The sequence below is a fragment of the Coenobita brevimanus genome, chromosome 65 (genome assembly GCF_032717465.1).
Source record: "Coenobita brevimanus isolate Jiangsu-jjx chromosome 65, ASM3271746v2, whole genome shotgun sequence".
In the NCBI taxonomy this organism is placed as follows: Eukaryota; Metazoa; Arthropoda; class Malacostraca; order Decapoda; family Coenobitidae; genus Coenobita; species Coenobita brevimanus.
The window spans coordinates 37898194-38042372 of record NC_137018.1 but is presented as its reverse complement, the minus strand read 5'-3'; the positions used below and the strand labels follow the sequence as shown (position 1 = coordinate 38042372).

Below are 144179 nucleotides of genomic sequence, written 5' to 3'. Positions count from 1 at the left end.
AGGTTGAAAGGAGTCAGTAAGAGGAGGAGTTAATGAGACGAAAAGCCTTTGACTCCACCCTATTGAGAAGAGCTGTATGTGGGGAGCCTCCCCACACATGAGTTGTACTCCACACAGGGACGGATAAAACCTCTGTATAGAGTCAACAATTGTGCAGGGGTAAAGAAAGAGCGGAGTCGGCTTAGCACACCCAATCTCTTGGAAGCAGATTTTACAAGAGATGTAATATGATCTTTCCAAGATAAGTCCTGAGTAAATGAAACCCCAAGCATGTTCAAGGATGATGCAGGATTCAGCTGAATATTATTAAACATTAATGGGTATACCTGTGGAAGATTTTGTCGGGTTGATAGGTGTAAGAACTGAGTCTTAGATGCATTAAAGACAACCATATTATTTTTACCCCAGTCAGCGATACGAGCCAAGTCAGACATTAGGTGTGCCATAGCCTCATCCCTTGTTTCTTGAAGTAACTGTTGAGATGGGCGTTGCTATGAAACCGAATGGAAAGGTGAAGGGTGGAGTCATCAGCGTATGAGTGGATAGGGTTAGATGTACAGCTTAGAAGATCATTGATGAATAAAAGGAAGAGAGTTGGTGATAGGACAGAGCCCTGAGGAACACCACTGTTGATAGATCTAGGAGAAGAACGATGGCCGTCTACAACAGCGGCTATAGAACGACCAGAAAGGAAGCTAGCGATGAAGGCACAGATAGAAGGATAGAAACCGTAGGAGGGCAGTTTGGAAATTAAAGATTTATGCCAGACTCGATTGAAAGCCTTTGAGATGTCAAGTGCAATGGCAAAGCTTTCGCCAAAGTCCCGAAAGGAGGATGACCAGGAGTCTGAAAGGTAGGTGAGAAGATCGCCAGTGGAGCGTCCCTGACGGAACCCATACTGACGATCGGAAAGAAGGTTGTGATAGGAAAGATGCCTTAAAATTTTCTATTAAGAATTGACTCGAAAACTTTTGAAATACAGGACGTTAAAGCAATTGGACGATAGTTGGAGGGTTGGGAGTGGTCACCCTTCTTTGGGACTGGCTGAATGAGAGCAAACTTCCAGCAAGAAGGAAAGGTACAAGTTGACAGACAAAGGCGAAAGAGTTTGCCTAGGCAGGGTGTAAGCACAGAAGCACAGTTCTTGAGAACAACAGGAGGGACCCCATCAGGCCCATATGCCTTGTTAGTACTGAGGCCAGTGATGGCAGAAAATACATCAACTGAAGAAATTTTAATGTCAGCCATGAGGAAGTCAGAGGGGAGAAGTGATGGAGGAACAGCACCGGAATCGTCTAAGGTGGAATTGGAGGAGAAAGTCTGTGCGAAGAGATCTGCTTTATCAGTAGAAGAAATAGCTACAGAACCATCAGAGTAGAAAAGAGGAGGGAAGGATGATGAGGTAAAGTTGTTAGAAAGATTTTTGGCAAGGTGCCAGAAGGAGCAGGAAGAATTCGAGTTGGAGAGTTGAGAGCATTTAGTATGGATGAAATTATTTTTAGTAGAGCGAAGAACAGACTTAGCACGATTCCGGGCAGAAACGTAAAGATGATGTGATTCAGGGGTGGGTTGGCTCCGGTACCTTTTGTAGGCCCTCTCCTTGTTGCGGACAGCATTAGAACAAGCGTGATTAAACCAAGGCTTTCTTGCGTTAGTCAAAGGATATGAGAAAGGAATGTATGCTTCCATGCCCGAGAGAATAACCTCCGTAATGCGCGAGGCACACTCAGATGGCTCCCGGCCATGGAAGCAATAATCATTCCAGGGAAAATCAAAGAAGTACTGCCTGAGGGCCTCCCAGTTCGCGGCTCCAAAATGCCACAGACGACGTTTCCCTGGAGGGTCCACAGGCCGTACTGGAGTGATAGGACAGGTTAAGGTAATAAGATTGTGATCGGAGGAGCCCAACGGAGAGAAAAGATTAACAGAGTAAGCAGAAGGATTAGTTGTGAGGAAGAGGTCAAGTATGTTGGAGCTCTCTCCAAGGCGGTCAGGGATTCGGGTAGGGCGCTGTACAAGCTGCTCTAGGTCATTAAGGATAGAAAAGATGTAGGCTTGTTCACCAGGTGGATCCGTGAAAGGAGAGGAGGGCCAAAGGTGGTGGTGAACATTGAAATCTCCAAGAATGGAGATTTCAGAGAAAGGAGAAATGGACAGAATGTGTTCCATCGTAGAAGTAAGATAGTCGAAGAATTTTTGATAGTCAGTAGAATTAGGGGATAAGTAAACAGCACAGATATATTTAGTCAGAGAATGACAGGAAAGCCGAAGCCAGAGTGTGGAGAATTCAGAAGAATCAAGTTCAGGAACACGAGAGCAAGATAAGTCGTTGCGTATGTATACACAACAGCCACCTTTGGCTTTGAAATGAGTATAGAGAAAGTAGGAGGATACAGAAAAGGGTTTGCTGTCGGTTTCCCTCAGACAGCTGAGTCTCCGTCAGAAAAAGAAGGTGAGGTTTAGAGGAGGAGAGGTGGTGCTCAACAGAGCGAAAGTTAGATGAAAGGCCGCGAATGTTGCAGAAATGAAGAAGAAGAGAGTCAGACAGTGGTTCCAGGCACCTTGAGTCGTCACTGGGAGAGGGGCAGATGGCGGGGGCATTTATGGTCCCCCCCCCCTGGGGACTCCGAGGCTTGATTGATAGACGCCATTTTTGTTGATTTTTGAAAAGGAAGTGTAGTGTGTACTTTGCATGTAGTTTGGTGAAGATAGTTAGAGAAATTTGTACTGGAGAGCATGCTGGCCTACTCTCTGTGTAACTGAGACACTGAAAAAGTTCAGCAAAGGGGGATGGTCAGGAACTAGTCCTGAGGGCTGATGAAACGGGAGCTCCAGCACTCCCTGTCATCAGCTTTCCATCCACCTCGGGAGTACTGCCCTTCTCGACTGGTGCTACAGTCTACTCCTCTGAGTAGATAGACAGACCTTTATATTATCATTGGTGTTTTTCTCACTGACTTTCTTTATATGGTTAATTCACTGCTGTGTGTTCACGTCACTGAATCACGGACACTGTACTTTCACTGTCGCTCCTTTTGGGTCTGGGCACCATGGCGGTCAGGTACAAGGGTGGCGGAGGTGACCCAGCCTCACTACTGATGGCGCTGGGTTCCGCGGGGGGCCTCTGTGTTCAGGGGCCAGAGGATCACGCATTGGGGCGGGAGTATGGCTCTCAGGGCTGGGGCCGAATAACTGCCTGAATTTCTTGCTCAGGCGCCTGACGGAAGACAAAAATCTCCGGCGCCTGGGTGTAGGGAGGTCCCGTCCGGGGGTCCTGGCGACAGTCTGAGGGTCCCAAGGGCTGTTGTCCCCGGTGCTCAGTGGCGCCGTCAGGAAGGGGCTGCGGCACCGTCCTAGATCGGGGTCCATCAGGTGAGTCCTCTCCAGATCCAGCCGCAGGGAGAAGATGCCAGGGGAAGTCACGGGACCTCTCCAGTACTCCTCCAGGCTGGGGACTCCCTCTGAGTCGTAGGTTGGTGAACAGGAGTCAGCACCTGACAGAGGAGCGGCTACAGGCTGTCTCCTGCCGTGGGGCACGGCCACTAGCCGTGGCCTTCTAGGGGCACGGCTACAGGCCGTCGCTAAGGCCCAGCTACTGGCCATTGCCTGGGGAAGGGAGCACGTACAAGCCGACTCAGGGGCACCTTTAGAGCGGCTACAGGACATCTCCTGACGAAGATGGGAGTGGCTACAGGCCGTCTCCTGATTTCCCTCAGAGCAGCTACAGGCCGTCTAGGGAAGGGCACCTTCAGAGCGGCTACAGGCTATCTCCTGTTTTCCCTCAGAGAGACTACAGGCAGTCTCCTTCAGGAGGGTTGAGCGGCTACAGGCTGTCTCAGAAAGGACACCTTCAGAGTGGCTACAGGTAGTCTGCTGACTAAGGTGGGAGTGGCTGCAGGCCGACTCCTGTTTTCCCTCAGAGTGGCTACAGGGTGTCTCCTTCAGGAGGGTTGAGCGGCTACCAGCCATCTCAGGGGTGTTGACTGGAGCTGGAGTAACAGCTCCACCCCGATGTTGGTTAGGGAAGGCTCACCAGGGAGGTAGTCTTGTATTCCTGCTATGGTGGTGGCAGGTGAGCTCCGGGTCATAGGGCCATGTGGTCCGGGCGGACTTATGTCATTGTCGCCCTGAGTCCTGGCGCATTGTCGTTGCTCCTCTGTGGGCTCCTTCTGGGGGTTATAGGTCGCCCCTGTGGCACTATACTGCATTTTAAAAACATTAAAAATGCAGCACAAATGAGACTGAGATGTTCTGAACATGTTGAGAGAATGAATTAGGGAAGTTACCAGAGAAGGTGCAGAATTATTGATGTATCAGCACATCGCTGGATGAGAGAAATAGTGTGATGACCTCACAGGTATTATAGACAACTGGCGCAGAACAGAGCAAGGTCAACCCGTTGGACTGAGGCTACACGTTACATGAGAAACAGACGTAAAACCTACATAAAATATAGTCACCGAGGGCACCACAACACGCACAGGAGGAGCTTAGGGAGGGGCAGACAGAAAGTGGCCCGACTCCGGGCGACAGGGATGTAAGTCCGCCTGGGCCGCGCGCCCCTATGACCCAGAACTCGCCTGCCACCACCATAGCAGGAAACGGAGACTACCTTGCGGGTGAGCTGACCTTCGACAGGATTGGGGTGGAGCTACTTCCTTAGCTCCAAGCAGCACCCCAGCGACGGCCAGTAGCCGCACCCTTTGTAGGATGGCCTGTAGCCGCTCGGAAGGCTTCCCAGAGATGGCCTGTAGCCGCTCCCCCTTAAGAGCTATGGCCTATAGCTGGGTTCAGGCAATGGCTGGTAGCCGTGCCCTTAAAAGGCCACAGCCTGTAGCTGGGCCCCATGGCAGGAGATAGCTGGTAGTCACCCCTCTGTCAGGTGCTGCTATATCCCCCTACAGGAACCAGTAATGGCCAGTAGCCGTGCTGGGGAGAGAAGGGTACGTCCCCTCTCCTCCTGTAGTTGCCTCAGAGGACAAGACCCAGGCGACGGCCAGTAGCGACGCCTGTCGGCAGGAGACGGGCTGTAGCCGCTCCTCGTCTGCACATCATCCTCCATATGGGGCTCAGGCGACGGCCAGTAGCCATGCCGACAGGCAAGTGATGGCCGGTAGCCGCACTTCAACTGTATCCCCGTCAGGGAGTCGGACCCAGGCGATGGCCGGTAGCCATGCCTACGACGAAGAGACGGCCTGCAGTCATCCTCATTTCGTTGTCCACAAGAACCCAGCAATGGCTGGTAGCCACGCCGGGGAGATGCACCAAAGCCACTTGCCCCCTGTGACTCCACTACAAGAGGGCATTCTGCCATCAGACCTGCCGACCGGCGAGGGCGCAGACGACCCTACTGTCCACCACCAGCAAGGCAACCTTCAGGAGGAAGGCCTCAGCCTCGAGGATCTGGGGAGAGGCCCTGTACTATCTCCAGGGCTATTCTTTGAGCAGCTGGCCCCAGAAGGACCCTACCTGATGGACTTCGATGGAGGCCGATGCCGGACCCCATTCCTGATGGTGTCCCAGACAGCAGGAGACCACAGCCAACGGGCCCCCAAGGCCTCCTCCAGGACCCCCGGGCAAGACCTCTCCCCACCCCAATGCAGATGACACTTGTCCTCTGTCAGGTGCCTGAGTGAGCGCCTCAGGAAACTCTTCGGCGCCAGTCCCAAGGGGCGGACCCCAGTTCCCAACCCCAACGATATGGGGCCCTTCGCCGCACGCAGCCCCAGACGAGAAAGGACGCCCCTACGAGTGATCCCGTGGCAGCAGGATATGGAGGCCCCTAGTGGAACTCAGCCCCCTTCAGGAGCCAGGCTGTGAGCTCTTCCGCTGCCCTCCGCCAATGCTGCCACCCTACCCAGCCCCGACAGTGAGTGACAGAGGAAGTGCAGTCACAATGCAACAGTGACATAGACATCGGGAAGTGTGTTAGAATACCAGAGGGAACCTAGGCCCAAAATTTATCAGTGTTACAATACCGGAAATATAGACAAACAGTGAAACAGTGACCTAAAACATCGGGCCTTGTGTTAGAATACCAGAGGGAAACTAAGCCCAAATTCTATTTTCTATTAAGTGTCACAGGACCGGGAGTGTAAACCAACAGTGAAACGGTGACAGGGCAAGAGAAGCCGAACAGTGATTACAGTGACTACAGCGAGTATGTAACTCGGCTCTAGTAATATAATACTTCCGCGACATAAGACCTATAGCCACACTACCTATTCCAACCACAGTGTAAATTTCCCTCAAAGCTACAGTGACTGATTCCCCTGTCCAACATCTTAAGTGCTGTTCATTGTACTATACACTTTTATCCTAAACTATTGGCTCAACAGTATCCTGGGAGATACTGCTACTCCCGATTTCAGTACATGTTATATGATTGTCTAAATTCCTGTGTGTGACATCTACCTGTTCCACATTAGAATTTACCAGTATACGTGTAAGGTTGTTGCCCTGAGTTTTTGTGCCCTGTGTCTCTCTTAGTTTACTAAGCTCCGGTCTAGAAAGGGAACCCAGCTGCAGAATAGGCGTTCAAAGGATGGGAAGTCGACCCTTAAACACCTAGCATAACATATATATATATATATATATATATATATATATATATGTATGTATACACACACACATATATACATGTATATACTTTTTCCAGATGATTTTATTTTCAAGAAAATCCTCTCGTTCTGGGGGGGTAAATGAAAGCTATATTCAGTTCAAAGTCTCCCCTAAGCTGAAGAAAAATGCATGAAAATAACCAAAATTATACAAGAAAATACGTCATCGTTCGTAATTACAATGCAGCAGGACATCAAAATAGACCGTAACGAGCAACCAGAAGGAGACCACGGAGTGTACATGGAGCGAATGAGCTCCTGGCAGAAATGGCTTAAGTCCACCTGGACTGTGCACCCCTATGACACAGAACTCGCCCGCCACCACCATAGCAGGAATACAAGATGACTTGCTGGGCGAGCTGCCCACAGATCAGACCGGAGTGGAACTGTTTCTCCAGTTCCTAGCACCCGTGAGACAGCCAACAGCCGCTCACCTTCCTACAGGAAACAGCCGGAAGCCGCTTTGGGGGAAACTAGGAGACGGCCTGAAGCTGCTCCTGCCTTCGTCAGTAGAAGGCCTGAAGCCGCTCGGAAGGTGCCCCTCGGAGAGATGGCCCACAGCCGCTTGCCCTCCTACAGGAGACAGCCTGAAGCCACTCTAGAGGAATAGAGGAGATGGCCTGAAGCCGCTCGGAAGGTGCCCCTCAGAGAGACGGCCTGAAGCCGCTCCAGGGGTCAATCAGGAGACGGCCGTTAGCCACTCCTGCCGTTGCCAGGAGACGGCCGGAAGTGCTCCTGGAGAAACGGCTGGTAGTCGCTCACTCTCCTACAGGAGATGGCCTGAAGCCGTTATGAAGGTCAATAAGGAGACGGCCGGAAGCCGCTCCTGCCTTCATCAGGAGATGGCTGGAAGCCGCTTCCACCTTCGTCAAGAGACGGCCGGAAGCCGCTCCTGCCTTAGTCAGGAGACCGCTGGAAGCTGCTCTGACAGTGCCCCCAGAGAGTCGGCCTGTAGCCGCTCTACCCTCCTGCAGGAGACGACCGGTAGCCACTCCGAAGGCATTCCGAGACAGCCACGGCCAGTAGCCGGGCCCTACCGCCTGAGACGGCCTGAAGCTGATCCTTCATCAGGTGCTGAGCCCGGTCCACCTACCCACAACTTGGAGGGAACCTCCAGCCTGGAGGAGTATTGGAGAGGCCCTGTGACCACCACCAGGCTCTTCTCCCCACAGCCAGTGTAGATGCCCCTGATGGACCCCAATGCCGGCCGACGCCACAGCTCACTCCTGACAGCGTCCCCGACCTGCAGGGACTGCAGCTTCCCGACTGCCCCTCAGACTCTTGGGCAGGACCTCCCTGCACCCAGACACCGGAGATCCTCATCCTCCGTCAGATGCCCGACTCAGAAGTTCAGGAGACTGTTCGGCCCCAGCCCAGAGGGCCAGACTCCCATACCAGGCCCAGAAGCCTTGGGCCCCTACACCCCCAGCAGTCCCGGACGAGAGAGGACGCCCCTACCCGCTGTCCCCTGCCCCAGGGACCTAGCTGCCCCTGGCGGATCCCAGCCCCGTCAGTAGGGAGGCTGAGACTCCGCCGCCACCCCTGCACCTGACTGTGACATGTCCGACCCGACAGTGAGTGAAAGTGAACACACGCAGCATACAGACAGTGTAGGAGTGACAGGACATAGTGAGCCGGTGGTTAAAGCATAAAAGAAAGTGGTGGAAAAGATAGTGCAATAGTAAGACAGTGAAGGACGGGCCTACCATAGTGTACAGTGCCGCCGTAAGACAGTGAAGATCATACATAGGCCCCTGAGTTAGTTCCAGTACCGTTAACTCCACCCAGGTACATAGTAAAGTAATGTAAAAGTGATCTATGGGCCAAGGTACAGTGAACACTCTATGCAACAGTGACAGCACACCTCGATAAGGTCATGCTTTAGGCCTGGTGTAAAATATTAACGCTACCTTAGGAAATCGGGACACCCACCACCATCGCCCTAAGAAATCTAAACTCCCCCACCAGCATAAGTGTCTAGCTCAAGTGTTGTTTCCCCTAACCAATCTGGTCCTATGTAGTAACCTGCATGATACTATTATTCCATATCTGCAGACCAAGGATTATAATTGTCCCGCTCATTTGTATTTGTGACATCTGCTCATTCCTGTGTAAGATTTAGTAACACACATGTAAGGTGTTGCCTTGAGTTTTTGTGTCCTGCCTCTCTCTTATTTGTCTAAGCTCCGGTCTAGAAAGAGAACCCAGCTACTCACTAGGTGCTCCAGGGACGGGAGGCCGACCCTAAAACACCTAGCATTACACTGGTGGACAGCGGTGGTTCTTGACTCGGGCATACGAGAGGTGATCAGGAAATACTATCAAAATGGCAACTAAACTGCATGTGCAAATACCAAAATTCGACCCCGAACAGTATGATGTTCACACATACCTGGCAATTATTAAACCTTTGCTGGATATCGGATTCGAGGACGATAAGCAAAAAATCGCAGTCACGCTCCCATTACTAGGCCAAGTGGCAGCTAATATAGCACCAAAAATAATTCCGGGGCTCACTTGGCAAAATTTCACGAAACTCGTGATTCAAACTATCGCTCCCTCACTAGGGAAAGTAGTAGCGCTGTCCCAACTGGATAGCCTAACCTTCGATGGAAATCTGGATGATACCCTAATCCAGGCTAGATGCCTGGTCACTGCTGCCGACTTGGAGGCAGATGATGACATCCGGGAACAACACACCTTCAATACTCTCCTGAGAGTGCTCCCTAGTATGGTGAAGGAGCATTTCACAATCCATGACCCTACAGGAGACATGGATAAGGGTATCCAACTGATACGTCGCCTCCTGACCTCCCGCCCTGCATCCCAGCAAATAAACGTGGTGAAGAAGTTTCCCACAAATGCTCCGGCTCCCCCAATCAAGCCACGCCCACCCATGCTCCACACCAGCCCCACCCCGGCATCCAGCCTACTTATAGCACACCCCATCCACTGACGCCCCAGTCACAAGGAGAACCCCAACCTTATCCTAGTCAACCCCTGGGAGTTCTCCTCCTGCAGCTCACGGTGCCCCCTGCACGATATCAGGGACCAGCTAAAGGCTGCCAGATGAAAAACCACCACCCCGGGCAGGAGTAAAGTCTCCTCCATAGATAATGAGGAGCTGGATGACGAACCTGGCCCCGTAGAGGAAACCGAACCCAGGGGGCAGGAGCCAGAGGAAGAAGGAGGCCCCCGACAGTTGGATTTTTAGGACCACCCCTGCACCTTCCCACGGTGGCGGGGGCCACTTCCCCCAAATACCGCCCCCCAGTTTACCACAAGATGAAGCTGAACAGGGTAAAAGCCAGACTGCTGGTCAACACAGGAGCAGCCAGATCATGCCTATATAGCCACTACTTCTCCCGTCACAAGTCAACCTTTGGCCCGCTACTCCCAACAGCTACTCACCTGGTGGACGTGGGGGATGGCCCCCTGCTGATCCGTGGACAAACACGGGCCCTGTGCGTTGACACCCATCAGCCGGCATCAGCGATGCATGAATTTATTGTATTTGACTCTTCCTGCCGAGACTACGAAGGCTATCTGGGACTGGACCTGCTGCAGAAGCCGGCGGACTGGACCTGCTGCAGAAGCCGGGCGCCACCATCGACTGCCAGAATAGACAGCTCCAGTTCCGGAAACCCTCAGGCCCCCCCACTCCCACGAGGGCCGTCTGCACTTGCACGCCATGGCCCCAACAGGAAGACTCCCTGCCCCCCCTCCCCCCTTTCTTGCCCCCCTTCCCCCCTTCTCTCTATCCCCCTCCCCACCTCCTTGGCTGTCACTATCCCTCCGCATCACAAGGCTTGGGTGCCCCTTAACTGGACCTCAGGTACCTCCGATCTATTCTCCCCCCTCCTTCCACCTGCAACCCTCTCAGCCTGCCTCCTGCCCCCAACCTTCCTTCCCCCTCATCACTCAGCAGTCTGGATGGCAAATAATGCTCCCTTGCCCCTCACCCTCCCGAAAGGGCTCGTAATTGGAGAGATGGAAGAAGCCAAGCCCTGTGCCCCTTCCCCATCCTGCTCCCCCACCCCTCTGCCCCCTATCCCCAACCATCTCTCTGCCCACCAATCCGACACCCTCCGCCGCCTTCTCCTGGACTTCCAGGACCTATTTGCAACACGACCCGCCGACATTGGACATACCACCTACCTAGCTCACGAGATCCATATGACGGGCCCACCAATCCGACAGCCATCCTGGCAGAAAACCCCCAAGCAACGGGAAGAGGAAGACCGCCAGGTGCAGGAGATGATTGAAGCCGGAGTCATCTCCCCCTCTACCAGCCCTTGGTCCCCCCCTGTCGTCCTCATGAAGAAAAAGGATGGCACGATGTGGTTCTGCGTCGATTACCGCTGGCTCAACGACGTCACTACTAAGGATGCCACTCTGCTCCCGCGAATAGACGATTCCCTAGACTCCCTAGGTGGCGCATCCTGGATTTTTACCCTCGATCTCCAGTCGGGGTACTGGCAGGTTCCTGTGCAGCCAGAGGACAGATGCAAAACTGCATTTTCCACCAGCAATGGAAAACATTATGAATTTAAAGTTTTACCCCTCAGCCTCTGTAATGCCCCTGCCACCTTTTCACGACTCATGGAATCTGTCCTCAGCAGCCTTACGTGGGAGATCTGTCTGGTGTACTTGGACGACGCCATCGTGTTCAGCAAGACCTGGGCCAACCACCTGCACCTCCGCTGGGTTTTTTCCAGAATCCGACAGGCAGGCCTCAAACTCTGGCCCTCCAAGTGCGTCCTGGCCGCCAGAACCGTCTCATTCCTGGGGCACGTCATCTCCCAGGCTGGCATATCTCCTGACCCCGACAAACTCCGTGCCATCACAGACACTCCTCCACCCAGCGATGTCCAAGGAATCCGAGCATTCCTCGGCCTGACTTCCTACTACTGCCGTTTCGCGAAGGGATTCATGCACGTCGCCAAGCCTCTCCACAACCTGATTCGAAAGGAAGAGCCTTTCATCTGAACAGACGAGAGACGAGCCGCCTTCCAACAACTTAAGGATGAGCTAGTATCCGCCCCTGTCATCGTTTTCCCTGACTACATCCTTCCATTTCAGCTCTACACAGACATCTCCCTGATTGCAATCGGGGCTGTGCTGGTGCAAGTCCAAGAGGGCCACGAACACATCATCGCCTGTGCCAGTCATACCTTAAGTCCGGTGGAGAAGAATTACGCCACCACCAAGAGGGAGTGCCTGGGTATTGTCTGGGCACTCAAACACTTCTGGGCATACCTATCAGGGACCCAGGTTACCATCATCACTGATCACCAGTCCCTCCAGTGGTTGCAACAGTCCGACACCGACAATGCACAGCTCATCAGGTGGTTCGAAATTCTGGAGGAGTTTAACTATTAAATCTCGTACCACCCCGGCAAACTCCATACCAACGCAGACACCCTTTCCCGACTCCCTATCAACTCCGCCCAGCTGGGGGCTGACCACCTCCAACAATGGCATCGGAAGGAAAGGCCACCCTGGATCCCTCAGCCCCTCTTCAAAAAATTGTACTGCCAAGACGACTATCTGCTAACTCCATCTGGGCATATCATTCTGGCCCCCGATGCCGCCCTAGATGCCCTGTCACCTGCACGCCCACAATGGCATTCATCTGGGCACGAAGAAGCTCCTACAGGTTTTCAATGATGCCTATTGAATGCCAAATCCCTCCACCCTCGCCAAGGAGATTATCCAATCCTGCTGAGCATGCGCCCATGGTAAGGACATCACCCGTACCGCTAGCCCAACTGGGTGTATTATCGCCCACAAACCTTGGCAACTCTTGGCACTCGACATAGTGGGACCTTTGCCCCCCAAATCGGGTTATAGGTACGTGATTACGTTCATCGACACATACTCTAAGTTCGTCATAGCCTGCCCAGCGAAAGAACCCCATGCTGTCACAGTGGCTGACGCCCTGGTCTGACTATGTTTTTCCTTACTTTGGTATCCCGCAGGCCATCCATTCAGAGAACACGCCAGAATTCACCAGCAAAATCTGGGAGGAACTCTCCCATCTTTTCGGCTATAGCATCTCCCAGTTGTCCCCCTACTGGCCCCAAGGAAATGCCGTGTGCGAATGCAGTCATCGTACCCTAATGAATCAACTCTGCACCCGGATAGATGCCACCAAAAATGATGACTGGCCCGCCCATGCAAAAATTGTGCAATGGAGCATTAATTCCTGTCCCCAAGAGGACGGCATTTCGCCCTACAAGTGAGTATTCAGAGAAACACCCCTCCTCCTACCCCTTTGGCAGCACTTGCAACCCCCCGCTTCCACCCCCACCTCCGACCCCTTACACCACCTCAAACGACGGCTGACACCCCCCCCAATACAACCTGGACCTCTGCTCCGCCACCATCTCCAACCCCTACAAGCTAGGCAATGATCGCGCAGCTCCCCACCCCTCACAAGCTTACCCCGCACTTTACAGGGCAACACACCATCACTCACATCCCTAACCCCTACCAGGTGACTGTAGAATACCACAGCACGTCCCACACCCTCAGAAACCGGCATGTCTGCCCCTTCCACCCCCCCACCTCCCCGGCTCCAGCCCCGTGCCTCATCCCACCCCCCACCCCCGTGCCACCTTCCTCTACCTCTTACGACTGCTATATCTCCCCCTCCCCCTTCCCTCTCTCCCTCTTCCTCCCCCGCCACCCCCACTTCACCCCTCATCACATCCAGCACCTCACCTGACACCTCACCAACACCACCGAGCCCCCACACCTCCCCCACCCCATCACCACCTAGTACCCGGGCCACCACGCTCGACACCAAGTGTCCCACCCATGCCTCTGCACCCTCGCTGCCCACCCCTCCCCTGCCTCAACCTTTACCCCCCTCCAACAATCAAACCCACCAACAGCTGCCCGCCCACACCTCTTCAGTCTCACCCACCCCAGCTCCCATCCCTGCTTCCACCAGAGCTCCCCAGGCACCCGCCCCACGAAGAAAATCCTGCTACCACAGCCTGGCATGCCCTCCTCCAATACCTCCAGCCAGTGTACACCACCTACGATACAAGAATTTATCACCTCCAGCCATGAGGCCATGACTTTTTCCCAGCCGATGGTGGTAAAATGCAGCAGGACATCAAACCAGACCGCAACGAGCCACCAGAAGGGATGTACATGGTGCGAATAAGCTTCGGGTGGAAACGGCTTAAGTCCACCCGGGCTGCGTTCCCCTATGACACGGAACTCGCCTGCTGCCACCATAGCAGTAATACAAGGTGACCTGCCGGGCAAGCTGCCCACAGATCAAACCGGGGTGGAAATGTTTCTCCAGTTCCTAACAGCACCCCTGAGACGGCCGATAGCCACTCACCCTCCTGCAGGAGATGGCTGGAAGCAGCTCTGGAGGAAGCTAGGAGACGGCCTGAAGCTGCTCCCACCTTTGTCAGTAGACAGCCTGAAGTCGCTTGGAAGGTGCCCCTGAGAGACGGCCTGCAGCTGCTCACCCTCCTACAGGAGACGGCCTGCAGCTGCTCACCCTCCTACAGGAGACAGCCTGAAGCTGCTCAGAAGGTGCCCCTTGGAGAGATGGCCTGAAGCTGCTCAGGAGGCCAATCAGGAGATGGCCGGTAGCTGCTCCCGCCTTCGCAAGGAGATGGTCGGAAGCCACTCTGAAGGTGCCTCTGGAGAGACGGCCGGTAGCCACTAACCCTCCTACAGGAGACGGCCTGAAACCGCTCCGGAGGTCAATCAGGAGACAGGCAGAAGCTGCTCCCGCCTTCTTCAGGAGACAACCGGAAGCCGCGCTGAAGGTGCCCCAGGAGCGACCTGTAGCCACTCTACCCTCCTGCAGGAGGCGACCGGTAGCCGCTCCAAAGGTATCCCGAGACAGCCACGGCCAGTAGCCGGGCCCTACCATAAGAGACTGCCTGAAGCCGCTCCTTCATCAGGTGCTGAGCCCTGTCCACCTGCTCACTACTTGGAGGGAGCCCCCAGCCTGGAGGAGTATTGGAGAGGCCCTGTGACCACCACTGAGCTCTTCTCCCTACAGCCAGTGGAGACGCCCCTGATGGACCCCGATGTTGGCTGATGCCGCAGCTCACTCCTGACAGCGTCTCCAACCTGCGGGGACCGCAGCCTCCCGACCATCCCTCAGACTCCCGGGCGGGACCTCCCTGCACCCAGACGCCGGAGATCCTCATCCTCCATCAGATGCCTGAATAAGAAGTTCAGGAGACTGTTCGGCCCCAGCCCAGACGGCCAGACTCCCACCCCGAGCCCAGAAGCCTTAGGCCCCTACGCCTCCAGACGAGAGAGGACACCCCTACTCGCTGTCCCCTGCCCCAGGGACCTAGCCATCTCTGGTGGACCCTAGCCTCTTCAGTAGGGAGGCTGAGACTGCCGCCGCCCCTATGCCTGACTGTGATACGTCCGACCTGACAGTGAGTGAAAGTGAACACACGCAGCATACAGACAATGTAGGAGTGACAGGATAAAGTTGGCCGGTAGTTAGAGCATAAAAGAAAGTGGTGGAAAAGATAGTGCAATAATAAGACAGTGAAGGACGGGCCTACCATAGTGTATAGTGCCGCCGTAAAACAGTGAAGATCATACGTAGGCCCCCGAGTTAAAGTTACAGTACCGCCAGCTCCACCCGGGTACATAGTAATGTAAACGTGATCTACGGGCCAAGGTACAGTGAACACTCTATGCAACAGTGACGGCACATCTCAATAAGGTCACGCTTTAGACCTGGTGTAAAATATTAACGCTACCCTGGGAAATCGGGACAAACAACACCACCTGCCTTGGAAATCTAAACTCCTCCACCAACAAAAGTGTCTAGCTCAAGTGTTGTTCCCCCTAACCAATCTGGTCCTGTACAGTATCCTGCGTGATACTATTATTCCATATCTGCAGCTCAGGGATTATAACTGTCCAGCTCGTTTGTATTTGTGACATCTGCTCGTTCCTGTGTAAGATTTAGTAATACACATGTAAGGTGTTGCCTTGAGTTTTTGTGTCCAGCCTCTCTCTTATTTGTCTAAGCTCCGGTCTAGAAAGAGAACCCAGCTACTCATTAGGTGCTCTAGGGACGGGAGGCCGACCCTAAAACACCTAGCATTACAGTAATGATGGAGTTAAATGTCTTCTCGACCCCCTGAAGGTTGTCAAAATCTTGTATAGTGAGTGGTGGGGCTTGGTTGGCAACTGTACAACCTCGCCTCCCCCCCCCCACCCCTGAGCCACCCATCTACCCACCCAACTACATCCTCAGCCTCACCTGCTGCCTACGCTTTCCCAGCTTCACCCTCATTTACCTCACTTCACCTTCTCAGCTAGAATTCACATTTATTCAGTTATCTTAAGTGTCAAGACGAAGTTCTCAGAAATATTGGGATTCATATTAACTGAAATTTATACAGTAATTATTGTTATTAAGTAGTGATATGAGTAACAGTTATTTCTTGGAAAGCATACCTGCAAGAATTAAAATCAGCAAATGAATAATTTTTCGCATTATAATAAAAACCTTTGCCATACCGATAATTTCGAAATAATAAAAGCATCACAAGTTGATTTCTCTGGCAGCCTCTACTGTAGTTTCTGGCTTGACGTGCTAGAAAGGCAGGACCTGTAGGACTGTACAAGGAAACCCCACAGTTGTTGGTTTGGCTGTGAGGGAGTGAGGAAGCGGTCTTGAGGAGCGACGCGTGTTATTGTACCTTCTGTGTTATTCACCGCACTGGCAACTGGTGTCCGCTGGCGTGGCGTCATTGGAAAGCAGGGCACCAGTAGTCTGGTGTGTTTACGAGTGTGCGTTCAGTCTGCTTGTGTGTGCGTTCGTGCTTCCACCTCCTGTCACCAGCTGGGAATAAGGTGAATACTTTTATGCTAGTCTTATCTTTCTTCGATCATCCCGATGGTTTTTATAATGCTATATTCGGTGATATATAATATACTGTAAAACCAATACAGTTACATTGTTATTTTCATCTTGCCCTATGAATAATTAACATTTTAAAAGGAAGGGATTTCCTTGAGCTGATTATGTGAATTCCTCGACCGCATACTCTCCGCCGTGCCATGAAGCCGTGAAGGGAGGGGGGGAGGTGAGTAAAGTAAGGGCGTGATAAGCAAAAGCGAAATACTAGGCGTTTTAGGTTCGGCTTCCCGTTCCGTAAACGCATAGCGTATAGCTTGGCTCTCTTTCGAGACCGGAGCTTAGACAAATAAGACAGGGGCAGGACAAAAACTCCAGGCAACAACCTTACACGTGTATTGCTTAGTTGGACAGGGGAATAAGTAGATGTTACAGACACAAGTATATTGGGCGATTATAAACTCTTACATCTAGATATGGCTAGTAGTATCTCGTAGGATACTGTTTTGAGTCACAGTGAATAGCAGATCGTTCTCAATTAGGGAAGTCCAGGGTTTCTATACGTGTGGAGTTGTTAAGGTTATTTCACACTGGGGAGGCTGTGTAAGGTACTGAGGTCTGATTATGATTATTAAAATGCGTGGCTTACAACGTAGTGCCCCCGAGATGGAAGCAGAGGAGGAATACCATAGTGCCCCCGACAACAAGGCGAGTGGTATACAGCCCAGTGTGCCCGGGACCGTATCGACACCCCCACCCGGACCCCACGGAGTAGTCGCCACCAGTCGAAGGGATACACAGCAACAACGACATATGTCAGCCCGGGCCGTGCGCCCCTATGTCACCCAGCCGTCGCGCCGTCACCATCGTAGGAGAAAGACACTACCTTCAGGGAGTGGGATTGCTGAATCAGCTAGGGGTGGAGTTGTTCTCATAACTCCAGACAGCGCCCCTCAGGAGACGGCCTACTGCCACTCAGAAGGTGCTGCCCTGGAGATGGCCTACTGCCACTCCTGCCTTCGTTAGATGGCCAGTTGCCGCTCTGAAGGTGGTGCCCTCGAGACGGCCTACTGCTGCTCCTCCCTCCGGCAGAAGGAGATGGCCTACTGCCGCTCCCCCCTTCGTCAGACGGCCAATTGCCGCTCCAAAGACGTTGCCCCTGAGACGGCCTACTGCCGCCCCTCCCTCCTGCAGAAGGAGACGGCCTACTGCCGCTCCCGCCTTCAGCAGATGGCCCACTGCTGCTCTGAAGGTGCTGCCCCTGAGACGGCCAATTGCCGCTCCTCCCTCCGAAGCAGGAGACGGCCTACTGCCGCTCCAAAGGTGTACAGAGGTACGTTGACTCCCCCACTCAGGCCACGGCCAATTGCCAGGCCCTGGCACCTGATAGTCGTGCCCCTGGGCATCCACAGCCAATTGCCAGGCCCCACAGACAAAAGGAGGTATTGAGTGAGTCATCACCCCGGCAGGAGACAAGAGCCCGGACCTCCCGTACCAGAGCATCCCAGCCAGGCCTTACAGCCTCTCCTGGCCTCCGCTCCCTACGCCTGGCTCTGGAGCAGACTCACCTGACGGACCCCAGTGTAAGCCAGTGCCGCAGTCCTTCCCTGTCGGCGCCCATAGACTCTGGGGACTGCAGTCACCCTCTCCAGACCCTCCCCAGGATGCCCGGGCGTGATCTCCCTACGCCCCCAAGACGGCGTAAGACTCCCACCTCCGGCCGAGACTTACATCAGAGGTTTCTGGAGCTGTTTGGCCCCAGTCCTGAGGGCCACACCCCTGAGCCCAGCCCGGAGACTGCGGGCCCCTTCGCCACCTGTAGCCCCTGGCGCAAGAGGACGCCCCTACGAGTTGTCCTGTGCCCTCTTGGCACGCCTCCACTTGGCGGTGCCCCTACCCCGGCAGAATTAACGCCGGCGTGTTTCTCCCCCGCCCCCCACGATGAGTGACTCATGATAAGTGTGGTGATGCCCCAATAATAAGTGAAAGTCATTTAGGTTAAGTGTGATGTTACCCTAGAAAACAGGTTACAGTGATATAGTGACTAAATGTATGTTCAGTAGCAGGGTGAGTGAAATCACGGGCGAATGAGTAAGGATGAGAACAGTGAGTGAATCCCAAGAACTCTGACTCATAAGTGACGCCCTCATAAGAAACCTGTAAGAACTCTTCCCCTGAATAAGTCCCTGTAGTGAAAGTATACATATGTCCCTTGCTGTCAGAAAACCATAGAAAGTGAGAATAATATCCGTCCCTTTGTATTACCATAAATACAGTGAATATCCAGTGTCCCGCTATTCCCAATCTCCCTACAACATCTCCCCATAACTAACATAATATAATCGAGTGATAGATCAAATGTCAAAACCCTTTTTCTATCAAGTGATACTAAGAGTAAATTAGAAAGACTTATCCTTTCCCAATATTACTATAACTCTGTTCCGGCTCGTCACGAGTCCCCCCCCCCCCCGTGTGAACTCCCCCTCCCGCGCTCTCACGCACGCCCGTGTTCCCTGTACACCTGTTCACTAGACTTTCTGTATTGGCAACCATAGTGGTTAAGTCAGTATCCTGCGAGATACTAATATCCTAAGGAAGGTTTTATTTCTGTGTCACTATTCGTGTTGTAATATCTGTATTTTGTCCTGTGTCTGGCTGTGGGAATATATGTGTAAAAGGTTATTGCCTAGAGTTATTGTGTCCTGCCTCTCTTTCATTGCACTAAGCTCCGGTCACGAAAGAGGACCCCCCTACACGTTAGGTGTTTTAGGACTGAGGAGTCGGGCCTTTTCACCTAGCATTACACTGGTGGCCAGCAGTGGTTCTTGACCCGGGTGTAGAAGAGAGGTAGTGAGAAATATTTGGCAACATGGCAACTAAACTGCACGTACAATTACCCAGGTTTGACCCTGACCAGTACGATATACACACATATCTGATGATAATTAAACCCTTACTGGATATTGGCTTTGAGAATGACCAGCAGAAAATTGCAGTCACACTCCCACTATTGGGTAAAGCGGCGGAGAACATAGCACCGAAAATCGTCCCGGAGCTCACCTGGCAGAACTTTACAGAGTTCGTTGTTCAGGCCATCACCCCATCATTAGAGAAAGTGGTGGCACTATCCCAACTGGATAGTCTAAAATTTGACGGGAATCTAAATGATACCCTAACTCTAGCAAGACGCCGAGTCACCACTGCCTACCCAGAGGCAGATGAAACCCGGGAACAACTCACGTTTCATACACTCCTCAGGATTCGCTCCGGTTTTATCAAAGAACATTTCATAATACACGAACCGACGGGAGACCTGGATAAAGATATCAGTTTAATGAGGCGCCTTCTGGCCGTCCATGCCACCCCTCAACGCACTGGCAAAATAAATCAATTCCCCTTTGACCTCATCACCGTCAACCCGTGGGAATTTTCTCCGTGCTGCCACGGATGCCCGATCCACGACATCTGTGAGCAGCTAGAAGCTGCCCAGCGCAGCCTAATGACACGAGGGCGCTTACAAACCTCCTCACCATACGCAAATTCCCCTAAGCCTCAGGGGAAGAAAATACAAAAAAGGAAACACAAAAAGTGCCCCCCCCACTGCCCCCGCATCCCACCGTAATGGCGGGGGCCACCTCACATCTCCCCCAGTCTATGACAGGGGGGAACGTTATCTTTCCTTTTCCTCCCCTCTCACTATCTCTTCTATTCTACCTTCCCCTATTCCTGCCCCTATTTCTAACCTTCCCACCCCACACACCACTATACCCCCTCAACACAAAACCTGCCTCCCTCTTCACAGGCCTCCTAGGACCCTCCCTCATCTTCCCCTAACCTACTTCCTAAAACCACCTTCCCCTGTCTACTGCCTTCCACCTACCACCCCGCACCACCAACCACCATCACTTCGCCACCGCTCGCTTTCCCCACCCACATGGTCAACTCATTCACCTTCCCTATCACACCCTCCTCCTCATCCTCACTCACCTTTTTTTCCTCGCTCACCTCCCCTACCCCACCTTCAATCTCACCATCCCCACGGACCACCACCTCGTCCCCAATAACCTCACCAGATGCCTCGCCGCCCACCACACCCCACCACCCATCACTCTCTCATGAGCTCAGCCCCCTGCTACCACCTGCACCGCCCCATCCCTGAACATTCAGACAACCCCACGAGGCCACATCTCCCCACCACCACCGGCTCCCTCTCCCCCTACACCTCACCCCACCTTTCCTCGCCTCCGACGACACACACCACCTGCCACATCCCACTCCACAGCCCCTGCCAAGCCACCACGGTTCCAGCACCGCACACCGTCCGCCATCACCCCCACACCCGCACCATCCCCTAGCTTCGCATGCACCACCCACCCTACACCACTAGCACAGGACCCTGCTACTGCCCAAACCACCCCACCACCAAACACTGGGATGGCACCACAAGATCGCACTCCCTCCTCGCCACCTACACTCCAAGCCACCTCACCACCGCTACCGACCCCACACCCCCAACCTCCCCCTGCTCCCACACCGCCTGTCACTTCCACATATGAGTGCTATGTTTCCTCCTCACCATCCCCCTCCACCCTCCCTACCACCTCAGCCTTCCCCGCCGCCACCACCCCCCGCACCTCACCTGACATCTCACCCACCACACCAACCTCCCCTCGCTCACCCTCACCCCTTCCCTCCACAGCCTCACCCTTTCCACCCGAGCCCACGTGCCCCGCCCACCCCCACAGGACAACCCACTACCACCGCCCTCTCCCCTCCACATGTATGCACGCCCACTCCGTCGATCTCACCCTCCACCTTGTCCCCAACATGCGCAACAGCCCGTGCTAACCAACCCCACCCACCCACTTCCCCACCCACACCCACCCTCAGAACCACCACCACCCCCTCCGGCCAACTCTCACACCCACCCATCCGATACACCCATACCCCTACACATCCTGCTTCCCCCCAACTTCACACCATTATGATACATCAGGCCCAAATCCCCTCCACTTGTACTCCCCAGGGACTCAACGCCACATTACCACGGCACAAAACCCGGCCCCTACCCTCGGTGTCCAGCATTCAGCTTCCGACCAGACCGACAGCCACACCAAACAAGATGAGAGTAAGATGGGCCATATGGGCACCTACTCTTGGCAGGAACCAAAGACTCTGCGGACCACACCACCTGCTAACCCTCCTCCGATCCACCACCGCCACCACCACACTCTTCCTCACCTGCGACGCGGAGCAGGAGGAAAACCCCTACACCACCGCCTGGCAAGCCATGTTGCAACACCTCCAGCCTGCGTACGCCACCCATGACATGCAAGCATACCACCTCCAGCCACGGGGACGTGACTTTTCACAAGGGGAGAGTGGTAAAATGCATGGCTTACAATGTACTGCCCCCGAGATGGAAGCAGGGGAGGAATACCATAGTGCCCCCAACAACGAGGCGAGTGGTATACAGCCAAGAGTGCCCGGGAACATACCGACACCCCCACCCGGACCCCGTGGAGTAGCCGCCATCAGTCAAAGGGATACACAGCGACAACGACATATGTCAGCCCGGGCCGAGCGCCCCTATGTCACCCAGCCTTCGCGCCGTCACCATCGTAGGAGAAAGACACTACCTTCAGGGAGTGGGATTGCTGAATCAGCTAGGGGTGGAGTTGCTTTCATAACTCCAGACAGCGCCCCTCAGGAGACGGCCTACTGCCGCTCCCACCTTCGTCAGATGGCCTACTGCCGCTCCGAAGGTGCTGCCCTGGAGACAGCCTACTGCCGCTCGTCCCTCTGGCAGAAGGAGATGGCCTACTGCCGCTCCCCCCTTCGTCAGATGGCAAATTGCCGCTCCGAAGACGTTGCCCCTGAGACGGCCTACTGCTGCTCCTCCCTCCTGCAGAAGGAGACGGCCTACTGCCGCTCCGAAGGTGCTGCCCCTGAGACGGTCAATTGCCACTCCTCCCTCCTGAAGCAGGAGACAGCCTACTGCCGCTCCCGCCTTCGTCAGACGGCCTACTGCCACTCCGAAGGTGTACAGAGGTGCGCTGACTCCCCCAATCAGGCCACGGCCAATTGCCAGGCCCCACAGACAAAAGGAGGTATTGAGTGAGTCATCGCCCCAGCAGGAGACAAGAGCCCGGACCTCCCGTACCAGAGCATCCCAGCCAGGCCTCACATCCTCTCCTGGCCTCCGCTCCCTACGCCTGGCTCTGGAGCAGACTTACCTGATGGACCCCAGTGTAAGCAAGTGCCACAGTCCTTCCCTGTCGGCACCCCTAGACTCTGGGGACCGCAGTCCTCAGCCTCTCCAGACCCTCCCCAGGACGCCCGGGCATGATCTCCCTACGCCCCCAAGACGGTGTAAGACTCCCACCTCTGGCCGAGACTTACACCAGAGGTTTCTGGAGCTGTTCGGCCCCAGTTCTGAGGGCCACACCCCTGAACCCAGCCCGGAGACTGCGGGCCCCTTCGCCACCTGTAGCCCCGGACGCGAGAGGACGGCCCTACGAATTGTCCCGTGCCCTCTTGGCACACCTCCCCTTGGCGGTGCCCCTACCCCGGCAGAATTAACGCCGGCGTGTTTCTCCCCCGCCCCCCACGATGAGTGACTCATGATAAGTGTGGTGATGCCCCAATAATAAGTGAAAGTCATTTAGGTTAAGTGTGATGTTGCCCTAGAAAACAGGTTACAGTGATATAGTGACTAAATATAAGTTCAGTAGCAGGGCGAGTGAAATCACGGGCGAGTAAGGATGAGAACAGTGAGTGAATCCCAAGAACTCTGACTCATAAGTGATGCCCTCATAAGAAACCTGTAAGAACTCTTCCCCTGAAGAAGTCCCTGTAGTGAAAGTATACATATGTCCCTTGCTGTCAGAAAACCATAGAAAGTGAGAATAATATCCGTCCCTTTGTATTACCATAAATACAGTGAATATCCAGTGTCCCGCTATTTCCTCTCTTCCTACAACATCTCCTCCCCATAACTAACGTAATATAAACGAGTGATAGATCAAATGTCAAAACCCTTTTTCTATCAAGTGATACTAAGAGTAAATTAGAAAGACTTATCCTTTCCCAATATTACTATAACTCTGTTCCGGCTCATCACGAGTCCTTCCCCTCCCCCCCCCGTGTGAAATCCCCCTCCCGCGCTCTCACGCGCGCCCGTGTTCCCTGTACACCTGTTCACTAGACTTTCTGTATTGGCAACCGTAGTGGTTAAGTCAGTATCCTGCGAGATACTAATATCCTAAGGAAGGTTTTATTTCTGTGTCACTATTCGTGTTGTAATATCTGTATTTTGTCCTGTGTCTGACTGTGGGAATATATGTATAAAAGGTTATTGCCTAGTGTTTTTGTGTCCTGCCTCTCTTTCATTGCACTAAGCTCCGGTCACGAAAGAGAACCCCGCTACACGTTAGGTGTTTTAGGACCGAGAAGTCGGGCCTTTTTCATCTAGCATTTCAATTATAGTAGTATGAGATAATTTCTGATGGCAGCGTATTTACTTTGTTACCCTCCATTCGTATTTTGCTTTTGACCAATTATTATCACTTTCTCTACCACTTTGATATTATTACTGTATTGTTCTGTACACTGTTCACTGTATCTGTTACTCTCTCCAACATTGACTTCTGCAACAGGGTCAATTCACTGTTCTGCCTAGGCACTGTTTGATCACCGACATTGCACAGTTAGGATCACTCCGGGCGTATCGGACGCCAGGGGCGCGGGCGGAGGGGTGGCACAGCTCCGCTACTGACGGAGCTGGGCACCACCAGGGGCCTCCGTACTCAGAGGGCACGGGATCACACGTAAGGACGTCCGTTCTCATCCAGGGCTGTGCATGGCGAAGGGTCCAGCGCTCTCAGGGCTGGGGACAGTAGTGTGGCCCTCACGACTGGGGCCGAACAATTGCCTGAACCAGTCGTTCAGGCTCCTGATGGAGGAGGAGGACCTCCGCCATTGAGATGTGGAGAGTTCCTGCCCGGGAGTTCTGGAGGCTGTCTGGGGTTCCCGAGGGCTGCGGTCCCCGGGGCTTGGCGGCGCCAACAGGAAGGGGCTGCGGCACCGGTCTGCGTCAGGGTCCATCAGGTGGGTCTCCTTCAGGGCCAGTTGTAGGGAGCAGAGGCCAGGTGAGACTACAGGGCCTCTCCAATACTCCTCTACGTGCGAGACTCCCTCTGTGTCAGGGGTCGAGGAACAGGCATCAGTTACAGGCGGCGGAGCGGCTACAGGCCGTCTCCTGCCGTAGGGCCTGGCTACTGGCCGTGGCTTCCTAGGGGCATGGCTACAGGCTGTTGCCAAGGCCCGGCCACTGGCTGTGGCTTCCTAGGGGCACGGCTACAGGCTGTTGCCAAGGCCCAGCTACTGGCCGTGGCCCGAGAGAGTGGGTGGCTGCCAGCAAACCCAGGGGCACCTTTGGAGCAGCTACAGGCTGTCTGACGAAGGCAGGAGCAGCTACATGCCGTCTCCTGCAGGAGGGGTGTTGAGCGGCTACAGGCCATCTCAGGGGGAACACTTTCAGAGAGGCTACAGGCCGCCTGACGAAGGCAGGAGCGGCTACAGACCGTCTCCTTCAGGAGGGGTCCTGAGCGGCTACAGGCCGTCTCAGGGGGACCACCTTCGGAGCGGCTACAGGCCGTCTGACGAAGGTGGGAGCGGCTACAGGCCGTCTCCTTCAGGAGGGGTCTTGAGCGGCTACAGGCTGTCTCCTTCAGGAGGGGTCTTGAGCGGCTACAGGGGGTCTGATGAAGGCAGGAGCGGCTACAGGCTGTCTCCTGCAGGAGGGGGTTTGAGCGGCTACAGGCTGTCTCAGGGGGACCACCTTCGGAGCGGCTACAGGCCGTCTGACGAAGGTGGGAGCGGCTACAGGCCGTCTCCTTCAGGAGGGGTCTTGAGCGGCTACAGGCTGTCTCCTTCAGGAGGGGTCTTGAGCGGCTACAGGGGGTCTGATGAAGGCAGGAGCGGCTACAGGCTGTCTCCTGCAGGAGGGGGTTTGAGCAGCTACAGGCCGTCACAGGAAGAACACCTTTGGAGCAGCTACAGACCGTCTCCTGATGAAGGCGGGAGCAGCTACAGGCCATCTCCTGGTTACCCTCAGAGTGGCTACAGGCCATCTCCTTAGCAAGGGGCGAGTGGCTACAGGCCGTCTCAAGGAAGACACCTTCAGAGCAGCTATAGGCCGTCTCCTGACGAAGGCGAGAGCGGCTACAAGCCGTCTCCTTAGAACCCTCAGAGCGGCTACAGGCCGTCTCCTTAGAACCCTCAGAGCTGCTACAGGCTGTCTCCTTAAAGAGGGGTGAGCGGCTACAGGCTGTCACTGGGGTGCTGGCAGGAGCTGGATAGGCAGCTCCACCCCTTAGCTGGTTGGTGAAGGCTTGCCCGGAAGGTAGGTGTGGTATTCCTGCTATGGTGACGGCGGGCAGGCTCCGGGTCATAGGGGTACGCAGCCCAGGCTGACTTAGGCCATTGTCACACCAAGTCACGGTGGACTGCTGCTGCTCCTCTGTGGGCTCCTTGTGGGGGTGTCCGAATGTTCACGGGGGCACTATGCTGCATTTTATAAAGAAATGGCGGGATGGGATGTAGTGTTAGTGGGCGGTGGGATGAGGCAGAAAAGTACACCCAGTGAAAATGGGTATTGTTGGATCGAGTTTGAGTGATGTACCGGCTTGTTTCATAATATCCTCTAGGAGTGAAATTGTGTTTGTGTGCACGGGAGGGAAATAGGAGTGGGGTACAAAGAGGGTGGGTTGATAATGGGTGCTGTTGGTTGACATACTGGATCGAGTGTTGTTTCAAAGTTGTTATGTTGGATGTTTTTGGACCGACTTCTCGTTCTAAAGACACCAGTGACTAAGCGGGGTCCTCTTTCTAGATCGGAAATAGAACACTTACAAAGGAATGGGGCATAAAAACTCAGCAAGACACCTTAACACATATATTGCCTGAGTCCAACTTCCTTACAAGTCTCCCAGCCTGACGAGAAAACTCCGCGAGAATATCTCAGTTATACATAATAGGAAGTAAACCCTTGCCCATCAAGCGTAGCCAGAGAGTCAGCTATCCTCCTTTTATTTATTTATTTTTTTTTTCTGACGGTGTGGTGAGGTTGACCAAGGTGTAGTGAGGGTGATGCAGGTGTGATATGGTTGACGCTAGTGTGGTGGGATTGACGCAGATGTGGTGAGGTTGACGAAGAGGAGAGTAAGTGTAAAGAAGGCGATACCTACAATAACACGAAATTTCTCATTTGCATATCAACTTGTGTTGCAGAGTGTGAGGAGAGCGGCAACAAGGATATATATAGTTTTCTTTCACACAGGTTGAGTTTTGGAGATGTGCGATGCCGGAGAGGGTGATGGTGAGTGTGATGATGGTGGTGTTATGGACCTGGACATCATCATCAACGGCATGACACCAGCCCAGGACGGACAACTCATGCTGGCACCCTACCTTCACGCCTATATCCAGATGAACAAGTACGATTCACCCTACTAACGTATTCTAAGGGGTTTGGGGGACTGCGTGACACCTCTTCTCTAGCGATTTATTCCGCACACTACAGCCTCATACTTGCACCATATCTCCACGCCTACACCCACATGAACAGGTAATATCGATGGCATAGGTGACATCATAGCATTTTTTTTTTTCCCTCAGCAACGCACACTCTTGCATATTACACCTTCATAAGCACTGTCTTCTGGATGGCACACACTTCAGAGTGCCCTTTCCTCAGCGATTTGTTATGCAAGATAACATCTTCCACTTCTCTGTAGTATCGACATTGCATGCTTCAGTATATATTGTACAGGGCGATTAAAAAAATTGTAAAATAAAATCACCAAGGAGGAGGTGCTATGAAGTCTCCTATACCACCCAGAATACTGCCCTACCTTTGGAATGGACTTTTGAGAACTGCAGGGGGCTACGGTATATAAATACTTTCATTTACCCCTTCACTACTGAACTCTGACACTTAAGGTGAATAAAATCGTCTGTAGTTCATTCACCTAAACTTGGCCCATGCTTTTGTCTTTTTCGGCTTATTTCACGTATTCAGCGCCTCATTGTGACAAGAATCATGGTGCTATCTGTTGCTGCAACTCAGCACACAAGATGGACAGGTGGCAGTTTTTGGCCAGGTCAAAAGAAATGGGTATAACGGTGGCATGAATTTAAAAAAAATACAGATTATGAAAAAAAAAAAAAAAAAAAAAAAAACATTGGCAGTTAAGCTTTCCACACTACAGTTAAAACTGACCCACCAATTTACAGTAATTGTTGTGTGAAAAACGTAATATATTGGGCCACATCCTTTACCTGTAAGCCTAACTATGTTTTCGCGTAACCAACTTCTGCGGGCCATATTGTAGGGCAAGATTTGAACTTAGCAAAAACTAATTGTGTGCCTTAATAACCTCAAAATCGGTAGGCCTTAACCTAACTACTACTACTCCCTTTCCCCCTTACCTTCTTCCTCCCCCAGTTGACCTCTGACCTTCGTACAGTACAGTACTACTCTCCGCAAACATTGCACAGCCTACCATACCCAGGTGTGGCCGATGAGCTTTGTGCTCTTTGCACCACTCTATTCATCACTACTCTGCAATGGCTAATGCAGTTGCCAAGATGGACACGAGTGAAATGAACGATAAGATGTCCTTGGACGTCGAGCAAGAAGCAGTCATGGAGGCGGAATTTATGGAAGTGATCAACAAGAAGAGAATAAAGAGGAATACTGAGATGGTGCCAGTGATGATGAGGAGAACAAAGGCAGTAAGGAGGTGAGAAACAAGTGTAACCTTGAAGGGAGCAGTGAAATAGACTCCTTTGTGGTGGGGACAGCAAGTGTAGCGTCATCTTTACCACGTGGGTCAGCAGAGGAGGGCAGGCAGGTTAGGACAGAGGCATCCCCTCGGAACAGAGTGAGACTCCACTTCCCGAACAACACAGGCTCTCATACCATAAAAAAATGCTACGGACAGTCAAATTCGCCAGAGCACATAGAAAATTTGAGGCAATGTTCAGAGAAGGCAAGCATAGGCCATACGTCACAGTAGGCAGCCAGGAGGCTGTTTATATGCTCACCATAGTTGGGTACGAGGGTATAGTCCTGCAGGTGCCAGAGGAGAGAAAAACATATCAAAGTGTTTTCAGCTATCCCTTGAAGCTAACAACCCAGAATTCCTCCTAGATGACACGATAGTTGTTTGGGCAAAGAGGCACATGGTCAGGGGAAAAGAGAAAAACCAAGTCATTGCCCAAATTAATGGAGACGTCCCAAGTAAACTGTACATGATGGATGCGGGCAAGAGGAGACTACAGCCCTATACTGAAGAGCCTTCTTCTACTTTCGCTGCAGCAGGTGGTGACACAGAGCCTGGCGATGTCAGGAGGACCCAAGATGCAAATTCTGTGCCAGGAAACATGAATCAAAGGTATATGACGAAAAGATCAGGTATGGAACTAAGGTGGAGCCTCGATGCTGCAATTGTGGTGGTAAACACAATGCAAGATCTACTCAGTGTCTGATGAGATCATATATCTTCCAAGGAGCAGGACAGGAGAACAAGGCGATGGCCTGAATAGAGAAATATGAAGCAAGATGGCGGCGTGGGTGACGATGGGCAGGCCTGGACAGCACTAAGGAAACAGCTGTGGGCAGCAGGAAGGTAGATGTGTAGGTCAGGTGATGAAGCAACGTGGCAGGCCCTGGGGAATGCCTCAAGGCGTCCCAGGGGTGAGGCAAGTGGTGGGTACTCAGCCACACCTGCCACCTGTGCAGATCACACCACACCCTCACAACCCAACCGCACAAATGAGGAAGTCCCCAGAAATTACTCATCTTGCCACTACAACAATGGCTGGGTCTGAATATGGTGATATTTTTAGGTTTATGAAAAATATAGAAATGAAAACCGATGCCACAGACAAGAGAGTAAGTGCAATATCAGAAACAAACTTAGAAAAGAAAGTAGATGAAATAGAAAGGAAAGTAAGTTTACTATCAGAAAAACACTTCCGTCAGGCACAAAATCAAGGAGACGAAAAAAGAAAACGAGATGATGACTTGCTCTGAACTAAGGCCTCAAACAAAACCCTCTGTGATATCTATTGGTGTTGATCTAGAGAGCCTTCTTGCTAGATGTAATAATGATAGGAAAAAGAAAATGTTAACTGACGGTTGGAGGGACTTACAAGCTGGCCTTGATACAGCCGCTACAATTCCAGAGTCAATCACAAAACTAGATGAGGCTGAGGGTATGTTGACTGACAATGGGCAACAAAAAACTTAATGTAGTTATATGGAATGTAAATGGAATAAGAAGCAGAGCAGTACATATCCATTATTATGTTACCAGGAATTGCATCGATGTTGTTTTGCTGCAGGAAACAGGAGATAAAGGTGAGTGCACTCTGCTCAAATTAAACAGATGTCAAGGTTGTACTGGCCACCATAACGTACTGATGGAAAACTAGCCATCAAAAAGCACTTATGAATAAAAATGAGTGACCAGTACATTTAAATTAAAGAGAAGTTTATAAATTATATGAAATATTTGAGGAACTGTTATTAGTAACACATTTTACAACAGAATAATAAAAAGACTTAACTTGAAGTGGTGTCCGTACTATGACTTAAGGAAAGGTATAACATATACTTGGTAGCGCTGACCCTTCAAGTTTTCTGGGAAGGAGAATAGGGCAATGCAGGAGGTTTACAAAATGCCCTGACAGTAGAAATTGGTCTTTTATTTACATGCTGCTTCTCCATTACATGCTAGATGACAAGGGGCAGATTGGATTTGTTCCAGGTCTGGGCAAGGCTTGAAAACTGCATGCAAACCAGGCAATGGCCATGCTGGACCCGGTGTCAGAAATAAAATACTCTGCCAGGACTTGGTTAAGTCCACTCCCAGACTTATATCCAGGACTTGCTCCAAGACTGGTTCAAGGCTTGTTCCCCTGAAAGTGTCAGAACTTCCAGGTAGTTTCAAGCAAAGTAATAAGATAAAAGTATTATACTTCTGTGAAAAAATAAAACTTTTCAATGGAAATGTTCAAGGAATTAGACAATGCAGCTGCATTGTCTAATCACATTCTCCATATCCTCACCATCCAACCTCACTGTACACTCTGTGACTTCATTCCTCTCAAACACCATAACTTTACTTTTGTTTATATTAACTTTCAGATTCCTCCTCCTACACACTGTCCCAAATTCATTCACCAAACCTTGCAACTCCCATTCATCTTCACTCAACAGTACTGTATCATCAGCAAACAGCAACACCGGAAGCTTCTAAATCTCACCCTCATTCATTAGAGCCACTCCCACATCCACTGCCCTACCCTGCACCTCCTTTACAACCCCATCCATGTATATATTAAACAGCCATGGAGACATCACACAACCCTGTTTCAGTCCCACATTGAGATCAAAGAACTCACTCAGCTCACCATCCACTCGCACCGTAGCCCTAGCTCCCTCGTACATACTCTTCACAGCACTCAACAATTTCCCCTCCACTCCATATATTCTTAATACCTTCCACATACCTTGCCTATCTATTCTGTCATAAGCTTTCTCCAAGTCCATGAAGGCAGCATACACTTTCCTTCCCTTCTCTAGATACTTCTCCACTAAACATCTTAGAACAAATATCTGATCTACACACCCTTTTCCCTTCCGAAATCCCCCTTGTTCTTCTCCAACTATAGTAGGACTCGCGCACGTTTGCGGCTGTGGTGTGGCCCGCACCTGTGTACAGTGTTGCCACGTTTTCTATACCGTTATCTCTCTCTCTCTCTCTCTCTCTCTCTCTCTCTCTCTCTCTCCTGGCGGGAAATGAGCCACCCTGAGTACTTTTGATTCTTTTATAAGTTATTTATAATTGTGCTTTCATTTGTTAATTTGGTTTTGTTATATTTAGTAGCAGATGGAGTGTCAAAGTTACTGTCTGCTGAGAGGTTTGTTACGTTACTGATTCATACACCCCGACGTAGTGGGGTGTGGGTGTAGGTGTGGGTGGGAGTGTGGATGTGGGTTTGTTGGGGTGGTGGTCCAGGGGGGAGGGGAAGTGTGAAGGGGGATTTGACCTGAGACACCCAGGAGGGATTAAGAAGGGAGGGAAGGGGAAGGGGGGGCTGGATTCACCTACCACGTGGTCAGTATTAGAAGAGAGAGAGAGAGAGAGAGAGAGAGAAATTACGTGTATAGATATATGTGCATCAATAGGAACAATGTATATCAGTGTGTGCAGTATGTACAAAGGAACAAATGAATACAAAGAAGGCAGTGACAGACCTCTCTCTCTCTCTCTCTCTCCTGGGTGTGTTAAGTATTGCCACTCATAAGAATTACATGAATTATTTCTTTTACTTTGGATATTGGCATATTTCTTCTTTTTTCAGGCTCATTATCTTATATCCATAACTGTGATATTATTACCCACCCTAAAACTACGCTAAAAACCATTAAAAGTGACTACAATATCTTTTAGCAACACTGTACAATATGTATGCCATGTTTCTGTGTTACTGTATAAATATTTTATGCATAATAAGATTACTGTTGATTCATCCATCAAAATACACAAGTGTAAGTTATATTCATCTGAATTTATCGAATTTGTGATGCCTTGTACATAAATAGCTTCCGTTTCACATCGCAAGTTGGGGAAACGTGGCACCATTGTACACAGGTGCGGGCCACACCTCACCCGCAAACGGGCGGGATTCCGACTATAGCTCCTCTGTCATATGCCTAACCCTATCAATGAGTATTCTACCATACATTTTACCAGTCACACTAAGAAGGCAAATACCCCTATGGTTACCACATACTTCTCTCTCCCCTTTTCCTTTGTATAAAGGAACAATTATACCTGATTTCCAATCCTCTGGAACCCTTCCCTCTTCCCAAGCCAATCTACACAACTTCCATATCCACTCCACAACAATCTCACCCCCATACCTAAGCATTTCACCACACACTCCATCAATTCCTGGGGCCTTTCCCAACTTAATCTTCTTCATCGCTTCCACTACTTCCGCCCTACTGATCTCTTCCTCACTCCTCTCATCTCTTCTTCTCCCAGCCATTCCCCAACCACTTATACTCGCACTGCTCTCACTCTGCATTCAACAGACAGACTACGGCGTTTTTGTTTACATTTTTGCCGACCGTCGGCGGCGTTCGAGGAACGTGTGTGACAGGATTTGTGCCTGGTTCCAGCAACCCAGGAATACGTTCCGTCGGCAAACCATGATTTCCGGTACCGTGTGATAGGCCCTTACTTTACTACCCTTAACCTTCGGCATGTAGAATCAGATCGTGAAGTTATAGTCTACTCTAACAAGCAGCCTCGAAAGTTGCGGTTTGTTCTCCTTTGTATTCCTCCTCCTCCTGATCATCATCATCATCATCAGTAGCAATGGCAGCAGTTTATTATTACTAATCCTTCTTCCTCACCATTTTAAATTCTTTATTCTCGCAACCACCAAAAGACTTTACTCAGCTCGGAGGGGGCTTTTTCAAATGTGCAGCTTCAGTCACGAATATCGCTTCATTTTTCTGACGAACATTTATGACACTCTTACACAATATTCCGAAAAGCTTGTTGGGTTTCGATGATCGCATCACTGGGTGTCGAAAGTCATCGTTCACTCGAAATTTATCGTCATGACGTGGATCGATAATAGTGTCCACACAACAGAACCCTGCCGAGTAATGTCCCTTTGTAGTAGCTCTTTAAAAAAGAAAAAAAAAAATGTTATGAGGGAGTTAATTCTGCATATAGTTGTTGAGGAGATTTCTATAACGTAAGAGTTTACTGATGTGTAATATTCAGAGTAAATCGCTAAGAAGTTGCCAGCAAGCCATCTACGCTGACGAGAATACGATCCTTAGCTATTCGCACCTGTTTCATAGGTCAACATTGAGAAATTTGTTTACGTTAGGGTTCGTAATCTACAGTAAGTAGCGTTGGAGATATCGTAATACCTCCCCCGAAGCGATTTATTCTGTACATTACGCATCATTATCTTCTTTTATGCTACTAATAGACAGTATGCATAGTTAAGCATGGTTAAGACTTATCAAGTATAAAACGCAAAATAAAAGGCCACAAAGCCTCCTGTGTCATTTGAAATACGGCTCTAAAATTAACCCTTTGGCTTCGATGCATGTTACCCCAGCTAACGTCAAACGCCTCTGTTCAGTTCATAAAACACACCACTTTCTCAGCTAAAAAAAAACAGACAGAAAACGCCAGTCCATTTTATCCAGCATGAAGAAACACACGGTAGACAGAGAGTTAACCCCTTCAGTACGATTTTTTTTTTTTTTTTTTTAAATACCAGACGATTCCCCTCGCTTTAGGAGAGACTATTAGAGATGGAGGGGTTACTTATTGCCTTCATTAACCCATTCTGTTTTACCGAACTTTTCTAAGTTGATCAAATCGCCAGAAGATAGTGAAAAATATACGGTACTATCGCAAAAGATTAGTTCAGGCATTTACCATGGTTTTGTGTATTTGTGCAGATGTTATGATAACGTTTGATGTCTGGTGAACTTATGGAAAGATATTCCTCTAAATATTCAGGTTTTTATGGTGAACAGGGACAAAAGACATACTGACATATATCATCCTCATAATCATGATAACGATGATGATGATGATCCCATCCAAAGATGGGATGAGGACAACGTATCAGGAATTATAGATATGCTTAGGCATTTGGTCAAGGTAATAAATGACAGAACATGGAAGAAATTCTTGAGAGAACTGTTAGTAGTGGGTCGGGTCGGGTGCAGTAACCTTGACCGTGTGAGATGGGATGTGTGAATAGGTGGCAGGTTCTGTAGGGATAATGGGGGTGGGAGGGGAAAGGCCGCACTGCTGGATAATCAAATAACCTAACCAAAACCATACATTTGCTTACTACCACCGTCTGTGCCTTGTGTCTGTCCTGCCGTCTAACCCTATTATGATTTTATGCAAAGCTACACCATATCACTGTCTTCTTTTTCACCGTCTGTGTCTTTGTCTGGCCTACCTTGCTCCCAATCCCCCAGTGACTACCCAACCCAGCACCGTGCCACTCTCTACTACCACTATCTTCTGTTTCACCGCCTGTGCTTTGTATCTGTCCCACCCTTCTAAACCCACACACCAAGCGACATTGTTTCCTGTTCTAACATCATAAATAGTCTTGGTAACGAGACGAAAATTACTGCAGGTTAAAAATGTTCAGCAGTAAGATGAGGAAAAGGAGTGAAAAATCTTCCATTGTCTAGGTCCTCCTGTAAACACATATCTAAGTTACGACGGGGAAGCGATCGTAAAATACTCGAGAATCCCTGGTCGTAATGGGGAGTATATTAAGTGTACAGTATTTGGAGATTTCATACACCTCTTCCTTAACGATTTATTCTGCATATTGCACCTCAGTATTCACCCCTCTTCTGTGTTATCAGTGCAAACTATGTTGATATTAGAAAGAAATAAGAACTGAGTATATTGAGAGCAAGAAACACGTAAAGAAACTAGTGAAGAAGAAGGAGGTAAATGATGATCTAGGAAGAAAAATGAATGCGAACTACTCTGAAAATAAGAAGTTATTCTGGAATGGGGTGCGGAAATGTAGAAGTGAACGCAGAAAGAAATGTGATGGTGTGAAGGATCCAGGTGGTAGATTATTAACCCATGGAGATTAACTAAGGACCAGAAGGAAAGGATATTTTGAAAGCCTGATGAATAGGAATAGAGAGAGCAGAGCAGCTGTAAACATGATTGGTTTTGGGGGTGTGCAGAGAAGGAATGTAGTGCCAGGAGACGTGACACTCGCGCAGGTGAAGAGTGCTGTGAAGCGGCTGAAAAATGAGGAAACAGCTGGGGTTGATGAGGTGTATGCAGAAATGCTTAAGTAGTAAGTAGTACAACAGAGTGGAATGAAGTGTATGTTGGAGATATGTAAGAAGGCATGAATGAATGAAACTGTGCCTGCAGAGTGAAAAAAGGTTGTGATTGTACCCCTGTACAAAAATAAAGGTGAGCGAAGTGAGTGCAAAAATTATCGTGCAGGCATAAGTTTACTGAGTGTGGTAGGGAAGGTAGATGGAAGAATTATTAAAGAGAAAGTAAGCGAGATCTCGGAAGTCCTAGTGAGTGATGAACAGGGTGGCTTTAAGAGTGACAGAGGATGTGTGGATTAAATATTTTCAGTGAGACAGATAGCAGAGAAGGCTTGTGAGAAGGACCATAAAGTATTTATGGCATTCATGGATCTGGAAAAAGCATACGACAAAGTAGACAGAGAGGGATTGTGGAAAGTTTTGCGCATGTACGGTGTAGGTGCTAAGCTACTACGTGCTGTCAAGAGTTTTTATGATGGTAACGAAGCATGTGTAAGGGTTAATGAATGGGCATCTAAGTGAATGGTTCACGATCGGTGTGGGCATGCGACAAGGTTGTGTGATGTCCCTATGGTTGTTCAATATATGGATGGGGTGATGAGAGAAGTAAAAACACGTGTAATGGAGAGGGGGATGGCGTTGGTAATGAATGGTAATGGATGGAATATCTCAAAATTGTTGTATGCTGATGATGCAATACTGCTTGCAAGTACCGGACAAGAACTTGGTAGGCTAGTGCAGAGTTTTGATGATGTCTGTGAGCATCGTACCTTGGGGATAAATGTAGAAAAGTGTAAAGTGATGGTTACTGAGAGAGAAGGTGACTCCCGGTGTGATGTTACAGTGCATAGAGAGAGACTGGAATTGGTGAGAGAGTTCAAATACCTGGGTATGGTGATAGAAATGAGAGGAAAATGTGCAAAAGAAGGTGAAAGTAGAGTGACACAAGGAAGAAAAGTAGCTGGTGCATTGAAGGCCTTGATAAGAAACAGAGGCTTGAGTGTTGCAGCTGCACCAGGCATACATGAGGGAGTGTTAGTGCCAACTTTAACATTTGGATGTGAGACTATGGTGTGGCATGAAAATGAAAAGTCAAGAGTGAGGGCAGTGGAGATGGGACTGCTGAGGAATGTATGTGGAGTACAGAGAGTGGATAGGATACGAAATAATGTGATTCGTGAAAGGTGTGGAGTGAGGAAGTCGGTGGATACCAGTATCAAAGAAAGTGTACCGAGATGGTATGGTCATTTGGAGAGAATGGATAACAATTGAGTGGTGAAAAAGGTATATCTGTGCGAATTTGAAGGAGGAGGCGAGGTAGGCCAAGGAGAAGGTGGAAAGATATGGTGGATGAGTGTGTGGGGAAGAGAAGTTTGGAAGTCGGTAAGGCTAGGGAACTGAGAAGAGATCGAGCTGGCTGGACGAATGTTGTGAGGAGAAGTGCCTGATCAGGGATTTTGGCACCCCTTTTTAACTTAGGAGCATCCAGATTGACTCTATCAGATACGTTTAACCCGCCCCATCCCGACCACTTTTCCACCACTGACTCCCCCCAATCCCGACCATTTTAGGAAAATTTTTTTTTTGGCTCAAACCTTCGCTTCTGGTGAAACATTGAAAATTCATAGAGAAATCGCTCACCTGAGGTTTAAAATACTCATTACAGGTAGGAGTACCTCCTTACCTTACTGGGTTTTCTATCAGGCTGGCACCAAAGAAAACGAGTTCTATGGGAGGATAGCTATTTCACACCACTCATAAACGGTATTTATTTATTTACTTGGTACGAATTTATATGTAGTACAAGAGTATATTGGTTTTCAAGCAGTAATATAGGCATTATAAGCATTGTTTCACTCACTAATACCTGACGTTTTTTGCCACATTACCTGATCATCATTTCTAACTGTTTCTTCCTCTAATGCTATGTAAAGTTTGTCCTCCACATTGTCATTGATTGGGGAATCACTCTGGCCCTGAATTTCGTACCGTGGCATGACATGGCTATACTGGCCAGGTCACTGATAACAGGTGAATTGCTGAGACAATGGCATGTAGGGGGGGAGAGGAGGTCATGCTGGGTAAGGCATTGTCCCTGCCTGGCATCTTGTTGAGGAAGGTGTCACGTGTATACGTACCAAAAATGACTCGCGAAAATTGAAAATCGTGCAAATTAGGGACCTTGCAATTTTTTCGCGTTTATGTACGTCAACGGGATTGGCAGTGACAAAACGTGTGGACGTTAAAGAACGTCGACGGGACGCCGCGGGTTAAGTGAAGCTACAGAACGTGGTGAATGTTTTTTTTGCGTATCCGATAGAGTCAGGATTCCAGGCCTTAAATGATGAGTGAATGGAAGCATGGCCCATTGGGCTGGGCAAATTTGGGCTGTCTGGACATGGCTACTCCTCACCCTGCCCTTGAGTGGGAAAGGAGGTCCAGATGATGATGATGATGATATAAATAACATGCAAGATAAAGTATACCAAACAATTCGTAAGGGGAAACGTTGCACGAAGCCTCTTATCCCAGTCAGAATACGGCCTTAAATCAACACACTCAACTCAGAGCAGTGATATGTTAAACCCTGCCACTACGATGGTGGACTGCTGGAGAAGGGGAACACTAACATCCAGTTCACGTCCAGATGAGCCTGGTCAACAACACAAACTGCAGCAACAACAGTAACAATGACAATAGCAACAGCAACAACTAGAACAACAGCAAACAGCAATAAACAACAAACTAAAACAACTCAACTACGGAGAGATTTTTCGTACTTAAGATATTTTTAATAAATACATTAACTTATCCAGATCGAAAGAGCTCCCGTAAGTTATAAAAAAACACCTGAAGACACCCAGAATACAATACAAAAAAATTCACCGTACTTCAGAGGTTAAGAAACAATGATAAACTGAAAGACTTTAGAATTGCCATATAAGTGTTTGTAACTACTTGTAAAAATATGGAGTGTGTAAATATAGTACCGGTATGTAAGTAGTTGTAAGTAGGATCCAAGTAGGGCCTGTGTCTGTGAGCGCTTGCTATGTCTGGCTTGAATTCAAACTTTGCCGAACCATGATTTTTGTGGCCGCACACCGCCCTAGCCGGTGACAGCCGAGCAGTAGCAGTTAGCGACGGGCTGGGTTGGACATGGGTGGTGTCAACGGCTGCTGTGTGAAGATATAAGACAGTGTTTAATATATTATCAGAAAACTCGTCCGAGACTTTGACTTCACCTACGACTGGCGTCAAGGGGCATTAACAAACATTAACATTTGGTGGAAAGTGAGTGGGATAAGAGTGATTTCACGTCTTCTGTGGGCAATCTTGGCTGCGTCTGTTTTCCCACGCTGCTGTTCTTCTCACGACGACACGTCACAGTCTATCTCTGCCCCAGCCTCCAGCCCTTTTGCAGTCTTGGTGTGGAATCGTCCTAGCAGCTTTGATGTGGTTTTGGGATTTTCCTCCATGCCAACACTCCACTTACCACCACACCACTACAGCCACGTAAGCCTCCCGCTCCTATCAACCTACAACCTGCCTTCGCCTGCCAGTCCTGTGTGACCTGTTGTACAGGTTAGTTTCAGCCCCACAAACCCCAACCCAGACCCCACTCCAGGAAGTAACCCACAACCGCCGCCCAACGCCGTTACGTCATCGTTTCCCCACCCACCACACAGACCAACGTCACCCAGGGAGCGTGGCCACTCACACCGAGCTACGTCACAGTCTTTTACTCCTATCAGCTTATCGTTCCGACCACTACTTAGCCGCCGCCCAGTGACGTCACGAACACTTCCGCCCAATCATCGCTGGCGAGGGGAGGAGACACTACAACACTACGATACCAAAGTTTCACTCAACATACAGTTTTTGCACGGAACACATCTTACTACAAGTATTTTCTATCTGCATTTTCATGCAATTTCTCATTCCATCACATTAATCGATTCCTTTCTACAGAGAAGCAAAGCTGTCTCTGTAGATTGTGATATTTTCACCATTTACTCTTATCCATACACTGCATTTTTGTCCCTCATTTTTCATTCACTCAGAATTTTTCGTTCACTCACTCCTGCTTAATCCCATTTTCTCCCAATTATACTCATGCTCAGTTGTAAATAACGCATTCATTTTCCACTCATATTCATTGTATATAAATCACTTCTTCACATATTATATATATATTCTTTCATTCATTCATCCATTTGTTCATTTATTTTCGTTCACTTCCTATTCTATTAATGTCCTTTTTTTTAAAAGGGTAGGTCTCTCCCCTATTGAATCTGATAGTGACACAGATGACCCTGTATGTGGTGATAATGTAACTCTTCGTAGTGGCAGATCTTATAGTAAACCAACCGTAAGTTCCCTACCTGTTTCTACTGTAATGCTGAGTAGAATTTGGCTCGACTTCTCATCCCAAATCAACTCAACACTGAGCGGGGTCCTCTTTCGAGACCGGAGCTAGTGCAATGAAGAGAGGCAGGACATAAAAACTTTCGGCAACACCATACACGTGTATTATTTCAGTTAGACACAAGACATTTCAGTAGACATTACATCACAATATAGAGGAATACAAAACCTTATCTAAAATATTGTGTATCTCGCAGGATACTAGCTTCCTAGATATTAATGACAATACAACAAATCTTAGTACTAAGAGTACAGTAAAAACCCGTGCGCGCGGAGCGCGTGAGGGGAGAGGGGGGGTGGGGTTTGTGATCTACCAGGAAGGGGGGAGAGGTAGCGAGACACGGAGAGTGACTTAGAACGGCGAGGGGGAAGTTATGGTAATATTTAATGAGGCCCGATATTAACATGGGAGTTTAGGTGTTTTCTGTTGGCAAGAATTCTTTGACAATTAACTCTGGTTCTTATTTGGACTTTACGAGCGGGGGTGAGGAGTGGAGACAGTTTTTAGGGATAGCGTACGGAACAGGGGAATATAGTTATTACTCGCTGTCCTCGTTGTTTTGGTGACACTAGATTTCTGTCGGCACAACTTATATATTACACATCTCCCCGGTAGGTTATATAGACTTGCACTTCCCAACGCGCACCAAAGTCGGAACCCTCGTAAATTCTATTCCACTATATTACTCAGAGCTTAGCCAATAGCACTCCAATAATGTGTTATTCTTTCTTTGGGCTCTAGAGAGAAGTCCTTAGTAAACTCGAGATGGCACTCGCACGTATCTTCACTTGAGGTCTCTACCCATATTCTCGCCCGTTAATGTAGCATTATGTCCTGGGTTACCCCAATGGAAATTACATGAAATCACTGCACTAGTCTTATTCTAAGAGAAAAGGAGTCACACTTAACCTACTTCACAATTACAGGATCACTCGTATCTCTCGTGGAGAGAAAAACGGTTACCTCAGTGATGATCCGGTCGGACTGAGGGCGTCGTCATGGTAGGGCGAGCCGGGAGGGCACGGGGCGACTCACTAGGGCGTCCTCTCACGTCCGGGGGTTTCCGGACTGGGCTCCGGACTGGGGCCGAAGAGGGCTAGGAACCTCTGGGTCAGGTCCCGGCGTCGCGGGGGCGTGGTGAGGTCTCGCCCGGGTGTCCTGGGGCGGGCCGGAAGAGGCGACGGACTGCGGTCTCCTATGGGCAGGGGCGCCGGCAGGGAAGGACTGTGGCAGCGGCTGTCACGGGGGCCCGACAGGTGGGTCTTCTCAAGGGCCTCGCGCAGGGAACAGAGGCCGGGGGAGACAGGGAGGTCTTTCCTCCTCACTATACCCTGGGAGCGACCATCGATCGTCTCCACCGGGGTGCTGAGGGAGCGACCGTTGATCGTCTCTACCGGAGCTTTCAGGGAGCGACCATTGATCGTCTCTTCCTGATTTTTATGTGAGCGACCATAGATCGTCTCTATCTTTTTTTTATGGGAGCGACCATTGATCGTCTCTACCTGGTTTTTGAAGGGAGCGACCGTTGATCGTCTCTACCTTGTCACTATTAGAGCGACCATAGATCGTCTCTACCTTAGGGGCGCTGCCTGGAGTACAGTTTCTGACTCCACCCCTAGCTAACTTGGTGATTCCGCCACGCGAAGGTAGTGTCTTTCGCCTACGGTGGCGGCGGCGTGGTGGTTGAATGTCACAGGGGCGCACAGCCCGGGCTGACATACGTCGTTGTTCCCCGGAATGGTGGTGGCTGGTGGCGGCTACCCTGTGGGGTCCGAGTGGGGGCATCGGCATTCTCGTGGGCGAACTCCGTTGTTTCTGGTTCGCCTCGTTGTCGGGGATACTATGGTATTCTCCGGAATATTCCGGAGTACCGTATGTGTGTCCGTTAAAGCCACGCATTTCACCACCGTGTTCTTGAAAAAAGTCACGTCCCTGTGGCTGGAGGTGGAACGCTAGAGTGTTGGAGGTGGTGTAAACGGGCTGGAGGTGTCGGAGTGCGTTCTGCCAGGCAACAGTGTAAGAATTTTCTTCCTGTGCTTGGTCATAGGTGAGGAAGAGGGTGGAGGGGGCGGTGGTGGACTGGAGGATATTTAACAGGTGGTGTGGCCCGCGGAGTCGGTGGTTCTTGATAAGGGTAGGGGCCCATACGGCCCGCTTAATTCTCATGTTGCTTGGTGTGGCTGTCGGTGTGGTTGGAGGTTGAATGCTGGATAGAGTGGGTGAAGGCTGGGTTTTGTGTCGCGGTAATGCGGCGCTGAGTCTCTGGGGAGTACAGGTAGGAGGGATTTGGGCCTGATGTAGCTTGACGGTGTGTGTGTGTATCGGGTGGGTGGGCATAAGAGTCGGCCGGAGGGGGTGGTGGTGGTGGTGGTTCTGAGGGTGGGTGTGGGTGGGGAAGCAGGCGTGCGGGGTGGGCGGGGTCGGTTAGCGCGGGCCGTCGCGCGTTGGGGACGCGCGGAAGAAGGTGAGAGCGTCGGAGTGGGCGTGCGTGGGTGTGGAGGGGAGAGGGCGGTGGTAGTGGGTTGTCCTGCGGGGGTGGCGGGGTGGGGCGGGGCCACGTGGGCTTGGGTGGAAAGGGTGAGGCGGCGGAGGGAAGGGGTGAGGGTGAGTGAGGCGTGGCGGGTGAGATGTCAGGTGTGGTGCAGGGGGTGGTGGAGGCGGTGGAGGCTGAGGTGGTAGGGGAGGTGGAGGGGGATGACGAGGAGGAACCATCGCACTCGTATGTGGAAGTGACAGGCGGTGTGGGAGCAGGGGGGGGTTGGGGTTGTGAGGTCGGTAGTGGTGGTGAGGTGATGGCGGTGGGTGGCACGGGGTGGGAGGTGGAAGGCAGTAGACGGGGGAAGGTGGTTTTAGGAAGTAGGTTAGGGGAAGATGTGGAGAGGGTCCTAGAAGGCCTGTAAAGAGGGAGGCCGGTTTTGTGTTGCGGGAGTATAGTGGTGTGTGGGGTGGGAAGGTTAGAACTAGGGGCAGGAATAGGGGAAGGTAGAACAGAAGAGATAGTGAGAGGGGGGGAAAAGGAAAGATAACGTTCTCCCCTGTCGTAGACTGGGGGAGAGGTGAGGTGGCCCCCGCCATTACGGTGGGATGCGGGGGCAGGGGGGCGCTTTTTGTTTTTCCCTTTTTGTTTTTTCTTCCCCTGGGGCTTAGGGGAATTTGCTTAAGGTGGGGAGGTTTGTAAGCGCCCTCGTTTCATTTGGCTGCACTGGGCAGCTTCTAGCTGCTCACGGATGTCGTGGATCGGACATCCGTGGTAGCACGGAGAAAATTCCCACGGGTTGATGGTGATGAGGTCAACGGGGAATTGATTTATTTCGCCAATGCGTTGAGGGGTGGCATGGACGGCTAAAAGGCGCCTCATTAAACTGATATCTTTATCCATGTCTCCTGTTGGATCATGGATAGCGAAGTGTTGCCTTACAACACTTGGGAGTACTCTGAGCAGAGTATTAAATGTGTGTTGATCCCGGGTTTCTTCATCTGCCTCCGGGTAGGCAGCAGTAACCAGGCGTCTTGCCTGTAACAGGGTATTATCTAAATCCCCGTTATAAGTAAAGCTATCCAACTTGGATAGAGCCACCACTTTCCCTAATGATGGGGTGATGGCTTGGACTGCGAACTTGGTGAAGTTCTGCCAGGTGAGTTGTGGGACAATTTTTGGCGCAATGTTAGCTGCGGCTTTACCCAGTAGTGGAAGTGTGACTGCAATTTTTTGTTGGTCATTATCAAAGCCAATATCCAATAAGGGTTTAACTATTGCAAGATATGTTTGTATGTCATACTGGTCAGGGTCAAACTTGGATAACTGGACGTGCGGTTTAGTTGCCATTTTTCCAAATATTTCCTATTTACCTCTCTTCTACGCTCGGATCTAGAACCACCGCTGGCCACCAGTGTAATGCTGAGTAGAATTTGGCTCGACTTCTCGTCCCAAATCAACTCAACACTGAGCGGGGTCCTCTTTCGAGACCGGAGCTAGTGCAATGAAGAGAGGCAGGACAAAAAACTTTCGGCAACACCATACACGTGTATTATTTCAGTTAGACACAAGACATTTCAGTAGACATTACATCACAATATAGAGCAATACAAAACCTTATCTAAAATATTGTGTATCTCTTGGGATACTAGCTTCCTAGATATTAATGACAATACAACAAATCTTAGTACTAAGAGTACAGTAAAAACCCGTCGGAGCGGTGAGGGGAAGAGGGGTGGGGTTTGTGATCTACCAGGAAGGGGGGAGAGGTAGCGAGACACGGAGAGTGACTTAGAACGGCGAGGGGGAAGTTATGGTAATATTTAATGAGGCCCGATATTAACATGGGAGTTTAGGTGTTTTCTGTTGGCAAGAATTCTTTGACAATTAACTCTGGTTCTTATTTGGACTTTACGAGCGGGGGTGAGGAGTGGAGACAGTTTTTAGGGATAGCGTACGGAACAGGGGAATATAGTTATTACTCGCTGTCCTCGTTGTTTTGGTGACACTAGATTTCTGTCGGCACAACTTATATATTACACATCTCCCCGGTAGGTTATATAGACTTGCACTTCCCAACGTACCAAAGTCGGAACCCTCGTAAATTCTATTCCACTATATTACTCAGAGCTTAGCCAATAGCACTCCAATAATGTGTTATTCTTTCTTTGGGCTCTAGAGAGAAGTCCTTAGTAAACTCGAGATGGCACTCGCACGTATCTTCACTTGAGGTCTCTACCCATATTCTCGCCCGTTAATGTAGCATTATGTCCTGGGTTACCCCAATGGAAATTACATGAAATCACTGCACTAGTCTTATTCTAAGAGAAAAGGAGTCACACTTAACCTACTTCACAATTACAGGATCACTCGTATCTCTCGTGGAGAGAAACACGGTTACCTCAGTGATGATCCGGTCGGACTGAGGGTGTCGTCAGGGTAGGGCGAGCCGGGAGGGCACGGGGCGACTCACTAGGGCGTCCTCTCACGTCCGGGGGTTTCCGGACTGGGCTCCAGACTGGGGCCGAAGAGGGCTAGGAACCTCTGGGTCAGGTCCCGGCGTCGCGGGGGCGTGGTGAGGTCTCGCCCGGGTGTCCTGGGGCGGGCCAGAAGAGGCGACGGACTGCGGTCTCCTATGGGCAGGGGCGCCGGCAGAGAAGGACTGTGGCAGCGGCTGTCACGGGGGCCCGACAGGTGGGCCTTCTCAAGGGCCTCGCGCAGGGAACAGAGGCCGGGGGAGACAGGGAGGTCTTTCCTCCTCACTATACCCTGGGAGCGACCATCGATCGTCTCCACCGGGGTGCTGAGGGAGCGACTGTGGATCGTCTCTACCTGAGCTTTCAGGGAGCGACCATTGATCGTCTCTTCCTGATTTTTATGTGAGCGACCATAGATCGTCTCTATCTTTTTTTTATGTGAGCGACCATTGATCGTCTCTACCGGTGTGCTGAGGGAGCGACCGTTGATCGTCTCTACCTGAGCTTTCAGGGAGCGACCATTGATCGTCTCTTCCTGATTTTTATGTGAGCGACCATAGATCGTCTCTATCTTTTTTTATGGAAGCGACCATTGATCGTCTCTACCTGGTTTTTGAAGGGAGCGACCGTTGATCGTCTCTACCTTGTCACTATTAGAGCGACCATTGATCGTCTCTTCCTGATTTTTATGTGAGCGACCATAGATCGTCTCTATCTTTTTTTTATGGGAGCGACCATTGATCGTCTCTACCTGGTTTTTGAAGGGAGCGACCGTTGATCGTCTCTACTTTGTCACTATTAGAGCGACCATAGATCGTCTCTACCTTAGGGGCGCTGCCTGGAGTACAGTTTCTGACTCCACCCCTAGCTAACTCGGTGATTCCGCCACGTGAAGGTGGTGTCTTTCGCCTACGGTGGCGGCGGCGTGGTGGTTGAATGTCACAGGGGCGCACGGCCCGGGCTGACATACGTCGTTGTTGCCCGGAATGGTGGTGGCCAGTGGCGGCTACCCTGTGGGGTCCGAGTGGGGGTGTCGGCATTCTCGTGGGCGAACTCCGTTGTTTCTGGTTCGCCTCGTTGTCGGGGATACTATGGTATTCTCCGCAATATTCCGGAGTACCGTATGTGTGTCCGTTAAAGCCACGCATTTCATCTACTATGACTACTCCTGTTACTCCTACCCTAAATCCAGATATATCAACACCAGATACTCTATCATCTTCCCCAACTGATTCTCTTGAAGCCACTCAGCCTTCTCCACAGCTCCTGTCCTTACCTTCTACTACACATACACCACCACTAACCACGAAACACACCACTACCGCCATGACACTTCCTTCCCACACACTGTCTCAGTTTACTACTGTGCCTACTTCCTCACCTTTGTGGTCTCACCCTCTTCCTACGATGGCGAATCAGAACCCTCCACCTCCCCAGTCCATATATTTGGATGATGTTAACAGACCCAAATTTACAGGAGAGGATATTGCAGTTTCCATTTACGACTTCCTCAGAGAGGTCGAAAATGACATTCGTAATCGGCAATTCACAACTGAACCCTTGAAAGTTTCTTATCTGCTGGGTCGACTCCATCAGGGCAGGTCACTAATAGGAGCCGCTATTCGTATGGGGCCAAATGTTTGACGCATGTCGCCAACAGTTAATTCAACTTTGTTGCCAACATTCCAATGCTGCATCTCTTATAGGGTTGTCAAACCTTCTCAAACAAATGGAGGAGGACATGAAGGTACCTCCCCAACATGCAAAGGTAATTGAGGCAGCCGCTACTATGAGGGTGACAAGTTCAGAGCTGCGCCAATTGTTCCGTGGTACTCAATGGGTAGCCAAAATTGATGGAGAGCTTATGGCTTCACTAAATAATTTTGCAGATTTGTTCGGTTACTTTAGATTTCTTAACTGGCTTTCTGACAACCTAAAACAAATAGCACTACAACTTGGCTTTAACCCCGGAGACAAAATAGTTAACATTTCCAAGGCCATAATAGAAAGGTCAGGATCAGACCACTCAGGATCAGACATCACTCAGGATCAGACATCACTTGCCAGGTCGGTTCTTACACCTCAGCCTCTCACTCTGCAGGTGGTACTGCGAGGGTACTGCACACCAGCATTACTTCATCTGATTCCTCTTGTTCGCGGCCAACTACAAAAACCAAACCTAGTAATCGGTCTCACTCACACTATTGCTCACCTTCTAGCAGTCATGACAAATCAACTGTGCGACGAAGCAAACAACCCTCAATTGTGTGCTGGCACTGCGGTAATGTAGGTCATCGAGAGTCTAGCTGTGCATGCAAAGAAAGACGTTTCCGTTCACGGAAACGACAGCGCACACCCTCGCGGTCCCATCATCTAACATGCAAATATCACAAGAACAGCACAACTCACTCCACTGATGAGTGTCATTACCTTAAGAGCCGTCAGTCGGGGGAAGAGGAGCGCTCGGATTGGAAAAATGTGTGGAAGATCCGCTGGTATCTGAAAATAAGGTAACAGAAAATCAACTCGCCATTCGCCAGGTAAGACTTATAACATCATTAGGGCTAATCATTCTAGGATGGAGCAAAGGGGTACAAAGCTCTTTCTTTATGGACACCGGATCAGTGGTAAACCTGATCTCAGATACCTCTTTAAACAACATTAGGAAAACTAAGTTACTTTTTTCATTGTATTAATTGTACATTTACACAGTTTGCAGTAGCATGATCCACCTCGGTTTGTTAACCACTTGTGATCTTTCTCCCACTCCTCTCTGTAGCTCCTTCCATCACTGTATGAACTTTTCCATTTACCCATATTAACTCAAGTATGGTTCAGTCACTAGGGGTAAACAAAGTTACTTGGAAAAGTCTGAGTCTATAAGCAGAACCAAGGTGGAACATCACGCGCAGTAAGCAGTGGAGGGTAGGGGAAGACTGACCGGCCCTGACTTCACGGCAATGTTTTCAAGCAGAAATCTTCAAAAGCGGTAAGCTTAACTTCAAAACGCGCTGACCATAGGTGAACAGTTCAAATTTTCGCGCTAAATTGGACTTCAAAGCGCACTAAATATAGAAGAAAATCTAATATTTTTTGCACTAAATTATTATGATGCGTTGTTGGGTCTCACCTGAACAGAACTCGTTCAGACGCATTCCGTACGGCTGGCTATGATTCACACCAGTTTTATCCGAGAAGTATTTATAATTAAATGTTAGAATGTGCTTCAGTTTTATATGTTTAATTTCAATAAAAACAAGTACGGCTGCATTAGCGAAAAAGGCCAAAAAAAGGTCAAAATCCAGTTGGCCTCAAAAGCAGTAAAGTTGGAGGCCAACCACACTTCAAAAATGCCAAATTGGTCTTTTAAGGCCAAACCTGGCAACCCTGCTCCAGGGTTGGTCTGATGAATGATGTTATTATCTTTCTTAGCATGTCTTCATTTATGTATGTGAATGCTATTCTCATATTTCCAAGCAATGTATATACATGATCCGTACCTTTTCACTGATGTGGTCAGCCGGAGATAGTCGGTTACTGATAATCACACCTAGGTCCTTCTCTCTTTCTGATGTGTGTAGGGTTTTATTTCCTAAAGTATAACCCCAATCAGGTCTTTTTCCACTTTTACCAAACTTGATTACATGACACTTGTCCACACTGAATTCCATTTGCCATGTATTACTCCACTCATGAAGTTTATTTAATTTTTCTTGTAGCTCTTTACAAGAGTCTGTGTTAGTAATTCTCCTTTGTATTTTTACATCATCTGCAAACATATTTAGATAGCTTTCATTTCCAGTGTTACTGTCTATATCATTTATATACACTAAAAACATGATTGGTGCCAGAACTGAGCCCTGTGATACTCCACTAGTCACTTCTTTCCATGATGAGTAATTTCCCCTTAGTACTGTTCTCATTTCTCTTTTCCCGAGAAAATCTTCCATCCAACAATACAGATTGCCTCGAATTCCTCCTTGATGGTACAGTTTCCATAAAAGTCTTTGGTGTGGCACTGTGTCAAATGCTTTCTTGAAATCTAAATAGATACTGTCCACCCATCCTTCTCTTTCCTGTAATGTGTCTGTTACTCTGTCATAGTAGCTCAACAGATTAGTAACACATGATTTTCCTTTTCTGAAACCAAACTGTCTTTCTGTTATCATACTGCGTTCTTCTAGGTGATATATTCAAGCTTTTCTTATAAGCTTTTCTAATATTTTGCTTACAACACTGGTTAGTGATACTGGTCGGTAGTTAAGTGGATTTTGTCTATTCCCTTTCCTGAATAAGGGAACAATGTTTGCTTTCTTCCAATTATCAGGTAGTTTAACTTGACTCAAGGATTTCTTGAAAATTAAAAATAATGGTTTACTTAACTCCTTTGCACATTCACATAGCACCCAACATGAAATTTCATCAGGACTATTTGCTTTTCCTTTGTCTAATTTACTTAGCTCCTCCTGTATTTCTTTTTCTGATGTATGTATATCTGGCTATTATGTGTGGGCATGCATGTTCCACATAATCCCTCTCAAAATTTTTTTCCTCTGTAAAAACTGATTGGAAATTCTTTAGTGCTTCACAAATATCCTTCTCTTCTGTATAGGTGATTCCATCGTCCGTAATGGATTGTATTGTATCTTTTACTTTGGTTTTGCTTCTGATGTAGCTGTAAAATAGCTTTGGTTGATCACTACTTTTATTTATGATATCCTCCTCAAACTGTTTTTGGGCTTCCCTCCTTATTCTTGTATAATCGTTTCTTGCCCGTTTGTAATTATTATATGCCCTTTCACTATTGTGTCTTCTGTATCTGTTCCACAACAAATCTTTTTTTTCTTTTGATTTTTTACATTCTGTATTGAACCATTTCATTATTTTCTTTCTGCTTCTTTGTGCTCTGGGATGTACTTCGGGACTCCTATTTCATAAAGTTCATAGAATTTTTCATATAAAGCTTTTAAATCTTGTCCTCTAAGCTCCTTTTCCCAAGCAATTTCTAAGAAGTACTTCTTTAGGTCATGATACTTTCCCTTTTTATAGTTTAGGTTCTTTTTGTAACTTTCATTGCTGTTAACTATGTCATATGCAATCCTTAAATTGCAATTTAGTACTGCATGGTCACTTTTGCTGAATGTCTATCTATCTATCTATTGCCAGACGCCTCAATCCCGTTTGGGGTGGCCACAAACAAATCGCCTCCAAGTCGCCCTGTCCCCCGCCATTTCACTGCCCTGCTCCCAACTCACACCCCCTTCTCTCATATACCTCTCCACTCCATCCCTCCATCTCATCCTCGGCCTCCCCCTCCCTCTTCCCCCCTCCACCTCACTCACATACACTCTCTTCGTCAGTCTTTCACCCTCCATCCTCTCCACATGGCCAAACCACCTCAGTGTGTTCCTCATAACGCTTCCTATCACATCCACATCAATACCACAACGCTCCTTTATATCCTCATTCGTCAGCCTGTCTCTCTATGTGACTCCACAGGCTCCTCTTAAATAACTCATTTCCACTGCTCTCACTCTTGACTTGTGTCCTTCCAACAACGTCCAAGCTTCACTTCCATACGTTAGAGTTGGTATCACAATACTGTCATGTAGTAACTTTTTCACTTCCATGCTCACTTCCCTGTTTCTTATCACTGCTTTCAAAGAACCAGCAACCTTTCTTCCCTGATGTACCCTTTCTAGCACTTCACCCTCCAAACCTCCATCCTTACTCATCACACTACCCAAGTACTTAAACGTACTCACATTTTCCAGTTCCTCACCATCCAACCTTGCTGTACATTCACTGACTTCACCTCTCTCAAAGACCATCACTTTACTCTTCCCTACATTCACCTTTACATTCCGTTTCTTACACACTCTCCCAAACTCATCCACCAAGCCTTGCAGCTCCCCTTCGTCTTCACTCAACAACACAGTATCATCTGCAAACAACAGTAAAGGGAGTTTCCAAAAACTATCCTCTCTCACCAGGGCCACTCCAACATCCACTACCCTACCTTGTACCTCTTTTATTACCCCATCCATGTACAGATTGAACAAACATGGAGACATGACACATCCCTGTTTCAACCCAACTTTCAAAGAGAAAAATTCACTTAGTTCACCATCCACACGCACTGCAGCCTTCGCACCATCGTACATACTCTTCACAGCATTCAACAACTTCCCATCTACTCCATGTATTCTTAACACTTTCCACAATCCTTGTCTATCCACCCTGTCATATGCTTTCTCCAAATCCATGAAAGCCGCATTCAACTTCTTTCCCTTCTCTAGAAACTTTTCCACTAAAGATCTAAGAATGAATATCTGATCTACACAACCTCTTCCCTTCCTAAAGCCTCCCTGTTCTTCTCCAACTAATTTCTCTGTTCTTTCTCTAACTCTGTCAATAAGTATCCTACCATGCACTTTTCCTATTATACTAAGAAGACAAATGCCCCTATGATTACCACACACTTCTTTTTCCCCTTTTCCTTTGTACAAGGGAATAATTATACCTAACTTCCAATACTCCGGGACTCTACCTTCCTCCCAGGCCAATCTGCACATCTTCCACATCCATTCTACTACTCTCTCTCCCCCATGCTTCAACATTTCACCACACACTCCATCAATTCCTGGGGCTTTCCCCGATTTAACTTTCTTCATTGCTTCCACAACTTCTATCCTACTGATTTCTTCCTGTCTTCTCACCTCCCTCCTTCTCCCAGCCATTCCCCAGCCACTTATACTCGCATTACTTCCATCCTCTACGTTCAACAATTCCTTAAAGTGTTCTCTCCATCTGCTCACTTTTTCTCTCTTCTCCACTAGTAATCTACCATTTTTATCTTTCACTCCCCTGCTAACTTCACTTCCACCCTGTCTTACTCTTTTCACCTCTTTCCAGAACATTTTCTTACAGTCCCTCCACTTTACACTCAAATTCCTTCCAAATTTCTCATCCACTCTCTTCTTACTCTCTCTTACTAATCTTTTCACCTCTCTCTTTCTTTCTACATATAACTCTCTCTTCCGCCTCTCAACTTCTTCAACGCCCCTATTTCTCATCCATTCATTGTATGCTTTCTTCTTTTGTGCCACAGCCTGTTTCACCTCTTCAGTCCACCACGCTGTTCCTTGCACCCCCCTCCATCTTCTCTTCCTTCCACACACATCACATGCTGCACATATTTCTTCTGTAATTATCCTACACACACCTTCCACGTCTCCCATCTGCTCCAGTTCATATTTGCCCAATCGTTCCTCCACTTCTTTCGTATACTCTGCCTTTTTCTCATCCTCTTGTAACCTTTCCACTCTCCTTGCAACTACTCCTTCCTCTCGTCTTTCCCTTCTTCTATTCCTCCATCTTACTTGAATTCTAATTCTGGCCACCACCAACTAGTGGTCAGAAAGTCCACTCCCCCAACCTCTATAAACTCTTGCATCCATTGCACATCTTCGCATCCTTTCATCCACACACACATAATCAATCATTGCCTTCCTTTCACTCAGTTCACCACCCACCCTTCTCATCACTCGCCATGTATACCTGTGGATCATTTTATGCCTGAAGAGGGTACTGGCTATCACCAACCCCCTCCCAGCACAAATGTCCACTAACGCACTCCCATTCTCATCTATCTCAGCAGGCACACCCCACTCACCAACTATTCCATCCACCTTCACATTCCCAACTTTACCATTCATATCACCAATCAAAAACACTCTCTCATTCCTTCCAAACTTTTCCATGCACACTTCTACATTTGTCCAGAACTCTTCTCTCACTCTTCTAGCACGATCTTGCGTTGGCGCATACACACACACAATCGCCCACATTTGTATTCCAACTTTCAACTTTACCCACACAATCCTTGACCCAACTGATCCATACTGTCTTATGCTCCTCTTCCATCTTTTACTCACAACTATACATACTCCTTCCTTTGCCCTCTCATTCTCACCTACTCCTGCACATATACCCCATCCATACTCCCATTCTCTCTGAATGGAGGGTCATATATTAAATTGTCAATATCGTTTTCTTGCCTAGTAAATATGAGATCTAGCATTGAGGGCCCATCGAGTCCTCTTTTTCTGGTGGTTTCCCTTACATGTTGCGTTTGGAAAAACTCTTGCACAAGATCCAGGAGCTTTGGGTCCCAACAGCTTTCTTGGCTTATTATATCTACAGTATTGCAATTTATATTTGTATTAAAATCTCCATTAGTATAATTCTTTTCGATTTCTCTTCCATTTTATGTAGTAATGCTCTTAAACTCTGAATTGTACTCTCCGCCAGGTCCTCATATTCGTCTCTTTCCCATGTGTTTGATCTGGGAGGCATGTACAAATTGGCTACAATTACTTTCCCTTCAGATGTATTTATCTCTACTGCAATCAGTTCTACTTGTGAGGGTATATCTAATTCTATTTCTTTGACTTTTAGATTTTTCTTAGTTAATATTATAATTCCTCCTCCTTTTTTAAGTTCCTATCTCTTCTCCATATATTATATTCTTCTAAGTTTAGGATGTCATTTGATATCCTTGGTGTTAATTTTGTTTCAGGCATTAATATGTGGTTCATTTTCACTGACGATCATTCGTCTCTAATAATTCAGATACCATTCCATCCACATTTGAGTACATCAACTTAATCATCTTGTTTATATACTTGTCATGATTTGGTTCTACTACCTTCCTCCTTTTTATTCCCTCCTGTTTATGTACCACTTTCGTACCTGCAATCCAGTTACTGTACTTTGTAAAAAAAAAAAAAATGTATTCTTCTCCTCCTCTGATCTTCCCTCATTTTTTGTTTTTGCTTCCTCCCTCTTCTCTTTCAGTAATTCCAGTTCCTCTTGTGTTAGGCATCTTTTTATCCATTCATTTTTTAACTCTTTTTCCATAAGATTCTTTTGCATTTTTTAGTATCTCCTCCACGGTGTTTACACTCTGGAAGGTTACCTTTAGGGGTCTTGACTTGCTTTTCTCGTATTTCCCTAACCTTTTGTGTTCCTCTATGTCTTTACTACAGATTTCCTCTGATACTTCTTTCAATATGCCCATTACATTTGCCATCTCCTTTTTGTCTCTTGAAATCTTGTTTTTTACTTCATCCTTTTCTATACCAGTGATTACTATAGATTTGTTAATATCTGCTGAATCTCTGACTAACTTAGGATTGTTTTGGATTATTCTTTTCACTTCCTTTTTAATGCTTTTTTCTTCCACCCTTGTTTCCAAGTCTTTCTTTTCTTTCATCATTTCAGCATAAGTGGTTTCCACATCATTTTTGTAGCTTTGCACAGCTTCATTCACCTGTGTTATCTTCTCCTCAATATCACTGCTCTGGTCTATCAGACTGTAGTCCCGGTTGACTGTATACTCTGTCCACTTGCATTCTTGCCACATTATGACAATGCCTCCACCAATGTGAAAGGAGACACACTTTTTGATGAGGGGGAAAATTGTTTGTAACTATTTGTAAAAATATGGAGTGTGTAAATATAGTATGTAAGCAGTTGCAAGTAGGATCCAGGTAGGGCGCCTCTGGGCACTTGCTATCACTTGCTATGTCTGTGAGTGCTTGCTATATCTGGCTTGAATTCAAACTTTGCTGAACCATGACTTTTGTGGCTGCACCACCACCCTAGCCAGTGACAGACGAGCAGTAGCATTAAGCGACGGGCTGGGTTGGACACGGGTGGTGTCAACGGCTGCTGTGTGAAGATATAAGGCGGAGTTTAATATATTATCAGAAAACTCGTCCGAGACTTTGACTTCACCTACGACTGGCGTCAAGGGACATTAACAAACATTAACATAAGGACATAGTGTAATATTAACATCGTCACAGTCATCGGAAGAAAATCATCTGTTACTCTGAATAAAGTACTGGAGTTTCTCTGTCCATGTTTTATTATTATTATTATTATTATTATTATTGCACATTTCAGAATCTTTCGACATGTGGGTCCATTCTTCCAGTTTGCAGCCAACGATGTCGCTGTCAAGGTAAGCGTGAGCAGGATTAACCCCTTCAGGCCTAGGACATAAGTGATATTTTAGTTCTGCATACTTCCAGAATATACAAAGGATACAAAATAGAGGAAGTAGGGCAGATATCACTAGCATATCTTACTACATGTTGTAGAATGGGCTCCCATCCTCCAACTACTACTACTGCTCTGCTACTACTACTGTTGTCACTACTACTACTGCTACTACTACTACCTACTACTAACACCACCACTACTACTGACACTGCTACTACTACTACTACTACTACCACCACCACCACCACCACCACCATCACCTCTGCCACTACTACTACTGTTACTTTCAAATCGACATGCATATCACAGGAATGGGTATGCAGTTTCCATGTTTTCTCTGAATGCACAGGAAGAAACAGCACATCACCTTCATTTATATCGTTTTAATATCAGTATGTTCTAGGTGTGATAGAAGGCTTCGTAGCACTTATTTGTGGTGTTTTATTTTGCTGTTAAATCTCTCTTTCATGTGTTCTCTTTATATCGCTTTAGTATCAACACACCTTGTCAGCACATGTAAGAGTATATCAAGGCGGAACAAGCAAAATAAGTCGCTGAGAAAAATATGCTACGAAATCTTCAAAGTCGCACTGAATACATTACGGAATGGGTCGTAGTTGGAGTCAATTGGAGTGGCAGGGAAGTCTTCATAGCATTTGTTCCTTAGCGATTTATTTCGCATTTACCCCGTAACATTTTCCTCAGAGCTGTTAATATCGTTTTAATATCGACTTTGCATCAATAGCATACTTCTAATAGGATAATGAGGCGCAGTGTCCAAGACAAATCGTCAAGGAAGAGGCAATACGTATTAAACCTTAACACTTCCTGGTATGCTGTTGATGTAGTTTTAATATCGACAGTTTGCATCAATAACACGTAAGAAGATAATAAAGCGTAATTTGCAGAATAAATCGCAAAGGAAGAAGTGTTTGGCAGTCTCTAATGACACAGTTTGCATCAGTAACAGCGGAAGAAAGAAAGAAAGAGGTGAAAAGAATAGTAAGAGAGAGTAAGAAGAGAGTGGATGAGGAATCTGGAAGGAATGAGTGTAGAGTGGAGGGACTGTAAGAAAATGTTCTGGAAAGAGGTGAAAAGAGTCAGACAGGGTGGAAGTGAAGTTAGCAGTGAAGTGAAAGATAAAAATGGTAGATTACTAGTGGAGAAGGGAGAAAAAGTGAGCAGATGGAGAGAACACTTTAAGGAATTGTTGAACATAGAGGATGGAAGTAATGCGAGTATAAGTGGCTGGGGAATGGCTGGGAGAACGAGGGAGGTGAGAAGACAGGAAAAAATCAGTGGGATAGAAGTTGTGGAAGCAATGAAGAAAGTTAAATTGGGGAAAGCCCCAGGAACTGATGGAGTGTGTGGTGAAATGCTGAAGCATGGGGGAGAGATAGTAGTAGAATGGATGTGAAAGATGTGCAGATTGGCCTGGGAGGAAGGTAGAGTCCCGGAGGATTGGAAGTCAGGTATAATTATTCCCTTGTACAAAGGAAAAGGGGAAAAAGAAGTGTGTGGTAATCATAGGGGCATTTGTCTTCTTAGTATAATAGGAAAAATGTATGGTAGGATACTTATTGACAGAGTTAGAGAAAGAACAGAGAAATTAGTTGGAGAAGAACAGGGAGGCTTTAGGAAGGGAAGAGGCTGTGTAGAAATATTCATTCTTAGATCTTTAGTGGAAAAGTTTCTAGAGAGGGGAAAGAAGTTTTATGCAGCTTTCATGGATTTGGAGAAAGCATATGACAGGGTGGATAGACAAGGATTGTGGAAAGTGTTAAGAATATATGGAGTAGATAGGAAGTTGCTGAATGCTGCGAAGAGTATGTACGACGGTGCGAAGGCTGCAGTGCGTGTGGATGGTGAACTAAGTGAATTTTTCTTTTTGAAAGTTGAGTTGAAACAGGGATGTGTCATGTCTCCATGGTTGTTCAATCTGTACATGGATGGGGTAATAAAAGAGGTACAAGGTAGGGTAGTGGATGTTGGAGTGGCCCTGGTGAGAGAGGATAGTTTTTGGAAACTCCCTGTACTATTGTTTGCAGATGATACTGTGTTGTTGAGTGAAGACGAAGGGGAGCTGCAAGGCTTGGTGGATGAGTTTGGGAGAGTGTGTAAGAAACGGAATCTAAAGGTGAATGTACGGAAGAGTAAACTGATGGTCTTTGAGAGAGGTGAAGTCAGTGAATGTACAGCGAGGTTGGATGGTGAGGAATTGGAAAATGTGAGTACGTTTAAGTACTTGGGTAGTGTGATGAGTAAGGATGGAGGTTTGGAGGGTGAAGTGCTTGAAAGGGTACAGCAGGGAAGGAAGGTTGCTGGTTCTTTGAAAGCAGTGATAAGAAACAGGGAAGTGAGCATGGAAGTGAAAAAGTTACTACATGATAGTATTGTGATACCAACTCTAACGTATGGAAGTGAAGCTTGGACGTTGTTGGAAGGACACAAGTCAAGAGTGAGAGCAGTGGAAATAAATTATTTAAGAGGAGCCTGTGGAGTCACATGGAGAGAAAGGCTGACGAATGAGGATATAAAGGAGCATTGTGGTGTGAATGTGGATGTGATAGGAAGCGTTATGAGGAACACACTGAGGTGGTTTGGCCATGTGGAGAGGATGGAGGGTGAAAGACTGACGAAGAGAGTGTATGTGAGTGAGATGGAGGGGGGAAGAGGGAGGGGGAGGCCAAGGATGAGATGGAGGGATGGGGTTGAGAGGTATATGAGAGAGGGGGGTGTGAGTTGGGAGCAGGGCAGTGAATTGGCGGGGAACAGGGCGACTTGGAGGCGATTTGTTTGTGGCCATCCCAAACGGGACTGAGGTATCTGGCAATAGATAGATAGACAGAACAAAGAAGAGGGTAATGAAGCATAATGTGCAGAATAAGCCGCAAAGAAAGAAGTGTTTGGGAATCCCCAGTGACGAAGTTTGCATCAGAGCCTAATGTGTAGATTAAGCCGCAAAGGAATAGGTGTTAGGGACTCTGCAAGTGCTATCTAATACGACTCTAATACTGTATGTGGTACTGGTCAGGTGCGGCTGTTGTGGAAGTTGTTAGAGGGCAGCAGCGGTCATCACTACACCTCCATACAGTCCATGATTACCTACGAGAGGGACAACAACCTGCTGACCCCAATGTGTGGCTGTAGGACGCTGCTTAGGCTGCATCGTGCTCTCGGTAAGTAAACAAACGAACAAACAAACAGGTAAACAAACACCCAGGTAGACAAATAGATATATGTGCCATTATGAGGAAGGGCCTGGCCGCAGGCGAAAATCATCTAAACTGCGCATGCACCAGTCTCGTCGCTGATTGGCCCATGTTTTCTCTCAGCTGGCAGATGTAAACAAAAGAATTTTAAGCAAATACAATAGTAGAAACTAACAAAATTTTGCACCTTTTGCTTGTCACAGCTTTAGATGGGTAGGCTATTATAATATTATTGTACTGTCTGTTACACACACAGCTTTGGAAGCTTGGATATATATTTCCTTTAGTAATCGACGATTTATGAACGAATTTGATAATCATGTTGCAAATGACAGGTTTGGACTTGAGCTGTCAGACTGGCTTAGGAGTAAATATATATTTTTTCTTGGCGACACAAATTGTCTTAGGCTAAATATCTTATGCACGTTTCTCTTAGCCTAGCTTATTCTACAGAAGCTGGGGCTTGTTTTTGTATTCTGGTTTTAGTGTCTAATCTGCGAAATGTGGCCTATACTGATATGTTTTTAAGTCATTCTGTGATATTTTCTTGTGTATTTGGATGTTTCTTGCAATAGGTTACATAGGTTAGGTTAGTATAAGAGTAATATTTTTATCATTTACAGAAATGAATGTCAGCTTTGAACTAATCATTACGAAACACTAAAAAAAAGATAAAGTAAAACTTCAAAGTGAGCTGGGTGTTGTTCTGGAAATTTACCCTTTTAGTATTCGATGATTTATGAACGAATTTGATAATCGTGTTGCAAACGACAGGTTTGGACTTGAATTTCTCTTAGCCTATTCTACAGGAGCTGGGGCTTGTCACTGTTATTCTGGTTTTAGTGTCTAATCTGCAGAATATAAGGTTCTACCCTATATACTAATATATTCACACCTACAATAACGACTTGCCTTTGCAGCAGACTAAGTGGGCAGGCCTTGAAGCAGGGGTAAAGGCATAAGAAATGGGCATCATTTAGAAATTTCGTTACTAGTGAAAATATGAACATTTTTGTTTGTTTTGTAATATGATATTGTGTATTCAGCCCTCAGGCTGCCTCCCCCTGAAGAGGGGAGAGCTTTGAAGGGAAGGGCCTGGCCGCAGGCGAAACATGCGCCAGCTAAGAGAAAACACGGCCCAATCAGCAAAGAGACTCTCTGGCGCATGCGCAGTTTAGATGATTTTCGCCTGCGGCCAGGCCCTTCCCATTATGACGGACATGCACACGGTTGTCATTTGTTTGTGGTGTTGACGAGAGAGAGAGAGAGAGAGAGAGAGAGAGAGAGAGAGAGAGAGGAAAGGTACAAACGACTGGCCAAGACCATCCAGTTTAAGTTATGTCTTTCATTACCCCATAACTCTTCAGCCCCAGTACCGCATATGCTGTACATGTATACTGTACCGCAATATGTCACTTTTACTAATGCTGCGGTCATCATCATTATGAACTATCAGACAACCAGCACCTCAGATCATTTCCCAGCAGTGGATGGGAGTGACAAAAGTACAAGAACTATCATTATAAATATACAGTTATTGTGTTGTATCATCATTGTGAGTTATAATCCTCCTCCCTCTGTCTGTCTGTCTGTCTCTCTCTCTCTCTCTCTCTCTCTCTCTCTCTGAAGTGGAGTCAGACAGTGGTGTTGTTTTGAGATCGGTGTTGGAACCAGTCCATTTATTATGTTTATTAACGATATCGATGTTGGCCTAAACAACTTCATTTCTAAATTTGCGGACGATACAAAAATCTGCAAAACTTTATTAACTGAAGAACAAAGAATTAGCCTTCAAAATGACCTTAACAATATTGTCAGCTGGTCAGAAAAATGGCAAATGCCTTTCAATGTCAGTAAATGTCAGGTATTGCAATGTGGGAAGAAAAAAGGTATGATTACTAAATGAAGGGACAAATCATTAACAAGTCCACACTAGTTAAGGATAACCAATGATCTCTGCCGCCAATAAAGCCAACAGGGCCCTAGGCTTCATCAAAAGACATTTTACATATAAATGCAGGGATACTGTAATCCCCCTGTACAAAAGCATAGTCAGGTCACACTTAGATTTTGCAGTGCAATTTTGGTCGCCTCACCAAGTTAAAAGATATAGAAATACTGGAAGCGGTCCAGCGTAGGGCTACCAAGTTAATCCTGTCCCTGAAGAAGAAACCGAATTTCGAGAGGCTCTGGGAATTAAACTTATTCTCTCATAGAAAACGGAGACTTAGGGGACAGCTGATTGAATGTTTTAAGATCCTGAAAGGCTTTAGTAATATCGATTCAAGCAAGCTATTCACAGTAATTGCCGACTTCCTCGAGGAAATGATATTTAGTTGCAAGCAGGGAGGGCTAATCTTGATACAACCAAAAACTTCTTCACTTACTCTTTTGTAAGTGAATGGAATACACTCCCTGGGAATGTGATTGAGAGCGGTACCATAAATATATTTAAAAAGAGACAGGACATGTATTTCGACGCGATTGGTATCGTTTAGTTAGTATGGAGCAATTCCCGATGTCACTAACCAAGGAAAAACTGCCACTCTTCACCAGACTATTTAATTTTCGACATCAAAGTCGGTCTACTAAACTCTGTTCATTTTATGTGCCCTCTGTGTCAATAAAAGGAAGGGAGAAATTATATCAACATTATTTTAGTCACTGCTACAAGGAAGAGAGGCTGTAATATAGTCAGAGAAAATAAAGAGTGAAGACGAAGGGGAGCTGCAAGGCTTGGTGGATGAGTTTGAGAGAGTGTGTAAGAAACGGAATCTAAAGGTGAATGTAGGGAAGAGTAAAGTGATGGTCTTTGAGAGAGGTGAAGTCAGTGAATGTACAGCGAGGTTGGATGGTGAGGAATTGGAAAATGTGAGTACGTTTAAGTACTTGGGTAGTGTGATGAGTAAGGATGGAGGTTTGGAGGGTGAAGTGCTTGAAAGGGTACATCAGGGAAGAAAGGTTGCTGGTTCTTTGAAAGCAGTGATAAGAAACAGGGAAGTGAGCATGGAAGTGAAAAAGTTACTACATGACAGTATTGTGATACCAACTCTAACGTACGTAAGTGAAGCTTGGACATTGTTGGAAGGACACAAGTCAAGAGTGAGAGCAGTGGAAATGAGTTATTTAAGAGGAGCCTGTGGAGTCACGTGGAGAGACAGGCTGACGAATGAGGATATAAAGGAACGTTGTGGTGTTGATGTGGATGTGATAGGAAGCGTTATGAGGAACACATTGAGGTGGTTTGGCCATGTGGAGAGGATGGAGGGTGAAAGACTGACGAAGAGAGTGTATGTGAGTGAGGTGGAGGGGGGAAGAGGGAGGGGGAGACCGAGGATGAGATGGAGGGATGGGGTGGAGAGGTATATGAGAGAGGGGGGTGTGAGATGGGAGCAGGGCAGTGAAATGGCGAGGGACAGGGCGACTTGGAGGCGATTTGTTTGTGGCCACCCCAAACGGGATTGAGGCGTCTGGCAATAGATAGACAGATAGATAGATAGTTACCTAAATGCTAATAATTTCTCCTACAGACAAAAATGCGCAATGGCAGTATCGTAACCAATGAGGTTTTGCCTAAGTGACATATTTGCTGCTGCCATAAAGCTCAATTTGGGAAAAGTTGTCAATACCATCTCAGCACTTTTGCGGCACCTCGCTTTGGGTTACCTTTCCTAGAAGGGTAGTCAAGTCGTACCTCATCTGCTCGTGGTGACCTCGCAGACACCCTGTTTTTTCCATTCCATTTTTTTTTTTCTTCTAAATTAGGGTGACACAAATGGGGGCGGAAGGTAGTATGACATATACTTTTTGCTGTTCTTGTTGTCGTTTTGTTTTTGTTTTTGTTCTTGTTCTCCTCTACCATGAGCAAACAATACCAGTGCCCTCGCTGCAGTAGGTCTGTAGCAAAAAGTGCACAAACACTGAAGTGCACCTACTACGGTGAGTGGGTTCATATAGCTTGTGAAAATATGAATACAAGCGACTCTCCATTTATGAAGAAGAGCCACCAGCTGGGCTTTCGCTGGCTGTGTAGCCAGTGTATTGCACCATCGGATGAGGTTTTGGCTGGTGAAGGAAGCTGTGTAACCAAGAAAGAGTTTGAAAATAAAGTTATTGGCCCAATCTTTCAGGCAATTACAGACGTTTCAAACAGATTGGAGGCACTAGAGACCAACGTTTCATCACCCATGGCTGTCACGCAAGATCAGGCCAAGTCATTTGCGGATGCTGTTCGCGGGTCTCTCGTGGGGGGAGGGAAGGATCTGCCTGGGGGCGCGATTAAGATCAGTGCTCATGGCCAGAAAAAAGCCATTCATAGCATGTACTGATTGTGAAACCAAAGAGCGGTGCTGATGCCCTGACAAATCAAATGGGACCAGAAGACATCAAAAGTGTAATTAACTCGGCCCCTGTCGATACCTGCCTTAAAACCAAGGCTGGTGGGCTAGTAATGAAGTTTCCATCAGCTGAGGCCAAAGGTGAGGCAACTTGGATGCGAGTGATCATTTTGGCTCTGATGGCAATTTTTAAATATCAGAGCCAAAGAAAATGTTGCCAAAAAATGACTGTGACAGGCTTTTCCTCTTTCTTGGGCGACTCTGACATCATCCCATACGTTCTGAGAAAAAACAATAAAATTAAGATTCTCGTTGATCGAGGTTGTACCCTCAACCTTCTCTTCACAAGAACAAGGAATAACACCAAAACTGCGGTCTTGACGATGTCACCAGAGATGAGATCCTTCATTGTAGAACAGGGCAATTATATCTATGTGGATCTTACATGATGCCGCACTTTTGACAGATTCTGGGTTACACAGTGTTATCACTGTCAGGGGTTTGACCATACATCTGAGAGGTGTTCTAGAAAAAAATAATGAACCTAATGTGTCTTTTGTGCTGGAGCCCATAAATCTAAGGATTGTAGTAACAGAAATTCTCCCAAATTCATCAACTGCTTTTCCTTAAGACATCAAGATGCTAATTCAAATTCACAGTCGGTTGCCCATTTTGCATCAAGTACAGACTGTCCAGTTATGATTTCTCATAGGAACAGATTGATTGAAAACCAATTATGACCATTCAAAAAACTGACTACGTCCCTTTTGAACCAGTTAAGGTTAGGTCTTTTAAATATTCGTTCCATCTGTAATAAGATAGACTGTATTAATGAAACTCAAAATCAGCACGAGCTTGACATGTTGTGCTTGACTGAAACCTGGTTGTATGAGTCTGATTTCGATATTATTCGTAATGCTTTGCCGAAAACACATTCTATTATTCCCAGGCCTGATGCTGACTATCCGGGAGGAGGCATAGCACTTATCTGTTTGGCAGCATTTGCAAACGTTTCTCTCACTGACTCAGGCTTGACGCCGTCTTCATTTGAATTTATGGAAGTATTAATAAATTTTGGTGGTAGGTGGGGGCGCCCATACTCCATCCACTTAGTGTAGTGGTACCCTGTTTTTAGGGTAGCTCTACATCGAGTGGCAAGCCAAATGATTTCCTGTAAACCAGGAAATCATCTACAACGCTGGGTGGTAACCTTATAACCAACCGACACGTGTTCCCTACGTGACAGAAAGTGGATTGGCGGAGGGTTAGTGCCCCTCCCCGGAAGACAACTAACAAAAAATACAAACAAGAAGCCTCGAACCAGGACTGACCAAAAGATGATGACTAAGGACCGAACAAAGGACATGATACGGATGGCGACATGGAATGTAAGGGGTGTAAATGATGAGGTGAAAGAGAGAGAAATTGTTCAGGTGCTTGAGGGTGCTAAAGTGGATGTATGTGGATTAACTGAAACTAAATGGAGAAGAGAGTGTGTGAGAGAATGGGAGTATGGATGGGGTATATGTGCAGGAGTAGGTGAGAATGAGAGGGCAAAAGAAGGAGTGTGTATTGTTGTGAGTAACAGATGGAAGGTGAATATAAAAGAGCATGGATCAGTTGGCTCAAGGATTGTGTGGGTAAGATTGAAAGTTGGACTACAAATGTGGGCAATTGTGTGCGTGTATGCGCCAATGCAAGATCGTGCAAGCAGAGTGAGAGAAGAGTTCCGGACATATGTGGAAGTGTGCTTGGAAAAGTTTGAAAGGAATGAGAGTGTTTTTCACTGGTGATATGAAAGGTAAAGTAGGGAACGTGAAGGTGGATAGAGTAGTTGGTGAATGGGGTGTGCCTGCTGAGAAAGATGAGAATGGCATTGCTTTAGTGGACATTTGTGCCGGGAGAGGGTTGATGATAGCCAATACCCTTCAGGCACAAAATGATCCATAGGTATACATGGCTAGTGATGAGAAGGGTGGGTGGTGAAGTGAATGAACGGAAGGCAATGATTGATTGTGTGTGTGTGGATGAAAGGATGCGAAGATGTGTAATGGATGCAAGAGCATATAAAGGCTGGGGGAGTGGACTTTCTAATCAAGGTCCAAGTAAAATGGGGAAATAGAAGAAGGGAAGGACGAGAGGAAGGAGTACTTGTAAGAAGAGTGGAAAGGCTACAAGAGGATGAGAAAAAGGCAGAATATAAGAGAGAAGTGGAGGAACGACTGGGTAAATATGAATTGGAGTAGGTGGGGGATGTGGAAGATGTGTGCAAGATTTTCACAGAAGAAATATGTGCAGCATGTGAGGTCGTGTGGGGTGAAGAGAAGACAACAGGGAGTGCAGGGAACGGCATGGTGGAATGAAGAGGTGTGACAGGCTGTTGCACAAAAGAAAAAAGCATATAATGAATGGATGAGAAATAGGGGCGTGGAAGAAGCTGAGAGACGAAAGAGAGTTAAGGAAGAGAGGTGAAAAGATTAGTGAGAGAGAGTAAGAAAAGAGTGGATGAGGAATTTGGAAGGAATTTGAGTGTCAAGTGGAGGGAATGAAAGAAAATGTTCTGGAAAGAGGTAAAGAGGGTCAGACAGGATGGCAATGAAGTTAGAAGGGGAGTGAAAGATAAAAATGGTAGATTACTAGTGGAGAAGGGGAAAAGAGTGAGCAGATGGAGAGAACACTCTAAGGAATTGTTGAACATAGAGAATGAAAATAATGTGAGTTTAAGTGGCTGGGGAATAGCTGGGAGCAAGAGAGAGGTGAGAAGAGAGGAAGAAATCAGTAGGACGGAAGTTGTGGAAGCAAGGAAGAAAGTCAAAATGGGGAAAGTACCAGGAATTGATGGAGTGTGTGGTGAAATGCTGATGCATGGGGGAGAGATAGTAGTAGAATGGATGTGGAAGATATGCATATTGGCCTGGAAGGAAGGTAGAGTCCCGGAGGATTGGAAATCAGGTATAATTATTTCCTTGTACAAAGGGAAAGGGGAAAAAGAAGTGTATGGGAATCATAGGGGTATTTGTTTTCTTAGTGTAACAGGAAAAGTATACGGTAGGACACTTATTGACAGAGCTAGGGAAATAACAGAGGAATTAGTTGGAGAAGAACATGGAGGTTTTAGGAAGGGAAGAGGGTGTGTAGATAAGCTATTCATTTTTAGATCTTTAGTGGAAAAGTTTCTAGAGAAGGGAAAGAAGTTGTATGTGGCCTTCATGGATTTGGAGAAAGCATATAACAGGGTGGATAGACAAGGATTGTGGAAAGTATTAAGAATATATGGAGTAGATGAGAAGTTGCTGAATGCTGTGAAGAGTATGTATGAGGGTGCTAAGGCTGCAGTGCATGTGGATAGTAAACTGAGTGCGTTTTTCTGTTTGAAGGTTGGGTTGAAACAGGGATGTGTCATGTCTCCATGGTTGTTCAATCTGTATATGGATGGAGTTATAAAAGAGATACAAGGTAGGGCAGTGGATGTTGAAGTGGCCGTAATGAGAGAGGACAGTGTTTGAAAACTCCCTGCATTGTTGTTTGCAGATGATACTGTGTTGTTAAGTGAATACGAAGGGGAGCTGCAAGGCTTGGTGGATGAGTTTGGGAGAGTGTGTAAGAAACGGAATCTAAAGGTGAATGTAGGAAAGAGTAAAGTTATGGTCTTCGAGAGAGGTGAAGTCAGTGAATGTACAGTGAGGTTGGATGATGAGGAAATCGAAAACGTGAGTACGTTTAAGTACTTGGGTAGTGTGATGAGTAAGGATGGAAGTTTGGAGGGTGAAGTGCTTGAAAGGGTACAACAAGGAAGAAAGGTTGCTGGTTCCTTGAAAGCAGTGATAAGAAACAGGGGAGTCAGCATGGAAGTGACAAAGTTATTACATGACAGTATTGTGATACCAGCTCTAACGTATGGAAGTGTAGCTTGGACGTTGTTGGATGGACACAAGTCAAGAGTGAGAGCATTGGAAATGAGTTACATGAGAGGAGCCTGTGGAGTCACATGGAGAGACAGACTGACAAATGTGGATGTGAAGGAGCGTTGTGCTGTGGATGTGGATGTGATAGGAAGCGTTAGGAGAAACACATTGAGGTGGTTTGGCCATGTGGAGAGGATGGAGAGTGAAAGACTGACGAAGAGAGTATGTGAGTGAGGTGGAAGGGAAGAGAGGGAAGGGAAGGCCGAGGATGAGATGGAGGGATGGAGTGGAGAGGTATGTGAGAGAGGGGGTGTGTGAATTGGGAGCAGGGCAGTGAAATGGCGGGGGACAGGGTGACGTGAGGCGATTTGTTTGTGGTCACCTCGTATGGGATTCAGGCGTCTGGTAATAGATAGATAGATAGATTAATAAATTTCCATCAGAATACCATTAGAATTGCAATTGTCTATCCCAAGGTCATCTGGGCACAGATCGAGGTTTTATGGAGGAGTTTGGGCAGTTTCTTGAAGTGTTTTCTCTTAAATCTGGAGGACTTCTTGTTTGTGGTGATTTAAATTATTGACTTGACATTCCAGAGTTAAAACCATTTTCTTCAGAATTCCTTGAGTTGATCACCCAGAACAATTTTTAAAATCATGTGAGTAATCCAACTAATGTCTCGGGACATGTCCTTGACTTGATCTTGTCCCCTGTTGGTTGCAGGCGCGTGTCTGATGTGGAGGTTGAGTCAGTTGACCCCATCATCTTTGATCATGCTCTGCTCACTCTTAGTTTTGATGTCCCGAAATCCCCTTCATATAAAATGGTCATCTGCTTCAGAAATTACAGGAATGTTGACCGCCAGTTGATGTGTCTTGAAAATGATCAGCGTTTACACTTCATTGATTCTCCAGATCTTTCTTCTGATGAATTGGTTGATATTTATAACAATGAGCTTAGGTCAGTTTTTAACATTATTGTCCTGGGGTAGTAAAAACAATCACTGTATGTGATAATTCTCCGCGGTATGGTCCATCCATTAATTCTTTGCGTAGACAACGTAAAAAGGCAGAACATGAGTGGCGCTTGCAGTGGACCGAAGTAACTCGTTTGTGTTATGTTTTAGCGAGCAGTCGTTCACATTGTAAAAGCCCAAAAGGCTAGGTATTATCAAAATAAAGTTGGTTGATGTGGTGATGATCAAAAAGAACTGTCTGCAGTTGTGAACAATTTGGTTGGTCAGAGGAATGTAATTGTCAAACTAACTTCTGTATCTGATACCCAATTGGCTTCTGATTTTGCTTCATTTTTTACAACTAAGATATCTCGCATAAGAAGTGATTTAGACAACAGTTCTCCTAGTGAAGTGTACTCAGCTGACTTCCAACCACGGTGCACTGGGGATCATTTGCTTTCAACATTTCATCCGCTGGATGTTTACAAAGTCAAATGCTACGTCAGAGAACTTAAAACATTTTGCTCACTCGATCTGTGTAACATGTCACAACTGCCTTATGTGTATGAGCACGCTGCAGAATTTATCTGCAACATAATAAATAGATGCTTCTTAGAAAGTAATTTTGTGCAGTCTGAGAAACGTGCTTTGCTTAGGCTCCTAATAGGAGCCCCCACAAACTCCTGAAAGTTGCCAGTGTTCGCTGGATCACTAAATAGCGTGGGGTCACTACCCGCTCAGCGTTGGTGTACCTTCCTTTAAAAAAATTCATATCGGGATTGTTACTCATGCATAAATCATTATCTATCTATCTATCTATATACCTAGGCTGCTTCCCCCAAGGAAAGGGAGGTAGCCGAGACAGGACGACACACTCTCCATTTACTCATCCATTCAAACACATTCATTCACATCTTAGCCCCAAAGGGGAGAACGGACAGATCCTCACCGCACCACACCGCACAAGGGTCAACTGCGCAATGCAATCAATGACATCCACAGCAAGGCCCGACAGCAGAACTGGTTTACCCCTGCCACATCATAACATACCCATCCCCTTACCCGCACCTGACCTGACTGGCTGATCAGACCAAATGCGGGAGAATATCCCCTCAAGGCTGCGTCATCACTTATTTATTCACAATTTCTCTCCATTTATTTCTGTCACGCACAGCCACTCTTCCTTGCTCAACAGACATCCCTCTCGCATCCAGCGCTCTCTTCACATTGTCCATCCATCCTATTCGTGGTCTTCCTCTCAGCCTTACACCTCTCACATCAGATCTAGTTATCTTTTTCACCAATCGCTCATTATCCATTCTCTCCATATGCCCAAACCATCGCAACACCCTCTGCTCAACTCTACCAGCCATCTCCTGAACAACTCCAGTTCTCCTTCGCACTTCATCATTTCGCACCCGATCCATACGCGTCACTCCACACATACTCCTCAGACACCTCATCTCCATTACATTCAAACTTTTCCTCTCTACCAGTATTATTTTTATCTTAGATATTTTACGGATGTTTTATACGAGATTTTCTCTGAAAAGTTCTCCACAGAGTTTACTAAAAGCCATTGAAGCTTACTGTGTGTTTTTCATTCAGCAAATTTTTCTCAAGTGTTATGAATCTCAGTCGCTGGAAAAATTTATTGTACGGTTTCCAAAGATCGTAATCTTTCATTTGGCAAATCCTGACATGATTCTATCCATTATAAACTAAATAGTAGTATGAACTGTACGGCCAAAATCTTACGTGGCCGAGATTAGCGACCCGAATTTATAAGGCGTGGTATTCCTCTTGTTTTGAGAAAACGTCTCAGTTCTGCTACAATGTATTTTTCCATATATATTTTAGCTGGACAGTCGACCACGGCACTATATTTTCCGGATTTATCGGCTGATTTCAAAAGGCACGAGCATCAGTTGTGGTGTATACACATCATCAGTGCCGCCCCGGGCCCCTGACGGCGGGCACACAAACTACGCCTTCATTTGCTATGTAAGATACAATTTCGTTATACCCATTTACCATTTTTCCTTACAAATGTGCATTCACTTCTTAAAATCATGACAGTGATTAATACTCAGGCAACATAATACTCGCGTGTAGGCTGTCCCTAAACTGAGATGGACGCAACTTCCGTTTCTATTATATTTTGATAAAGAAGCCATTTTTTCCCCAGTAATATGTAGATAAATCAATAAATAGCCTATTTTCAGTAAAGTAATACAAAAATTGTATAACAGAGGGTAATTCAAGTTGACCCCACTTTTGCACATTACATTATCTGGCAAGAGGTGGCATCTTTTCCCAGTTTGTGGGGGCTCCCATAAACCCTAGAATGCTTATGTCGGGTAAATTTCCCTGTTAGGCGATTTATTTATTTGCTATTTTGTTATGATAAGAGCTTTGGAGCTGTCCTTCCCTGTACCTTCAATCCACCCTACCCCCTACCTACATACAGTAGGTAGTGGTGTGGTGTCATCTCGCATTTATCACCATGATATTTGGGTTTAAAGTGTTTTTTACCCGACATTGCCCCTTTTTTCGTTTCCCCCATTTCAGGCCAGGGTGATATGTGAGGGGAGCCACCTACCTAGTCTTAAGCTTCAACATCCCAAGGAGGGGGCCACCAAGCCCAGTGGCAATTGAGCCCATAGTTAGTGTTTTTTATTTTAATGTTCATGTTATTAAAAAAAAAAAAAAAAAAAAAATTTAGTACCTCCTAAATAAATTCAGGTAAAATTTATTTTCTTACCCTGATGGTTATTACTATGTAAGAAGGAAGTATATGAGTTACTTTTGATATCTGCATTGTCAAATTTTATAAAAATTTTGTCTAAGTATTTTTTATTAATTTTCCAAAATTGGGTAAAATTCTCCCGGTGAAAGCAGTACTGTGAGGATAATAATGTAAGCATTCTAGGGTTAAGAAACCTGGGGTGGGATGTTTGAAAGCTCGTAACGGCCGCTAAGATCATCGTAGCAGGTATGATAATCATAGTGCGCTCGTAAACCACTAAGGTGTATGTTCAAATAAATTTTATGATCCTACATCCGCCATATTTGCTCGTAGCTCTACGATTTCTGACAAGCACCCTTAAGCTGATTGTAGTGTCGCATAGTGGATGTTTCCCTAATAAACAAACCATATCAAGTGATGCTAAGTTCGTTTATTTACCCTTTTCTGCGAACGAACATGGAATTACAAGTAGTTTTACAGGTAGAATTGGCAGTACGAAGAGCGATGAGACTTGAGAGGAACTACAGGGACAGAATGGATCCATTTGCTTGCAGTGACGAACATTTGTTGAGATATTATAAATTTCCCAGACAAGAACTCCTTCACTGGTGTGCAAGAGTTGAACCACTAGTTGGACCAGCGACAAGATCCCGTGCTGTGCCATGTCATTTGCAGGTCTTAATGACATTCAGATTTTATGCAAGTGGCTCATTTCAGAGTGTGTTGTTAGACACATTCGGCTTAACACAGGGATGTGTGAGCAGAATAATTAAGAGTGGCACATGTGTTGTTCGGGATATCTTTTAGGGAAGTTAAGATGCCAAGAAGTAAGCAAAGATGGGGAATTTTTCGTTTCTACTGCTTACACATGTAAAAAAAAAACAGACCGATTCACTGTTCATTAAAACATGGTTTAAGTCTGTGGGAGTTGAAATGCGTGGTTTTAACTGCATCGATTCTCCGGAATATTCCGGAGAATACCGCAGTCTCCCCGACATCAAGGCGGACCAGGAGCAGTGGAGTCTGCCCTCAAAAATGCCGACACCCCCACTCGGACCCCCACTCGGACTACCCGGGGTAGCCGCCGCCAGCCACCACCACTCCGGGCAACAGCAGCGTACGTCAGCCCGGGCCATGCGCCCTTGTGAGACGCAACCACCGCGCCGCCGGCACCATAGGCAAAAGACACTACCTTCGTGTGGCGGAATCACCGAGTTAGCTAGGGGTGGAGTCAGAAACTGTACTCCAGACAGCACCCCTAAGGTAGAGAAGATCTATGGTCGCTCTAATAGTGGCAAGGTAGAGACGATCAACGGTCGCTCCCTCCACAACCAGGTAGAGACGATCAATGGTCGCTCCCATAAAAAAAAAGATAGAGACGATCTATGGTCGCTCACAACAAAATCAGGTAGAGACGATCAATGGTCGCTCCCTGAAAGCTAAGGTAGAGACGATCAACGGTCGCTCCCTCAGCACACTGGTAGAGACGATCAATGGTCGCTCCCATAAAAAAAGACAGAGACGATCTATGGTCGCTCACAACAAAATCAGGTAGAGACGATCAATGGTCGCTCCCTGAAAGCTCGGGTAGAGACGATCAATGGTCGCTCCCTGAAAGCTCGGGTAGAGACGATCAATGGTCGCTCCCTGAAAGCTCGGGTAGAGACGATCAACGGTCGCTCCCTCAGCACACCGGTAGAGACGATCAATGGTTGCTCCCATGAAAAAAAGATAGAGACGATCTATGGTCGCTCACACAAAAATCAGGAAGAGACGATCAATGGTCGCTCCCTGAAAGCTCAGGTAGAGACGATCCACGGTCGCTCCCTCAGCACCCCGGTGGAGACGATCGATGGTCGCTCCCAGGGTACAGTGAGGAGGAAAGACCTCCCTGTCTCCCCCGGCCTCTGTTCCCTGCGCGAGGCCCTTGAGAAGACCCACCTGTCGGGCCCCCGTGACAGCCGCTGCCGCAGTCCTTCCCTGCCGGCGCCCCTGCCCATAGGAGACCGCAGTCCGTTGCCTCTTCCAGCCCGCCCCAGGACACCCGGGCGAGACCTCACCACGCCCCCGCGACGCCGGGACCTGACCCAGAGGCTCCTAGCCCTCTTCGGCCCCAGTCCGGAGCCCAGTCCGGAAGCCCCCTGACGTGAGAGGACGCCCTAGTGAGTCGCCCCGTGCCCTCCCTGCTCGCCCTACCCTGGCGACGCCCTCAGTCCGACTGGATCATCACTGAGGTAACCGTGTTTCTCTCCACGAGAGATACGAGGATCCTGCAATTGTGAAGTAGGTTAAGTGTGATTCCTTTTCTCTTAGAATAAGACTAGTGCAGTGATTTCATGTAATTTCCATTGGGGTAACCCAGGACATAATGCTACATTAACGGGCGAGAATATGGGTAGAGACCCCAAGTGAAGATACGTGCGAGTGTCATCCCGAGTTTACTAAGGACTTCTCCCTAGAGCCCAAAGAAAGGATAATACATTATTGGAGTGCTATTGGTTAAACTCTGAGTAATACAGTGGAATAGAATTTACGAGGGTTCCGACTTTGTTACGCGTTGGGAAGTGCGAGTCTACATAACCTACCCAGGAGATGTGTAGTATATAAGTTGTGCTGACGGAAATCTAGTGTTACCAAAACTACGAGGACCGCGAGTGATAATTGTACTCCCCTGTTCCGCACGCTATCCCTGAAAACCCTCCCCACTCCTCACCCCCGCTCTTAAAGTCCAAATAAGAACCAGAGTTAATTATCAAAGAATTCTTGCCAATAGAAAACACCTAAACTCCCTTGTTAATATCGGGCCTCATTAAATATTATCATAACTTCTCCCTCGCTGTTCTAAGTCACTCTCCGTGTCTCCCTACCTCCCCCTCCCCTTCCTGGTAAATCACAAACCCCCCTCTCTCCCCTCCATGCAGCGCTCCGCGCGCACGGGTTTTTACTGTACTCCTAGTACTAAGATTTGTTGTATTGTCATTAAAATCTAGGAAGCTAGTATCCTGCGAGATACACAATATTTTAGATAAGGTTTTGTATTGCTCTATATTGTGATGTAATGTCTACTGAAATGTCTTGTGTCTAACTGAAATAATATACGTGTATGGTGTTGCCGAAAGTTTTTATGTCCTGCCTCTCTTCATTGCACTAGCTCCGGTCTCGAAAGAGGACCCCGCTCAGTGTTGAGTTGATTTGGAACGAGAAGTCGAGCCAAATTCTACTCAGCATTACACTGGTGGCCAGCGGTGGTTCTAGATCCGAGCGTAGAAGAGAGGTAAATAGGAAATATTTGGAAAAATGGCAACTAAACCGCACGTCCAGTTATCCAAGTTTGGCCCTGACCAGTATGACATACATACATATCTTGCAATAGTTAAACCCTTATTGGATATTGGCTTCGATAATGACCAACAAAAATTGCAGTCACACTTCCACTACTGGGTAAAGCCGCAGCTAACATTGCGCCAAAAATTGTCCCAGAACTCACCTGGCAGAACTTTACCAAGTTCGCAGTCCAAGCCATCACCCCATCATTAGGGAAAGTGGTGGCTCTATCCAAATTGGATAGCTTTACTTATGACGGGGATTTAGATAATACCCTGTTACAGGCAAGACGCCTGGTTACTGCTGCCTACCCGGAGGCAGATGAAGAAACCCGGGATCAACACACATTTAATACTCTGCTCAGAGTACTCCCAAGTGTTGTAAGACAACACTTCACTATCCATGATCCAACAGGAGACATGGATAAAGATATCAGTTTAATGAGGCGCCTTTTAGCCGTCCATGCCACCCCTCAACGCATCGGCGAAATAAATCAATTCCCGTTGACCTCATCACCATCAACCCGTGGGAATTTTCTCCGTGCTACCACGGATGTCCGATCCACGACATCCGTGAGCAGCTAGAAGCTGCCCAGTGCAGCCAAATGACACGAGGGCGCTTACAAACCTCCCCACCTTACGCAAATTCCCCTAAGCCCCAGGGGAAGAAAAAACAAAAAGGGAAAAACAAAAAGCGCCCCCCTGCCCCCGCATCCCACCGTAATGGCGGGGGCCACCTCACCTCTCCCCCAGTCTATGACAGGGGAGAACGTTATCTTTCCTTTTCCCCCCCTCTCACTATCTCTTCTGTTCTACCTTCCCCTATTCCTGCCCCTAGTTCTAACCTTCCCACCCCACACACCACTATACTCCCGCAACACAAAACCGGCCTCCCTCTTCACAGGCCTTCTAGGACCCTCTCCACATCTTCCCCTAACCTACTTCCTAAAACCACCTTCCCCCCCTTCTACTGCCTTCCACCTCCCACCCCGCGCCACCCACCGCCATCACCTCACCACCACTACCGACCTCACAACCCCAACCCCCCCCTGCTCCCGCACCGCCTGTCACTTCCACATACGAGTGCGATGGTTCCTCCTCGTCATCCCCCTCCACCTCCCCTACCACCTCAGCCTCCACCACCCCCTGCACCACACCTGACATCTCACCCGCCACGCCTCGCTCACCCTCACCCCTTCCCTCCGCCGCCTCACCCTTTCCACCCAAGCCCACGTGCCCCGCCCACCCCGCCACCCCCGCAGGACAACCCACTACCACCGCCCTCTCCCCTCCACACCCACGCACGCCCACTCTGACGCTCTCACCTTCTTCCGCGTCCCCAACGCGCGCGACGGCCCGCGCTAACCGACCCCGCCCACCCCGCACGTCTGCTTCCCCACCCTCACCAACCCTCAGAACCACCACCACCACCCCCTCCGGCCGACTCTTATGCCCACCCACCCGATAGACACACACCGTCAAGCTACATCAGGCCCAAATCCCTCCTACCTGTACTCCCCAGAGACTTAACGCCGCATTACCGCGACACAAAACCCAGCCTTCACCCACTCTGTCCGGCATTCCACCTCCAACCACACCAAACAACATGAGGATTAAGCGAGCTGTATGGGCCCCTTCCTTTGCCAAGAACCACCGGCTCCGCGGACCCCACCACCTGTTAAGTATCCTCAAGCACACCACCACCCCCTCCGCCCTCTTCCTCACCTATGACCAAACACAAGAGGAGAATTCTTATACTACCGCCTGGCAGCACACACTCTGCCACCTCCAGCCCATCTCCACCACCTCCAACACTCTAGCGTTCCACCTCCAGCCACAGGGACGTGACTTTTTTCAAGAACACGGTGGTGAAATGCGTGGTTTTGACCGCATCGATTCTCCGGAATATTCCGGAGAATACCGCAGTCTCCCCGACATCAAGGCGGACCAGGAGCAGTGGAGTCTGCCCTCAAAAATGCCGACACCCCCACTCGGACTCCCTGGGGTAGCCGCCGCCAGCCACCACCACTCCGGGCAACAGCGGCGTACGTCAGCCCGGGCCATGCGCCCTTGTGAGACGCAACCACCGCGCCGCCGCCACCGTAGGCAAAAGACACTATCTTCGTGTGGCGGAATCACCGAGTTAGCTAGGGGTGGAGTCAGAAACTGTACTCCAGACAGCACCCCTAAGGTAGAGACGATCTATGGTCGCTCTAATAGTGGCAAGGTAGAGACGATCAACGGTCGCTCCCTCCACAACCAGGTAGAGACGATCAATGGTCACTCCCATAAAAAAAAAGACAGAGACGATCTATGGTCGCTCACAACAAAATCAGGTAGAGACGATCAATGGTCGCTCCCTGAAAGCTAAGGTAGAGACGATCAACGGTCGCTCCCTCAGCACACTGGTAGAGACGATCAATGGTCGCTCCCATAAAAAAAGACAGAGACGATCTATGGTCGCTCACAACAAAATCAGGTAGAGACGATCAATGGTCGCTCTCTGAAAGCTAAGGTAGAGACGATCAACGGTCGCTCCCTCAGCACACTGGTAGAGACGATCAATGGTCGCTCCCATAAAAAAAGACAGAGACGATCTATGGTCGCTCACAACAAAATCAGGTAGAGACGATCAATGGTCGCTCCCTGAAAGCTCGGGTAGAGACGATCAACGGTCGCTCCCTCAGCACACCGGTAGAGACCATCAATGGTCGCTCCCATGAAAAAAAGATAGAGACGATCTATGGTCGCTCACACAAAAATCAGGAAGAGACGATCAATGGTCGCTCCCTGAAAGCTCAGGTAGAGACGATCCACGGTCGCTCCCTCAGCACCCCGGTGGAGACGATCGATGGTCGCTCCCAGGGTATAGTGAGGAGGAAAGACCTCCCTGTCTCCCCCGGCCTCTGTTCCCTGCGCGAGGCCCTTGAGAAGACCCACCTGTCGGGCCCCCGTGACAGCCGCTGCCGCAGTCCTTCCCTGCCGGCGCCCCTGCCCATAGGAGACCGCAGTCCGTCGCCTCTTCCGGCCCGCCCCAGGACACCCGGGCGAGACCTCACCACGCCCCCGCGACGCCGGGACCTGACCCAGAGGTTCCTAGCCCTCTTCGGCCCCAGTCCGGAGCCCAGTCCGGAAGCCCCCGGACGTGAGAGGACGCCCTAGTGAGTCGCCCCGTGCCCTCCCGGCTCGCCCTACCCTGGCGACGCCCTCAGTCCGACCGGATCATCACTGAGGTAACCGTGTTTCTCTCCACGAGAGATACGAGGATCCTGCAATTGTGAAGTAGGTTAAGTGTGACTCCTTTTCTCTTAGAATAAGACTAGTGCAGTGATTTCATGTAATTTCCATTGGGGTAACCCAGGACATAATGCTACATTAACGGGCGAGAATATGGGTAGAGACCCCAAGTGAAGATACGTGCGAGTGTCATCCCGAGTTTACTAAGGACTTCTCCCTAGAGCCCAAAGAAAGGATAATACATTATTGGAGTGCTATTGGTTAAACTCTGAGTAATACAGTGGAATAGAATTTACGAGGGTTCCGACTTTGTTACGCGTTGGGAAGTGCGAGTCTACATAACCTACCCGGGAGATGTGTAGTATATAAGTTGTGCTGACGGAAATCTAGTGTTACCAAAACTACGAGGACCGCGAGTGATAATTGTACTCCCCTGTTCCACACGCTATCCCTGAAAACCCTCCCCACTCCTCACCCCCGCTCTTAAAGTCCAAATAAGAACCATAGTTAATTATCAAAGAATTCTTGCCAATAGAAAACACCTAAACTCCCTTGTTAATATCGGGCCTCATTAAATATTATCATAACTTCTCCCTCGCTGTTCTAAGTCACTCTCCGTGTCTCCCTACCTCCCCCTCCCCTTCCTGGTAAATCACAAACCCCCCCCCCTCTCTCCCCTCACGCGCTCCGCGCGCACGGGTATTTACTGTACTCCTAGTACTAAGATTTGTTGTATTGTCATTAATATCTAGGAAGCTAGTATCCTGCGAGAGACACAATATTTTAGATAAGGTTTTGTATTGCTCTATATTGTGATGTAATGTCTACTGAAATGTCTTGTGTCTAACTGAAATAATATACGTGTATGGTGTTCCCGAAAGTTTTTATGTCCTGCCTCTCTTCATTGCACTAGCTCCGGTCTCGAAAGAGGACCCCGCTCAGTGTTGAGTTGATTTGGAACGAGAAGTCGAGCCAAATTCTACTCAGCATTACAGGAGTTGTAATGATACAGTCTGAAGCCAATGATATATTGTTTATTCAAGTAAAAGTGTCTCAGTTTGGATATCAGTATTTTCAAAATTATCACTATGTTTTGTTAATATGATGTGGATCTTTCACCCGCACTATAGTTATATCCAAGGTGATGTGATTGTTCATCATCACTGTCTGTCGAGCAAACCCTGTATTAGCGCCATCATCTCCTCATCTGTAAAATTTGCTCAACGAATTCGTTTGGTGAGGGGCTCGTCACTTGCCATGTCTCATATGTCTTGGGATGAATATCGTAGTTGTTTGAGTGATGTAATGGCGTGTATTTGTTTACATTTTGAAACTGCATTATGATTGGCTCACAATCTTTCAAGGTTTATGAAATCTCTCTTCTGATTGGCCCAGTGACAGTCAGCTGGTTTGCATTATGAAAAATAGGAACGGAACGGAACGGATTTTGCAATCGCATCATCGTGAGCTACGAGCGTTGTCCCGAGCGTTAGAAAATACACCTTAGCGGTTGTCGTAGCTCACGATCAAAGATGGCCGCTATGAGCGCGTTACGATGATCATAGCGGCGTCTCGCAACGATCTTTTGAACATCCCAGCCCTGGCCTCGATGTCGAGAGCAGGCAAATTATCATCCCGTCTCTAGCCTGTCTTTCTTACCCAAGATTATTGAGCAAGCCATACCGATCAACTCTAACCACTGTTGTTCAGTCAGCATACAGAAAATATCATTCAACTGAAACTGCACTAACAAGGATTCATAGTGACTTGGTGGTAAACACTTGTAGTGGGATGTCCTCTCACCTAGTACAGTTGGATCTGTCTGCAGCTTTTGATACAATAGATCATAAACTATTGTTGGACGATCTGCATTTTTATAACGTTCATGATAGTGCTCTTTTGCACCTTAAGTCGTATCTGTCGGACAGATCTCAGAGAGTGGTTGTTGATTATGCTAGCTCTGATTCTGCTCCCCTTCTATTAGGAGTCCCTTAAAGATCAGTTTTGGGTCCAATTCTATGTACTATCTACACAAATAGTTTATCGTCTTTTCTTGATGCTCACGATATATCCTATCATTTTTATGCTGACGACACCCAGCTCTACGTTAATATGTTAGATATTAACGATACTAAGACAAAGCTTGAATCTCTAATGTCTGATATTAAGATCTGGATGGCCAAGAGGAAACTTAACCTGAATGATGGTAAAACTCATCATCATCAGAGGAAATAGAAGGGATGATGACACTGATAATGCCCTGGCTTTGAACATTGGCGTGTCGCAGCTTCATCCACTCAGTTCTGTTCGAAATCTGGGTGTTTATATTAGTTCAAAGTTAAACTGCAAAGAACATATTAATCAGGTTGTCAGAGGGTGTAACTTGCATATCAGACATCTGTACTCTGAGAATATTCCTGAATAGACGGTGCCTCTTAACACTGTTCCATGCAGTGATCTTGTCTCGTGTTGACTGTTGTAATTCACTATGGGTTGGTCTTCCAAATAATATACTAACAAAAGTTCAGTCTGTGCTGAACAGAGCAGCACGGCTTATCTTTGGTCTCCCCCCGAGAACCTCGACTACCCCGTTCCTCATTGGGATGCATATATACATACTGTACTGTACACACACACACACACACATAAATTATATATGTGTGTGTGTGTGTGTGTGTGTGTGTGTGTGTGTGTGTGTGTGTGTGTGTGTGTGTGTATGTATATACCTATATATCTTCCTTCAGCCTATGGGTGACTATAGTGAGTGACAAGCCAAATGGTTTCCTGTATACTAGGTAACCATTTACTGCGCTGGGTGGTAACCATATAGCGAAATTATGGCGCCTGGTGGTTTAGTGGGTAATTAAAGATGCTCCAATCGCATTCAGCCTGTGTAGGTTTATATCCAATGGGTGGTTGGGGTTTATTGCTCACGTAATGCCACTTAGGGATGAGTGAGGCTGGTCTTTCTCATCTTAAATGTCAGAACCAACTTGCCTAGCCCTGGGTTCCTACGCTCCTCTTTGAGGCAACATGGGATTGGATGATGCATGGAAATATATATATATATATATATATATATATATATAGTTGTGAGTAAAAGATGGAAGAAGAACATAAGAGAGTACGAATCAGTTGTGTCAAGGATTGTGTGGGTAAGATTGAAAGTTGGAATACAAATGTGGGCGATTGTGTGCGTGTATGCGACAACGCAAGATCGTGCAAGCAGAGTGAGAGAAGACTTCTGGACAAATGTGGAAGTGTGCACGGAAAAGTCTGGAAGGAATGAGACAGTGGTTTTGATTGGTGATATGAATGGTAAAGTAGGGAATATGAAGGTGGATGGAATAGTTGGTGGGTGGGGTGCACCTGCTGAGAAAGATGAGAATGGTAAAGCGTTAGTGGACATTTGTGCTGGGAAGGGGTTGGTGATAGCCAATACCCTCTTCAGGCATAAGATGATCCACAGGTATACATGGTGAGTGATGAGAAGGGTGGGTGGTGAAATGAATGAAAGGAAGGCAATGATTGATTATGTGTGTGTGGATGAAAGGATGCGAAGATGTGTAATGGATGCAAGAGCCTATAGAGGTTGGGGAAGTGGACTTTCTGACCACTACTTGGGTGGTGGACAGAATCAAGACCCAAATAAGATGGAGTAATAGAAGAAAGGAAGGATGGGAAGGAGGAGTAGTTGCAAGGAGAGTGGAAAGATTACAAGAGGATGAGAAAAAGGCAGAGTATAAGAGAGAAGTGGAGGAACGATTGGGCAAATATGAATTGGAGCAGATGGGGGATGTGGAAGGTGTGTGCAGGATATTAACAGGAGAAATATGTGCACCATGTGATGTGGTGTGTGGGATGAAGAGAAGACAGAAGGGGGTGCAAGGAACAGCATGGTGGAATGAACAGGTGAGACAGGCTGTGGCACAAAAGAAGAAAGCATACAATGAATGGATGAGAAATAGGGGCGTGGAAGAAGTTGAGGGGCGGAAGAGAGAGTTATATGTAGAAAGAAAGAGAGGTAAAAAGATTAGTAAGAGAGTAAGAAGGGAGTGGATGAGGAATTTGGAAGGAATCTGAGCGTAAAGTGGAGGGACTGTAAGAAAATGTTCTGGAAAGAGGTGAAGAGAGCAAGACAGGGTGGAAGTGAAGTTAGCATGGGAGTGAAAGATACAAATGGTAGATTACTAGTGGAGAAGGGAGAAAAAGTGAGCAGATGGAGAGAACACTTTAAGGAATTGGTGAACATAGAGGATGGAAGTGATGCGAGTATAAGTGGCTGGGGAATGGCTGGGAGAAGGAGGGAGGTGAGAAGGCAGGAAGAAATCAGTAGGATAGTAGTTGTGGAAGCAATGAAGAAAGTTAAATTGGGGAAAGCCCCAGGAATTAATGGAGTGTGTGGTGAAATACTGAAGCATGGGGGAGAGATAGTAGTAGAATGGATGTGGAAGATGTGCAGATTGACCTGGGAGGATGGTAGAGTTCTGGAGGATTGGAAGTCGGGTATAATTATTCCTTTGTACAAAGGAAAAGGAGAAAAAGAAGTGTGTGGTAATCATAGGGGCATTTGTCTTCTATAGTATAAAATAGGAAAAGTGTATGGTAGGATACTTATTGGCAGAGTTAGGGAAATAACACAGGAATTAGTTGGAGAAGAACAGGGAGGCTTTAGGAAGGGAAGAGGTTGTGCAGATCAAATATTCATTCTTAGATCTTTAGTGGAAAAGTTTCTAGAGAAGAGAAGGAAGTTGTATGCGGTTTTCATGGATTTGGAGAAAGCATATGATAAAGTGGATAGACAAGGATTGTGGAAAGTATTAAGAATATATGGAGTAGATGGGAAGTTGTTGAATGCTGTGAAGAGTATGTATGATGGTGCTAAGGCTGCAGTGCGCGTGGATGGTGAACTGAGTGAATTTTTCTGTTTGAAGGTTGAGTTGAAACAGGGATGTGTCATGTCTCCATGGTTGTTCAATCTGTACATGGATGGGGTAATAAAAGAGGTACAAGGTAGGGTAGTGGATGTTGGAGTGTCCCTGATGAGAGAGTGTAGTGTTTGAAAACTTCCTGTACTGTTGTTTGCAGATGATACTGTGTTGTTGAGTGAAGATGAAGGGGAGCTGCAAGGCTTGGTGGATGAGTCTGGGAGAGTGTGTAAGAAACGGAATCTAAAGGTGAATGTAGGGAAGAGTAATGTTATGGTCTTTGAAAGGGGTGAAGTTAGCGAATGTACACCAGGGGTGGATGGTAAGGAATTGGAAAATGTGAGTACGTTTAAGTACTTGGATAGTGTGATGAGTAAGGATGGAGGTTTGGAGGGTGAAGTACTTGAAAGGGTACAGCAGGGAAGAAAGGTTGCTGGTTCCTTGAAAGCAATGATAAGAAACAGGGAAGTGAGCATGGAAGTGAAAAAGTTACTACATGACAGTATTGTGATACCAACTCTAACGTATGGAAGTGAAGCTTGGGCGTTGCTGGAAGGACACAAGTCAAGAGTGAGAGCAGTGGAAATGAGTTATTTAAGAGGAGCCTGTGGAGTCACATGGAGAGACAGGCTGGCAAATGAGGATATAAAGGAGCGTTGTGGTGTGGATGTGGATGTGATAGGATGCATTAGGAGGAATACACTGAGATGGTTTGGCCGTGTGGAGAGGATGGAGGGTGAAAAACTGACGAAGAGAGTGTATGTGAGTGAGGTGGAGGGGGGGAGAAGGAGGGGGAGGCCGAGGATGAGATAGAGGGATGGGGTGGAGAGGTTTATGAGAGAGGGGGAGGGGGAGTTGGGAGTGGGGCAGTGAAATGGAGGGGGACAGGGCGACGTGGAGGCGATTTGTTTGTGGCCACCCCAAACGGGATTGAGGCGTCTGGCAATATATATATATATATATATATATATATATATAGAGAGAGAGAGAGAGAGAGAGAGAGAGAGAGAGAGAGAGATGTATATATATATATATATATATATATATATATAGGAGGAGGCGATGGCTCAATCGGTAGAGAGATGGCCTGCAGTCCTAACGGATCCTGGTTTGAATCCCGGCTGGGGCAGGGAACAGTTTAAGGATTTGAATTTCATAAAAAATCAGGCTTTACTGATCTACCAGAAGACCCGCCGACATGTCGCAAAAATACCCCCGCAAATACCAATACACCAGTTCTGTATGAGACAGCCCTAGCATGTATTCAAAATGGACTGTGGGTGTTAGTGCCGAAATGGTGACATGTAGAGGTCTGTGGTATGTAGGACTGCTAGGCCTTGATAGCAGGCTGTGAAGCCTATGCCTAGAGTCGGACACATAAATATATATATATATATATATATATATATATATATATATATAGATAGATAGATAGATATATATAAAATTATATCATCATCATCATCCAGACCTCTTTTCCCACCCTAGGGCATGGTGAGGAGTAACAATGTCCAGACAGCCCAGATTTGCCCAGTCCAACAGGTCACGCTTCCATTCACTCATCATTCAAGTCCCCGGAGTCCTGGCTTTATCGGATACGCCAAAAACATTCACCATGTTCTGTAGCTTCACATAATCGTATCCGGTTGAGTCAACACAGACGCTGCCACATTATAAAGGGGTGCCAAATCCCTGACCATGCACTTCCCCTCACAACATTCATCCAGCCAGCTCGATCTCGTCAGTTCCCTAGTCTCACCGACTTCCAAACCTCTCTTCCTCACACACTCATCCACCATATCTCTCCACCTTCTCCTTGGCTACCACGACTCCTCCCTTCTTCGAATTCGCACAGATATACCTTTTTCACTACTCTATTGTTATCCATTCTCTCCACATGACCATACCATCTCAGTACACTCTCTTCGATTCTGGTGTCCACCGAATTCCTCACTCCACATCTTTAACCCGCCCTGTCCCATCCAATTTTCCACCACTGACTCCCCCCAATCCTGACCAATTTTGGAAAATTTATGTTTTGGCTCAAACCTCCGCTTTTGGTGAGAAACATTGAAAATTCATAGAGAAATCGCTCACCTGAGGTTTAAAATACTCAATACAGGTAGGAGTACCTCTTACCTTTCTGGGTTTTCTATCAAGCTGGCTCCAAAGAAAACGAGTTCTATGGGAGGGTAACTATTCCACACCACTTATAAATGGTATTTATTTATTTATTTGGTACAAATTTATATGTAGTATGAGAGTATATTGGTTTTCACACAGTAATATAGGCAGTATAAGCATTGGTTCACTCATGAAACACATCAACATACCTGACCTTTTCGGCAACATTACCTGATCATCATTTCTGACTGTTTCTTCCTCTGATACTATGTAAACATTGTCCTCCACATTGCCATCGATTGGGGAATCACTCTGGCCCTGAATTTTGTACCGTGGCACGACATGTCTTTACCGGCCATGTCACTGGTAACAGGTGCATTGCCGAGACAATGGCATGCGGGTGGGGAAGGTCATGTGGGGTAAGGCATTGTCCCTGCCTGGTATTTTGTAGAGGAAGGTGTCCCGTGTATACGCACCAAAAATCATGTGCGAAAATTGAAAATTGTGCAAATTAGGGACCTTGCCATTGATGCGTGTTTATATACATCAACGGGACTGACAGTGACAAAACGTGTGGACGTATATGTACGTCAACGGGATGCAGCGGGTTAACGAATCACATTATTTCGTATCCTATCCACCCTCTGTACTCCACATACATTCCACAGCAGTCCCACCTCCACTGCCTTTACTCATGACTTTTCATTTTCATGCCACACCATAGTCTCACATCCATTTGTTAAAGTTGGCACTAACACTCCTTCATGTAAGCTTGTGCAGCTGCAACACTCAAGCCTCTGTTTCTTATCAAGGCCTTCATTGCACCAGCTACCTTTCTTCCTTGTGTCACTCTACTTTCAATCTCTTTTGCTCATTTTCCTCTCTTTTCTATCACTGTACCCAGGTATTTGAACTTTCTCACCAATTCCAGTCTCTTTCCATTCACTGTAACATCACACTGGGAGTCACCTTCCCTCTCAATAACAATCACTTTACTCTTTTCTACATTTACTCTCAAGGCACGACGCTCACATACATCAGCAAAACTCTGCACTAGCCTACCAAGTTCTTGTCCGGTACTTGCTAGCAGTATTGCATCATCAGCATACAACAAATTTGAGATGTTCCATCCATCACCATTCATTACCAACACCATCCCTCTCTCCATTACTCATCTTTACTTCTCTCATCACGCTATCCATATATATATATATATATATATATATATATATATATATATATATATATATATATATTGTTACATAGCCTATGATTTCATCATCCTTTGTGTAATTTTAACGCTCAGTATGCTGCATGTTTGATCACGAGCGTGTTCTGCCTCAGTTCCCCCCTTCTACCGTTATAGTAGAGTAAATCGTTCTCTCTGTTGCTTAGAGCGGGATTATCAGCTCTTTGTCCCCATGGCTTCATTTGCGCGTCCTGCTTACAAGTTGTATCAGGCTCTGCTGGCCCCTATATAATGAGCTCAGTCTCTGCATCATTGCCACTTAGATCTGCTCCTCATTTTGTTCACATCTCTGTCCTCCCCTGTACAGATATTATTATTGTGAGTGCTCAAGAAGTCTCCAACCATCTAGCAGCTGTGTGTAATTTGAGTATAACTGTTGTTGCATTTTTTCTTGTACTGTATAGCATAAGTTTAATTTGTAGGCCTAGTGAAGTTTTTGTAATTCATGTAGGGATCTTTATGTCAGTCATTTTTGATAATAGTTTGTATCTGTAATTATTTATCTGGCATTCACTGAGTATTATCTGGTATCTCATTTTATCAGGGCTGACTTAGATAAATTTACTCTTGCTAATTTCGTGTTAATAGAGGCTATTGCAGTTAACCATATATTTAACCTGTTTATTTGCCATTACATTATCCTTATGAGTTCTGAATGTTTTGTTGTTAGTTTGTGCATTAAACTTTAACTTGTAATTTTACCTAACTCTTTTGTTTTGAACCTGGAACTTTACGGGACAGTAGTGACTCTTCGTATTCTCACTTAAAGTGTACATTATCTTTCTCTGTTCCGTAACATAAATTTGGCGACCTCATATCAGGATATTATCATAAGGATATTGTTTGATATTTTGTGACTGTGATATATTCATGATGGCTACTATTTCTACACTTGATGAAGCCAAAGATTTTTTGTCAAATGTGCAAACAGTGTGTGATATAGAAAACAGAACAAAGAATGAACTTAAGCTTGTTGCTCAACAATTGGGAATTGCAGTTCACTCTCATCATTCTAAAGATCAAATTGTTGGCATGATTAATAAAAGCTTGTTTAATGTAACTCCTCCAAATGAGCAAACGCAGATTGAATTAGCTAAGTTACAGCTAGCCCTGCAGGAGGCTCGTGTGAAGGAAGCTGAATTTCAAGCACGTGCTAAGGAGGCTGATGTTAAGGAGGCAAATGCTCGTATTCAAGAGGCACAGGTACAGGCTCAGGCACAAATTGAACTTGCTAGGATTCAGGCAGACCATGAGTATCTCATGAAACAAGGTGGAACTGGATCATCTAGCTCTGATGATTTTGATGTGGCTAAAAATGTTAAACTTGTCCCTCCTTTTAATGAATCTGATTTAACAAAGTATTTTCAGTTGTTTGAGAGGGTAGCTACAGGTTTTAATTGGCCTAAGGAGTATTGGCCAGTACTCCTTCAAACTGTTCTCACCGGTAAAGCTCAAGTAACTTATGCATCTTTGCCTCAGGATCAGTCTGATAATTATGATGTAGTTAAGAGCTTGATTCTTAAGGCCTATGAGCTTGTTCCTGAAGCTTATAGAGTAAAATTTAGGACAACTTATAAGCAAGATAAGCAATCCCATGTTGAGTATGCAAAAATCAAAGAAGATCTGTTAGAGCAGTGGTTAAATTCTAAGAATGTGGATTCTGATTTTGGTAAATTTAAGCAGATGATTTTGCTGGAGGATTTCAAAAGGTGTATTAGTAAAGATGTAAGCCTCATATCTTGATGAGAAAAGAATAGATAATTTGTCTGATGCTGCAGTTTTAGCTGATGAGTATGTTCTCACTCACAAGAGATATTCTAGAGAAAAAGGGAAAGCTGAGAGTAAGTACGTTGCCTCTACTCAGAGTACAGGTAACAGGAAAGAGAATAAGGATGATGTTTCTCAGGAAGTAAATACCAGCTTCACCTCTAGATTTCAGAAAAGTAAATGTACTTATTGTAGTAAGCTTGGTCATACTACGGAGAGATGTTTCAGGAGACAGCGTGATGTGAACAAAAAGGAGTCTTTAAATATTCAGTCAATTGGTCTAGTGTCCACTCTTGAGAGTTCCCAGAATTCTTTAACTGAGTTAACTGAACCTGCTTTGAGGGGTAACTTAAATTCTCATGATGGAGCTCCTCTTTTGAGCAGTAACGTGGGTGACACTCTCAAGAGTTCATGTGCTAATTTCCTGTCTGATGGTTTTGTCAGTCCTCTGGACAGTAATGACAGGAAATCAGTTAAAATATATCGTGATACAGGTGCTTGCCAATCCCTTATGCTGACCAGTGTTCTAGGCTCTAATTTTAATTCCTCTGATGAAACTGTACTCTTACAAGGTGTAGGGAATAATTACTTCTCTGTTCCTCTGTGCAGAGTGAATTTAGGGTCTGGTTTTGTTAATGGTTCCGTTATGGTTGGGTTGGTTGAGACACTCCCAATGTCAGGTGTAACTTTCTTACTTGGAAATGATATTGGTGGAAGTCAAGTGTGTCCAGCTCCTCAGTTGTCTAGTGAGCCAGTGGCTGCGTCCCAGGATTGTGATGTCCCTGATGTGTTCCCTGCATGTGCTGTCACTATAGTAGGACTCGCCTACGTTTGCGGCTGTGGTGTAGCCCGCACCTGTGTACAGTGTTGCCACGTTTTCTATACCGTTATCTCTCTCTCTCTCTCTCTCTCTCCTGGCGGGAAATGTGAGCCACCCTGAGTACTTTTGATTCTTTTATAAGTTATTTATAATTGTGCTTTCATTTGTTAATTTGGTTTTGTTATATTTAGTGATGCCGACAATGCATTCAATGCATGCCCCTCTCCTGCCTCTCTCTCTCTCTCTCTCCCTCGCCGACTGGGTGTGGAAGTGTTGCCGCTCGCGAGTGAATAATTTTTTTTTTTTTACTTCGGTATTGGCATATGCCTACTATTTTGTCCTACATATTAGCTTATGATTATAAATGTGATTATTCCTCGTCCTTAAAATTATGGTAAAAGCCGGTAAATGTGAGCATTTTTCCCTAGCAACACCTGTACAAGCTATGGTTGGGTATACGAAGGTACTTTACCGTAGGCCATACTGGTAAGTGTTGCCACTCAGAAGAATTACATGAATTATTTCTTTTACTTTGGATATTGGCATATTTCTTCTTTTTTCAGGCTCATTATCTTATATCCATAACTGTGATATTATTACCCACCCTAAAACTACGCTAAAAACCATTAAAAGTGACTACAATTTCTTTTAGCAACACTGTACAATATGTATGCCATGTTTCTGTGTTACTGTATAAATATTTTATGCATAATAAGATTACTGTTGATTCATCCATCAAAATACACAAGTGTAAGTTTTATTCATCTGAATTTATCGAATTTGTGATGCCTTGTACATAAATAGCTTCCGTTTCACATCGCAAGTTGGGGAAACATGGCACCATTGTACACAGCTGCGAGCCACACCACAGCCGCAAACGTGCGTGAGTCCTACTATAGGGCTAAGTCTAAAGTTACTGATGATTTAGAGGATAATGATGATGATGATGTTATCCTAGCTGACACTTTTCTTGCTAATTTGGACCACTCACCAGATGAGGCAGTACCCCGTAGTGTTGATAATTTGTCTCGTCAAGAGTTGGTTGAGTTGCAGGTTGCTGACCCTGAGTTGAAAGGTCTAGCTAACTCTGCTTACAGTGAAGAAGAGTCAGCCGGTGCTTCTACTTGTTATTATGTAAAGTCAGGAGTACTTATGAGGAAGTGGAGACCCCCAACAGCATCAGCCGACTGTGAATGGGAGGTTGTACATCAAGTTGTCATCCCTCGTGTTTGTAGGCAGGATATCATTAGAGTGGCTCATGATTCCAGTTTGGCAGGACACCTTGGAGTGAGGAAGACTGTGGCACGCATTTTGAAACACTTCTACTGGCCAGGTATTTTCAGGGATGTTTCCTGGTATTGTAAGTCTTGTCACACCTGTCAAGTTGTGGGGAAGTGTAATCAGACTGAAAAGGTTGCACCTCTAGTTCCCATTCCTCCTTTTGAGGCGCCTTTCACCCGTGTGATGGTGGATATTGTGGGCCCTCTTCCTAAGACTTCTTCAGGATTTTCTTATGTGTTGACCATGATTGATATGGCTACTCGTTATCCTGAAGCCATTCCACTTAGAAACATCTCAGCAAAGAACGTGGTTAAGGAAATGCTAGGGTTCTTCACAAAGTTTGGTCTGCCTAAGGAGGTACAGTCAGACCGGGGAAGTAATTTCATGTCAAACGTTTTCAAGCAGTCTCTGAAAGAGTTGGGCATCACCCAGATCACGTCTTCAGCTTACCATCCCCAGACCCAAGGAGCGTTGGAGAGATATCAAACACTCAAATCGATGCTCAAGAAATACTGTTTGGAACATCAGAAAGACTGGGATAAAGGTCTTCCATTCGTTGTATTTGCTGCAAGAGAATCTCCAAATGAATCACTGGGCTTCTCACCTTTTGAACTACTGTTTGGCCATGAAGTAAGAGGACCCCTTAAGCTACTCAAGGAATGCTGGCTGTCGGAGGAAGATGACGTCAACCTGCTGGAGTATGTGATGAAGTTCAAAGAACGGCTGTCCACTGCTTTACAGCTGGCGAGAGAGAATTTAGGAGCTGCTCAGGAGAAGATGAAGACTTGGTATGATAAGAAGTCCAGGTTACGCCACTTTCAGCCAGGAGATCAGGTTTTGATTCTGCTACCAGTTCATGGGCAACCTCTTCAAGCCAAGTTTAGTGGCCCTTATTTCGTGGAGAAGAAACTCAGTGATGTCAGCTATGTCATCGCCACACCAGATCGTAGAAAGAGCAAGCAACTATGTCACATCAACATGCTAAAGTTATATCACAGGCGGGACGAAAATAATCCAGTCTGCACTGTAGCTGTTCCACCCGAGTCTACAAGTGAAGTTCTCCCATGCAGCATGAGCCTGAGTGATAGTTTGGGGAAGAATCCTGATATCATGAATGATCTCCAGACTAAGCTTTCTCATCTACCTCCTAAGGAAAGGCAGGAGTTTTCGGCATTACTGCAGGAGTACCCGCAAGTGTTCCGTGCTACTCCAGGAAGAACCACTGTGTTGATGCATGATGTCGATGTTGGAGATGCAAAGCCAATTAAATTGCCTCCTTACCGTGTGAACCCAGTGAAAGTTCCTCTCATCCAGAAGGAGCTTGGCTACCTGTTGGACCACAAGATGATTGAGCCCTGTCAGAGCGAGTGGAGTTCTTCTGTCACTCTGGTCCCCAAGCCAGGTGGGTCACAGCGGCTTTGCATTGACTACAGACGTTTTAATCAGATAACCAAAACAGACACTTACCCTCTCCCTCGTGTGGAAGATTGCATAGACAAGATCGGAAAGGCTAGGTACATAAGTAAGTTTGATTTGTTAAAGGGATACTGGCAAGTACCTATGACTGAGCGTGCTAGGGAGATCTCATGTTTTGTACTATTAGGAAAGACTTTTGCATGGTCTGTAGTGCCATATACAGATTGTTTTAGAGTAATAAGAAATTTCCTTTGTAAATTTCTTTTTTCTTTGTGGGGAGGTGTTACATAGCCTATGATTTCATCATCCTTTGTGTAATTTTAACGCTCAGTATGCTGCATGTTTGATCACGAGCGTGTTCTGCCTCAGTTCCCCCTTCTACCGTTATAGTAGAGTAAGTCGTTCTCTCTGTTGCTTAGAGCGGGATTATCAGCTCTTTGTCCCCATGGCTTCATTTGCGCGTCGTGCTTACAAGTTGTATCAGGCTCTGCTGGCCCCTATATAATGAGCTCAGTCTCTGCATCATTGCCACTTAGATCTGCTCCTCATTTTGTTCACATCTCTGTCCTCCCCTGTACAGATATTATTATTGTGAGTGCTCAAGAAGTCTCCAACCATCTAGCAGCTGTGTGTAATTTGAGTATAACTGTTGTTGCATTTTTTCTTGTACTGTATAGCATAAGTTTAATTTGTAGGCCTAGTGAAGTTTTTGTAATTCATGTAGGGATCTTTATGTCAGTCATTTTTGATAAAAGTTTGTATCTGTAATTATTTATCTGGCATTCACTGAGTATTATCTGGTGGCTGACTTAGATAAATTTACTCCTGCTAATTTCGTGTTAATAGAGGCTATTGCAGTTAACCATATATTTAACCTGTTTATTTGCCATTACATTATCCTTATGAGTTCTGAATGTTTTGTTGTTAGTTTGTGCATTAAACTTTAACTTGTAATTTTACCTAACTCTTTTGTTTTGAACCTGGAACTTTACGGGACAGTAGTGACTCTTCGTATTCTCACTTAAAGTGTACGTTATCTTTCTCTGTTCCGTAACAATATATATATATATATATATATATATATATATATATATATATATATATATATATATAATATTGAACCATGGGGACATCACACAACCTTGTCGCACGTCTACACCGATCATGAACCATTCACTTAAATGTCCATTAACCCTTACACATGCCTCACTACCATTATAAAAGCTCTTGACGGCACCTAGCAGCTTACCATCTACACCGTACAGTACATGCATAAAACTTTTCACAATCCCTCTCTGTCCGCTTTGTCATATTCTTTTTCCAGATCCATGAACGACATAAACACCTTATGGTCCTTCTCACAAGCCTTCTCTGCTATCTGTCTCACTGTAACTATTTGATCCACACATCCTCTGCCACCCCTAAAGCCACACTCTTCATCACTCACTAGGACTTCTGAGATCTCTCTTACTTTCTCTATAATAATTCTTCCATCTACCTTCCCTACCACACTCAATAAACTTATCCCACGATAATTCTTGCACTCACTTTGCTCACCTTTATTTTTGTTCAGGGGTACAGTCACAGCCTTTTTCCACCCTGCAGGCCCAGTTTCACTCATCCATGCCTTCTTACATATCTCCAACAAGCACTTCATTCTACTCTGTCCACTACACTTAAGCATTTCTGCATATACCTCATCAACCCCAGCTGTTTCCTCATTTTTCAGCCACTTCACAGCACTCTTTACCTGCGCGAGTGTCACGTCTCCTGGCACTGCAGTCCTCTGCACTCACCCAAAACCAATCATGTTTACAGCTGCTCTGCTCTCTCTATTCCCATTCATCAGGCTTTCAAAATATTCTTTCCATCTGGTCCTTATTTCCTCCCCGTGGGTTAATAATCTACCACCTACATCCTTCACACCATCACATTTCTTTCCACTTTCACTTCAACATTTCCACACCCCTTTCCAGAATAACTTCCTATTTTCAGAGTAGTTCGCATTCATTTTTCTTCCTAGCTCATCATTTACCTCCTTTTTCGTCTTCACTAGTCTCTTTACGTGCTTCTTGCTCTCAGTATATTCAGTTCTCATTTCAACTGAACCCCTGTCCTGTAACCACTTTAGCCACATCTTCCTCATTTCTTCCACCGTTCTCTTAACTTCCTCATCCCATCATGCCGTACCTTCTTCTTTGTTGTTACTCTTGGCACACCACACACTGCTTTAGTATTCCTAAGTAAGCAATCCCTATATGCATTCCGCAGGCTGTCCAGATCCTGTCCAGATCCAATTAATTCCAATTCACTGATTTAAACTCCTTTACTTTGGTCCTGTAATCATCTGCCATTTCTTTGATTCTCAGCTTCTCAACTTTCAGTCTTTCTCCCTGACTGCTCCTCTCAGCTTGATCTTGCATACCACAGTCATATGATCTGATAGACCTCCACATCGTCCTCTCACGGCCCTCGTATCAGCAACCATTCCCATCATCGACCTCTCTACGAGCACGTAATAAATCAGGCTTCTTTCAATCCTACATTGGCCCATGAGGAGCGTAGGAGCCCGGGGCAAGGCAAGTTGGTCCTGACATTTGATGAGAGTGACCAGCATCACTCATCCCTGAGTGGCATTACATGAGCAGTTAAACTTAACCATCCCTTGGATATAAACCTTCACCGGTTCAATCCGACAGGAGCACTGTAACTACCCACTAAACCACCAGGCACCAAAATTTGGTTATATGGTTACCACCCAGCATAATAAATGGTTTCCTGATGTACAGGAAACCATTTGGCTTGTCACTCAGTGTAGAGTCATCCACAGGCAGAAGGAAGAGGAAAGAACGAAGGAAAGAAAGACAGAAGAGGGAGTGGAAAGTCACCCGTAGGCAGAAGGACGAAGAAAGAATGAAGGAAAGAAAGACAGAGGATGAAAGGAAAGAAGGATGGAGAGGAAAGAGCAGACACCCGAGCAGCACTACATCGATATATATATATATATATATATATATATATATATATATATATATATATATATATATATATATATATATATATATATATATTATATATTATATATATATTTATTTATTTATACTGTATATATATAATGTCTATATCTATCTATCTATGTCTATATCTATCTATCTATCTATCTATATACTGTATATATGTCTATCTATCTATCTATCTATCTATAGCCCGACGCCCTAATCCCGCAAAGGGTGGCCGCAGACAAAACCCCTCCAAGTCGCTTTGTCACCCATCATTTGACTACCCTCCCCCCAACTCACTCCCCCCTCCCTCATATACCTCTCAACTCCATCCCTCCACCTTATCCTCGGTCTTCCCCTCCCTCTCCCTCCCTCCACCTCACCTACGTACACCCTCTTAGTCTTGCATTGTCCATTCTCTCCACATGTCTAAACCACCTCAGTGTATTTCTCCTAATCTTCTCAACCACATCCACATCCATCCCACAACGTTCTTTCACTTCTTCATTCGTCAACCTATCCCTCCGTGTCACTCCACATGTTCCCCTCAAGTAGCTCATTTCCACTGATCTCACTCTTGACTTGTTCCCCTCTTGCAAGGTCCATGCCTCGCTTCCATAGGACAGGGTAGGGATCACAATACTATCATGCAGTGACTTCTTATCTTCCATACTCACCTCCCTATTTCTCGTCACTGCTTTCAGTGAACCAACAACCTTACTTCCCTGCTGTACCCTTTCACGCACTTCATCCCCCAAGGTTCCATCCTTAGTCATCACACTACCCAGGTACTTGAATGCACTCACATTCTCTATATCCTCGCCATCCAGCCTCACTGTACATTCTATGACTTCATTCCTCTCAAACACCATAACTTTACTCTTGCTTACATTAACTTTCAGATTCCTCTTCCTACACACTGTTCCAAATCCATTCACCAAACCTTGCAACTCCCATTCATCTTCACTCAACAATAGTGTATCATCAGCAAACAACAACACTAGAATCTTCCAAATCTCACCCTCATTCATTAGAGCCACCCCCACATCCACTGCCCTACCTTGCATCTCCTTTACAACCCCATCCATGTATATATTAAACATCCATGGAGACATCACACAACCCTGTTTCAGTCCCACACTGAGATCAAAGAACTCACTCAGCTCACCATCCACTCGCACCGTAGCCCTAGCTCCTTCGTACATACTCTTCACAGCACTCAACAATTTCCCCTCCACTCCATATATTCTCAATACCTTCCACATACCTTGTCTATCTATTCTGTCATAAGCTTTCTCCAAGTCCATGAAGACGGGATACACTTTCTTTCCCTTCTATAGATACTTCTCCACTAAACATCTTTGAACAAATATCTGATCTACACACCCTTTTCCCTTCCTAAATCCCCCTTGTTCTTCTCCAACTAGCTCCTCTGTTATGTGCCTAATTATCAGTGAGTATTCTACCATATATTTTTCCAGTCACACTAAGAAGGCAAATACCTCTATGGTTACCACATACTTCTCTCTCCCCTTTTCCTTTGTATAAAGGAACATTTATACCTGATTTCCAGTCCTCCGGAACCCTTCCCTCTTCCCAAGCCAATCTACATAACTTCCATATCCACTCCACTACAATCTCACCGCCATACCTCAGCATTTCACCACACACTCCATCAATTCCTGGGGCCTTTCCCATCTTGATCTTCTTCATTGCTTCCACTATTACTGCCCTACTGATCTCTTCCTCCCTTCTCGCATCTCTCCTTCTCCCAGCCATTCCCCAACCACTTGTACTCGCATTGCTCTCACTCTCTACATTCAACAAATCCTCAAAGTGCTCCTTCCATCTCCTCAATTTCTCTCTCTTCTCCACCAACAATCTATTATTCCTATCTTTCACTCCCCTACTATTACCCCTTTCACACTGCCTTACTTTCTTTACCTCCTTCCAATACAATTTCTTACTCTCCCTCCATTTCACACTCAGATCCCTCCCAAACTCTTCATCTACTTTCTTCTTACTCTCCTTCACCAATCTCTTCACCTCCCTCCTCCTGCTCACATATACCTCTTTCTTCTCTCTCTCATCTTCTCCCCTACCTCTACTCGCTAGCAATTCACTATATGCCTTCTTCTTTTGTTCCGCAGCTCGTTTAACCTCATCATTCCACCATGCTGTCCATTGCACACCCCTGCACCTCCTCCTCACTCCACAAACCACCTCATACGCTGCACCTATCTCTTCCGTGAATATCTTACGTACGTCTTCCACCCCTTCCATCTGCTCTAACTCATACCTTCCCAATGTTTTTTTCCACTATGCTCTTATACTCTGCCATTCTCTCACTGTCTTGCAATTTCTCCACTCTTCTCACAGATGTTTTCTCCTGTCTTCCCCTTCGTCTCTTCAACCATTTTCTTTGCAGCCTTACCTTGGCCATCACTAGGTGATGGTCCGAGATTCCATTCCCCCACCCTCTCCACACTTTTGCATCCACCACTTGTCTTCTCATTCACTCATCCACATACACATAGTTTTTGATTGCCTTTCGTTCAACAAGTTCACCATCCATCCTCCTCATAACTCTCCATGTATACCTGTGGATCATCTTATGCCGAAAGTAGGTGTTAGCTATTGCTAACCCCTTACCAGCACAGATGTCCAACAAAGCACTACCATTCCCATCTACTTCAGCTGGCACACCCCACTGACCAACTACTCCATCCACTCGTACATTCCCGACTTTGCCATTCATGTCTCCAATCAAAAACACTCTCTCACTCCTCTCAAACTTGTCCATACATGCTTCTACACTTGCCCAAAACTCATCTTTCACTCTTGCCACTCGGTCCTCTGTCGGCGCATACACACACACAATCGCCCATGCGTGTATACCTACTTTCATCCTTACCCATACAATCCTTGCACCCACTGTCCCATACTCTCTTATATTCTCCTTCCACTTCTTGCTTATCATCAGGCATACTCCCTCTCTTGCCCTCTCATTCTCATTAACTCCTGCACATACAGTATTCCTAAACCGTATTCCCAAGCTCTCACCCTTTCATTTCTCCATTTAGTTTCAGTCAGGCCACATATATCCACTCTAGCATCCTCAAGCACCTGCACAATCTCTCTCTCTTTCACTTCATCATTCACTCCTCTCACATTCCACGTCCCCACCCTAAGAATGTCCTTTGTCTGTTCCTTAGTCGTCAAAGTATGGTCCGTCCTGGTCCGAGGCACTTTATTCGCTTGTTTAGCTAGTTCTTTTTACGGGGTGGGGCACTAACCCACCACCAACCCTTTTAGTTGCCTCATACGACAAGCAGGGATACTGGGGGAGTATTCTTGAAACCCCCCCTACCCCCAGGGGGGATATCATATATATATATATATATATATATATATAATCTCATCTCTCATCTCATCAGCTGTTTGTGTGTCCACTGCAGGACCGGCCTATCCCGACCGAAGTGGGGACGATACAGCCAATGTATCGCTACCAAGTGGCTTAGGCTGTCTAGTAGAGATTGTATGTAGGGTGAGAAGTGCTTGTAAGTGTAACTGTAGTGTTGGGGTGGCTTTGGATGTGTGTGTAGTCTGTGAACCAAGTGTAATCGGCCCACGCAAGCCGACTGAGTGCAAGCATACTTTATAGTATGCGACACTGGTTCAATAACAGCATCCCTTGTGTCCGCCAATGCAGTACGTGGCCTGAAGAACGCTCCCAAAGTTTATTACCCTGGCGGGGCGCGAACCCTCGTTCTTCAGTGTATGAAAACGCACACTTTACCACAGAGGCACCTCTCTCTCTCTCTCTCTCTCTCGATATATATATATATATATATATATATATATATATTTGTGTGTGTGTGTGTGTGTGTGTGTGTGTGTGTGTGTGTGTGTGTGTGTGTGTGTGTGTGTGTGTGTGTGTGTGTGTCCCCCCGCAGAGTTCGTTAAATCTTAGGCCAGTTTTGATAGGGTTAAGAATTTCATTTATGCTTTAAATAATCCATCTTTTTATTTCTTTTCGCAGAGTTTTTAAAATAGGTTCGTTTCTTAATTGAGACAAATTCGGACAAAGGCGATCAGCAAGAAAAAAAAGAAAAAAAAAACAATATGTGGAGTCTGTACTGGCGGGGGTAAAACTTTCACATATGCTTCCAGTGGCCCATCTTTCCACTGTGTACAGTATGCATTGTATACCACCTCTTCCATTTTATTTATTTTTTTTCCCTCAGAGTTTGTCAAGGAGTTTGCACGTGAATTAATAAGCTCTTCTGACGATGAGCCGTTCAACAAGGCCACGTCGAGACTGTACAACAACACTGTGGGTCTGCACCAAAACAATGTGATGGTCAAAACGTTCACAGGCATAGTGCTGACGTTCATGCCCAGCAGAAAGACGCTCCTGGATCGGGTGAGGTTGTTGTTTATTCGTCCTTTTGTCTGGCTACCTACGATTCCTTTTTTTTTTTTTTTTTTTTTTTTTTTTTTTTAAATGTTGACCCTTACGAAACATGCGCTTATAAACAAGTTGAGAGCTTTAGTTTATTTGTACCTTTATCTGTCTCCCCGTTATCTTCTGTATTTATCTTATCAATGTACTTCTTTATTTATTTATTTATTCGTGTCTTGATGTTGAACCTAAAGAGACAGATGCTCACAGAAGGAAAGGTTTAATCTCTACGTCTGTCTTCGTATGGTTATCTGTATTTATATAGCCTGTCAGTCACTAAGTCACTATTCAGTCTGTCTCATAATCTGCATCCACCTTGACGCCCTGTGTGGCTGCCTCACCGGCATTAGTTTTGTAAACAGCGCGAATAAAAGTTAGGTTAGCTAGTCCTAATTTTCCTCCCAGCCCTTTAGAGATATAGTAGGTGTCTATATCTGTTTCCTGAGATTGCCTTTGCTTACTCGCCTCTGGAGTATACCCTCCACTGATCGCTCTGGGGTGTGTTACACACAGGCGCGTCCTCCCGAGAGTGGATTGAGAGGGTAATCTCAGACTATAGTAGCCGCAGCGAGAAATGAACGCTGTGGTGGGGCAGCCGGGATGACCTGGGATTCCCCCACTGTAGCCATATTTACATGTCACCGACCATCGGCCACCGCTGCAGCCCCGCTCCATGATCCTTACCCTGTGTCTCTGGCTTTCTCTTTCTCTCTCGGTTTCTATATAAACTGCTGTATTTCCGAAACTAATTATGAAATTATTATGACTTTTGTTCCACACCACCTTTGAGGTAAAAATCAAGGAGAGTTTTCTGTATAAAGGTTTCCCCCCCCTCCTAAATGTGGCATATGAGCGGGGGAGTGCGGCCTTGCCGATACCTCCGCCTGACCTATAATTATACACTCGCCAGAACTGACCTGCCCTCAGACAAGGGGGGGGAAACCTTTATACAGAAAACTCTCCTTGATTTTTACCTCAAAGGTGGTGTGGAACAAAAGTCATAATAATTTCATAATTAGTTTCGGAAATACAGCAGTTTATATAGAAACCGAGAGAGAAAGAGAAAGCCAGAGACACAGGGTAAGGATCATGGAGCGGGGCTGCAGCGGTGGCCGATGGTCGGTGACATCCTACCTCTATGGTCGGTGACATGAGGATATGGCTACAGTGGGGGAATCCCCGGATGACCGGCTGCCCCACCACAGCGTTCATTTCTCGCTGCGGCTACTATAGGTGTGTCTTCCCCGGGTGCTCTGTCCCTTGCTTGTTTTTCTCCTTCTTCCCACTTCCCCCATTAGGGGGGAGTGGTTACTATGTCGGACGCCCCTGCCGCCTCCCCCCCCCCTTCAGGGGGGAAGGTGGTCCTGACGACAACGCGACTGTCATACAGACAGACAACTCCCAGACTGAACGGCCCCGGACATGCCCTCCGCTAGACATTGACATGAAAAATGCCTGTTTTGTTTTACTGCATGCGGTTGGTTTTACTCCCCTGTCCAGCCTTAATCCCTTCATTATCAAGGTGATTGATGGATGTGAAGGAGAAGTGAAACAGATGAAAAAACTTGCTAGTGGAGATCCTCTTGTAAAGGCTGCAAACTCGTCCCAGGTTAAGGATTTGACGAAGCAGAGCAATTGTTATGATGTTGAGCCGAGGATCCCACATTCCATGAATTCCTGCAAAGGTGTTATCATCTGCAGGGACCTCATGGTAATGGAAGAGGACGACATTATCTGTGAACTTGCTCAGCAAGATGTAAATGATGCCCATTTTATAACTTGTTTCCAGGAAGGCATAAGGACGAAGACAGCCACAATAGTCTTGACTTTTGGCAAAGTATCTCTTCCTACTAATGTGAAAGTAGGATATGAAATTATTAATGTGAGACCGTACATCCCCAATCCCCTTCGTTGGGGAAAATGTCAGCTCTATGGACACCACGAAAAGACTTGTCGGGCTTCCAACTTCGTGTGTGGCAAGTGTGCGGCTGTAGGACACTGTGCTGACCACTGTACTGTACATCCGAGACTGAGTGTTGCTTTCACTGCCAGGGCGCACACTCCACTTCCTCAAGGGTTTGTCCCAAGTGAAAGGAGGAGAAGAAGGGCTGCACAGTGAAAGTGACGGAGGGCATATCCTTTTATGATGCAAGGAAGAAGGTGAAGGAGTTGCATGCAACTCCCAAGCCTAATGCCTCCTATGCATCGGCGGTTGTGTCCCGTCCCGTGATGTGCACCATAAAGACACAGACTGACCTTACCTTCGCTCCTCATGCCACTCACCCTACCTCTCAGTCTAGACCCCTTGTACGTTCCAACTCTCTTACAGACATCCCTGTCGCTACTTCCTACTCTCAGGCTGCCGCTGCTCCTTTGCAGTCGGTGCGACTAAATTCGAAGTCTGACAAGGCTAAGATTAATCTGACCACTCTCACCAAACAGTCACGTCCTCTTGTTCTTCCTGCTCCTGGTCCAGCGAGGGAGAGAAAGATCAGCTCTTCCTCGGTGGAGTCTGGGACCCTTGTTATTTACGAAAATATGGAGGTTTCCGTCAGCAATCACCGGGAAAAGTCCTCCGGTAGCCACTCGCCTGGTCGTGGGGGGCATAAAAAAACTAAGCATACTGGCAACCCTCGTAAATCTTAAACCGCCTCATTCACTATATTACAGTGGAATTGTTGAGGTGTTGGGAATAAGTTACAAAATATAGCAATCTTGCTTTCACTACACAGGCCAGACGTTGTTTGTTTACAGGAGATGCGCCTGGAGGATCCATCTGATCCTCCAGAGTTCAAACACTACCATTCGTATAGAAGATATGAAGGTCACGGAGTTGCCATATACACACACAAATCACACCTGCAAACGGAAGTGATTCTAAATTCTACTCTGGAAGCTGTCACGTGCAGAGTAAAATTTAATAACACGTATCTGTCTATTTGCTCTCTGAACTGTCCTCCACACAGCCTCATTGATAGTGATGCTTTAAATTCACTATTTGAACATCTTCCTGGCAATAAGTTAGTGTTGGGCGACTTTAACACCCATCACTATCAATGGGGTAGCTTGAGGATTGATGGTCGTGGGGAGCAAATAGCCGACCTAATACTATAGTCCAGCCTCTGTCTTCTGAACGATGGTAGAGCGACTCATGTGGATGATCGTACTGGTAACTTTTTGGCCATTGACTTATCTTTGGCCTCCCCTGGTATACATCAAGATTTCTCAAGGGACCCTTATGACGACTCCTTGGGAAGTGATCATTTACCCATCTGTCTTTCTTATACACGCGACATCGTTTCAGACCCTCCACCTCCAAAATTTAACTATAAGCAAGCACATTGGGGATCCTTCTCAAGGATTGCCAGTTTAGATATATCTGGGGAGACCACAGATGTTAAGGTCGAAAATTTAACAAAATCCATATTACACGCAGCTGAGGCTGCTATTCCCAAGACTTCCATAGTTCATGCGAAGCATAGAGCACATTGGTGGACGCCGGATTGCCGACAAGCATTAAGGAAACGCAATAGGAGATACAGGATTTTTGATAGTCAGCCCACTGAGGAAAATTTTATTGCATACACACAGGCACGGGCTGAGGCAAGGAGAATAATAAGAAGGGCCAAACGTGACTCCTGGCGATCCTTTGTGTCCACGGTGACTTGTACAACACCATTAAGTAAAGTCTGGTCCACTATAAGAATATTAAATAATAAAGGCCCATACTTCCCTATCACCACCCTGCAGGTAAACACCACCATCTATGACGAGCCCGTGTACATTGCTAACATCCTTGCCATGAGTTTTTCTCATGTCAGTAGCTCAGCCAATTATGATCCGCGTTTTCAACATCAAAAACGCACGGCTGAGCTACAGATCATAGACTTTGCCACAGAAGACGTAGACTCCCTGTATAACCAAGAGTTTACGCTAGATGAACTGCTCCTTGCCCTTAAATCCTGTAAAGACACCAGCCCTGGACCAGACACCATCACGTACATCTTAATCAGGACAACCTGATTAAGATGTTAGCATTGTACAATGAGATTTGGGCGTCTCGAACGTTCCCAGACTCATGGCACACCGATACCCAAAGAGGCTGGCCGTCTTATGAATCCCACTTCATTTCGTCCTATTGTGTTGACTTCTTGTCTATACAAGGTCATGGAACGAGTGGTAAACAATAGGCTTCTTTTTGTTTTGGAGTCGAAGAATTTGTTAAATGATCAACAATGTGGCTTCCGTAAATACTGTACAGAAGTTCACTAGATCATTTAATGAATTTGGAGCATTTCATTTCAGAGGCATTTGCCAATAAAGAATTCTTGACAGGGGTATTCTTGGACATCCATAAGGCCTATGACATTACATGGCGACACGGTATACTAATGAAGCTCTATGCTTATGGTTTAAGAGGAAATTTGCTTATTTTTGTTTCAAATTTCTTAAGGGACAGGACTTTCTCTGTCAAACTGCTCCGTAACGTAACATGGATATATTTATCCAGGAAAATGGGGTGCCTCAGGGAAGTGTGCTTAGTCATACTTTATTTAGCATTATGATCGATGATATTCTGTCATCAGCTCCCATCCCGAGGAATCTTAAATACTCGCTCTACGCTGATGATTGTGCAATATGGCACTCTTCCCATAATGCACAATTTTCGTCTGGGCGGATTCAAGCAGCCTTAGACTCCTTCCACCACCAATAGGCCTTGCAGTGGGGATTTAAGTTTTCCGTCCCTAAGTGTGCCGCTGTAGTTTTTATGACTCGTCACGTACCTAATTTATGCTTAACTTTTGATAATCAGGTGGTACCTTTTCAAAATTCTATAAAGTTTTGGAGAATACATTTTGATCGTCGTTTGAAATTCAAAATTCGTGTTAATAATTTGCTTGCTCGTTATGATAAACCAGTAAATGTCCTTAAGTACCTAGCGAGTACTACATGGGGTGCCGACAGAAAATCTTTATTAATGGTGTATAAGTTCCTTATTCTTTCGAAGCTAGACTATGGCGCACAGGTGTATGGCTCGGCATCCGATGCCATGCTGAAAGGATTGGATGTGTTGCAGAATAAATGTTTACGAATGTGTCTTGGAGCCGTCCAGTGTACCCATGTAGCTCGTATGGAAGTGGAGGCAAATGTGCCTCCCCTCCGTATATGCCATGACCACCTGGCTTGGTCCTATGGACTCAGAACAAGGAAAAGTAATACCGGCAATGTGGCCTGTACCCCCCTGCATCAATACCACCATCTTCTGCGAGGGATGCATCGGCCACTTGCCATTTGCCTCCACTTACTAACTCAGGAGCATGGTGTGGACCTCAGTGACCGTGACAAGTTGGTGTTTAAAAATATAGCGCCTTGGGAGCCACCTGGCTTTACTGTTGATGTATCATGGCTCCCAGCACCAAAGACCAAGGCACCGGAGGCGGAGGTCCACCACTTGTTTTGTAACATCATTGTGCATCACTTGGGGTCCCACCAATTGTACACCGACGGCTCCAAGCTGAGTGAATGTGTGGGTGTTAGTGTGTGGTCGACTGAATGTGCACTCAGGTATCGGCTGCCGACTCATACATCTGTGTTTACCTCCTAACTTTTTGCTGCTGATATAGCCATAGACTATGCTCTCAATTCTAGGCATGACTCATTTGTCATAATTTCGGATTCAAAATCAGCCTTTCAAGCAATTGCATCTTGCACTACGGACTCTCACGAGATCCAGGACCGCATTGTTAATAAGTTACATTCATCCAACAAGTCATTCATGCTGACCTGGGTGCCTGGTCATTGTCGCATCTTCGGCAATGAGCAGGCTGACTTACTGGCAAAGTCGTCTGTAGAGCTCGAGGAGACTTGGGACGTTCCTTGTGATCTACGGTCGAGTCTCTCTCGGAAAGAAATCAATAAATCTTCTGTGGCAAGGTCAGTGGACCAGACTAAATATTCGAACGTGTAAGCCGTACCTGGGCGACTGGGACTCTCCCAACCGTCCCAGTCGCCTGGAAGAAAACGTGTTGGCTCGTTTGCGGCTTAATGCCACCATCCTAATACACATGAAACCTTACATGGAAAAACGATTCCCACCGCAATGTGACATCTGTGATGCGGTGTTATCTATCAATCATATCATCCTGTGTTGTGGGCGATTTATTCGTGAAAGGGCTTCACTTATAAATTAGTGCGGCGCAGCAGACGTCCCATTCACCCTTTCCACCATCCTGGGTGATGGGGACATTGTTATGACTGATAAATTGATGGCTTTCTTGAGAGAGACCTGACTAATCAGAGTGATGTGACTTTTTTACTATATGGTTATGGTTTTTATGGACTGTAAATATGTATACATTGTACTATCAATTAGGGTTGACAGTTGACATATTTGAAATAGTTCCTCCTCCCACTGATCTATTTCTAATATAGATGTCCCCCTACATTAAGCCCCATTCCTCGACTTACAGTCACCTGCTGATGAGTGCAAGTGTGCAATATAGAAAGGTATTGGGCACTTACAGTCGATGGTGGTCTGTTGGGCGAGGTACTTCACTTTTTTGTACAAATTATGTAAATAGATTATACCATATTGTTCAAGTTGTGCTAATTAGGGCCGACAGCTGACGCGTATGGAAATGTTCCTGACTCGTCTGGTTCCCTTTCATATGTTGATGTCCCCCATATTATGTTGTGCCTCGACTGACAGTCACCAGGTAATGAGTGCAGGTATGTAATGTAGAAAAGGCATAACATATCTGCAGTCGATGGTATTCTGTTAGTCGAGGTATTGTTACTATTAGTGTAGGTCTAGCTATTTGTCTCTGTAGGATTTAGTATAGGTTAGCGATTTATCTGTTAGGTGATTAGTTTTAGGGTCTTTAGATTAGGTTTTTCTTTATAATATAAGGTCTAAAAAATATAAATCCAAGAAAAAATAAAAAAATAAAAATACAAAAAATAAATAAAATAATTATTATACAGTACTGTATATGTATGTGCGTGTGCATGAAAGTGTGTCTGTATATATGCATGGAAGTGTCTGTGTGTGTGTATGTATGTATATATATATATATATATATATATATATATATATATATATATATATATATATATATATATATATATATATATATATATACGGCCTTAATGACCAGGGGCTTTGGCCTCAATGGTCGATAGGCAAAAAAAAGAAAGAAAAAAAAAAAAGACTTGTGGTCATTCTGATACACAAGGGACTGCCGGGGGTTTTTCAGTGGTGTGGTGCCACCAGGGGTATTGTCTGGTTCTAGTCTACAGTAGCCTACCTGTTATACTAGGGTATTCCAAGTCTAATGGGGTTCTAAAGAGGGAGGAACACCAAAGCAGGATTCAACACACCTTTAAAGTACAGAGTATACACAGAAGCTCCAAATGGCAAGATAAAAGAATTATTACTGCACAAGCCTCTATATAGAACTTTACAGCCAATATCTCGAGATTTACACATAAGAATGGTCAGTTGAGGAGAAGGGGAATATCTGGAGGGGGGTATCCCGGATATTACACCGACACTCGCCTCTGGGGTACTTTCTGGAAAAGGAAGGGGGCCGGGGTTTGACTCTGCGTCTGCAACAGGTGTTGTGGTGTAGTGAATTATGCCAATAAGGCTAAGGGGGAGATAGGCAACGACCTAGGCTCCAGAAAGTGGAGGCCCAATATCTAGCTCTTTCTCCCTCTTAGCCTGGTGATAGGGTTGTGTGGTTTGTGCCCAGAATGGTTCTGGCAGTGAAGTTGGAAGGTACTCAAGATAGTTGGGACAACAAGTTTGTTACTAAGCCCGGGATTCCTTTCCCGGGGTAGAAGGGCACTCTCTGCCTGTGGGAGGGTATGTGTGTGTTGGGGGGGTGGGACTTGCTCCGGCTTCAGCATCGCACTGGGGAAGCCTGCCGGACTCCAGGGAGTGTGTGGTCTGGAACTCCTGCATTGCCAAGCTGCCTCTAGCAAGCTCAGTCATGCTGTGTCTAGTAAGCATACTGGAACACTGGAACCCCTTCTGCATTGCCAAGCTGCCTCTAGCTAGCACAAAGTTGACGAGCCATCACTGCTGCTGGTACTGGTGGCTCAGTTTGCAATGGGGGCGGTGTGGCGGCTCTGGGCTAGAGGGACTTCCGGCCACAGGGCACGCCAGCTCCCTGTGTCTTTCTTGGGCGAACACTCATATTCCAGTGATCCGGCTTTAGCGTCTCAGAGCGCGTGTATTTTCTACTGCCGCCTTTGGAGCCAGGACTGCGGTAGATCTTTCGGCCTGTTGGGTTGGGGTCCTGGGCATTTTACTAACGTTAACCTCCTACACCATACGAGGGATACTGTAGGGTTAGCTGTTATTAATGCCGGGTACTGAATTTATTGTTTATTACTATTTGCTGTTATTGTTATCATCATCATCATAATGGTGGGTGTACATACATCAGGGGTATGTCTGAAGTCCCTTTTTATTTATAATACTGCCATAAAATTTCAGGTATAGTGTGCATTTAAGCCACTGTTGGCTACTCCACAAACCAGACTGTGCCCTGGTGTATGCTAATGGTTAAGTTCTGATAGGTAGTAATAAGCAGAGTTTTGTGGAGAGGATGGTATGCAGTCAAGTGGTGTGAACGTGAATGCATGATGACAGAATGTGGACAGAGGCTCGTGGGAGAGTGGTCAGTGGTCTTGTGCCATATGCACGGAAGGGACTGGTAGTAACTCAGTGATATTCTTGTTTGCTGTTCATGTAAAGTGCGTAATGTGGTAGGTGGGGGCGCTCACCATCCACTCACTCGATGTAGTGCCGCTGTCGGAGTGTCTGCCCTTTCCTCTCCTCCATCCTTTTTTTCCTTCCATCCTCTTCTGTCTTCCTTTCCTTCATTCTTTCCTTGACCTTCTGCCTATGGGTAACTTCACACTCCCTCTTCTGTCTTTCTTTCCTTCATTCCTTCCTCTTCCATCTGCCTATGGGTGACTCTACACTGAGTGACAAGCCAAATGGTTTCCTGTACACCAGGAAACCATTACTACACTGGGTGGTAACCATATAACCAAATTTTGGCGCCTGGTGGTTTAGTGGGTAATTATTGCGCTCCAATCGGACTGAGCCGGTGAAGGTTTATATCCAAGGGATGGTCGGGGTTGATTGCTCATGTAATGCCACTTAGGGATGAGTGAGGCTGGTCACTCTCATCTTAAATGTCGGGACCAACTGCCTAGCCCCGTGCTCTACGCTCATCATGGGGCAATGTAGGATTGGATGAAGGATGGATGGATGGATGTAAAGTGCGTATGCATGAAATGTAGAAATGTAAATAGTAGACTGCAAGATGTGATCAATCATGAATGTGCAATATGCAAGGGAGTGTGTGTGGTTCAGTCAAAGTTTTTTTTTTTTTTTTTTTTAGTACCTCCGACTCTGGGCATAAACCTAACGCTACGACACACTGGTCAGAAAACGAGTAACATATTAGCTACATTTGCGAGCTGAAATATCAGCAGTCAGTGGGATTCAGCTTGTTACAATGAATACTCAAACAAACCAAATATCAATTGTTCATTGGGGGGGGGGTGAAAAAAAATATTGCATTAGAGCACAAGGTAAGTACAGTATAATAAAAATGGTTTGCAGAATTAGTTAATACAGTATGTTAGCCGTCCCCTGAAGCCTAGCAGGCCTCCTACGTACTCGACACACCTCTACATGTCACCACTTGGGTGCCAACACCTACTGTCTATACCGAATACAGGCTAGGGCTTTATCTATAGGACTGGTGTACTGGTATTAGCAGGGATGTTTTTATGACGTCGATATGTATAATGGTAGATCAGTAAAGTCTCGACGAAATTCAAATTCTTAAACTGTTCCTACCTCCGCCGGGAATTGAACTCATGTCCATTTGGACTGGAGGAAATGACCACAAAAAATGTGGGTTTCACTATATTAATTTTTGTTACTTCGGCAAAATAATTACCGTAGGGTGGTGTCTACACAGGCTAACTCAACTGCAAAAGTAGAAGTGAGTAGAAGAAAACTGGCCATCAAGGAACTATCTGTATGAAAGGTACACGATATGCTTCATATGTGAGGAATGTTATGCACTGTGGAAATGAAACAATAATATAAACATAAGCATACGAGAAGACATTTCGGGGGGGGGGGGGGAAGGAGTCTGCCATGAAAATACCCGACGTTACCCTGATTTCCAAATAAAAACTACCACTTCGTATGTCCACATGACCTGGAGTATGTTGATAACTTAGTAATCATAAGATTATATGAAAACAGAAAGCCCTGATGTTTCAATACGTTACTGTCATAGTACACAAATATGAACAGATATAAAATAATTTATCTGTAAATATTTTAAATGCTTAAAACATCATGTGCAGACCTATAATCACATGAAAAATGATTCTGAGTAAGGAATATTGTTCAGAAAATAAATAAATAAATAAATAAATAAGGAACTTAATATGGAAGATTCCAGACTCGGAGCAACATGGAGAGCTGCCATTAGGTAATTACAATACATTACGATATGAGTTTACCCTCACACACCAATCGATGGATCTGCCCGGACAAATCAGCTTTTGCCCCGGAAAAGACGCACTGTCCTGGTCCTGAGGAGGATGCCGTCTCCCCAGACTCTCGTCTTGTACGCCAGTATAGTAAAAGACAAAGATGTACACGGGTTTGAATATAGTGATATAGGAATAGCAAAGTGTGGTAGGTGGGGGCGCTCACCATCCACTCACTCGATGTAGTGCTGCTCTAGGGCGTCTGCCGTTTCCTCTCCTCTATCTTTCTTTCCATCCATCCTCTTCTGTCTTTCTTTCCTTCATTCTTTCCTCTTTCTTTTGCCTATGGGTTACTTTACATTCTCTCTTCTTTCTTTCTTTCCTTCATTCCTTCCTTTTCCTTCTGCCTGTGGGTGACTCTACATTGAGTGACAAGCCAAATGGTTTCCTGTACACCAGGAAACCATTTACTACGCTGGGTGGTAACCATATAACCAAATTTTGGCGCCTGGTGGTTTAGTGGGTAATAACAGCACTCCAATCGGATTGAGCCGGTGAAGGTTTATATCCAAGGGGTAGTTGGGGTTTACTGCTCACGTAATGCCTCTCACGGATGAGTGAGGCTGGTCACTTTCATCTTAAATGCCAGGACCAACTTGCCTAGCCCAGGGCATCTAAGCTCCTCATGGGGCAACGTAGGATTGGATGATGGATGGATGGATGGAATAGCAAAAGGAATGACTAATGCTGCACTGAGTGACGATATAACATGTGTAGATGTAAGAAGATGCTTGATTTTTTAAAGTGCGAGTGAAGTGATGCCAGTGGAAAGTCTGAGCTGGTTTAGACATGAGTGAATGTCTAAGTGGATGAGCCGCTGTACAGACCTGAAAGTTGAAAGGACAATCCTTGTTGGCAGAACAAGGAAAGCATGGTACTGGGATCCTAAGAAGGGTCCTCAGGGTTAGAGGGCTTAACCAGTAGAAGGCACCATGCGGCTTGGACAGCAGCAGTTAGGTGAAACCCATGCAAGCATGGACCACAGAGTTTCAGAATGCTCTCATTTTCTTACTAACACTTTCTATTAGTATGAATTAGTCTGGATAATTATTATATGTGTGAAATACGGGTATGCATGTATGTATGGGTATGTATATGTATGGGGTGAAGTATGGGTATTTATGTATTTATGCTATTTACTTATATACTGACTACCGCACAATATCGTTAGGTGGGCAGAAAGGTCAAGAATATGATGAATTTATTTTTCGTTGCAGCTGAGTCACGGTGATGCAGGTACAGAGGAGGAGCTGAGGCGAGATATCCCGCGGATGGTGGATGCGATACAGGTTATGTTCAACCACACCCAGAGCCTTCTCCACGACAATAATATGTTGAACCTGCCTTGACCTTACCTGTCCTGCTCTGCCTTGTTTATGCACCGTCTCTACCAGGACCCAGGATATTCACATACTGGACATACTTCGCCCTCTCTTGCCCTGACTTAACCTGACCTTTCCAGCCCTGCTCTTACTTGCCACGCGTTTCCCTTCACGTAGCCTAATTAAATGCTGTCTTACGCCCATATCACTGGTACTAGCAAACAACATCTCTGCAAATTCCACCTGTCCTGACTTTCTCTCTCTCTCTCTCTCTCTCTCCATACCGCACGTGAAGGATCAAGGGTTGAAACCTATTCCCCAACTTCACTCCAACGGAAAACAAATTTGCCATTATCAAGGTCATATGCACTGTTTATAGATATTCCACGCCAATTTTATACTTATTGTGAACGTAATTCTCTGTAATTGGTTGTTCTTTGTCGTCTAGGATAATTCTTTTAATCCCATCAACTCCAGGACGTTATATGTAAGTGTCTTGTTACCTCCAAATGACGTTATTCAGAAACTTTCGAACTGAATGAGTTAGATTGTAGTCTTTTGAAACTCCTTTACTATTAGAAGTCTGTAGTAATTTGAATAAAATAGCCTGGTGGTTGCAGGCTCGTGGTATGTAGTGGCAGTCATCATCCACTCACATGATGTAGTGCTGCCTGCTTCTTCCCTCACCTTTATAATTTTTTCTTTATCTGCCCTCCTCTCTTCCTGTTTCTTTTATTTTTCTTGTCACGTTTTCTTACTCATCTTTCCTTTACATTGAGTGACAAGCCTAATGGTTTCCTGTAGACCAGGAAACCATTTGCAGCGCTGGGTGGTAACCATATAACCAACCTACACGTGTTCACTACATGTCAACAAGTGGGTTGGTGGAGGGTTAATGCCTCTCCCCGTAAAACAACTACTGTAACTCAAAGACGAATGGCCACCCCTTACGGGATTATGGTGCCTGGCTATAGACAGATAGGTAGGTTGCAGGAATAAAGTACAAAAATGTCATCAGACTGAAGCGATGATGAGCTAAACGTAGATAATCATTATTGTATATTTATACTCTTATCAGTTTTAACTTGGCCTGAAATTGCAGTCTGTCTTGAATGTAGATCTGTAACGAGAGATTAACACTAGAACGTGATGTTGGTCACAAAGAAATGCTGTGGAATGGATATAGAGCCGCCTTATTTGTTTTATTCTATTATTGAACTTTGTGAAATAAACTTCCAAATGACGAAAATCTCGAAGTTAACGCAGACGTATTATAGTTAAGATGAATTAAAAATAGTCAAAGCAGAACACAGTGGTTTTCGTGAACACTCATCTCATCCTGGCTACGTTAGCCCCTTTACTACGATGACGCCTTTTTTTTTTTTCTTGTCACCATTGGACGATTTTATTGCGCAGGAGAGCCCCGTGGTAGCAAAGGGAGTAATAAATGTTGTCTCTAACCCATCGGTTCTGAAGTTTATTGTAAGGTGAATAAGATCGTCAGAAGAAAATAAGAATATGAGATGAGGTCTTTTGGCTGAAGTCCTTGTTATACATGGTTGCCTGTAAATACAGTAATGCTACACTAGAAACTCACCTGGCAATAATATGTGTGCTGCAGGGAAGGCTCGTTCTCTTGGGATGGGTTGGGTGTGGCAGTGGGAGTAGGAAATAAGCAAACGATGCAGGACAGACATTGACAACACTAACTGCCGTCTCCATAACACGGGAAATCGCCTGGTGGATGGAAAATGAGCGTTATATATGGACCATCGTCGATGTGGGTAATGTGTTCCATATATCACAACTGATCCCATATAACTGGCACTGGAAACTGGTGGAAACTGGAAAATTGGCACTGAGTTCTAGGTACTCATGGAACTTTAGTTGGAAATTTTTGTGTAAGTACTATGGACATCGTAGCTAATAAATAAATAAACAAAAATAAAATAGATAAATAAAATATATGACCATAAAGGATTTCAGTATATTTCTCAGATTTGCTTACAACTTTAATGTAGATGTTACAATATTAATTATTTGTATTTTGAGGAGGTAGGTATGCATTCAGTATCCAACTCTGTCAACTTCACACATAGGGTATGTCTCTCATTTTCTTCCCTCACGCATCATATCACACGAGTATCTTCATCCATGGGCATAGAAACATATCAAGTCTCTTTCAAATCAGACGTATTAGCCAGCAGAAGGAAGTGAGGAGCAGAAGAGGTGAAATACTAGGCAGACTTTTAGCCCCGACTACACAATAATTTTTGAATATCATTATCTTCAGTATGCAGTCATTTCGTGGCACATTGTTGCTGCTGCCGCTATAGATGAATAAAATTGCGTGACAGTAGCATGAAGAGAAAGGAGAATGATAGACTGACTAAAAGAATGCGTGTGAATGAGGTGGAGGGGAGCAGGGGAAGGGGATTGGGAAACCGAAGATGAGATGGAGGGATAGGGTTAAGATGTATATGGATGAGAGGGAGTGAACTGCAGAAGAGGCAGCCTGATGGTGGAGGAAAGGCTGACAAGGAAGCTATTCGTTTGTGGCCACCCCTTGCAGGAATAAAGCGTCTGGTAATAGAGAGGCAAAAGTAATAACTAAAACAACTTCATAGAAATAGAATTCAATCTAATAATGACCCTTCAGTAAGATGACGTTGTTGTTGTTGCTGCTGCTGTTGTTCTGGTGTTAGTCGTGCAATCTCCAAACGATTCTTACTCAGCTTTACATTTTTGTAAGTGATGAGGTTAGATACGTCTCTTCATTAACCTCTTCCGTACGAGAGGGCTTTCCTAAGTTTACTGAAATAGTCCGAAAGTAGTAAAGACCAAAGATATAACAGTTGTCTCTAACCCATATGTAATATGCATAATAAATCAATAAATTGGCGAGGAAGCCGTTGTACAATGTTTCCTATGTCAACGAGCATACCCCGCAATGTGTGTGTGTGTGTGTGTGTGTGTGTGTGTGTGTGTGTGTGTGTGTGTGTGAGAGAGAGAGAGAGAGAGAGAGAGAGAGAGAGAGAATCACCTTCACATCACCTTGGGTAAAGACGTCAAAACTGTGTGAACTCATAGTAACGTGTCTACAGGCACATGCCAGAGATTTCATAAACTGGGGGGGAGGGGAGTGTGTGACCCTATATATCACCCACAGAAAATACAATAATCAAACATACACAGTGGAATAAAAAATTATTTTCAAAAACTAAACATCTCCGTTTATCTTATCTGAACAAAATTAATGAGATCCAGGGTGCTGCTTCTCATTCACTAACTTGTAAATCGTGGGATAAGTGCGGTTAGGCTGCATCTCATATCGTGCACACACACACACACACACACACACACACACACACACACACATACACAGCCTATCATAGTTATTATGAATATGCTAATAGTGTAATATGGATAATTACAATTTGCAATTACGTAAATAAAAGACGCTGAAAACATTAGGACTATTCTGTGTACCTGCGACCCATCAAAATTCCTCTCGCGACCCACCTTTGGGTCGCGACCCATAGTTTGAGAATCACCGGGTTATAAAGATGATATAATGAGGTATGGGAAGACGAATGATGTACGAGTATGCGGCACTCACATACCACATGCTCGTACATCACATTAATATACAAGAACACCATACTTTCAAAACTGTGTTCATAATTCCTATGTAACCTTTATAAGGAGAGAGGTGATAGTGTAAGGCAGGGGCATATAACTGACCAACACACACACACACACACACACACACACACACACACACACACACACACACACACATATATACTTCAAGCACATGAAACTCCTCCCTGTTAATCATATACATACATACATAAACACACACAGAGGTCTTACAGTATTGGCCAATAGATATGATGATACTCAGAAATCGGATATAATCTGAATTATGCACTCCTCCTCACACACACACACACACACACACACACACACACACACACACACACACACACACACACACACACACACACACACACACACACACCCGTGCACGCGGCAGATACATATGCCAGCCAATGCGAGCTAGCACATAATTATATAAGTACACACATGCACATGCGGCCCCTTGAGCGAGCGAGCGCGCACGCATGCACGCGCGCGCGCGCGCACACACACACACGCGCGCGCACACACACACACACACACACACACACACACACACACACACACACACACACAAATGGTTATCAGCTTACAGCTTATAATTCAATGGCCGTATCCTGATGTGGGTAGAAGGTCCCCTGCACCTCTTCCTGATCAATATATTTCTGTTTATGGCACCAAAGTATCTTTTGGTGTGTTACTTATCCTCTCTCAAGGTCCTATTTTTGGTCAAATTATGTGTACATATATCTGCTTATTTCTGTCCAGGATTTAAAATTTCACCATTATTTTTAACCTAGGCTTGCTATGTTCGGATGCGATTTTTATATGCTCTTCAGCTTATGATAATTAAAAGATGCGTTGTATATAGCCCTGCCTTTTCTCATACAGCTACCAAAGACTTAACAGCCAAATTAATGCGACTAAGTGAACACATACGAAAAACAATCGCTGTTACAGAGAAATATTCATCATGTAAAGTACAGTAGTTATAGTCCATTTTATACACTTCTGGAAACTGTATTTGGCTTGGGAATAAATTTTCCCACCTAGAGAGGATATATACAGCCTTCATTAATCCTTCATTACGGGAGTCCTTCCCACAGCAAATCAAAGACGGCATCGTACTGAAGGGGTTAAAAAGGACAAAAAAATAGACCCCTTCAGTACGAGGACGTCTTCAATAAGAATTACTAAATAGTCAGTAGGATAGATGATCGGTGCGCGTGTGTGGGGGGGGGGCAGGGAAGTGAGTGGTGTGCGTGTGGGGGGGGGGAGGGAAGTGAGTGGTGTGCGTGTGGGGGGGGAGGGAAGTGAGTGGTGTGCATGTGTGGGGGGGGGGATGAGTGGTGTGCGTGTGTGCAGGGGAGAAGTGAGTGGTGTGTGTGTGTGTGTGTGTGTGTGTGTGTGTGTGTGTGTGTGTGTGTGGTGTGAATGAGTGTTAGTGGGACTGATTAATGATATGGAGTTGCAGATGTATGGTAAGGATTAAGGAATGGATGATTTTTAGGTAAGTGGTGGTGGATGAGTAATCGTGGGTAAGCTGTAAACCGAGACGTGCTTAGAGTGAATGCCTGGGTGACTCGGCTTCGGTTAATCCTCTTTTGGACCGTCACCCTGTTTCCCCATGGCTTAGGAAATCTCTCAACAACTCTTCCTCGTCGATGTATTTTGCCTCTTATATCTTGATGATCCTGTTTATGTTAATGATGCAAGCTATGTCGGTATTACAAAGTCGTAAAAAACATACAAGAGAACATTAGTGTGCCATATGAAAAATGAGTCGCTGAGGAATGCTACGAAGTCTCCCATGGCAATGAGAATAAGGTCCACATATGCTGATGCGGATGTCAAGTTGTGGCAACTCATCCTTGCACTTACGTATCACGAACTTGTAATTAATGTTTATGGCGAACTGTAGCAACTTTCACAAACACATATATATCCCGATTTTGTGATCAGTGTGTTTTGTTGTGCCTCAACGAGGACAGGCGGCGAATACTATCAACCTCAACGGAGCAAAGGTATGGAGGTACAAAATGCTTGACCTGCTTAACCTCCATCTCTCTGGCGTTGACAAATCTCTATTTCATTCTGCCTATCGCTAGACGATTTTAATTACTGCAGTTGTGACTTTAGCGGTCTCTGGTCGTTTCGGCAGTAAGTCATTTAGGCAGTAAAGTCCAAACTGCAAACGGCCGAATCGCCAACGGCCTTAACTGTATACAGTCAAAATAACCAAACTTCATCAAGATGACATTGCTGGTTAGGGTAGGTTAGGTTGATACGGTTTTATATAATTTTACCACCCTTTTGTGGTAAGTGGGGATGCTCACCACCCACTCACTCGATGTACTGCTGCTCTCGGGTGCCTGCCCTTTCTTCTCTTCCTTCCTTCTTTATTTCCTTCCTCTTCTGTTTATCTTTCATCCTTTCCGCTTCCTTCTGTCTATGGGTGACTCTACACCGAGTGACAAGCCAAATGGTTTCGTGTATACCAGAAAACCATTGACTACGCTGGATGGTAACCATACAACCAAATTATGGCGCCTGGCGGCTTAATGGGTAATTAAGACGCTCCAATCTGTTTGAGCCAGCGCAGATTTGGGGGCGAATCCGGATCCGAAGTACCCAACACAATATCTCCAAAAGTTCTCAATGAATTTCAATGATATTTTGTGGAAGGATGGGCCATGGACCAAGAAAGGAAGAATTGATTAAATTTTGGGGCGGATCCGGATCCTTTTTAATGACAATGGCATTGGCGGGGGTATGCGCTCTCTGAGTACTTCCTAGTCTTTTTGTCTGTCACTACTTCAATGGCCACTGCTCTTCTGAGCTGCTTGCATTCCTCCTCCATAACGGCGGAAATGTAGCATCCGTCTGGCAGCAAATTCTCCCCCTCTTTTGTGTCCAATGCAAGACTTACGGGCGATTCCACAGTAGTTTTCGTTTGTTTGCTTCCTCCCCAACCACACTTATAACTACATTTTTTCCCAAAAAGTTCAGTATCCACTTTCACTATCCCTGTCAAATGGTTAGATAATTAAGATTGCTACATAGTTTAGTCACCAAAATCATCATATAATTCAGTCATAAGTCATTTACACAGTTCAGAGTCTTTCGTTTGGGTGCTTGCAAACCACTACAAACAACTGTGGCATCGGCCCTTAGCCAGTTTTCCCAGTCCTTCATGTATGCAACAGGTCATCTCTCTGGTCCTCTGCCTGTATTGACTTCTGCCTATGGGCTTCAGTCATTTAAACGCAATGTATCCGGGCATCTCCAAATGGACGGATCTTGAATTTGGATCTCTTTAATGTTTTTTCCTCAGATGGAACAACGTTGCGGGTTTCCAGCCTCTGGTTCTTTCTTCCCTGCATAAAAAAAAAGAAAAAAAAAAGAAAAAAAAGAAAAAACGCACAAGTAGTGCAGAGGATATTTTGTTGTGCTCGGGATGTGCATGTCAGTGTTAACAACAGTACCATTCAAGTTGTTGACCAGACTTGGTGGATATGTTGTGTCAGCCAAGGGGAAAACGTATCATTTTTTAGAACAATAGGTCAAAGGTCAAGATCGCATAGCAAGGTCAACTTAGTTCTGATCCGATTTAGACCAGACTTGGAAGGGTGGGCCTTAAGGCAAGAATAAACGGATTCTACTTCGAGAACAACCAATCAAAGGTCAAGTTCCCAGGGATTCAAATTTGAAAACGACCCGTCAAAGAATAAGGTCACAGGGTAAAGTCAAGGTCAAGATCATATGGCAAGGTCAACTGAAAGACTTTTGATGCGGTGTAAGCCAAACTTGATGGAATAGATGAGGATAAGGCAAGGACAAGGGAGTATATTTTGACAGCAATCGGTCAGAGGTTAAGGTGACAGGCTAAGGTCAGTGCTTGACCTGTGTCTTCTTTCTGAGAACGAAACTGCTATTTTTTAAATTAGATTTTATACAATTTTATGAAAGGGCTGAGGGTGAGCCAAGGGATTTTTTTTTCTTTTTTGAACACAAGGTTAAAGGTCGATGTCACATGTGCAAGTCGGGTTAAATTTCTCTTCGACTTAGAAAAAAATTAGTGAAAGACATTAGGATAAAGTGTGGATGAAGGGATTCAGTTTTGAAAGCAGTCAGAGGCCAGTGTCATGGGGGAAGGTCACACGTTAGGTTCTATAATTCCACTTTGGTGAGGTTCTATAATTCCGCTCTGGTGAGATTTAAATCAAACTAAGTGGAAGGAAGGACTGACGCAGCGTTTGAAACTGCTCACTATATTTGGGGTGGGGGTGGGGGGTCATCAACTTCAACAGTGATGGCCCTGGGGAGGGGGAACGGAGCAAGGTTTCTACTACTGGCTGTTGTAAACCCCCTCCAATAAATGTTTTTGAAATCAGGAGAATATATGGCCATATGCAGCGGGTAATGGATACCAGAGCACTATTCAGCGGTTCAGGATCATTCCCAGTATCATATATACTGTGTGTGCCATCTTTATATTCTTTCGAATTGTATAGCTCCGAGGAAGCATATTTCTAAAATTTCTTGCAACTGAGACTTTTTAAAAATAAAGTCAGCATATTTCAAGCGTTTCCAGAACAAAACCATATCAGAGTGAAGTTAGGATGCCTAAAAATCATCAATGATAGGTTTTGGGATAATGTTACTAACTAATTAGCAACTTGAGTCTTCTTCACAATGTGGTGAACATCGTTAATATGTAGAAAGTAAATTTCAGTATCTCCGAACTTTCAAAATGAAAATAATAAAGATTACGTTTTTATTAAGTTTCTGAATTACCTGATACCGAAAATTAATTTATCCCTCATAACAAAAATGACCACATATCATTAGGGGGGGGGGGCTTTTTTCGACCCAGCTTGGGTCTTCCGGCAGTCTATTTCCATGGGTCATTATTGTATTTTAGGGGTCAAACCCATGAAGGTATATTAAGGGAGGGGTCGGCGGGAGGTTACGTGACTTGAAGCCAGCGCGCTGTAGCCCTCCGCCCCCCTTTGACTCAAAACTAACGTCAGCTTTGAGTGGAACTCTTCATAATTTTTTGTGTAATCACTTAACATGCCTGCTTGTTCTGCTTTTGGGTGCACGCTGAGGGATCGACGGGACTCTGTAACATTCCATAGGTAAAACTACTTGGTTAAATAAGGAAATGGTTTCTTAGAAATGGGCTTAAAACTGTGTCACGCTGGGTTCTTTTCCACGCATTTTCTTTGATCATTTATAGTCTAGTGAGTCGATACTGATGTTTTTTAAGAGTTTAGCAACCTCCAATAATTTACACTCAGTTTAGACACCAGTGCTGATACTAAATATTTGGGGAGGGGGGGAGCAAAGAATACCGGCAAAGTGCTTCTGCGTTGTGGCCGGTCGGCCAATAAGTAGGCTAGGCCTAGGATATTCTGCTGTCTCAAACACATAACCTAACCCACATAGCTTATCCCAAATCAGCCTTTATAACCTAAACAACCTAGCCTAACCTAACCTAATCACCTAACCCAGCTTAACTTAACTTAACCTAACCCACCTAGCCCAGCCTGGCCTAGTTTATTTTAACCAGGCACTAAATTAACCCACCTAACTTTACTTACCTCAACCCAACCTAACCCAGCTCATCCTAACCTAACCTTACCTAACCCAATTCACCTAATCTGATCTAATCTTAGCCTAAGCTATTTAACCTCAGCCCATCCACTTGATTTAAAAGGTATGTAATGTCTAATAATGACCAACTTTTTCATACTGTAAAAGTTGTTATGTGTCAGTCATTGGTGTAATACAGAAAAAAAATTCCAACAGGTAGCTAGAAGTACCTATCATAAACTAGACATACCATGTGTTCCTTTAATATTTGTTAAAAGGTATGTAATGTTTAATAATGACCAACTTTTTCATACTAAAAGAGTTATTTTATATCAGTCATTGGTTTAAAATAGACAAAAAAAAAAAAAAAAAACTAACAAGGATTTCTGTCTTGGCTATCCTTTATCAGTGGTTGGCCGGGGGTAAGGAGGATTACAACCTTGAGCGAATTTCATTGAGGTGGAATAGATAAATTTATGTAGCCTAGGTAAATTGAAATTTAAACTATGGTGAATTTAATGAAACTGGAATCACTCGATTTTGTCTTGCAAATGAATTAGAACTGATAACTTAATTTCCCTCTGGAACTCGATTTAACTTGGAGCAAAGAAATCTGAACTGACCCCATATTTGGTACACTCTTGACAAAAAACCTATTTGCTTGTATTTTATCTTGTAGGTTCCGAAGAGATGAAAACTTTCAGTTGAAGTGGACAGAGGCAACATGTAGGAAGGATTTTAATCCTTCTAAATCAGTAGTCTTTGTTCTCAACATTTTAAGAAAGTGGATTTTGACAGGACCACACCGACCTATGTTAAGGGAAGGTGTGATACCATGTGTGTTTGCTGGTTTTCCATCATATTTACAGAAGAAAACTAAATTGCCCAAGAAAAGCCCAGCCAAACGGGAGGTACCAGCAGCACAGTCTGTTAAACTGGATTCTGTTAACAGTAATTGAATTGTTAGTGTTGATACCAGTACTGGTACTTCAGAAGGCACCAGTGATTGTTCATTTCCTATGGATAGACCTATAGATGAAGCCTTAAGCTCTCCTATGGTGTCCTCTGTGAGTCCTGAAAAGGCTAAATTGAAGAGAAAGTTAGCTGAAAATGAAGAAAAGCTTGTAGTGTCCAAGGAAAAAAAAAACTTTAACCTACTTCAGTCAAAAGAAGGCTCTTAAGGAAATATGCACAGTTACAGAATGTTATAGATGACTTGAGAAAAAATAATAATATTCAGTACGAACAGTTTAGGTGTACTGGAAGACTGCTGGGGGAGTAGCTGGTCTTTTGAAAAGACAATTGGCAAAAAACTGCAGTGTTTCTAGTCAATCCCTCTCCATCGCAGATGAAAACCTAAATTATTAAATACTACTACCATTTGTGATTATTATTGGCCTACATAACTGATTCATATTTATCTATAGTCACTACAGTATAATATGATGTCAAAACAACACCTTGTTAGCGTTTCTTGTAAGGAATATTAATGATTATCTGTGGAGCAAACAAATCAAGACTTTACATTTTCTAAGTATAGTGTGGTGCCTGGTGGGATTTTCAGGGAGCTATATCATTGACAAGGAATGTCTTTATATATACCTTGCATATCAAATAATATATCTCCAAATTTGTGTGTGTGGTGAAAAACAGAACGCAGTTAAATGTAATAAGTCGCCTTGCTAAACTACAATGTCCTCGCACCAAAAAGTATCGGTGCAGAAAATGTGTTAAATACTATGACACACAGAACAAAGGTAACTGGAATTTGCGGTTCTGTCCTCCCACACGCAAGCATCCCAGACAACAGATGAATGCTATTTCAAATACCTCTTATGTCCTCCATAACGAGTAGGGAATGACAGTAATTGTTTTAATATATACAGGTATTAACGGTCTGTCACTGCCACATGATCGAATCATTCCGGTTGGCATCGGACCCACAATGCACCGATAGTTTTTGGTGCGAGTACCCACTGAGCACTGTAGTATAGAGAGGCTATGTACGCCGCGATCGTGTGACTTTGGCCGCCATATTGAAACACCCGCACTCGTAGCTTACAATACAAAAACATGTATGATTTATTTTTTTCTGCCTAGTTCAACGAAATATATATATAAGGTACATTTAGCCAATGAGTATGAAACAACGCCATAGACTGCTGCAGTGCGGAACTTACCCATTATTGCATAATGGCACTAAGGCAGAGAAAGGTAATGGTAGAAAGGCAGGAGATAGAGTGGTATTAACGTTGAAATAATAGCGATGTTGAAGATGTATTACGTCGAAGTAATGGTAATGAAATGGTGTGGGAAGTCCTTAGACTATCCATCCCATGAAACCGAATGCCCAAATTGATGAAGACAGGAAGAAAAGAGAAATATCTACAAGACAGTGTGAACAGAAAAGAAGAGGACATGGAGAGAAAGACTGGAGATAAAAGGGCCCCTTTCAGTGTCCTCATTCATGCAGGGATACTGGGGAAGAATCTTCCCGGCCCACCCTAGGGGGCAGTAATCTTATAAAATTGGCAACAAGATATATTTCTTACGTGTGAAATGTAACGCCATCTCTCTGCGATGAATTCCTGTGCCCATTTTTGTATCCGTAAGCTGCACAGTGGACCATGGCACTAAATTTTCCGGAATCATCAGCTGCTTTCAAAAACCAACAGAGCAACTCAGTACTAAAAACGCGGGCATCAGGCGTAGTGTACCATGGCTGCCTCTACACCAGCGTCGCCATGGCGGTGGACACACAAATTACGCAGTGCTATCCATGAGAAACCCTCCGTGCTATAGAGCTCAATGGTCAAACCCCCCAACCCCCAGCATTTAAACAATGGACTGAAGACAATGAGAGAGAGAGAGAGAGAGAGAGAGAGAGAGAGAGAGAGAGAAACTCAGAAAATCAGAAAACCTGTCACAAAATGAGCAGTCAAAGAAATCACGAAGTCCTTAGAGCACGATAACAGTGTATACCAAAATCTGTACAACACAAAAAGAGTAAATCATAATGAGTTTATCACAGTGAGTAAATAAACATATTACTCAAAAATTAGAAAATAAAAACGGTAAATCACACAATGAGCAAACCGCACGATGAGTAAATGACACGAGTAAACCGCACAATGAATAAACCACACAATCAGTAAATTACAGAATGAGTAAACCACACAAATCGTAGATTACGCAATGAGTAAACCACACAATGAGTAAGTCACAAATTAAGTAAATTACAAAATGGTTTAATCAAAATATGAAAACAAAATTAAAAACAAAATGAGCACTTGACAAAATGAGTAAATCAAACTGAGTAAATCGCAAAATAAGTACAGTCATGAGAAAAACTATCGTTACAGCTAGGTGTTTTAGGTTCGGCTTCCCGTTCCGTAAACGCCTAGCTTATAGCAGGGCTCTCTTTCGAGACCGGGGCTCAGACAAATAAGAGAGAGGTAGGACACAAAAACTCCAGGCAACAACCTTACACGTGTATTGCTTAGTTGGACAAGTGAATGAGTAGATGTTACAGGCACAAGTATAATGAGCGATTACAAACTCTTATGCCTAAATATGGTTAGCTGTATCGCGCAGGACACTGTTTTGGGTCACAGTGAATAGCACTTGAGGCAGAGTGTCCTTAATCAGGGAAGCCCAGGTTTTCTATGCGTGTGGAATTGTTAAGGTTATTTCTCACTGGGGAGTGTTGCGTAAGGCACTGGGGTCTGATTATGGACTTAGTATTATGAGATATTTTCTGACGGTAGCGTATTTACCTCATTACCCTTGACTCTTACTTTGCTTTTAAACTGTTACTGTCACTCACTCCACCCTTTGGTATTGTTACTGAATCTGGTCAGAAAGGTAGCTCACTATTTCGTCCCCTGGGTCACATACACTATTCACTGTACCTATTCTTCACTCCACCACTTTGGTATTATCACTGACTTCCATTAGAGGGTTAGTCCACTATTCTGCCTTTGCACTGCTTGATCACTGACACTACACAAGTATTGTCACTCCGGTTGAATCTGGCGCCGTGGCAGTCAGGTGCACGGGCGGAGGGGCGGCACAGCTCCACCAGCGGACATAAGTCCGCCCGGGCCTCGTGCCCCTATGACCTGGAGCTCGCCCACCACCACCATAGCAGGAAAGCGAGACTACCTTCTGGGCGAGCCAACCACAGACAACCATGGGGTGGGGCTATTACTCTAGCTCCAGTCAGCACCCCTGAGACCGCCGGTAGCCACTCCCGCCTTTGTCAGGAGATGGCCAGAAGCCACTCTGAAGGTGCCCTAAAAGAGACGGCCTGTAGCCACTCGACCCTCCTACAGGAGACAGCCGGTAGCCACTCTGGAGGTAATAAGGAGATGGCCAGAAGCCACTCCCGCCTTTGTCAGGAGATGGCTGGTAGCCACTCTGAAGGTGCCCTAACGGAGACGGCCTGTAGCCACTCAACCCTCCTGCAGAAGACGGCCGATAGATGCTCTGGACGAAATAAGGAGACAGCCGGTAGCCGCTCCAAAGGTGCCCTCAAGTCAGCCTGTAGCCGCTCCCTTCCCCAGGTCATGGCCAGTGGCCGGGACATAGCGACAGCTGGTAGCTGAACCCCTAGAAGACCACAGCAAGTAGCCGGGCCCTACGGCAGGGGACAGCCGGTAGCCGCTCCTCCATCAGGTGCTGACTCCTACCCACGAGACTACAACCCAGAGGGAGACTCCAGCCTGGAGGACTACTGGAGAGGCCCTGTGACTACCCCCGGGCTCTTCCCACTGCAGCCAGTTCCTGAGAGGACTCGCCTGATGGACCCCAATGTAGGCCGACGCTGCAGCCCACTCCTGATGGCGTCCCCGACTGCCAGAGACCGCAGCCCATGGGACCTCCAGACCACCCCCAAGACCCCCGAGCAGGACATCCCTACACCCTGATGCTGGAGATCTTCGTCCTCTGTCAGGCACCTGAGCAAGAGGTTCAGGCAGCTGTTCGGTCCCAGCCCCGAGGGCCAGACTCCCACCCCAAGCCCCGAGGGCCAGACTCCCGCCCCAAGCCCCGAGAGTGTGAGACCCTTTGCCACCAGCAGCCCCAGACGAGTGATGATGCCCCTATGTGTGATCCCATGGCCCCTGAATATGGAGGCCCCTGGCAGAACTCAGCCCTGTCAGTAGTGAGGCTGAGTTGTTCCCGCCACCCTTGTACCTGACCGCCATTACACCCAGTCCCGAATGTGAGTGACAGTGAAAGCACAGTGTCAGTGATATAGTGAAGTAACGGCCGAACAGTAAATTATCGGAATATGGGAAGTCAGTGAGAAAAGTATCAGTAGTAATATAAAAGAGAAGTGCAATAAATAAGACAACAGTGAAACCGTGAATACGGCAGAGCAGTGAACTAAATGTCTAAGTGAACACGCTGCCATATAGTGACATAGCCTCACCTTAAAATCATACGGAGGCCCCAGTGTAAGAACAGTAATTAACGAATGACAGACAAGCCAGTTAAACTGCCAGCAGTGAAAACAGTGCTTCGAACTCCACCCAATAGACAAAACCCAGACTCTCCCAAGCAGTAATGTTCAGCTTCACTGCCCTAAGACTCCTGATTGTAGTGCTATTCACCTTACCTGATCTTGTCCCAAGTAGTATCCTGTGTGATACTAAAGCCCATAATCTAGTCTTAAGAATTATAATTGTTCAGTATAATTACTCTTGTGACATCTACCCGTTCCACTGTAGACTTTAGCAATACACACGTAAGGTTGTTGCCTTGAGTTTTTGTGTCCTGCCTCTCGTCTAAGCTCCGGTCTAGAAAGAGAACCCAGCTACACCCTAGGCATTAGAGGGACAGGAAGCCGACCCTACAAGACCTAGCATTACGCTGGTGGACAGCGGTGGTTCTTGACCCGGGCATAAGAGAGAGGTAATCAGGAAATACTGACAAAATGGCAACCAAACCTCATGTGCAACTGCCTAAATTTGACCCCGAACAGTATGATGTTCACACATACCTGGTAATTATTAAACCTTTGCTAGACATCGGGTTCAAAGACTATCTATCTATCTATTTACCTAGCCTGCTTTCCCCAAGGAAAGGGAGGTAGCCGAGACAGGACGACACACTCCCCATTTACTCATCCATTCAAACACATTCATTCGCATCTTAGCCCCAAAGGGGAGAACGGACAGATCCTCACCGCACCACACCACACAAGGGTCAACTGCGCAATGCAATCAGTGACATCCGCAGCAGGGCCCAACAACAGAACTGGTTTACCCCTGCCACATCATAACAGACCCATCCCCTTACCCGCACCTGACCTGACTAGCTGATCAGACCAAATGCAGGAGAATATCCCCTCAGGGCTGCATCATCACTTATTCATTCACAATTTCTCTTCATTTATTTCTGTTGAACCACTTAGAAATGAAGTGACAAGGGAAACTTATATGAACAAAATTGATGAACAACTTGAAAATAGGGATGACGAGATCCAAACTTGGGTCGAATTAGAAAACATTATAAGAAGAATTGCAGAAGAAGAGTTAGGAGTAAAAATGGTAGGAGGAAGCAGAAAACGACATACACCGTGGTGGACGGAAGAAGTTAAGTTGGCAGTGAAGAATAAAGTGAAGAAATTGAGGAAGTGGCTGAAACATAAAAGCCCAGAGACAAGACTTGAGTATATAGAGGCAAGAAATGAAGCTGAGAACATAAAGAGACAAGCAAAAAGAAATGTTTGGAAAGACTTAGGAGAAGCTTTAGAGGAAGATCTCAGAGGAAATAAAAAGAAAATATTTGGACTGGCAAAATCATACCGTAAAGACAAAACAATGATCTACAACTTGAAAGATGACGATGGTAATATAATCACAGACGAGGATAAAATCAATGAACGATGGCAAAACTACTTTAAGAGACTACTAAACAGAGAGACAGTAGATCTTGAGGAGTACAGAGATGGATTGGGTACAGAGTATGAAGTACAGGACGAAATTGATGACTTAATAACAATGAGAGAACTCGAGGACTCTTTGATAAAGATGAAGAACGATAAATCACCAGGCAGCGATGGAATACCTATTGAATTGATCAAGAATGGAAGTAATCGACTAAAAGAAACAGTGTTAAGAGTGGTCAATGAAGCATGGGTAAATGGAAAAATTCCACCGGATTGGGGCAAAACCATCATAGTGCCCATATTTAAAGGAAAGGGTGATTCGGGACTGTGTAATAATTACAGAGGCATATCGCTTATAAACCACATAGCTAAACTCTACGAAAGAATTATAGAGAAAAGAGCAAGATCTATAATTGAAGACAGACTAGGAGAAGAGCAGTTTGGGTACAGGAAGGACAGAAGCACGTCGGACCCGGTATTTGTACTCAGAATGGTGATGGAAAAATGCTGGGAGTATAACAAGGACCTATATGTTGCCTTTATTGACCTGTCAAAGGCTTTTGACTCAATTCCTAGGAAAAAGCTTTGGAGGTGTCTTGTAGAGGAATATGGAATTACTGGGAGATAGAAGAGGGCCATTAAGAGTACATATAACCCTCATCAACGTAAGGTTCGAACGGGGTATGAAAAAGATACTTGGTTTGAAGTGGAAACTGGGGTGAAACAAGGAAGTGTACTATCCCCATTACTGTTTATTGCTTATATGGACATGATAATTAAAAGATTCAAGGAAAGGTTTGGAAATGAAGAGCAAGGGGATATATTGGCCTACGCAGATGACATCGCATGTTGGAGTAATAGCCGGCCACAACTAACAAGAGCTTTGGAGTGCTGGAGGGAATGTTTTGAAGAAGCAGTAGTAACAATAAACATAAACAAAACAGAAATACTCACTGTGAAAAAGCAAAATGATGATGCGGATGATATAGTAGTTGGGGGCGATCAGGTCAAAGAAGTAGAACTTGTAAAATATCTGGGGTGTATTTTTACGAAGGAGGGAGATAAGAATAAGAGAGAGATCACCGAAAGGATAACTAAATATAGCAGATGTGTATGCTCTCTATATCCAATACTCAAAGACATATGTACCACTGGAGGCAAAGAGAACTATATTCCAGTCTATTTTAACACCTATACTCACATACGCATCTGAGAGCTGGACTCTGACAACCCGAGACTGGAGCAGAGTTCAAGCAGCAGAAATGAGACCACTGAGAGCAATAGTGGACAAAACAAGGAGAGACAGAATCAGGAATGAAACAATAAGAGAAATGGTTGGAGTAACATCGGTGAGAAAAGTAATCGAAAATTCACAACTGAGATGGCTAGGACATGTTGAGAGGATGGACGAGTCAAGAATAGTGAAGGAGAGATGGAATTGGAGACCTGATGGCAGACGATCAGTCGGAAGACCTCGGAAAAGATGGAGAGATGGTGTGGAGGAACTGTTGGACAGACGAGGTATGGATAACATCGAAGCATTGAGAAATCAAGAGGCCTTTGAGAGAACCAACTGGAGACGGCTGATCCACCTGACAGGCTAAATGCCTACCTGGGAGCCGAATGAATGAATGAATGAATTATTTCTGTCACGCACAGCCACTCTTCCTTGCTCAACAGACATCCCTCTCGCATCCAGCGCTCTCTTCACACTGTCCATCCATCCTATTCGTGGTCTTCCTCTCAGCCTTACACCTCTCACATCAGATCTAGTTATCTTTTTCACCAATCGCTCATTATCCATTCTCTCCATATGCCCAAACCATCGCAACACCCTCTGCTCAACTCTACCAGCCATCTCCCGAACAACTCCAGTTCTCCTTCACACTCCATCATTTCGCACCCGGTCCATACGCGTCACTCCACACATACTCCTCAGACACCTGATCTCCATTACATTCAAACTTTTCCTCTCTGCTACACCCATATTCCATGTTTCAGCCCCATATAACGCAGTCGGTACCACAACACCCTCATACAGCCTTCTCTTTACATCCATTCTAAGCGAACGACATTTAAACACTTTTTTCATTCCTCCCAGCACCTTTCCTACTTCATTTATTCTAAACTTCACTTCTGCATCTATTCTTCCATCCACAGCAACATGTGACCCTAGATATTTAAAACAATCTACCTCCTCAAGCAACTCACCATTCAAAACTATATTCATCCCCCTACCATCTATCAACCTTGTACACTTCATCACTTTACTCTTATTCTCATTTACTTTCAATTTCCTCCTTTCACACACCCTTCCACCCTTGTCGTCAAAGACGACAAGCAAAAAATCACGGTTACACTCCTGCTACTGGGCAAAATGGCAGCCAATATCGCACCCAAGATCGTCCCGGGGCTCACCTGGCAGAATTTCACGAAACTCGTGATTCAGGCCATCACCCCATCACTAGGTAAAGTGGTGGCACAATCCCAATTGGATAGCCTAACTTTCGATGGCAATTTGGATGACACTCTAATCCAGGCCAGACGCCTGGTCACTGCTGCCTACCCAGAGGCAGATGAAATCCAGGAGCAACCCACTTTCAATACTCTCCTCAGAGTGCTCCCCAGCATGGTCAAGGAGCACTTTACAATCCATGACCCTACCGGAGACATGGATAAGGACATCCAACTGATACGCTGCCTCCTGACCTCCCGCCCTTCATCCCAGCAAATCAAAGTGGTGAAAAAGTTCCCCACGAATATCCCGGCTCCTCCAGTCAAGCCACGTCCGCCTATGCCCCACACCAGCCCCACCCCAGCACCCAGCCTGCCTAGGGCGCACCCCACCCACTGGTGCCCCAGTTACAAGGAGAATCCCAACCTCATTCTGGTGAATCCCTCGGAGTTCTCTGCTAGCAGCTCCAGGTGCCCACTGCACGACATCAGGGACCAATTAGAAGCTGCCAGGCGAAAAACCATCACTCCAAGCTGACGTAAAGTCTCCTCCTTGGAGAACGAGAAATCAGAGGACAAACCCGCACCCACGGAGGATACCGAACCCGGGACAGGAACCGGAGGAAGAAGAAGGAGGCCTTCGGCAGTTGGATTTTTAGGACTACCCCTGCACCTTCCCACGGTAGCAGGGGCCACGTCTCCCAAATACCACCCCCCAGTTTACTACAAGATGAAGCTGAACGGGGTGAATGCCAGACTTCTGGGCGACACGGGAGCGGCCAGATCCTGCCTGTATAGCCATTACTTTTCCCGTCACAAGTCGACCTTTGGCCCACTGTTCCCGACAGCTACTCATCCTGTGGACACGGGGGATGGCCCCCTGCCGATCCGTGGGGAAACATGGGCCCAGCGTGTCGACATCCATCAACCAGCATCGACTCACCACAAGTTCATTGTGTTCGACTCTTCCTGCCGCTATTACAATGGATATCTGGGGCTGGACCTGCTGCAGAAGTTAGGAGCCACCATTGATTGCTGCAACAGACAGCTCCAGTTCCAGAAATCACCCCCCCCCCCTTCCCACTCAGGCCGTCTGCATCTGCACGCCACGGCCCCGGCCAGAAGACTCCATACCCCCTCCTCTTCTCCCCCGCCCCCCTGATCTCCCTTCCTTGCCTCCCTTATTTCCTGCCACCATTTCCTCCGCTGTCACCATTCCCCCCCTCCACGAAGACTGGGTGCCCCTCAACCAGTCCTCAGGTACCTCCATCCTGCTCTCCCCACACCCACCCTGAACCCTCTTGGCCTGCCTCCTGCCCCCAACCTTCCTTCCCCCTCATCACATGGCAGCCCGAATTGCCAACCTTGCCCCCTCGCCCCTCACCCTCCCTAAAGGGCTCATAAATGGAGAGATGGAGGAAGCTGAGCCCTGTGCCCTCTCCCCCTCCTGCTCCCCCACCCCTCTGCCCCTCATTCCCGACCATCTCTCCACCCACCAATCAGACACCTTCTGCTGCCTCCTGGATTTTCAGGACCTTTTCGCAGCAGGACCTGCCGATATTGGACATACCACCTACCTGGCTCACGAAATCCACACGACAGTCCCATCAATGCGACAGCCATCCCAGCGGAAGAACCCCAAACAGAGGGAATAGGAAGACTGCCAGGTTCAAGAGATGACTGAAGCCGAGTCGTCTCCCCCTCCACCAGTCCCTGGTCCTACCCCATCGTCCTCATGAAGAAGAAGGGTGGCACGATGTGGTTCTGCATGGATTACCGCTGGCTTAATGACATAACCACCAAGGACGCTACTCCACTCCCGTGCATAGACGACTCCCTAGATTCCCTGTACGGCGCCTCCTGGTTCTCCACCCTCGACCTCCAGTTGGGGTATTGGCAGGTCCCGGTGCGACCTGAGGACAGAGGCAAAACTGCTTTCTGGGCCAGCAATGGGAAACATTATGAATTTAATGTTTGTACCCCTCAGCCTCTGTAATGCCCCCGCCACCTCAAGACTAATGGAATCTGTCCTCAGCGGCCTCACATGGGAGATCTGTCTAGCCTACTTGGACGACGTCATCATCTTTAGCAAGACCTGGGTCGACCACCTTCATTGCCTTCATTGGGTCTTCACCCAGATCCGACAGGCACGCCTCAAACTCGGGCCCTCCAAGTGCGTCCTGGCCACCAGAACCGTCTCGTTCCTGGGACATGTCATCTCCCATGCTGGCATATCTCCCGACCCAGACAAGCTCCGTGCCATCACCAACAATGAAAACAGTGCCACGAACTCCACCCAACAGACAAAACCCAGACTTTCCCAAGTAACAGAGTTCAGCTTCACTGACCAAAAAACGCCTGATCGTAGTGCTATTCACCTTACCCAATCTCGTCCCAAGTAGTATCCTGTGTGATACTAACGCCCATAATCTAGGCCTAAGGATTATAAATGTTCAGTATAATTACTCTTGTGACATCAACCCATTCCACTGTAGAATTTAGCAATACACGCATAAGGTTGTTGCCTTGAGTTTTTGTGTCCTGCCTCTCTCTTATATGTCTAAGCTCCAGTCTAGAAAGAGAACCCAGCTACGCACTAGGCGTTAGAGGGACGGGAAGCCGACCCTAAAACGCCTAGCATTACACAGCGTAATAATGATATGTATTGCTTTCTACTTATAATAAATGTTGAGTAGAAGGAAAATGATAATACGTGTTCGGTCTCATTGCTTTAATATTTTGTATACCCATCCCACTGAGCTCTATAATATGGAGAGGCTTTCTCATAGCTAACACAGGGTAACTGATGTACCCGCCGCCAGGGTGGCGCTGCTTTAGTAGCAGCCATGTTACACCTCAGCTGATGCCCATGGTTTTTGAACTGAGGTGTTTGTTGGGTTTTTTAAAGCAGCCGATGATTCCTTAATATATAGTGCCATGGTCATCTGTGCAGCTTCTGGATGCAAAAATGAATACAGGAATTCATCAGAGAGAGATGGCATTACATTACGCAAGTAAGAAATATACTGTATCTTGTTGCTAATTCTATTAGATTATTGCCCCCCGGGGAGGGGCGGGAAGATTCTTCCCCGGTATCCCTGCATGAATGAGGCCACTAAAATGGGCCCATTTATCTCCAGTCTTTCTCTCTATGTCCTCTTCTCTTCTGTTCACACTCTCTTGTAGATATTTCCATGTTTCTTCCGGCCTTTATCAACCTAGACATTCGGTTTCATGACATGGATAGTGCCATAAAGGGTAAGTTCTGCACTGCAGCAACCTATGGCGTTGTTTTATACTCATTGGCTAAATGTACCCGATATAATTTGTTGAACCAGGCAGAAAAAAAAATCATAATCCATATATGTTTTTGTATTATAAGCAAAAAGTGTCTCATTATTAATAATCACTGCTAAGTGGAAATGAAGTATTTCAATTTGAATTTAAGTGTCGGTGTTTCAATATGGCCGCCAAAATCACACGTCCGCGGTGGAGATAGCTTCTCCATATTATAGAGCTCAATGACCCACCCCCTGCTTCCAAAACAGCCTCTAGATGTCGACGCATGGATGCTACTAACTCAGCCACACCCCATCCATATAAACTCTGAAACATCTATCTGAAGCATTTAACCGCCCATCTAAAACAAACAAATGAACTCATGCACCCCTGCCAGACTATCGTACAAAAAAAAAAAAAAAAAAAAAAAAAAAAAAAAACAGTCGTTGTCTCTTGATTTAATACCCTTCAAAACAATTTATTTGTTGTCTTCTATAGGTAATAGGTGTTGAATAGTAGGAAAATAATAAACGTGCGAGTTTCATTATCAATCCCCGGCGGAGCGCTCAGGGTAAAGCAAACACATCCTATACCCCGCCATATGGCTCATTCTTACTTATTATTCCAACTCTTGTAATGGGATTGTGATATGGCAACGCTAGATAGCGGAGAGGTGAACAGCAAGGACCCACCCACATAGCCCAGCTAACGTTCGTTTCGCATCGGACATCCCTGGGGGTAACGATAGTTTTCCTTATGACTGTACATCGGTTCGTAAAATATACTGTTGTTCCTGTGATGCTGAGTGACCCTTGTCTGTCTGGCAAAGCAAAACCATCGACCGCTAGCAAGGAACCACCTCTACAGGACCGTTCCATGCTGTGAACCAGTGTTACCTAGCGACAGCAGCACCTCGCCATAGCATGGCGCGGAGACGTGTGTGGAGGTTTGGTTCCCGGGTGGATGTCGCATTTGCGTCTCCACCCATTTAACAGGGGCACCATAGTAAGCTCCACATGACCGTGTTACATGGTTATGTGATGGCCACCCTGCGTTGTAAATAGCTTCCTGGGTTACAAGAAACCACTATAGGCTTTTTACTCAGTGCACAGCAAGAAGTGGAAAGAAGAGTAATAAAAGGCGACAGGATGGACGGGAGAAACAGGAAGAGAGAAGGGCAGCCATAGTACATGAATGACAGAGCTGAAAGAAGTAGTAGTCAGTACTACATCAAGTGAGTGGATGATGGTCGCCACCACCTACGATCTCAAAAAATAAGTAAATCAGAAAATGAATCAATCACAAACCGCAAAATCAGTCAGAAAATGAGTAAATTACAAATAACAGCATACTGAATCAATAAATCACAACTTACAAAGAGAGAGAGAGAGAGAGAGAGAGAGAGAGAGAGAGAGAGAGAGAGAGAGAGAGAGAGAGAGGAGAGAGAGAGAGAGAGGATTACACAGGATTACACAGGAAAGCAAACAGCAACAGACCTTATGGTCCTTTCGAGGCTGCTTGTTAGAGAAAACTATGACTACAAGATCTAACTCTACATGTTGAAGGATAAGGATAGGAAAGCAAGAAGGCTCCCCCCACCACCAAACCCTCCTGGAAAAAGTGAGAAAAACCACCATGCAGCATGGAAAAACTGACATGGAAATTTTATAGGAAACACTGGAAAGGAAAAGTCACATTCTATAATACTTTATCTATAAGCTACCCGATAGAGTAACCTGAAAGAGAAAGTAAACAAATAAAATAATAGTTACCGCATGACATTATAAACCAGTCACATTGAGTTAATGGGAAGTCTGTGGACATAACGTGGAAGCTACACACTGCACAGTGTGGATGTTTAGGGTGGTGCAGCAGCCTTGCCTGGCGCTTTTAAGGTAGGCAGCAGTCAATCAGGCCCTAGCTCCGTTTGCTCCACTGAGACAAGGAACTCTCCCATGTGGGACAAGTACACAAGTTTCATCCTGAAGCAGTGACCCCTGGTACATTATAATATTCCCGATGGTGGTCACTTGACTAACAGGGACCCTCAGTGATCCACAGCCCATCACAGGTCGAAAGTAAGAGTAGTGACCGTTAACTCACGGTTATCTGTGCAGCTCCTAATCTGTGCTTATATTGCTTTCTTTGCGCTGGGGAGACTGAGAAAGTATATAGAGACGGGTGTCTTAGATAAAAGGGGACTGCACAGTGCAGTGTGGATGTGCAATGCACAGAGTGGATGTTTAGGGGTGGTGCGGCAACCTTCCCTGGCGCTTTTTAGGTAGGCAGCAGTCAATCAGGCAATAGCTCCGTTCACTCCACTGAGACAAGGAACTCTTCCATGTGGGACAGTACACAAGTTTCATCCTGAAGCAGTGACCCCTGGTACATTAAAAAAATCCCGATGGTGGTCACTTGACTAACAGGGACCCTCAGTGATCCACAGCCCATCACAGGTCGAAAGTAAGAGTAGTGACCGTTAACTCAGGGTTATCTGTGCAGATCCTAATCTGTGCTTATATTGCTTTGTTTGCACCGAATAAATTGAAAATGTATAATATCGTGACGCAACACTATGTACGGGTACATTGTTTACGGGGTGTCTTGTAGACTAAGGAGGCATGAACTTCCATGTACCGTAGCTATAAAAGCAAGTTATTCGGACAGAAAAAGAGTCAGCTGAGGATTTTCGTGCAAATACTTGTCTAATTTGTTTTTGAATGTCTCAATTGAGATACTGTTCACGGTATCTGAGGGTAATCTGTTCCAGATATTTACAACTCTGTTAAAGAAGAAGTATTTTGCTTCGTGGGATTGGAATCGTTTTCCCATGATTTTGCAGCCATTACTTCTGGTTTGACTCGACCGGTCTATATCAAAATATTTATTCATGTCTAAGTTGTCATATCCCTTCATGATTTTGAAAACTTCAATAAGGTCCCCTCTTAACCTGCGCTTCGTTAGGCTAAATAATTTAAGTTCTTCAAGGCGTTCCTCATATGGTTTGTTTCTAAGTCGTGGTACCATTTTTGTGATTCTTCGCTGAATTTTCTCTAATTTTTCAATGTCCTTTCTGTAGTACGGAGACCAGAATTGCACACAATACTCAAGATGGGGGCGCACTAGCGAGTTGTACGAGGCAAGTATGACTTTTTCCGATTTAAACTCGAAAGTTCTTCCAATAAAACCCACTAGCTTGTTTGCAATTTTTACCGCATTGGTACACTGCTTGCTTGGTTTTAGGTCATTTGATATTATCACACCAAGATCCTTTTCACTGTCTGTACTTGATAACTGAATATTGTTCATTTTGTAATTTGCATGGACATTGTTACTTCCAATATGAAGTACTTTACATTTTTCTGTGTTGAATTTCATTTGCCATTTTTCTGCCCAGCTTGCTAAAGTATTAAGGTCATTTTGTAACTGTTGCCACTGTAATTTTGAAGTGACTTTACTGGTTATTTTAGTATCATCTGCAAATTTGGATACTTTACAATTTAGACCCTCATCAATGTCATTTATATAGAGAGGAGAGAGAGGAGAGAGAGAGAGAGAGAGAGAGAGAGAGAGAGAGAGAGAGAGAGAGAAGAGAAGAGAAGAGAAGAGAAGAGAGAGAGAGAGAACAAAGAACATGCAAATATTGGCTCTCATTCCCTCTCTGCCCCTGCACAGCGCCATGGCCCCCAACTCCCCCCTCCTGCCACCCACGGCCCCCGGCACCCCCCACTTCCTAGCCCGCGTGATGGCCATACCCGCCCTTAACGACGCCATCACCATCGCCTCCCAGTACTACAATTCCACCAAGGTTAGTGTGGCCGGAATGGAAGGTGGGGAATAACGCCGAGCTATCCTCATATACGAGTATACTCGTAAACCACAATGCAAACACAAGTCTCCTTACATCAACACGCACTAAGAAAAACAAGCTTCTTTGCATAGGTAGTCCTTCAACTTCACCATAAGAAAACCCCCTTGACCCCAGAACAGATACGGAACACTATAAAGAAAAGAAACTCTATAAGCACAGGGAATTATGGCATCAACAACCTCCTACAGAAACACTTACGCCCACACGGCATCCAGACCCTCGCAACAACAGCAAATACAGTACTAACACGCAGGAGTGTAGCATTCCCACCAGGAAACATGGAACAAACATTACTATACTTAAACCAAACAATGATCCAACACACCCTTCTTCCTATAAACCCATAGCATTGCTCTGCACAATATCCAAGATAACCGAACGCTTAATTCTTAAAGTCACACCTCAAGTCCCGCTTTCTCCCTCTCAGCACTACACTAACACCTTACTAACCAGCCTCACAGAACACTCATCTGACGGCATAAACTTTGCATAACCCGCAAAGCATACACCTCTAACTACAATAAACATTAGTAAAGCTTTGATGCTTTCCCTCGACGCAAACTAATCACCAAAATCAACAACACAAACATGGAGAACAAAAACAAACGCTGGCCTATCAGCTGCTTATCTGGTAGACATCATTATTTTAAGCTCCATGGCACAGACATCACGAATACACTACCATCCTAACGGAGTTCCACAGGGCTCCGTTCTCTAACACATTTTATAACCTACACATGCATAACATTCCTACATCCAAAAAGTCCATAAACATTGCCTCATATGCAAATGACATTACGAAAACAACCTCGCACCACATCGCAACAGCCTGCAACAAGACTACCTCAACATACTTCAGGCAAGGGTCGAGGACAACAGGCTGACGATCGCACCAGCTAAATCCACCACCACACTCATCAGCTGCAGCAAGCACGAGAACAGGTACTCCCCTGACATCACAATGTACTGTACCTGTGTCCCACATCTCCTCCATTTAAATGCATGGAGTGACATATGACATCGGACTCAACTTCAAGGACCACATACAAGACATTAAGAGGAGGTGCACTCTCAGACTCAACGCACTCTCTTATCAGGGAGACTTTAGGGAAAAAAAAAAAAAAAAAAACACTCTCCCTTCTCTCCAAGTAATATGTTAGAACAGGGAAGTCTTGTGCCTCCCCGGCACTGGGTTCCATCCTATCTATCACCCACTGCAACACTTTGCAGGTCATACAGACAGACGCCCTATGCATCATCAATGACTTCACTAAAACCACTCCCACACTTAGCACTTTGAAACTAAAGTCCTTCCTGTCTGACTGATTGAGTAATTACAATAAAATCACGGCAGCGTAACAACAGAGCTCACTGCCGCTGTACAACACGAGGGAAAGCAGAACAAGGACTATACTCGTATGTATAAATATATAGAAAGTAGAAAGAAAGAACGAAATAATTTGTGTGTGTGTGTGTGTGTGTGTGTGTGTGTGTGTGTGTTCTTACCTTACCTAATTGTTCTTACCTAATTGTATCTTTACAGGAATGAGTCAAGCTCGTATTGTCCCGTGTCTTAGACCATATTTATCGTACATATCCTTAAATTTGTGAATTGTTTTGGCACACACTATTTCATTCGGTAGTGCATTCCATTGATCAATTGCTCTGTTTGGGAAACTGAATTTCCTTACGTCTTTATCACCTCTCTTCTTATGCAGTTTTTTGCAGTGTCCTCTTGCTGATGCTTCTCCATATGTTAAGTAATCATTTATGTCTATTTTCTCCTTTCCTGATATGCACTTATATAGCATTATCATGTCACCTCTTTTCCTTCTCTCCTGTAGTGTTGGTAGATTCAGTTTATTTAGTCTTTCTTCATAGCTTAGGTCCCTTAAGCTTGGTATCCATCTTGTAGCGGCCCTTTGAACTTTTTCAATCTTGTCTATATGCTTTTTGAGATGAGGACTCCAGACTACTGATGCATATTCCAGGGTTGGTCTAATGAATGATGTTATTATCCTTTTTAGCATGTCTTCATTTATGTATGTGAATGCTATTCTCATATTTGCAAGCAGTGTATACATGTTCCGTACCTTCTCGCTGATGTGGTCAGCCGGAGATAGTCTGTTATTGATAATCACACCTAGGTCTTTCTCTCTTTCTGATGTGTATAGGGTTTTATTTCCTAACTTATAATCCCAATCAGGTCTTTTTCCACTTTTACCAAACTTGATTACATGACACTTGTCCACATTGAATTCCATTTGCCATGTACTACTCCATTCATGAAATTTATTTAATTCTTCTTGTAGCTCCCTACAAGAGTCTGTGCTAGTAATTCTCCTTTGTATTTTTGCATCATCTGCAAACATATTCAGATAGCTCTCATTTCCAGTGTTACTGTTTATATCATTTATGTACACTAAAAACATGATTGGTGCCAGCACCGAACCCTGTGGTACTCCACTAGTCACTTCTTTCCATGATGAGTAGTTTCCTCTTAGTACTGTCCTCATTTCTCTTTTTATGAGAAAGTCTTGCATCCAACAAAACAGTTTGCCTCGAATTCCTCCTTGATGGTACAGCTTCCATAAAAGTCTTTGGTGTGGTACTGTGTCAAAAGCTTTCTTGAAATCTAAATAGATACTGTCCACCCATCCTTCCCTTTCCTGTATTGTGTTTGTTACTCTGTCATAGTAGCTCAACAGATTAGTAACACATGATTTTCCTTTTCTGAAACCAAACTGTCTTTCTGTTATCATACTGTGTTTTTCTAGATGATTTACCCAAGCTTTTCTTATAAGTTTTTTTAATACCTTGCTTACAACACTAGTCAGTGATACTGGTCGGTAGTTGAGAGGATTTTGTCTATTTCCTTTCTTGAATAAGGGGACTATATTTGCTTTTTTTCCAAATATCAGGTAGTTTCCCTTGACTCAAAGATTTCTTGAAAATTAAAAATAATGGTTTACTTAACTCATTTGCACATTCTCGTAACACCCAACATGAAATTTCATCAGGACCACTTGCTTTTCCTCTGTCTAATCTACTTAACTCCTCTTGTATTACTTTTTCTGCTATTTGTATATCTGGTAGTATGTGTGGACATGCGTGTTCCACATAGTCCCTCTCAAAATTTTTTCTTCTGTAAAAACTAATTGGAAATTCTTATTTAGTGCTTCACAAATATCTTTCTCTTGTGTATAAGTGATTCCCTCGTCCGTGATGGATTGTATTATATCTTTTACTTTGGTTTTGCTTCTGATATAGCTGTAAAACAGCTTTGGTTGATCACTACTTTTATTTATTATATCCTCCTCAAACTGTTTTTGGGCTTCCCTCCTTATTCTTGTATAGTCGTTTCTTGCCTGTTTGTAATTATTATATGCCCTTTCACTATTGTGTCTTCTGTATCTATTCCACAACAAATCTCTTCTTTCTTTAGATTTTTTACATTCTGTATTGAACCATTTCTGTATTTTCTTATCTGCTTCTTTGTGCTGTGGGATGTAATTCTGGACTCCTATTTCATAAAATTCACAAAATTTTTTATATACAGCATTTAAATCTTGTCCTCTAAGCTCATTTTCCCAATCAACTTCTAAGAAATACTTCTTTAGGTCTTGATAATTTCCCTTTTTATAGTTTAGTCTCTTTTTGTAACTGTCAGTGCTGTTTACTATGTCATATGCTATCCTGAAGTTATAATTTAGTACTGCATGATCGCTTTTGCCGAGTGGAGGGTGATATATTAAACTGTCAATGTCATTTTCTTGCCTAGTAAATATTAGATCTAGCACTGAAGGTACATCAAGTCCTCTTTTTCTAGTGGTTTCCCTCACATGTTGCGTTAAGAAAAACTCTTGTACGAGATCCAGGAGCTTTTGGTCCCAGCGGCTTTCTTGGCTATTTATATCTAGAGTATTCCAATTTATATTTGTATTGAAATCCCCAGTTAGTATAATTCTTTCCGATTTCTCTTCCATTTTATGTAGCAAGGATCTTATACTCTGAATTGTACTCTCTGCTAGGTCCTCATATTCGTCTCTTTCCCATGTGTTTGATTTGGGTGGCATATACAAATTGGCTACAATTACTTTACCTTCAGATGTGTCGATCTCTACTGCAATCAGTTCTACTTGTGATGGTATATCTAGGTTTATTTCCTTGACTTTTAGATTTTTCTTAGTTAATATTATAATTCCTCCTCCTTTTTTTAAATTTCTGTCTCTTCTCCATATATTGTATTCCTCTAAGTTTAGTATGTCACTGGATATCCTTGGTGTTAATTTTGTCTCAGTTAGGCATATTATTTGTGGTTCATTTTCTCTGACATAATCATTCATCTCTAGTAATTTAGATACCATTCCATCCACATTTGAGTACATCAACTTTATCATTTTGTTTATATACTTGTCATGACATGGTTCTACTAACTTCCTCCTTTTTCTTCCATCCTGTTTGTGTAACACTTTCGTACCTGCAATCCTATTACTTTGTAAAAAAATTTCTTCTTGTCCTCTTCTGATCTTCCCTCATTTTTTGTTTTTGCTTCCTCCCTTTTCTCTTTCAGTAATTCCAGTTCCTCTTGTGTTAGACATCTTTTTATCCATACATTTTTGAACTCCTCTTTTTCCATAAGATTCTTTGCATTTTTTAGTATCTCTTCCACAGTGTTTACACTCTGGAAAGTCACCTTTAGAGGTCTTGTCTTGCTTTTCTCGTATTTCCCTAACCTTTTGTGTTCCTCTATGTCTTTACTACAGATTTCCTCTGATACTTCTTTCAGTAAGTTCATTACATTTGCCATCTCCTTTTTGTCTCTAGTGATTTTGTTTTTAATTTCTTCCTCTTCTATACCAGTGATTACTATTGATTTACTTATTTCTACTGAATCTCTGACTAACTTTGGATTGTTTTGGATTATTCTTTTCACTTCCTTTTTAATGCTTTTTTCCTCCACCCTTGTTTCTAAGTCTTTCTTTACTTTCACCATTTCAGCATACGTGGTTTCTACATCATTTTTGTAGCTTTGCACAGCTTCATTCACCAGTTATCTTCTCCTCAATATCACTGCTCTGGTCCATAAGACTGCTTGCTTGTCTAATTGTCTCTGTGTCATTTTTTAACTCTTCCATAACACTCTCGTGATTAAATACTGTACTTCCCATTTCACTCACTTTCTTCCTAAGGGTATTCAATTCCACTGTTAGTTCACTGATGGTTGTGTCTTTCTTATTGGCCTCCCTTCCCAGTTTTTCTATCTCTTCCTTTTGCAAGTGCATTTGCTTCTTTATTTCATCAATTTCATTTTTGAAAGCCATTTCTAGATTGTGTACACGTTCAACCAGTCTATTGTGAGTCTCCACTTCAACCAGTTCTTGGTAGAAATCGTCATTTTGCTTTTTACTTTTATCCCTTTTCTTTTCCAAATTTGTTTTACTGAAGTATGTATCCATTTTGAAATACTAAATGAACAGAGTATGTACTTACAGTGTGCACGCTTTCCCGGTCTTTCTGTAGTATAAACAAACCCAGCTGACTCAACGCATCGTGGTTCTTTGTTGTTTCAACCAGTCTTATTTAAACTTATTATTTCTTTTCCTTTTAATAATGAAAAATCATTTAGTCTAACCTGGTACAGAGCTTGACTCATTCAAAGATACTTATTTAGGTAATGCCTCTGGCCGTGTTGAGCTTGTATGGAGCGCCGGTACAGACGTCCACATCCGACGATGCCGTGTGTGTGTGTGTGTGTGTGTTGTTAAGGGAACAAAAAAGTCAAACTTTCCCCTTCAGAGGAACGACGTTGTGGGCGCGGCAGTGAGGGCGACGGAGGCCAGTGTCCGGGCGGTGGCAACGAACACACTCCCTCTGGCCACGCCCATCATAGAGCGAGTGGGCGGCTGGGACGAGATAGACAGGTGGGCGTGCCAGGGACTTGATAAAGTGGAGAAGGCGGCGCCCATTATCACACTGCCCACTAAAGAGGTACGGCTTGAGTGGGGTGGGGGTTGGTGGAGCGTGTGGGCGGGAGCGGTGGGAGACTGTGGGTGGATGGAAGGTATGTGGATAGGTGGAAGTTTCAAGAAGGTTGGGGTTGGGCGAGGTAATGTGGGTGGAAGGGGGTGTAGCCAAGGTGAGTTAGGGGTTGGGTGAGGTAATGTGGGTGGAAGGGGGTGTAGCCATGGTGAGTTAGGGGTTGGGTGAGGTAATGTGGGTGGAAGGGGGTGTAGCCATGGTGAGTTAGGGGTTGGGTGAGGTAATGTGGGTGGAAGGGGGTGTAGCCAAGGTGAGTTAGGGGTTGGGTGAGGTAATGTGGGTGGAAGGGGGTGTAGCCATGGTGAGTTAGGGGTTGGGTGAGGTAATGTGGGTGGAAGAGGGTGTAGCCACGGTGAGTTAGGGGTTGGGTGAGGTAATGTGGGTGGAAGGGGGTGTAGCCATGGTGAGTTAGGGGTTGGGTGAGGTAATGTGGGTGGAAGGGGGTGTAGCCATGGTGAGTCAGGGGTTGGGTGAGGTAATGTGGGTGGAAGGGGGAGTAGCCAAGGTGATTGGGAATATGTAGGTGTGTGTGGACAGAAGGGTGGACAGGTTGTGTTCATGTGGGGTTGGAGGGAGGTTATGCAAGGGAGAATGGAGGGTGGCTCGACCGAATGAGAGGTTCAAAACTAACACTTTAATATCTACGTATTATATATATATATATATATATATATATATATATATATATATATATATATTTTTACCAAAACTATACGGTAGTGTAGCAGATATGTAAAACTGACCCTTCAGCAACAGACTTCTTTTAAAACATGGAGCATTTAATGATGCAAATGTACACCTTTAACGGGGTACGTGGACAAGTTTACAGCTTGTACGCTGTAGTCCAGATTATTCGTACATAGCCTGCATTTCATAGTTTGTCAAAAGCAAGAGAATTACAAAAGTTAAAACTGATTTCTTAATTGCATCTCTAACGATTACCTTCCAAATGGGAGAAGATATAACTTAATCAGTAATAAAAAACGAGCCTTGCAAAGATAAAAGGGAACATAACTTTTCAAACAGTCCTTTTTCTCTCTCCTCACAGCCTTGTACAGTCACGCGTACTAATTTCTGCTCAGGGGTTACCCCTTCCTTCTCCCCTCTACCCTGGACAGAGGGAAGGGGGGCATCACGAACAAGTCTACCCCGTGTGTGTGTGTGTGTGTTGATATTCGCCCCGCACATGTAGGGGCACGGGCAAACAGAGAGCCCATCAGGGAAATGGCGGAATCAAGCTCTCGATTCAGAGCAAAGCGGGAACAGCAGGCTGAAGGACGAGGGGGAGCAGGAACAGCAGGCTGAAGGACGAGGGGGAGCAGGAACAGCAGGCTGAAGGACGAGGGGGAGCAGGAACAGCAGGCTGAAGGACGAGGGGGAGCAGGAACAGCAGGCTGAAGGACGAGGGGGAGCAGGAACAGCAGGCTGAAGGACGAGGGGAAGGCGGCAGGGGCAGGGGAAGATGCGATGGTCGGTGGAGAAAAACGGCTGGGCAAAAAGGCACCTTAAGGCTGCTCATCAGAGTCCGAGATGTCGGTGTACTCGGAGTCGCGATCTATATCCTCATACAACTCAGGGTTAAGAGAGTACTACGTAGTACTCTCTTAACCCTGGTACAACTCTAGCTCCCCCGAGTCCCTAAGGCGAGGTGGAACGCCTAATGGGGAGTCTTGAAGGACCCGGCTGAGAGCTAGAGTTAAGCCGCGTTCGAACCTGGCGGCGAGGAGCTCACGAGCACACGCAGCATCGTCGGACTCAGCAGAGGATGGCAGAACAAGGGCAGGTGAGGGGCTCGCAGGCAGCGGATCGGTGGTGGAAGTTGTGAGATCCACTCCCTCAGCAGCAGGTGGAAAAACGGGGGGGGAAGGGCCCTCGACGTCGCGGTGGTCGGGCAAAACGAGGACGGCAGCCCTTTCCCCCTCGGCTGCAGACGACAAGGAGTGGATCTCAGCAACGGTGGTGATGGTGTCAAGCTCCATGGCCGTGGTCGGTGCCAGGTCGGTAGGGGGAGAGACACGAGCCGGTCGCCCTGTTGAGGGGACCGTCCAGGCACAGCCGTTTGCACGGTGTACGGCGGGGCCGAGGTGGAGGTGGCCAGGACTTAGGCTGCGCAGGAGGCCACCGGGGACGACGATCTGGGCGAGGGGCTGAATGTCTGTCGTCGCACACGCTTTCAACGGTCAAGATTTGGACTATATTTTTAGAATAAATTATTACCGTATTGAACTGCATTCTCAAATTGAAAATATTCACCATCATTGTAATCCAGTGTCGTCCACTGCACAATTCTGGGTTCCAGTGCTTACCTTTTCACTTCCCCCAGCTGTCTCTCTCTGAATTTAATTTTCCCACTCACTCTTTCTTTTTAAATTTATATAACTTTCTCTTTGCTTCTCTCCCCCTCTCCCCCTTCTCTCTCGTTCTTTGTCTTAAGTCTTCCCCGCCTCTCCCCCCTCCCCTCCCCCCACCTAAGGCCTGATCAGCAATCAGTTATACCGTCACCGCTCCTTCGTATATCGTGTGTAGGCAACATTTATCACACACACTTAGGTCAGATGTATGGAAAGCTATATATATATATATATATATATATATCAAAAGCACTCTATATATATATATATATATATATATATATATATATATATATATATATATATATATATATATATATATATATATATATATATATATATATATATATATATATATATATATATATATATATATATATATATATATATATATATATATATATATATATATATATATATATATATATATATATATATATATATATATATATATATATATATATATATAATTTTATTT

General features: G+C 45.7%; 3 protein-coding genes across 3 annotated transcripts in view; all 3 read left to right on the top strand.

The window, feature by feature from the left end:
- Positions 1-10115: 10115 nt before the first annotated feature.
- On the top strand, positions 10116-12002 carry LOC145404976 (uncharacterized). The gene is made up of 3 exons (XM_080276480.1): positions 10116-10271; positions 10734-11102; positions 11703-12002. Exons 1-3 carry the CDS (start codon positions 10116-10118, stop codon positions 12000-12002), a joined length of 825 nt encoding a protein of 274 aa, XP_080132606.1.
- Positions 12003-46605: 34603 nt separating this feature from the next.
- Positions 46606-109633, top strand: LOC145404975 (ceramide-1-phosphate transfer protein-like). The gene is made up of 5 exons (XM_080276479.1): positions 46606-47102; positions 54789-54846; positions 57922-58066; positions 97437-97620; positions 109470-109633. Exons 1-5 carry the CDS (start codon positions 46606-46608, stop codon positions 109594-109596), a joined length of 1011 nt encoding a protein of 336 aa, XP_080132605.1. The 3' UTR covers positions 109597-109633.
- Positions 109634-115202: 5569 nt separating this feature from the next.
- The window catches only part of LOC145404974 (perilipin-5-like), an 82187-nt gene continuing 53210 nt past the window's right edge, over positions 115203-144179 (top strand). Inside the window, exons 1-3 of the mRNA XM_080276477.1 lie at positions 115203-115235; positions 135113-135245; positions 141108-141299. Coding sequence (XP_080132603.1) covers positions 135117-135245; positions 141108-141299 — 321 coding nt within the window. The 5' untranslated portion in view covers positions 115203-115235; positions 135113-135116. The remainder of the gene's footprint in view (positions 115236-135112; positions 135246-141107; positions 141300-144179) is intronic.

Coding starts and splice junctions, on each gene's coding strand:
- LOC145404976 (XM_080276480.1), top strand. CDS start 10,116: ATGCATGAATTTATTGTATTTGACTCTTCCTGCCGAGACTACGAAGGC. Junction 10,272..10,733: donor CCAGTTCCGGAAACCCTCAG/GCCCCCCCACTC, acceptor CTGGACTTCCAG/GACCTATTTGCAACACGACC. Junction 11,103..11,702: donor TCCAGTCGGGGTACTGGCAG/GTTCCTGTGCAG, acceptor CTTCCATTTCAG/CTCTACACAGACATCTCCCT.
- LOC145404975 (XM_080276479.1), top strand. CDS start 46,606: ATGAGGGTGACAAGTTCAGAGCTGCGCCAATTGTTCCGTGGTACTCAA. Junction 54,847..57,921: donor CCAACGATGTCGCTGTCAAG/GTAAGCGTGAGC, acceptor GGTACTGGTCAG/GTGCGGCTGTTGTGGAAGTT. Junction 97,621..109,469: donor ACGCTCCTGGATCGGGTGAG/GTTGTTGTTTAT, acceptor GTTGCAGCTGAG/TCACGGTGATGCAGGTACAG.